This window comes from Dreissena polymorpha, chromosome 2 (genome assembly GCF_020536995.1).
Source record: "Dreissena polymorpha isolate Duluth1 chromosome 2, UMN_Dpol_1.0, whole genome shotgun sequence".
NCBI classification, from domain to species: domain Eukaryota; kingdom Metazoa; phylum Mollusca; class Bivalvia; order Myida; family Dreissenidae; genus Dreissena; species Dreissena polymorpha.
Window position 1 is genome coordinate 11282131 of NC_068356.1, and position 120021 is coordinate 11402151.

The 120021-nt window shown below is 35.4% G+C and overlaps 3 protein-coding genes across 4 annotated transcripts; 1 reads left to right on the forward strand and 2 right to left on the reverse strand.

Moving 5' to 3' along the window:
- Nucleotides 1-22329: 22329 nt before the first annotated feature.
- On the reverse strand, nucleotides 22330-26244 carry LOC127866232 (potassium voltage-gated channel protein Shaw-like). Its single transcript, XM_052406656.1, has 2 exons — nucleotides 25774-26244; nucleotides 22330-23573 (listed from the first exon to the last, which is right to left on the reverse strand). Exons 1-2 carry the CDS (start codon nucleotides 26242-26244, stop codon nucleotides 22782-22784), a joined length of 1263 nt encoding a protein of 420 aa, XP_052262616.1. The 3' UTR covers nucleotides 22330-22781.
- LOC127865845 (G patch domain-containing protein 11-like) lies at nucleotides 24199-45884 on the forward strand. Of its 2 annotated transcripts, XM_052405882.1 has the most exons (7): nucleotides 24199-24287; nucleotides 28550-28807; nucleotides 34127-34350; nucleotides 41255-41508; nucleotides 43909-44100; nucleotides 45011-45092; nucleotides 45616-45884. In XM_052405882.1, the coding sequence occupies exons 2-7, from the start codon at nucleotides 28758-28760 to the stop codon at nucleotides 45675-45677; spliced, it is 864 nt and encodes a 287-aa protein (XP_052261842.1). In that variant the 5' UTR covers nucleotides 24199-24287; nucleotides 28550-28757; the 3' UTR covers nucleotides 45678-45884. The 2 variants fall into 2 exon arrangements, with proteins under 2 accessions (XP_052261842.1, XP_052261841.1); XM_052405881.1 differs by lacking the exons at nucleotides 24199-24287; nucleotides 28550-28807 and adding an exon at nucleotides 29639-29802.
- Nucleotides 45272-116966, reverse strand: LOC127865828 (serine/threonine-protein phosphatase 6 regulatory ankyrin repeat subunit C-like). The gene is made up of 29 exons (XM_052405854.1): nucleotides 116222-116966; nucleotides 102341-102497; nucleotides 101059-101234; nucleotides 99246-99353; nucleotides 98726-98834; nucleotides 98252-98355; nucleotides 97278-97325; nucleotides 93754-93878; nucleotides 92929-92977; nucleotides 91023-91217; nucleotides 90038-90121; nucleotides 89609-89691; nucleotides 89140-89301; nucleotides 88610-88721; nucleotides 87572-87741; nucleotides 85981-86065; nucleotides 85502-85561; nucleotides 84494-84571; nucleotides 76277-76347; nucleotides 75806-75995; nucleotides 74361-74477; nucleotides 60146-60312; nucleotides 57253-57313; nucleotides 57014-57082; nucleotides 52257-52430; nucleotides 52032-52100; nucleotides 51603-51716; nucleotides 50956-51074; nucleotides 45272-46526 (listed from the first exon to the last, which is right to left on the reverse strand). The coding sequence occupies exons 1-29, from the start codon at nucleotides 116789-116791 to the stop codon at nucleotides 46382-46384; spliced, it is 3771 nt and encodes a 1256-aa protein (XP_052261814.1). The 5' UTR covers nucleotides 116792-116966; the 3' UTR covers nucleotides 45272-46381.
- Nucleotides 116967-120021: the final 3055 nt, after the last annotated feature.

A 120021-nucleotide genomic window follows, 5' to 3' on the forward strand; every position in this document is an offset into this window, starting at 1 on the left:
CAAAGTATGAATATTTAAAACGAAATCCACTCACCCATCCCCATTTATTTCAAAATACGAATGAAAATCTTAAAACGTTTTGTGATCAAAATATCTGATAGTTCTATCGAATATGGTCAATGAGTAACGTCCACATCTCATCATGCCAATTTTCATTGCCGCAGCCGATGGCTTGAGCATAATTTTATTTTCGCAGCCGGATGTCATGACCATCTAATAAGTAGCCACGGCCGTTGTCTTGAGCCGTTTTTCCAACCCCACTCGAATTTAAAACGTGATAAAAATGTCGTGTGTTCATGTTGGATGCTGTAATTTGGAATAACCGAAGATAAATTAATAAATATTTAAATAAAATGTTGTTCATGATTATCTTTGGTCTCAATCCTGTGTAATTAGAGTCTGACAGAAAGAGTGGTGATTTTTGTTTGATTTTTGACCACATTCTAACAGATTTCTTTAAAAGAAAGCAGCTAGGAAGGTAAGGATTACGTTCACAAAGTCATTCTTACTACGGCTCTGAAAGAACACACGCAAATCTGCTCAATTCAATACGTAAAATATAAAGAATAGGGAAATACTTACACTCCGCTTTTACCCGACATGTATACACTTCCGCAGCCGATGGATGAACCGCAGACGATGCGTTAGTCGATTGCACGGTGTGAAGATATAGAGTTATATCAAACTGATCAAAGTTAGCGAATGACTTTTTTCTGCGCAGATTTTAGCTGCATCACACGCAGATGAATACGGTGGGGGGGGGGGGGGGGGGTTTGTCTGATTTAGTGGCTTATTTCGCATCCTTAGATATTATTGATCATATATCTATATATACAGAGAAAAAAATGTACAAGAAGAATGGAAATGAAAACATATAAGTTAACTGATCACACGCAAATCATATGTGCATATTTGTAATATTTGTGCGCGCTTTCTTTAAACAGACCTGATTATCCGCGCGTTCTTCGAACATACCTGTTTTAGTGGTTTGTCGGACAATGTCATTTGATTCGAGTATTATAATTAATATGTGAATCATCGCTCTAATGCTAAATAAATTGGTTAATATTGTGGAATAAGTCTTATTAAATTAATCAAAACTTGAACTTAACCTATTTTGGTCAAAACGAATACCAGAATAGGGAACAACTATATTTCTATGATCTGAAATATTCTAATGCACAGAATGCAATATGGTCGTAATAACTTAAAATGAAAACTTAGCCTTTAAGTACAAACGCTCTGGCGCTGACAATCTCCAAAATATAAAGCGGCACACACACTGTCTTGATGTCGAGAGCTGAGTGTGAGACTGTTCCTTCCATCCAACGTTTTCATTAGAAATAACATGGTTCATGGTGTACACGCAGTTAATATCGTTGCAAAACGTACTGTAGTATTCTTTTTTTTCATATCCTACACTACATAAAAATGGAAAGTCGATTGAATTACCTATTAATGTAAATATTTATAACTGTTTGTAGATTGCATGTCTTTTATTTCGAAAAGTTTTTGGTCTACTGGCGGGAATTTTTTATTCAAATTTTGTTGGACTCTTACAAAGGTCAGCCGATGTCAAAAGCTGGCTTAAAACAGTTACGCCGAAAAAGAATAATACATAAAATTATCAGAATAGTCGTTATAAGAATTTGCTCCGTCATTACAGCAAAAGCAAACACCAAGTTTGAGAACTATATGTGACATATACCTGGACAAAAATGTAAAATACACGTAGAGTTATCAATGGGTGCACCCTGAGTATCACAATGTCTATTCGTGGTCACATGGGTTGTGGTGCTGTTGCCAATGGTGACGACTTGCGTACAGTTTCGCGTGCGCGTCATGTGCCCGAATGTGGCAGGACATGTCCCATCGCATGTGCTCCACCTGCTCCAGTGACCCCACGTGTAGGAACTCACAGCACACCGAACGGTATGTGGAAAAGACAGAGTTAGATTAAAAACAACACTTTTATTTGCAACTAACCGATAAATAGGTCATTGATTGTTCCAATTTCCAATGTTCCTCTCATGTTCATTAATAACAAATTATTTAAATTTCATCAAATGTAATCCGAAATAAAATCATGTTAGAGAACAGAAAATATCACGATTTGTTTAGTGCACTGTTCTGCATATAAACCCGAAGGGATCATCAGCGGGCAAAGAACGCCGATAGTACTTCTTGAAACGCAATCTCTTGCACGACGGTTACATTACATTCACCTCTGTGTTGGGCTCAGCGGACTATTGTTATGAAAGCGTCTCATTTATGTCATGATTATTCCAAGCGTTCATCATTGAGGTTACAGAATACTAAACAATCTCTTGCACGACGGTTACATTGCATTCACTGCATTAAAGAAAACCATCTCATACCATGATATCTTATATCAGTCTTAATTCATTATAATAAAATTGATACGTTTTTTTGTTGTTAAGAAACCAACATACATACACACGTCGAAGCAATTCCTAACGTCACTCAATAAACATTATGTTCAATTATTTACATATGTAAAGTGCGTGGAATGATTTCATCTGCGTAAATGGGCAATAAAACAGTTCCAAAGAGTTGCATTAAAACTCGCAAGTATTTGCACGATTTATCGTACATTTAAAAGTCATATTTCTTAATTTAATGCATGCGATCTTAAATATCCAATCAAATATACATTGAATGCGTTTGTTCGGTTTTAGCTATTTTATAGACAAAATGGCGTGCTGAGCCTTTCGCAGAGTTGTATGTGAGAGCAAGGAACGACAACTCTGCGTGGAGATTGCTTACAACGCTGGAGACGAATTAGGTGGTGAAAAATATGGTTAACCTATATGTAAGACACTCAATAATCTATGACCCGCGTTGAGCAAAAATGGGTCGTCTGCAATATGCTGCCAGAGTAGCTCCAGACTTCATGCAGATAGGGTAGTACCTTATCAGACTGCATGGTTGTATGACGTACCAATTGGGTCAAAAGTCAACAAGACCTACTAGGTAAAATGAGAAATGTACGTCGACGTACAATATGTACGTCGACGTACATTATTTTATACTTCGACGTACAAAATTGTACTTCAACGTACAATTTTTACCGACCCTTGAGTGTTATCCAATCAGATGACCCCTTACATCTTTTGTTTTGATCCGCATGTTAAACATTCACTGCGCTATTTTCAGACTCTTTAACGATTTTTATTTCACAATTTGATTCCATATTATTTGGCCTATGCTTTCTAAACAATCGTGTTACCACAATAAAAGAGCGGAAGTCTACACTGTGTATGAGCAACTTGCTGTGGGGATCCTTATCTTATCCCTTTGAGCGTCAAGTTATGACATATAGATCAGACATCGGCCGGCTGTCTAATAAAGTGTATTATATTTATTACTTAAACCGATTTTAGAATAAATACAGTCAAGTAGATACTTATTTTTAATTCTTTTTTTTTTCAATTTTGATATTTTCATTCATTTTGTCCTCAATTTAAAAAGAGATTTGACAAATTTATTATGAATAAATCTGCAGGAAAAGCGGCTCAAGAGACGAGTCTTTTGATTGGCTGTTCAGAAAATGTGTACGTCAACGTACAAAAATGTACGTCGAAGTACAAATTGTACTTCGACGTACAAATATATACGTCGAAGTGTATTTCATATTTATACGTCGAAGTACAATTTTTGTACGTCGACGTACATATTGTACGTCGACGTACATTTCTCTTTTTACCTAGTAGGTCTTGTTGGCTTTCGAACCAAATGGTACGCCATATGGTTCGCATGCTGGCGCAACCATGCAGTCTGATAAGGTACTACCCTATCTGCATAAAGTCAGGATTGGTTTCGTGGTCTCGTTAGCGGGTAGCGGAAAGAATAAGAAAGCTTTTCTAGATCTACGCTTGCCGTTTATTGCATAAGAACCATTTTCGCATTATGCGGCTCCTATAGTTAATACATGGAAAACTACTGAAAATAAATACCAAAAGACCACGTGACGGTCAAGATGACTAGCTTCAGGAGAAGGCGTCCCGCATACATGGTCAGAGGCCGAAACTAGTATTAAAAAATGATTACGATATATAAATATAAATATATATATATATATATATTTATATTTATATATTATTATATATATATTTTTATATACAGAGAGAGAGAGAGAGAGAGAGAGAGAGAGAGAGAGAGAGAGAGAGAGAGAGAGAGAGAGAGAGAGAGAGAGAGAGAGAGAGAGGGGCGGGGGAGGGAGAGAGTCAGGGAGTAAAAGAGGGAGGGAGAGAGTGGGAAGAGCAGTGCTCACGCTGCTGCCAGACATTTATTTAATCCAACTGGCTATTATTTCTTAAAATTGTCTAGAAAAAATGGCGATTATATTATCCGCCTACGTCAAAAATAAATGTGCCTCTATAAGATTTCTGGCGAATGCGAAACTCCTGTAAATCGGGGCCATCAAGCAGGAAAAATCAATAACGAGATTACCTGTGTACACACTCGACCCTGTGTATTGTCATACACGTGTCAATAACTTCTGCGACATCTTGGCTTAGAGCGTTTTTCTGAATCATTGTCCGACAGAAGTGATATATTTCGAAAAATTTCAAGAGAGAGTGAGTGAGTGGAGGGAGAGAGTGAGTGAGTGGAGGGAGAGAGTGAGTGAGAATGAGAGAGGAAGAGTGAGAGAGTAAGTGAGAATGACAGAGGGAGAGTGAGAGAGAAAGAGGGATAGGGTAGGTGAGAGAAGGATATATATATATATATATATATATATATCTATATATATATCTATATATATATATATATATATATATATATATATATAAATATATATATATATTTATACAGAGAGAGAGACGGAGAGGACGAGTCAGTACGAGAGGGAGAGCTGGCAGGGGAACGTGAGAGAGAGAAAGCGGAGAGATGGAACGATGGAAGAGAGAGCGAGAGATGAGAAGAGAAGCTGAGAGAGAGACGAGATAGCGAGAGAGCGGAGAGATAGAGGCCGAGACAGAGAGGAGAGAGAGAGGAGTCCCTGAGAGAGAGAGAAGCGGGAGAGAGAGAGAGAGAGAGGAGGAGAAGGGTAGAAAGAGGGAGAGAGGTAGAGAGAGAGTGTGAGAGAGAGCGAGTGAGAGAGTGCGTGAGCGAGAGAGAGAGAGAGAGTGAGAAAGAGGTGAAGTGAGAGACAGAGGGAGAATGTGAGTGAAAGAGAGGGTGTAAGAGGGAGAAATAGAAAGGGAGTGAGTAAGAGAGAGAGAGAGAGAGAAAGGGAGAGAGTGAGTGAGAATGAGAGAGCGAGTGTGAATAAGAGCGGGAAAGTGAGAGATGAAGAGGGAGAGGGTGCGGGAGAGAGGGAGGGGAGAGAGAGACGATAATATATATGTGCCGGTAGTTCTGTTTACAAGTATCTGTGTGTAAGATGTTCAAGATCATCAAAATGTGGCAAATAAGTAGAAAGCGATACGGACAGCATGCACTGTCACTAAGCAGAGTCAATCTGTGTTTACAAATAGATTCAAAGCAATGTTGCAATCGTTGTATCATTAATAGCAGTGCTTAATATAAATCTAACTTAACATTAGAGGTGTTATCGGGTCATTTGACTACTAGTATATAATGCTTTATTCACACATATTTTTTATTTGAGTTACTCATTTAATTAATACTTTTCGTAGATACGTCCTATATTTGTAATTGTTACTATACAACAGTTTCATATTGTTACATCGTTGTTACGCATCTAAAAAAAATATTTTGTACACCTTTTTAGTACATCAGTAAAAAATGTTTTGTGTGATCCTCTTTGCGGAATTTTATTACAAATGCCCTTTTCAATGAATCATATCGTGTGTTTTTTCATTCTAAGTCCCTCCGGTCTACGACATTTGTATTACCACCGAGCACAATACACTACTATATTTAAAAACATGGAACCCACTACAATAAAACTACCAGAATATATCTCCTAAAATATGTCACAAAATAAAGGAAACATGCACAGACATACAAAATGTAAAACAATGCATTACCTCTTTTTGCAGTATCTCGTCTCTGCCAGTCTTAGCAAGCGGTCTCTACACAAAGCGTGTCTTCTTATCTAAGGCATGGTCTGTTTCAAGATGGTTCGTGACAGAGTTCATAAGACGTTGTCTAAAACTTTAAAGGGGTGTGTTCCACTTTACATTTTTCAAGTTTGTTGTAAAGAAATATATTACAATGATAGTGTTGTTTTCTGTCAATAGAACTTTAGCAAAACAACAACAACTCTACGTTGTGTCGCGCTTTTCGTCGATATTGTTTATTTTGCCGAGAAGAGATGAATGCATTGCCTATGACTACGAAGCATTACCAGACAGACAGACTGAAAGACAGGCAGATACACAGACAGACAGTTTATTCATACTTATACAACAGTACATCGTCTTCATACTTAACTATACACATTATTAACAATTCAGTACACCCAAACTTCATGTAAAAATGGCCTACTGTCAATGATATTATTAGTTTTCACGACGGTATAATATACATCACTTACTGTATGAGCATGGATGGCCGAGAGGTCTAAGCGATAGTCTTTAACACCAGGGGTCAGTGGTTTGAGCCCAACTGGGGTTATTTGTTTTCTTCCTTTAAATTTATTTTAGTTTTTTTACTGGTGCTTTTTAGATCCAATGTTTACATTTATAAATATAAAGCATTTAATGACAAACTTCAATACATGTCAAAATCTGTGAAAAGGCCCCTTAAAAATCTAAACGTTGAACCTTTTTAGATGAAAATTTAACATACCCGTTGTATCTGAGCTTCGAACATAACATAACATCGGCATATTTAGATGTCCCGCTAAGAAGTAAAGTCTAGATTAAGAGCGAATATTAATACAAAATAAGCTCTAATTACTGTCTTGCTGATATGGCTACAAATTGAGCGTATTTAAACAATCAATAGAATTAATAAAGGGTATAACACCATAGGGACCCGGTTCAAAAAAATAAAATCATATGAACAAATGATATACAATGTATAGACTTTGTATAAAACGGCGAAAAATAACTCTCTCGGCATGGACGTCGCCATCTTCGTTGTCATGTGATTACCCACTATGTTATATTGTTCTCTGAATGTAGTTAGGAATCAAAACTGTTTCTTCCAACTATTTACTTATGTATTTGTGTGTTCATACAGTGATTTCGATAACGTTGTATGATTTTGGAATAGCTAGATTTATAGATAAAGCTGTCTCCTAACAGGTTAATATTTTTACGAAAGGTTTCGGGTTCACTCAGTAAGGCTCGATTGATCAGTGTCGGCTTGGGTACAACTTATATTTACTCTTAAGTATACATACATGTACACCGGGTACGGTAAATATTCTTAAACGTACCCGGACGATATTAGACTGTGTCTGAGTTGTATTCCCGCCCACATTCTATACATAAATGGTGACGTCACTACGTTATTGTCAGTAAGACCGGTGTGACACAATGTTCCCGCCCATAATCCGATGTCGTAAAACGCGATACCGTCAACCGTAAAACGATATTGTTAAAATCAAACAAACGTCTCGTAAAAAAACCCTGCATCAACATGCTTTTTGAGTACGAGTTTCGATAATATAGAGGCCATTTAAAAGAAATGTTTACATAAATGTGAACAATTAATTAAAAAAATAGCCGACAACGACCGATTTAGCGTTAAAATTCCAGGGTATGTTTTAATATATACCGTACCCGGGGTACGTTTTAATATATACCGTACCCGGGGTACATGTACGTATACTTAAAAGTACCAGAGGTACATGTAAGTAGTACCCGAGCCGACAATGACCAATCGATCACCAGGCTCGGTAAGCTACTGTTTCATATACATTTCTTTTAAATGAATACGCCCTTTCGGCTCTACGGTGTCTGTGCTTCCCTCGATTGTTTCAAGATCGTAAACGTCAGGATAGAAACGTTAATGAAGGAACAATCTGTCTACACAACTCTGTTGTCTACTTAGGTCACCTTAGGTTCGAGAAATGTACACATATCTTTATAATAATAATTATAATAAAAGCTTCATTTACAGAAGCACGCTGGGTATGCGGATACTTTGATAACAGATGGCACTTCGATACCAGATAACAACAAAAACCACGTGCGAGAGGTAAGTTCATCAGTTTTTTTTTTAAGTTATATCATAAAGATTAGTTTTTAGACAAGGCGCATGGTCGAGTTTATAAATGGTGTATCCATTTCTATTGCAAAGAAAAACATTACGGAAGAATGGTAGATTTTTCCCCAAAAAATAGAAAATTCGGTCGGAAAACAGCATAAACTGGATGAACAGTAAACATTTAAACAAAATAAAACTACTTAGAAATATTGCAAAAAATTGTTTGATATTCCAGCATGAAGAGTAATCACTGTGCTTCAAATACTGAAATTTTGATAGTATTCAATGAAATATAAACGAAGATAGAGCATGTTTAATAGGTGCTATTCATGAATAATAAACTTGTTTGTTAGTGGTAAATTGAGATTAAGAGAATTGAAAATACAACGGATCATGTGGATCAACACGACTGTGTTCAATTGAACTTATAGCAGGACTCGAGATAAGGGGAGCAAGGGGTTTTAAAGCGGCCAATACACCTCATAAAATCCTTTATCATTGGTGCTCATTAGAATCGCATCATGAAGACGATACTAATGCGTAGCCACAAAATTTAAAAGAGGTTGGAAAACTCCCTTTATATTGAGCTGTACATTTCCCTTGCCTTTTATTATCATATTCCAAAGGGATAAGAACATGTTTCGGTAATTCGTTTTTAATGACGTCAGTTCATACTTTTTTATTTATTGCCTGCTTACTAAAGCAGTATTCCGCAGCGAATTCTGCATTTCTGATTCACTAAATAGAGTGTGTTATATCTGGTAAAAAGTGTCGAGTTATCTGGAATCGAAGTGCCATTGTCTTTGAGGTTACGCATGCGCAATTAATTTCCTTCTATATTACATATAAAATAGTTGAAGTTCGATATCAATTTTTACCATGATCAAGCGCATACCCACTATATCATCATACATCATTGGAAAGATCAATGCATAATCTTTTGAAAAAAATTCATGTCATTAAATTCTATACGCGCTAACTCAAAATATTTACCTTAGAATAGGCAAACCGGTTTTGACAACTGTGCAGACAACCATTTTGGGCTCAAATAGTATGACCTACTTTCAAAGCCGGGAACCATCAACACAAAAAGTAGAGCACAAAAATGGCTTTTTTTCTTATTGCTTACAAATATACCTTCAAGTTGATACCAAAACTAACCATTTGCAATGTATTTTACAAATCCTAGGCAGCATGCACTCAACAATGTGTGCTAAGTATCAAACTGACTGCATGTAACCCTAAAAACAGGAGTTCCGGTTTGGGGTTATGTGACCTTGAGATGATCACTTTAATGCATTGCATTATAACCCGCGAGGTATCACGGGTCAGTTCGCGGTTAGTGCGTTATTTACAGGTCTTATGTGCTGACCTGAGTTCGCGGCCAGTGAAATAATCGTTATATAATATAGACGCTATCCGTGAACTAGGTGAACAGGAATTTTCTTTAGACCAGAAAGATGTTAAATGAAGATTCAGCGATATTATTATGGTATGTCAATAATAGATTCTTAATGTGTTTTCAACAATACCGTGATAAATATTATTTTTAATTAATTTAACAAGAATTATTCCACTATATTGACTAATGTATTAATCATGAGCGCGATGATTCTCGATACTGTTAATAATCGAATCAAATAGCAATGCCCGACAAACCACTAAAACAGGTTTGTTCGAAGAACGCGCGTATAAATATTTAAACTATGTACGGATACTTAGCGTGTGGCCGGTTGACTCATATGTTTAAATTTCATTTCCATTATTCCTTTGGTTTTCTGTTTCGTATCTATAGGTTTATGACCAGCAATACGTAATACATGTAATGTAAAATAAGCCGCGAAAACTCCGCGTAACATCCCGTACTGCGTGTGATGCAGCTAAGAACTGCACAGAAAAAGATATTCGCTATCCTTGATCTCATTTATTGAACTCTACCTTTCACAAACTCCAACCACAATCAACGCCGTATATCTTTTTTTAAAGATATTTCTTGTTTACAATGTGGCCTTCTTAAAATAACATACACAAATAAGTCTATAACAAGTAAAACATCCAAACAGCATTTTCTTACACCTATACTTAACACACATTTTGTCTTTTAGACAGACACACATCCAATAACATTGATTAGAAAATAACATGACATATCATTGATTAGAAAATAAATGTGCTTTATATTGCCTTTTAAAAGCAGAGATAGAGCATGCCATTCTTATTCCAATTGGTATACTGTTCCAGATATTCATGAACAGAACAGAACAGAACAAATATTTTATTTCACTTAAGCATATAACAGCTCATCGTGATGATTCAGAATAATACATGCATAATACATGCATGCGTGAAAATTGTTCGAAATCAATATATAACTAATCAAAGCACAAATAACTAATAACAGATTTGTATTATACAATACAAGTTTACCAAAATGTTAACTAATTATCCGATAGGTGAAAACAAGTATGTGTGAGAGTGTTTTGTGTTAATATAAACACTGCTCTTATTTTGACATATAAACAACATGTGTACCGAAAACAGTGGTAACAGGCAACACAATATATGCATTTAGTTCATTATAAAATATACTCAAATGAGAAAATAGACGTTGAGTCAGGTAAAAATAAAATTATCTCTTTTTTTAAAGCATATTAAACAGTAAATAGCTAACTTCCTAAGCGTTCCTTTATTATTACTATTCAGAAGTGTCAAAAATTTGTGCATACTTGGTCTAACTGAGAAGTATGATGATATATATTTGGTTCTTTCCTCTAAATAAAACGGACATTTAAGTATAAAGTGATATTCATCTTCTAAATCGTTTAGATTGCATAAAGCGCACTTTCTCTCGTTTCTGCTAATGCTATAATGTCTTCCTGTTTCAATTAACAAATTATGCGATGATAGGCGTATTTTAGCAATGATATTTTTATGTTTTTTATTGTCAATCACATCTAAATACAAAGACCTTTCAAATACAGGTTTAAGTTCTTTATACAGTATTAATGAAGTTGATGAATCAACATTAACTCTCCACTCAGATACATACTGGTCTCTGAGTCTAGTCTTTAACAAAGGAATAAAGCTTTCAATAATAACTGACCCAGGAAACAACCATACATCTGTAAATCCTGTTTGGTTCAATATCTTGCGAACTTTGTAGGACCAATTAACAGTGTTATTTTGTGTTTCAATTTCTAATCTTTGCATATTGATGACAGTAGTAAGAATACAATTTACTTGTTTCTTTTGATGCAGTTTTAAAAAATATTTTATAATTCTTAGGTATCTACCAATGTATAAAGGGAATCGGCCAACTTCAGCATACAGTGACATCGAATTTGTTGACAGTTTTACATTTAACAGTCTTTTACAGAACTTTCTGTGAATACGTTCAATATTAGTTGCCGTAATAAATCCCCATACTTCGCAATTATAATTAAGGATTGACAAGACATATGCATCAAACAACTTGAACATAACATTAATTGGCACGTCCATATCTTTTGTAATGCAAAACAGGGAATTCATCGCCCTTGTAGCTTTGCCATATATTGTATTCGTGGCAGGTATAAATGAGCCCCCACTTGACATAACGATACCAAGGTAGTTAAAATTGCTAACTATTTCAATTTCCTTTTCTTTGTAGGTCCATTTGCATTTTTTGCTAAGCGCGCCCCCTTTTCGGAAAACCATTATTTTTGTTTTGTCAATATTAACAGTAAGATTCCATTTATCGCAATATGATTCTAAATTATTCAATTATTCCTGGAGTCCTTCTATAGTTTCTGAAAAAATGACAGCGTCATCCGCAAATAGAAGGAGGTAAATAGACAATTGATCTAACGTTATGCCGGCGTTTAGTCCGTTTTGTAAATTAAATTCTATATCATTAATAAATAATGAAAACATGATCGGCGATGTTATTTCTCCTTGTAATAAGCCGACTTTGCTACTGAAAAGGTCCGAAAGTGAGCCCATGTGTTTAACTTGAAGTTTGACCTCGCTATACATAGAGCGGATTAGTGATATAAGCTTGCCGTCGATTCCCGATAAAATCATTTTATGCCATAGCTGTCCGCGATTTATAAGGTCATATGCCTTCCGGTAATCGACGTAACAGCAGAAAAGTTTCTTTTTACTATGCAGTTGCTTTTCTATTAAATGATTAAGAATGAAAATCGCATCAGCAGTACTGCAGTTGGGTTTGAATCCGAACTGAGCATCTGTAAGAATGTCATATGTTTCTGCCCACGATTTTAAGCGTTCGTTTATCACACCTGTAAACAGTTTCGCAAAACAGCTTATCAATTCATGCTATGGTATGAAAAGGCTCTAGGAGAAGTGCCCCCCCGGAGAACTGCCCCCCCCCCCAAAAAAAAATTTTCACTGGGCGGAGAACTGCCCCTCACTGTTTTTATAGGGCGGAGAACTGCCCCCCTTCTGATTAATAAGGGGCGAAGAACTGCCCCCTGTCAGAATTGATGACCCGGAGAAGTGCCCCCTAATTAAAGAAATTTCGCGGCGATATATAAAGCGAGTATTAAAATGACAATAACGCCAGTTACTTTCTTGCTATTATGTCTGGAAATTGAGTGAAATTTCAAAAGTAATATAAAGTTGTACAAGTAATAAAAGTTATAAAACTGCAAAAAAATACCTGCCTCGGCATGGACGTCGCCATCTTGATTATCACGTAATTTTCGTCTATGTGAACAAAGAAAAACAAATCACTTTTTGCTAATAAAAAGTTTTCGCGGCTGAATTATTTGATATTTTCCCCGTAATTAAAACAAACAATAAGCACGCAATTTAATCCATCATTAAGCAAGCTGAAAACAATAATTTATTTGTTTGTTTTCGCCAATTACGGATTTGGACGGTTCAATATAATAAACCCGTATGCGGCTTTATTCAAAGCTAACAAGTTCTTAACAATTAAGGTCGGTCCGGTCTACCAATGAAAAGATTAAAAGATCGCGGTGCTTATCGTTAACAGTAACAAGTTCTCTGCCTGCCTAATTAGCTGCTAATTAAAGCAACTGTTACCGATTTTGTTTGTTTGGCATGTCGACATGATCTGCTCAAAATGCAAACTGTTGCCGTAATGTGTGTATTTATGTATGCTATTTTGTATGTCACATGAATTAACTAAACAACATAAATAAATTGATTATAAATTCGACTTCACTTCACTTTTTTCTTCAAGTCAGCTAAATTATTGCCTTTGCTTTGCCTATTAATTTACTTTTTTATACGTAAATTTACGTTTTTTTTCCATGGGTCAATACTATCTTTTTAATGTAAATTAATTCCGATGTAACTTTTCCTCCATAAGTACTGACTTGCACGTCTATATTTAGTTGCGACACATGGCCAGTTATTAACACGCACGCGTTTCCTGTGTGGATCTCGACTATGTTTCGCGCTCTTATTAAAACACGACTTTTACATGGCATTCATGTATAGTGAGTGGTGCAGATGCGTACCCAGGGCCTTAAACAGTATTATCACATGCCTCTAGACAATTTGTGTTATTCAGTTCGATAAATGGTAATATACTTGTACTGAAATTAAATTGTTACCGGATAAAATGTGTACGGCGATAACGTAAAATTACCCGTAAGTATTGTTTTCACTACGTAACTAATAACTCATATGACACCGGGGGGGGGGCAGTTCTCCGCCCCTACAGATTTGATGGGGGGGCAGATATCCGCCTACTAAATTCTGACAGGGGGGCAGTTCTCCGCCCCTACCAATTTGATGGGGGGCACCTCTCCGCCACCTTTAAAATAAGGGGGCAGTTCTCCGGGGGGCAGTTCTCCGGGGGGGGGGGGGCTCTTCTCCGGATACCGTATGAAAAAGCTCGTTTCTTATTTATATAACCTGCATTTGCTTTGGTATTAACAATATCGTTATGGGTGGCAGATCTTAAGTTATAATTGTGATTTTTAGAAAAAGTTATAATATCATTTAAATATTCTGGAGTCTGATTGTTGACACATTTATATATTAAGATTACCGTGTGGTATTTACATCTATTATTAAACGAGAGCCAATTAAGCTGTAAAAACAAATCTTTGGATGGCGTTCTATTTGGCTTTTGTATAATGACTTTCGATGCGCGTTTTTGTAAAACATTCACTTTTGTTAACTAGGTTTTATTAGCGTTACCCCAGATCGTACAACAATACTCGAAATTGGTTAGAATATATAAATTATGAAATAATTTCTTCATATCAAAAGTGAGATAATTTGATATCTTTTTAAGCAGAGATATTTTACTGCTTATTTTAGAGCATGTTTTATCAATGTGTACTTTCCATTGCAGATGTTTGTCGATATAAAGTCCTTAAATATTATGGCTAGTGACATTCTTAATAGCATTATTGTCTATTTTTAGATTAAGGTTGATATTCTTAATTTTTGTTTTGAGCCAATAAGCATGATTTGATTTATTAGGGTTTATCATCATGTTATTTAGGGTGCACCATTTGTGTATGGAATAAATATCATTTTGTAAGTTAGTCTGAATTTCTGAATGATCGTTTTCCCTTATAATACACAGTATTGACGCCCGTGTACAGTACCTAATATAACTAAAATCACGATTATCGGTGACCTGAATTCGGTAAGCTTCGTCCAACTCAAAGAGAATTGGATACCGTCGGTGGCAGTTTCTGGATCGTGCTTTTGCGTTGGCTAGGCGGCGCTCGGTTCGCCAGTACCGGTATATAAATGCTCGCAAAGTGGAAAGTTCGTCTCTTAGGCTGTCCGGCTAGCGCATGGTTGGTATACTCGCTTCTCTCATAATCGACCCGAGTTCAATACCGTTCCCGGCAGCATGTGCGTTTGGTGGGTGGTCATCATTCCGGACTTGTGTGGTTTCCTATGGGTACTCCGGCTCGTCCCCCCCCCACCACCACAACAAAAGGGCACACACAAATTGAAAAACTTTCAGTAACAACGAACTAGCTTGAAATTGCAGCTATAATTCAAAATTCGTCCCTACTTTCATGAGTCTAGTAAGTTAATTACGGTAGGTAGCACCGTGCCTATACCACGTGACTTTTTAAGATCTGTGTTGGGAGAATTAAGCGTGACCCAGTTAACATGTTTAAGGATCTCTTTTTCGGCGAAGCTGTATAAGCCAGCTTTTCACCTTAGCCTGACCTTTGTAAACGACCAATCAATTTGAATATAAAATTTTCGCAGTAGAAAACGTTTAATCTACAAACAGATTTTACATTAACTTTTATATGTTATTCCATCCACTTTCCACTTTTGGGAAGTGTAGGGTAAGGGATACTACAGTTCGTTTAGCAACGTTGTTAATTGCGCATTCAGCATGAAACAATTGTAGCTCTAATAATAAGGTTTGAGAGCTAGAGCAGTTTTACACTCAATCCTCGATATCAATAAACATTGCTGTTTATGCTTTACTTGTTACCCGAGCAGTTCACACGGTGTCAACAACGCTAACATAAACATAGGTATAGAGCACTAATGCGCTTTTAGGCATAGCTGTTTCAGTTTTCATCTTAGTGACTTTTAAATAACGCCAACAGACACGCATGAATATTTTCGAATATTTAATAAGCTGATTCGAGATACAACCTCTGAATTTTTGCTACATCACTTCGTATGTGCTCAATTCAAAGGATGTAGCACTGTTCAGTGTAAGGAATTTCGGACTACTCTCTGTATGCTCAAACGACACAAATTGTGGCCCTGTTACAATTACGCGTTACAATCCATCTCGCAGAATTTCACTTTCGCCTCCAAGATGAGAAAACAATCATTAGCGAAATAGTATAGTGTCACGATAAGAGAAAATCGTTTAATTATCATACCACAATGTTTGCCGTACTTGGTCAGCACGTCTGGAAATCATTCCTTAATGTGTGGATAGGCTGCCATTATTAACAAGTTTGCTATTTTCAATTCAATTTTGTATCAAAAAGCATTGTTCTTAAATGTGGCATTTTCAATTCGCAATGAGATTTGTAATGACCCTCGTCATGCGAAAATGGGTCTTATTCCATATGCGCCCATCATATAAATAGCTAACTCAGCTATCCCTCCTTCTGGTAAGGAGAAACATAACATATTAAGTGATTTTAAAGCGAACAGCATCGCCTATGGCCTGACTGCGCAAAAGCACATGTTGGGTTTAACAAACGCTTGCCGAAACGCATAAGACCCATTTTCGCATGACGGCGCTATTGACGTGTGATTTAAATGTGTCGAAAGAAAACTGCGTTTAAATCAAATATAAACATATGATATATTTCGATAGTGAAGAAAGATACTCATAACAAGGCATATGAGGACACATATGAAGTGCTCTCCCGTAGTATATTTTTTATTTACTCACACTAATGTGTGGTTTGACAATGCTAACACACATTTCATGCGGTGAATATGCAACTTACAAGTGAAAAACACAACACAATAGTTTAACTTTTGTTTAATTGTATTTAACTATTTAGAAAAGTAAATTGTTAACTTTATTTCAAAGTCAGCGTATACGCCAACTACATTTTTAAAAGACATTTATTGTTATAAATATATTTAATATAATATATTAAGTTGTTTTCGGTTTTAGCGATTAAAAAGCATTTTCGAGGTTGCCTAAATTATGCCTGTAGTAAATGATGAACTCATATCCAACTGTCTATGTATTGAGAACTGTGAATATAAACAAGCTTAACCTTCTACTAACCTTCTACTATTGCATTCGTATTATTATTATAAATTGTTTGTTATATTCGGGTTTAGCAATTATGAAACTTTTTTTTGTCTATCGTATCGCTGAAGTTATTGTTGAACTTATGTTCAACGTTTTATAAATTGAGAATATAAATAAGCGTCAACTTTTTCCCGAATCTCTCTATTTACGACCTGTACTACGTCATTGAGTTGTATGCGAGAGCGTAACCTATTGCGTTGTTATAACCCGTAAACTTTCCTTTGTTTATCGACAGGCGCATCTATTTATAGCCTCATATCATGAATGCCAAAACACCCGCGAAAAAGAACCACGTGACCAAATAGGACGCAAAACGCAAATACCATGCGACTACGACTTTTATTATGTAAGAACGCTCCGCAATTCCTTTGAAGCCGGAGCCTTGTGATTGCTATTACGTAAATAATTGACCTCTAACTCAATTATTTAAAAAAATGTTTCATTATCGCTGAAACTGTTAAAAACATTTAAATAAAACAATAATATTCTCTAACAAATGTAGTCTTGCTGTTTTGAAATAGGTTTGGAATTTTGTTTTCTAAATAACTTAATTCAAAACAAAAGTTTAATTATACTGTTTTTTACTTGTTAGTCGCATATTTACCGCATTATAATGTGTGTTATAATAGGCAAACCATACATTAGTAAAATTCAATCTGCCTTCGCACATAGAAGGAATGGGTCAATTAGGTGCTGCGTTTCCTTTGCTTACTTAAGTAAAAAACAGTATAATTAAACTTTTGTTTTGAATTAAGTTTGTTAGAGAATATTATTGTTTTATTTAAATGTTTTTTAACAGTTTCAGCGATAATGAAACATTTTTTTATGTTGTCTATCGTGTCCCTGTAATAATTGTTGAACTCGTGGTCAACGTATTATTAATTGAGACCTGTGAATATAAACAAGCGTAACCTTATACTATTGCGTTATTCTCACACGGACTCCCCTTTGTTTATCGCCAGCCTCAGATTTATGAATGAGCAGAGCGAAAATACTACGTCACGCACACGCAGCAGAAAGTGGACTATTTTAATCATTCATAAACAATCTCCTCCGCGACACGTACAATACGATCATTGTTTATTGATTCTTTTCTATAAAACACCGTTCGAAAATATTGAATGTAACACGATATTAATATAATGTTTCCATTTGTGAATACATATAATTGGAGAACTCAAACCTCTTGCATAAATTATACAACTCTTTCTTGCGCGGATACGCAAGCGGGTATTGGGTTAATCATACCTAGGCCGTATCGACCTTAATTTCACACTAAGCACTTTCGACGGTCGCTAAAGCGACCATCTAAAAAAGATATTCGGCGATATTATTATGGTATGTCAATCATAGATTTTAATGTTTTTTCAATAATTGCATGATACGGATCAATTTTGATTAAATTAATTAGAAATATTTATATATTTAGATCAATTTATTAAGCATGAGCACGATAATTCACGATACTAATAATAATAGAATCAAATACGATTCGAGTGTCGCCGGCCACGGAGTGTATATTGTAATCTAGAGTCCGTGCGCCGGCTGACCTATATGCACTCATTAATTTTAATGGTTCTTGTGTTTTTAGCATAGTTGCGATAACGCAACTATGCTTATGTTAGAGCTACATTTCGAAAACCGACATGGAACGGTTGACCATTATGAAGCCTTACCTGATCAAAAATCAGACGAAATGTCTATTTAATATAGTATATGGTAATTCTAACATTTTTTTATTTAGAAACGTTTTTCTAACGTTTTCTTCCAAGAATATTGCTGACACCGCTTTTAGTGATTTTTTCTAAGACCGTTTTACGTGAAAACACCTTCTAAGAAACTAATACAAATTTCGTTCGTAAAACAATTCTGTTCTGGTTGATAGCGATCTCACACCCACTTTCTATTTCCTTTGTTTACTGTTATGGGAGAGGTCAAATTCATTAGGCCCTGGTTTAAGGATGTAGAATTTCATTGGTTAATTATAAATAGAAATTAACATATTCTCAACAGGAAGTGGGGCATAAAGCACTTTCATTCTTTGTAAATGTGTAAAAAAAAATAGCGGAGTACGATGCATGTTTTCTGATTTATGACATGGATTCTGACCTGCCTTTCTATGGATTTAATGAAGTAGAGTTTGAAAGTAATAGAGATGTGTTAATTGAAATTAAAATGATTTACTTTGAGCCAGAAATTAACGTTGCGAGTAGGGCTAACGGTTTAAATGTGGCATCGAATTAATGGATTCGCGCAAATTCTGGACGAGTGTTGTGTATGTAAAATATTAAATGGAATGCCGTTAATGTATCAAGTCGGAAAAGAAAACGGATGGTTGCATAATGGTATGCGTGAAATAATGTATTTCTACGTATTTATTTTCATAGTTATGTCATTTTGTAACCATTCAAATTCGTCACGATTTGGAATTCCCGTTTATAAAAAAAGAACATTTTGGAAGCATGAACCAACAAGGGAGGCGACTCGTGATGTCAGAAATTGTTAAGGTTACAATAAACTAAATAATCGAGTCATGAATAATCGAGTCATGAAGGGAATAATCGAGTCATTAAGGAGGTCTGTACTCTCTAAACCAGGGACCTATAGTACTGTATAGGTCCCTGTCTAAACAAATCATCATATTTTCCTCGAAGGCATGTTTTACACTTTAGACTGTTGTTCTGGTTTTATCGTTTGGAGATATTGATAGGGTAAGCATAGGTGTTCACTATTAAATACCTGAAATAGGATAAAGTTAGAGATTAAAGTAAAAAATGGTACTGCAAAAGGTTACAACCCACTAGAAAACGGCCGAAAAAAGAAGGTGCAAAAACAGTCGATTTTGATTTGAGTCGAATTCTTTTTTGGTTTGAACATGACATATATTTTTTATTGCTTAAATCGATTCAGCTAAGAACGCCCGTCAAGAAAAGGTATGATTATGGGGGTCTCTATGTGCAAAACGTTGTATTTATTTTCGCTCAAATTTGTCGCTTTTACATTGAAACATATAAGGAAACTATTTAGTATATTTTGACCTAAACATTTACTTCAGCAGCAACGTCCCTGTATTTTGCATCTATGCTTTCAACGCCATCGGCGCTCTCGTTCTATTATGTAGATATAAATATCTGAGTAATTATATCTAATAAAGCAAACTAATTAAAAAAATCATGCGCAACACCCCGTAATTGAATCGCTTCTGATGAAGCTAAGAATTGCGCAGAAAAAAGGCGTTCGCTATTTTTGATCTCATAGATATAACTTTTTATCGTTCTTAAACATTGACCAGAATCAACGCCGTATATCTTTTATATAGATATTTCTTGTTAAATAGTTCACCATTTTTAATGGGAAAAATTGGAGAGCCCGCTCTTTAGTAAGAGTTTTCTATAGGTAGAACCAGATGTTTTCTGACGGAAAAAATAGACACAACTGATTTAAAGTAGATATTTACCATATTGCCCTTTATGCACGTCAACCTGGCATACATAATTATCGAAGAGCACAGACTTTGGTTTTCAATTTATTCTGTAACCATAGCACTCACACTTTGTCTAACGAATTACACCGAAAAAACGTGCATATAATGACTGATGAACAAACAGACCGACACAACTGATATAAAGAGCATTTCCAAAATGACACAGACTCTAGATTTCAACTATTCCTGTAACGCGATGGCACATCGTTATATTCTAATTTACCTAACTTCCCATGGGACAAATTACGACTGAAAACAATACAATATGAGATAATGTATCCAAGCCACACTGAAACTATGAATGTTGTTCAGATATATGCCGGTACAGTGTAAGCAAGTCTTCCATTTTGTACAGTTTCATATCGGAAACAATTGACCAGTAGGACCTTGATAATCAAGGATTTAGAGTCAAAATTGTCAATGTATATCTCAGTTCGCAAACAAAACACAATACATTTGAGTTCATGCAAATAATTGACAACAATCATCAAGAAATATATTTTTTAAGATAAACGACGTCAGTGTTAATTGATTTTTGATGGTTAAAACGATTGTCAATAAAATCAATCATATAACAGGGTTCTGACTGATGTCGTTTTTTCTGAACAATTCGTAGCCGCTTTATATCTAAATAACTAAATGACGACACAAGTAGTTTAAAATCGTATCAGAAACACGAAAATGTTAACTCCCAACAAACTATTTGCGAAAACAAGCTTGGAAATGAAGATGTCTTGTGCAATCTCATTGTCCACCACAAAACTTGAGCGCCCCAGATATTAATACATTGGTTCAGCCACTCGAGATGTATCCGCGTACGACGGTGTAGGCCGATCAACATCAGTAAATGGTCTTAATGAATGCTTATTTATATTCTTTACTTTAATTTTCAAATGAAAATTGTACATTTTAATCGTCATAAGAAGACCAAAATACATTTTTTTTCCGGACTGCGTATACCGACGTGTACACTCGTACAAATTGCAGAACCAAAAATGTTTCGTATGAACCAATCAACTAAATGTTAGTGGGTATTTTCCAAAGGCGTGCATCCTTTACCGTTAATGCGGAAAAAAAGAAACTAAACATTAAATTCATACTGCATGGTAACACTGTTTGAAATAAAAACTGAACGTTGAAAGTGCTTAACATTTTAAGGGCTGTTGATAAAAATTAATTAAGATGAAAACTTGAGTTAGGCAGCTACACAGAGTGAAGAATAGCGATAGCATAGAAAGTAATAGTTTGAACCGGTAAACGATATTCCGGCTATTGGTTTTATGTTTGACCTTACGAAAGACCTAGATCGCGCAGTATGGTCATGGCTAACTTGCCAGCTACAAAGTCATGTAAGGTTTCGTTATCAGGTTGCAGGATCACGTGAGTGACTTTGCCGGAACGGTTCCGGACCGGTGATAGGAGCTTTTTTTAAAATAACTTCAACTAGCGCATACAGGACAGATTTTTATGCTGCTTATGGAAATGTGAAATACATCAGAATTGCTTTATTTAATAAGCGTGTGTTCTTGTTAAAAAGTTCTATATGTACTGCATTCATTTATACGGTTATGCTTCATGCAACGTGAAATTTTGTCACCAATTTCAGACATATTTAAGGATTAAATCTTATACCTAAAGCTATCTTTTATGCACTAAAGAGTTTTGCAAATAAATGTTAATAACTTGATATATTTGCAATAATAAACTTCTTAACGGTGTTTTTACATTATTTCCAGCCCTTGTGTAAACCCCTGAAAACCCCGTTTGATTCTGCACCCTGGTTATGTCATTAGTGTACGTTATAACTTCTTATCAGAGTATACGGTTATAAGGGCATATATGGAGTCAGTTCAAACATGTAATTAGGTCCATTTTAGCACGACGCTATCCATATATGTCTCTCCCATTATTTATTGTAGAAGCATAAGCTACACAGAAAACGTTAATATTTTGATATTTATTACCAGATACATTTAAGTCTCCTGTATAGACGTCCAAACGCCACTGACACCGGTACAATAACACTACATCAAATTTGTTCGCTTAAATGTTTTGTTACGTGCCGACAATTGTCATACTGTACGTATCAGATTCACGTAAATATGTTATTGCCAATAATGTAGATTACACACAAACTGGGTATGTATTTGATTGGCGGTCAAACACCGATGATAAACAAAGTTAATTAAGTCACCAACACGTGATGGTGATATATATTGTCAGTCAATCATCATTGCAATAGATGAAAAATGGAATTTTGAAGTGTGAATCTAAGGTTTATATGAAACATTCTAAATTGATGTTGTATATTTACATATGCAATGTAAAAAATATATTTGTTCGCCTTCCCATCAGAAATAGAATGCACGGGTGTTCGCCTATGCGTCGTGTTTCTTAGAAGGCGAGTGCCAAATGTTTGCTGGCGTACTTGTGGTTGTAGTAGAAGGTATAGAACGCGGAGGCAATCACTCCGATAGGTAGCGCCAAAACCAGGACTCCGCACAGTGCGCATGCGCCGGCTACCACGTGGCCGAGGACGGAGGTAGGGACGTATCTACCGTAGCCCACAGTCGTCAAGGTGATGAGTGCCCAGTACATGGCCACGAACACGTTGTTAATCTCGCTCTCCTGCAGAAGCTCGGTGATAAACAAAGTGTACCCGAACCCGAATACAAGCACCCCGAGCATGAAAACGAGTATCTTCAGTTCCTGCTTGGACGACCGGAAGGTCAGGCCGAGGATTTTGAACGCGGGTACCTGCTTCGTAATGTAGAACAGCCTGCCCAACATCAGAATGGTCATGTACTTGAAAACGACGTAAACATTTAGAGCGTGCGAGTTTGCCAGCTTGTCGAGGTTCAACTCAAGCATAATATCAATCCAGTAGGAAACGTAGCTAACGAACACGATGATCCTTACCGGACTCAGCATGAACGAGCGTCGGTTTGGGCAAACAACGAACTCAACGATGAACTCGATACTTAGGATGACGTGGCAGCAGAAATCCGCGTACAGGATTGACGGATGTGGCTTGGTGAGACCGAACGGCATGTTGTACCACTTGGTGTAGCGCTTGAGCGTCTCCTTCTCCACCTCGGAGGGCTCCACCTGGAACGAGGGCAGCGACGCCAGCGCCTGCATCAGCGTCGACGCAAGGATGATCGCCGAGATGAACATACTCCACACCTGCAAAAAAGCTCAATATAGAGTAAAGCCAATTACAAAAAAATACGTATCTTAAAAAGACATTCGACGTATATTCTGACTATGAAATAAAGTTAGAACATTTACGTTGTTAAGTTATTAAATTTAAAAAGGCTTCAGCATTGTAGTGTACATAACAGTCGCATGTCCACCGCATAAACTGTTTATTATGAAGTGCACGTTTATTAAACCACAAAATGGTGTTCGTAAATGCATATTTTACAACATGAGATCACATCATATGTGTCCTCCTATGGCTTATTGTGAATATATTTCTTCGTCATCGAAACACATGGTTTATATTTGATTAAGAAGCAGTTTCTTTCCACACATTCAAATGACACTGTTACATCCGCGTCCTGCGAACATTGGTCTTATGGCATATGCGACCAGTTCTGGTCAGTGACAACACTTTCCGCTATACAAAGCACGCATGGTTGCGTGGAATGTTGTGAATATCCTCCTCAGTATGCATATCCTGACAGAACTGAGCTGATGCACAGGCTAGGCTGGAGCTAGACTGGCAGCATATTGCATGAGACCTATTTTTGCATGACGCGTGTCTTAAAAAAATCTCTGCGTCTTGTAAATGGAACATCAAAGCACGATACTTTCTGATAGAAAATTGAAGTCACACTGTCTTAATTTTAAACAAAACAAAATGGAGTATTTCTTGTGTGTAAAGACCACCAAACTGTAAGGAAAATTTGTTCTTTGAAAACATAATCTCATGTGTAGACAACATTTTATCATTTGATAATTTTATGTTAATTGGAGATCTAAATTTTAATCTTTTACAAGTGTCCAAAGCTAAACCTTACAAGATTTTATTGAACTTTTTAATTTTTAAAATTTGATTACATCTGCTACATGTTTTATGAAAAACTGTTCTCCATCTTACTAGATGTTACTAGATGTTATTATCACTTATAACAAAAAGCTTTGCATGTCGGTAGTTGTTATTTGATATCTTGAAAGCAACACTGTGTTATCAACATACGGCGTTTATTGATAGTACATTCCGTCTTTCCCGTGACGATTTATTGACCCAGCTCTGACCCTGAAAGTCTTAAGGATTGAATTTACCGGTTATACGTAATTGTAAGTGGGCCAAACTGAGTTTCTATGTTTCGTATGAACATACAACGAATAGGCGGTAATGTTGCCAATGATCCGGGGTATTATGCTCAAATCATCCAATGAAATATTGCGAATGTAATCATTCGGGTCTGCTGGCGTTGTGGAAAGGTCATTTAAGGTGAAAGATGGGTTCTACGCCGCAAACAGTGAGACTCAAACTGTTAAAGCGAAAGGTATATAATAAGAGTCTACCTAAAATCGGAAACGTAATACAAGCACACTACCTTCGTCAAATACACAGTCCCAAACGGACGCTTGACTGGCTGAGAATTTAGTTTTGCCCTGCGTTCGTATTATTTAAAAAAAAGTACTGGGGATCAATGGTTGGAACTTGGTATAAATAAACGTGATCGTTATGCATATTTCTTACCTTAGATCGAACCGCTATGACTAAAATATAACCATATATTATAATTGATCCACATAAAAGTACATATAATATCACAGTGTTTGAATAAAGCGCTTAGCGAACATTTAACCATGATGGCGGCTGACCTTCAACATTATACATGCAGAAAGGTATACCATAATAAACGAAGGCGTAAATATTTGATAACCCATTGAATTAGTATTTGACTACCGGTATAAAAGCTGAAGATTAATGTAAATAGTTAATTACAAATTTAAATTGTGTGTTAACATATATACTATGAAAACAACAGTCTTCCCTCATATGCTTAATTGCGCGTGCATGTAGCGCGTCGTGAGTCATACGTGAGTCTCTCTAGCGTCATGGACGTCCGGGAATATGTTTATTATTAAGTAATCTTTGGTGGAAAAACGATTTATTGTATCATTTGTGGTCTGCATTTCAAGAACATGAGGGGATGATGCGGGAGGCATCTAAGAACAGGAGGCGGAACAGGAGTATTTTTCCGTTTAAAGGAAGTTTCTTCTAAACGAAGATCCAGTCTATGCGGATAGAATCGCCCCAATTATCATGGGCGGACGGCACAGGCTAATCTGCGACGACACTTGACGCGCAAGCATTAAGCCCGGTTTTCCCGGAAAGTGTATCAATAACAGATACCAGCATAATTACCATTGCGTGCTTGGACGAGTTAGGAATCTCCAGGAACTGCCAGAGGCGCGTCTTTAAGTCATCGCTGCCTTCTTTTACTAACATTTTCTCGTTCGTTCTCTTGAAACTAATTAGTAGCTGCTTCATAGTTTCCACGTCGCTGTCGCACTTGTAGAGCGTCTCCCAGCAACAGGGCGCCACCCAGCGGGCGGACAGATTCCAGAACTCAAGCTCCTCCTTGTACGTGATGCCGCAATGGTCCTTGGGCAGGTGAAGTAGACCTTTCCGGTACCCGTCCAGGATGAACGCAAACAGGAGCGGGTTCCGGTCGAAAAAGAACTCGTTCGAGTCGTTTCGGTAGCATTCCGTCGCGAGTTTCTCTATACTCGCGAGTTTTGAGTCCGGGAACGTGTTCAGTGCCTTCCGGTAACATTGGAATCGTATTCCGCCCACATTAATCCGAACAATACTGTCCTCCGGTATTGGTTCCATGTTTAAAGAAAAGCGTCAAAGGCTGCGAGATTTGCAGAGTTTTATTTGGTTATAACATTACCCGATTTTAGCAGGCCTTTTATAGTTCCATGCAAATAGTATTCGGACAATTCTAGAGAAAACCGTCTCATTCTGGCACGAAGGTCGTTATTTGGTTAATATAACCATTCGCGCAAAAACAAAACATCTGAGGTTTTAGAATGCACTAACGACCAATTATATTCTCATTAAATTCCCATTTAAGTTGACGACGACGTTCATACGATGTTGGTTTTTGGAATCAAGTACGTGATCCTCTAGTAAAAGTAATGCATTCATGCTGATTCTATGAGCCAAGCTAATGGCAGCAATCATTTGAGACATAGTGTATAATTTATTATTATTTTTGTTATTGCATTACCTATTGTTTCAGGTGTTTTGTTGGCGTGTAGAAAATAGATTGATATTATATTGATTCTGCTATTTTGTAATAATTACTCAGCAATGACACATTGCGTATCATACTTCATATGATTAAGAATGTATATCCTAGTCTCGAGTCTTATTCTAAATGAATCAGGAATTAGTCATGCCAGGCGCAATGGCCGTTTGTAAAAGTTCAAGCGTAAATCTAGGCTAGGCCTGTCTTATTTGTAATACCTTTACGTATTTAGTTACACATTAAAATCAAGTGCATTAGTTCTTGTTAGTTAGATGCTGGAAAATATTTAAACATGTTTGTATTACATGCAAATGCGAAAATGTTCTCAGTACACATGTATTGTGATGTTGAGCACTGTATAGTGTTTTTCCCTAGTGTATTTCCGCCCTATTAATAGCAATACTTTTCCGATAGGAAGATTGTCTCCATTGACAGCAGCAAGTAAAAAAAAATGTTGGCATACGGAAAGTCGACGGAAGTTGTAGGTGTTTTAGACTAAATTAACTTGCCTTACATTTGCGTTCAAAGGCTGGAAATACTGATAAGTTTTAAATAGTATCCTAAAAGGCGTCAGTTCTGAAGCTTGGCACGTGGTCTGGTGATATAGGGCTATGTTTAGTATTGTATTTCGGCAATTTGTTTATTTTCCCATCGTGATTTTCCATTCGAAGACAGTAGTGATCTTCGTGGTTTCCAATGGGAACGTATTCATGCTGAAGCCGTCCCGATTGTTTCATTTTACGCGTGACATCACTGCGTTTCAGAGAATGTGACAAACCGTTCGTATCTCGCGACAGGAACTGAAGATGGACGTATTTGTTGCAATATGCATAGTTCTGATTCGACATCTTCATGTAATTTTGTAAAGTTGTCGGTGCAGCCAAAGATCTATGAATACAAAGAATGTTTCTTGGTAGATCTGTGGTGCAGCGATCGATTTCACAGCATTTGTACGTGATTGTGCTGGGCACTCATCACTCTGACGACGTGTGGCTATGGTGACTGCATATCGGACACCACAAAAGGTCACTCGATAGCGGGGTGCTGCGCGGTGTGCGGAATGCTGATCGTAGCGTAACCCATCATCATTATATCCTCTGCGTTCTACAATTTCTTCAATTTCAACTGCTGCTCTACAAACGTTTTACGTATTTAAAGTCATGTAAACATACTATAATGTTTATCGTGTTCTTAATTCTAAAAACTGCCCTTTGTTATTGTACACAGATCAATTATTAATACCTCATTGTTTGTTTCGTTAGCAAAGAATGCAACATCTGTAGCTTAAGATGGGCCTTTTCACGTTTTGGTACATTGACAAAATAAAAAAAAGATGTTTCAGATTCGCAAATGTTCGTTTTAGTTATGATATTTGTGAGGAAACAGTATTACTGAACATTTACCAAGCTCTAAAGTAGCCATTATATGCATCTTTTGACGATTTAAAAACCTGAAAATTATAAAGCGTTGCAACGCGAAACGATTGAATAATTTGGAGAGTTCTGTTGTTGTCGTTATATTTTGTGAAACACCGAGGATTGCTTATGTAAAGTATAAAATACGGAAGGTCGAACGGTCTAAGTGGTTTTCTTTTACTCCAGGACTCCAGGGATCAGTGGTTCAAGCCCTGCTAAGGGTTACTTTTTTTTCTTTTTTTAAATGTTATGCTTGATTTTTTACCCGAGCTTTTTAGATTCAATGTTTACATTTGTCAATATAAAGCATTTAATGACAAACTTCAAAACATGCCAAAATCTGTGAAAAGGCCCCTTTAATTGCCGAAATATGTTGTATGTATACATGTACATAGTTTCTCTTTCATAGTTTTTGTTGTGCCACGACTGTTAAATAAACAATATGAAGGAGGATGCTTTTTACTTTCAGACGGTTTAAAGACACTGCACACGTCCTGATATCGAAAAAGCTTTTAGAATGACTTTTGTCACGCATGAACAGACCGCCGAGAGATTACCGACTTGACCATCCTGCCCATCTCGACTCATTCTGTATGGCAGCTAATAGTTACCTCCCTTGGTAAAAAATAAGCCATTAGTAATTTGGTAAACAAAAGCGACAAAACCGTCTTTGAAAAATGTTAAATGATGATGAAGATTATATGTCAGATGCGTTTTTGAAGCAAATGTAAGTGGTGGATTTTTAAAGGTCTCAGTTGTTATTAAATCATTTTTCTCTGATGAAAACAAATATTGTAGGAATTAATTTCTTTATTCATTTTTATTCAAATTGCTCCCTTTGAATAGAGGCAAAACTTGGCCACTTCCACGTATTTATTCAGATTTAGATTCTCTGTTGATGGTTTGTTTTTCTTGAAAAAAAAAAGTGTTATTACAAAAGAATTGTACTTGTTCAGACATTCTCAAACGTGTCGGGCCTGACCGACGTTTTTTTAGAGTTATGGAGGTTTCGGCATAGGGACCGTTAAGTAAATATATTCTATTATACTACATATATATAGTATACAAGGGATACAACTGTGAAAATTCCTGCACACAACCATGGTGTAAACAATAGCAAAACATTTGCTTCCAAACGCAATAAATACACCAATTAAACTGTATTACAACAGCCAAGACATTTATCTTTCAGAAAATAATACACTTGGCAATACAGTACAAGCTTTTCATTGAACTAAGAGAGAAAGTTTCATTCAAAATGCTCAAAAATCCTTACTTGGACACAGGTGTGCACAGCTGAAAACTGAAAATTCAGAAGTAATTTTTGTATTCCTTTGTTATAAAGCTCTTTTGCTGGTACATATTCCTTGGATATGTTTTTTTTCATAGTAAAATAGAACATAATTACTATTTAGTGAGCATATTTTGCTAGAAATTCATATCAATCTGCTTCAATTTCACAATGACAATGTTTTACTTTCATTTTGGATAGTTCACATGTATTTTTAACATGCGATTTGATTGGTTGAAATTCCACTGCAGTAATAAATCCAGCCATTCACGTTCCACGTAACATTACCTGACAAATTGCATACAAATCCTTGAAGATAGTAGAAATGTAAACAAATTTAATATTTACGGTGTTTTACATATATGCAGTTACATGCAATTATGGAAGGTGTCTACTTTGATTAATAAAGTGTCTATGGATAATAAAACAAGGTAAAATTTGCTCAACTTCTCTGTAATTATTAAATTATGAAACAAAATGTGTGAAAGTGGGTGTGCACACCTGTGTCGCATTTCGAAAATTTTACCGTTGTTCATGAAACTTTCGTTTCAAACACAACTATGAACACTTTTACTGCTATAAACATAGTTATTATCTGATAGATAAATGTCTGAGCTGTTGTTATACAGTTTTTTTGGTGTAATTATTGCTTTTGGAAGCGATTTTTTGCTATTGTTCAGACCATGATGTTGTGCAGGAAATTTAACAGTTGTATCTCTTGTATATATGTATATAGTATAATAGAGTATTTTTTACCTAACGATCCCTGTGGGTTTCGGTATATAAATGACAAGTTCGGTAAATTGGATTTATATAGTAAATGCCGCGGAGGTTTCGGTAAATTGGTATAAATAGGAATTATCGCACCTTTAGTCGATAAGCATGTACACTAATTGAGTTGTTTGGCACTACTTAAATTATCTGATTAAAATGTACGGAGTTGATGTTTTCAATTTAGAGATGTTTGCAAAGTGTTAATATTAAATACCCAGGCTTGCAACCTATTAATATTCTAATCAAGGCAGGTAATTTATATATTAAAAGTTTATCTTTAGGTCATGATTTTTTGTTTTTAATATATGTTTTTATACAATTAGTTGGAAAAACGTTAATTAAAGTGTATCAGATAAAATAATAATAATGTTATCCAATATATTTGTGTTTTATATGAATACAATTTTCGCTTCTTTTTCCTAAAAGCAGGTCAGCACATAAGGTAGTCGTGAAGACTTGTAAATAAACTCGGACATTCACGCACACTTTTTAATACAAAAGTTTACATTGATATGCCTTAATAATTGGTTAAATATTGAGAGTGGGGTATGTTATCAAGTTGATTTTCTAAAAATAATCTAAATATGTATGTTCAGATCGTGAACATACTTGAACACTGGTGGCCGATTTTTTACGTACACAACCAGTAACTTTCAAACTGTGAAAAAACAAACATTTTCCTTCTTTAAGCATGTTTACAGGGCTTGACACTAACTTTTTTACCTGCTGACCCAAAGGACCACCAGCTTTCAGAAATTACTGGTCCTCCAAGATTTCAAGTGGTCCGACAATTTCTATGTTATTTTACCTAAATTTCAACTCACTTTCTGTTCTATCCACAATGTATTGTGCATTTATAAAAAGAAAACTATACTATCAACTAAACTATCTCTTATCCTTTTAATATTTTCGCTCTACTTCAAGCTTCTCTTCATTATATATAGTTTAAGGTTTTTTAGACGGAGGTTCTTTTAGTTTTTTTTAGGCGGAGGTTCAACCACCCCCGGAATAAAATTCTTTATCGCAAAAACTTGTAATCTTGAAAATCCGCATGTTTAGTCTCCCGCGATATCAAAACATTATTTGGGGCCATCCAGTGTAAATTCGCATGGTAAACAATGTATATTCTGATGGTACTAAGATCGATAACATGCTGATTATTTCTGCATTTTTCAAAATAATAATAATAACCATTTTGTTCATTTCTCGATCCGAACACTTTGAATTTTATGTTAATTTGTGTATCGATCACGGCGAAGTCTGGAGACATTTGCGGGAGACATTTACAGATCGCAAATCAATGTTTTGATCCGTCAACAGGTTTTTATCATCCGGGCATCTAGAAAAATTAGAATTTCCAATATGTTGCAACTTTCATCCCGGTTTCAAGTCGGTCCATAAAATAATGATGAAATTATCGATTTATTATGAACATATAAAGTTGTTTTATTGATGAAAACGGCTTTCCACTTGTATTTCACAATAAGCTGGCCAGGATTTTTTACTGCTCCAACTGCTCAACCAAATTTCTAATTGCACTTGTCCTCCATATTTTTTACCGACCGCGGGTCAACAGACCACCGTTAGTGTCGAGCCCTGGTTTACAAAAAATTAACTGGTGGTGACATCAAAGGATTTTTAATTGTGGTATAAATAAAATAAGAGATACACGGCAGACTACATCGAGCATGGGATGACTACGAAGAGTAGAAGCTGACAACCACTGATCTACTGAAGACCATCAGCCATATCAACGCCCTGGGACCATCCACGGCGGTCCACCACATGCTCGATAACGAGTATTGAACTATGTGAATGACTGATATTGTCAGGGACTCTAGATGTAGTTTTAAAAACTGAACTTCTAATATAAATGTTACAAATCTGGATAAAGTACGACCATGTTTACCGTAAATATAGATTCTAAAACGGTATGATATTTGCAAAAGTTAAAGTTATAACTCGCCGGGTTGCCCAAATTAGAAGCAAAACTTCATATATATTTATATATCTGAAAACAACGAAATGTAGGCTTTTTAATATATATAATTTGTCAAAATCTGCCGAGAAATAAAAGTAAAATTAGAAAAAAGACGTTAGTGGGTACATCAAAATGTATAACCTCAGGGCTTCGATGTACGCTAATTGATAGCTACTGGTTATGTAACAAAGTATTGACAAGGTTAAACGCGCGTGGATAAAACATAAAATGTGTATTTTTCGTGTTTAACTCGCTATACATCCATTAATAACAACAGAAATATACTAAAAAATTATATTTGTTTGAAAGAGGAATTAATAAGCAACAAGATACGTATAAACCAATAAAATCGGATGATTAGTTTCTGCATAAATTTGAATTGACTACAGTAAGGGTCAAATACTCGTTTCAACTCCTGTCAATATACGCTCCATGGATATTGTTGAAATGTCACATTAAATGACATTTAATTAAACTGACATGTGGAAACTCTAAAAGATGCTAATGTGTCTTATTTATATTGTACTGTGTCATTAATGTATCTCATTTATATGTGACTACGCCCTTATTTTTTTTTAAATGAAATGAAAGAGTTAAATATGTCCTATATATATTGTATCCAAGTTTTAAAAGTGTCTTATTTATAAATTATAATTTATGTTTAATAAAACGGATTACAAAGTTAATCAGTATGTATTTTTTATTCAACGGATTTGTTCAGGCAAAAATGAAATCAGTTATTTTGGCCGTAAATCCCATTGTTCCAATACAGTAGCCAGGTGCCTGTGTTTTGAGCTGTTAAGATAGGGATCACCACAGCAGGTTGCTAATACACAGTGTATTCATTCGGGTCTGCTGGCGTTATGTTAGATGTCATTTTTATCAGTTTTTAATTATGTGTAATTTAGTTCGCATCTCTTCGCTTAACTCAACGTTCAATGGCACGCACACTTAACAAAATTATAAAACATTATTATGGTTTTTGTTTGTTTTTGTTTTTTAATAACTCATGTCTACAATATTTTACAAGAACCTTTTTTAATAGCATTAAACTTAATTGAAGATCTTACATTGATTGTGTCGTAAATCATCATTTATTATTACTATTATGTTATCTAAATAAAAGCACAAATTATAAAAAAAAATAGTATAGAGTTATTTAAATCGTAAATTTACTTTCAATAGAGTTACATTTTAAATTCAATCTACATTTTTTTTGGTTTGGTACCAACAATTTCCTAATAGAATTCGTTTTAAAAAGTTCAGAGGTAGCTCATTCATGCCCCTTAATTTTTTACTGTAGGCATAGCATTAATTACTCTACTCAAAATTAATCCACAGTTTGCAAATATATGCGCCTGATGTAATTGTAAGCCAATAATAGGTGTAATTAACACCTCATTGTAGGTATACCATCTCTATAAAAAAACAATTTACCGAAACCTCTACGGCAATTACTATATAAATCCAATTTACCGAACTTGTCATTTACCGAAACCTCCAGCACCCCGCTTTTTATACAGGTCAGATTGAAAATGCTATGTTGCTGGTCCGAATGTCCGGTAAATAATAAAAGAGCAAAAATTTATTTATTTCAAATAATTTAAATCTGAAAATTAAAGAGACCTTAAAAGAAATATGAGTAGTAAACATTACGTTATATTTTTGTTAACATTCATAAAATGTTCCTGCTCATGCGCAGCAAAAACTTCAGAGTAAATATGTTGATAGTTTTTACAGTTACACTCTGCAACTCAGATCTTTGTAATTGGGACATAAACAGTTAGTTACCCTATCAAATTTACGCATGGGTATTTTAACAAAAAGCTCAGCTTTCCATTAATCTAGTAGCCGCTAAAGTTTAAAGCTGATTGATGTCTGGGAAAATATCTATTTTCAAAATTATTTCAGACTTAATGAGCTCATTTTGTTTCAGAGTTAAAGCTTAGAAATGCAATCAAATGAACGTTGATTAACAAATCTTGTTCTTGCTTTTGCAGCCCTGATACAAGACCAGGTCTTGTTCCTAAACATATAGCTAAAAGACATGATAAGGAAAAGAAGGAAAGAGTAGCCAATGAAAAAAATCGTCAAAAGCCCAAGGCAGTTCTTGAGAAAGAAAAACGTGACGAAGGACTAGGGGCAGCCATTTCCAGTGAAAACAAGGGATTTTCTCTTCTCCAAAAAATGGGATACAAACCTGGCATGGCGCTCGGAAAGTCAGGTAGATTTTGCTGAGAGCACTCTGACTGAGTAGATTAGTTTAAACTTTATTTCAAGCAAATTTGCATGTAAACATGTACACATGTAAACATAATTCGATATTAGCATATACCAAAATTAAATGTGCTTTGGAGTGGAAAACAAGGTCGATGTGCCACTTATATGAATTCCTCTCCGTAAGTAGACTGAGTAGATTATCTAGAGCAAAGAAGTAGGATGCTGCGCCCTGCAAGCCCCCCCCCCCCCCTCAACTCCCCCCCCCCCCCCCCCACTCTCCCTCCCCTACTTTCCTTCTGAATGTCTTTTGAAATTTAATATACTTTGGCTAATACTTAAAGGACTAAGCTTAAAAAGTTCAATTACAAGTGTAAGACTTAGAAATTCCATTGATTTATCCAATTATAAACAAGAAATATCTTTAAAAAAGATATACGGCGTTGATTGTGGTTTGAGTTTGTGAAAGGTAAAGAGTTCCAAGGATAGCGAATGTCTTTTTCTGTGCAGTTCTTAGCTGGATCACACGCAATACGGGATGTTACGCGGAGTTTTCGCGGCTTATTTTACATAATTACATATTGCTGGTCATAAACCTATAGATACAAAACAGAAAACCAAATGAAAAATGGAAGTGAAATTTAAACATATGAGTCAACCGGCCACACGCGAAGTATCAGTACATATTTTAAATATTTATACGCGCATTCTTCGAACAAACCTGTTTTAGTGGTTTGACGGGCATTGCTTTTTTATTAGATTATTAACAGTATCGAGAATCATCGCGCTCATGCTTAATACATTAGGCAATATGGTGGAATAATTCTTGTTAAATTAATTAAAAATAATATTTATCATGGTATTGTTGAAAACACATAAAGACTCTATTATTGACATACCATAATTATATCGCTGAATATCTTCATTTAACATCTTTTGTGGTCTAAAGAAAATCTCAGTTCACCTAGTTCACGGATAGGGTCTATATTATATAACAAACTGGCTACGAACTCAGGTCAGCACATAAGCGTCTTCGGACGCAGCGATGACCTGTAAATAAACCCTGATAACTCGCGGGTTGAACATTAAAGTGAGGCCACGCTTCCACTGCTTTTTATACTTTTACATGTTAACATGTTGATAGGAATGAAAGTCAGTACTAAAATGAGAAAATAGCCTTTAATTAAAAACGCTGTTGCCTCTGAAAATAAAAGGTGGACGCACAAACTGTATTGATGTCGAGATTGAGTGTAAAATTGTTCTATCTATTAAGCCTTTTCATTAGATATAAAATTGTTTTATGCTGAACACGCAGTAAAACAGTGTTACAAAGACGCGGACATGTTTCCAATGTTCTGATGGTATGCTCATATCAGCCTATGGGATAACTGAAGTGTATTCATTCTGAACTAGCCGCGGGAAATTTTATTTGAATTTTATTGGACAGTTACAAAGGTCAGGTAAGGTGAAAAGCTGGCGCATACAGCTAACGCCGAAAAAAAGTCCCAAGAGTAAAACTCTGTGACTTTTCTTCACAAAACTGTACATTTTGTGATCCTTTATCTTTCTCTCATGATGACAATTGAATATTAATATCAATTTGTATTAAAACGGAAAAAAGATCATTAGCACCATAGTTTATATTAAGCATTAAACTCGGTAACTTGGGGCGGGGCAATTTTCCTAAGGCTATTATGAAACCTTTTTTTCACTCTGGATATTCACATTTCATGTCAATCATAATATATTGTGCTCAAAGCTTTTGTTCTAATGATATCTTGGCGGAGTTCAAAAATGGTTCCAGTCTGTTGAAAAAATGGCAATTCAGTGGCAGGGAAGCTTGCTTTATATGGTTATATTGGGACCTAGTTAACTCTTGAAGTCACATGTTTGGCTCAATCTTAATAAAACTCAGAATGTTTGTTCTATAATATCACAATTTAGTTCAAAAATGGGTCCAGTCTTTTGAAACATATGGCCCTCATGGGATGTCTTATTTAAACTTGTAATTTTGCTTAAGTTCAACCTTTTAACACAGGTTTATGTAGCTTAATCTTCTTTAAGAGGTGATGGTGGTGGATTCAGAAACATAAACTACAACCCAAATTCCTAATTAAATTGAAATACTCCAATTAAAACTTTCCATTACATATGATTTTTCTATTTATTTATTTTAAAAAAACTCACTAAAAGAAGCAAACAGTAAAACAAATAGAACTGTTTTATTTTAATCTTATTTTACCATTCACTCAATATACACTATATGTCAGGGGCTGTTCTTGAAATCTCTTATTTTGATCTATAAATAACCAACAACTTACCTTTTGAACTTTGTATAGAGAACCTCTTTTGCATGAGAGAAAACCAGCTGCAGGCTAACATGGTTGTTCCAGAACAGTTTTCTCCCAAAAATTTAAACTGTGGTTTTAATATGTACTTATACATTATGTGATGATATAGTTTTAATTATCACAACTTTGTTTTAATGATATTCCTAGAAATTAAATATGTATGTTTCTTCAAGTACTTTTATATTTCTGAAATCTTCTCCAAATAGTTCAGTTCTTTGAGTTTCAGATGAACACCTTAGGATCCATGGCCCTCTTGTATGATGATTTACAAATGTATATGTCATAATTCACTATGATTATTTATGAAGCCATGATACACAAACTTTGTGTTATTTTACAGACACTGCGATTGTATCTAAATGTGAATGTTTCTTTTATTGGAGTGTTTGAATGTACTGTGTATCATGGCTTAACCTATTTAGGTTAAGCCATGATTTACACATATTGATCTTCTCACTATCCCCTATACATGGAGTCTGGAGGCAAATGATGATATGTGTGGTCTTCTGTAGAGCCTCTACCTGGTTCTGGTCATAATTTTCCTTCAGTTGTTAGTGGTCGCTTTATTCCTAGAAGATAATTTCAGCAATTCGGTCAGTTTCTCCACAGCAGCGTTGGATCCAAAATAAGGTGAAATCTCTTGTTGTTGTGTCTACTGTGCCCTGTATGCAGTCAGAAGATAATCACCTCTTGTAATGGGGGCAGGCGATGGTAGCTGTCTTGTGGCTGTTTACTTCTGAACGGGCTGTTGATGATGGTGATTATTACTTATTGATTGAATTGTTCTTCTGTAGGCATTCTCCCACTCCCAGCTGTGCCATTCTGTCTACCTCATGATTTCTATGTATTCTGCAGTGAGAGGGGATCCACAATCCTGAAGCACTTGATGTTTAGTGGTGAGGTAGCATGTTAGGTGATGTGGCTTACAGGACTAACAAAGCATCTGTTAGGAATACTATCTTGGAGTCTTGGTCTATTTTGCTGCTGATTTGCAGCATGGATAAAGGCCTCAACCTCAGCTTTGAATTTTGAGCTCATACATTCCAGATCTATCGTGACTGCATCTGTTGCCCACCCATCTGCATAGCTTTCTTTAAGCATAGCCATCGTCATGACTTTCTTTGTCATACATTGAGTTTGTCTGTTGTGATGAGCTGGTGAAATGTGGTAACTGGCTTCCTCAGCATTTCTTGTCTTTCTATTTCAATCTTCCTACTCAGATTCAGTGCAATCTGCTGGTTATCAGGTGATCCTCTGTGAATACGGCCTTCGTGATGTGACAGATTTTCACATTTTCTGTATTGGAGGAAATCCGGTTGTCTGTTCCATCTGTCTTATTGGTGTTAATCTCTCTGCAACAGCAATGATGAAAAAAGACTGGTTTTGGACTTTGTTTAGAGTCTGATGGCATTCCAGGAGGGTTCTTACTATGCTTTGGTGCAATATATAGTGGATCTTTTCTGTGTGTCTGCCAGCTTCTTCATGATATTCTGAATTTTGCCTCTGCACTCTATACCTGTTGTTCCATTTGGATTCTCTTGTGGAATGTGACCCCAAAGTACTTCTCATGGTATTCATACCATAGTTGATTGCTGTTCAGGTTTATGTTCTCCACTTTGGTGGATGGTGTAAAGAGGTCTTGATGGTTTCGCACCAGTTGGCCATATAGCTGAGATTTTATCCAAATTTATCCAAAGTAAGCAGCATTCTTTTTGTTGCGGTTGTTGCATAGTCTAACTCTTCTGTGCACCATAGCCCTGCGTCAACTCCATTAGTTCGCCATGGCATAACGGATTAGGTGTCCGCCTAGTTATCGGGAGGTCATGGGTTCGACCCCCACTCTGGGAGCGTTCTCTAGATCTTCCCCAAAACACCAAGTACTGGTTATAGGCCCAGAAAACGGACTCGAGAGCCTGAGGCTTTCAATGCAATTGAGCTAAAATAAATAGGTTTAAACTAAACTAACTCCATGCAGGGATTACATATACTGGTACTTTCTTAGGTACTGAATGTACTCCTTTAGGTAGTTCTTGTATGATGTTGTTTATGAAGAGTATGAACGAAACCTTAACTGTGGGAGCCCTTGGTGCAGCAGTACTTTTTGCCCACAAAGACTGACACACAGGCTTTAGGTTGTGCTAATGCTACTTGGTCGACCGGCACATAATTCCTTTGTTACCTCTGCAGAGAAGCTAAAAGAGAATCTCGTCATTCTACAACTTGTTGAAGGTCACAAGTGCCAGCTTCTGACTCTAGAATGCGTATTTAATAACCTTGGCAAGCAAATCTTCGAAAATCCTTGTTACCACTGTAGAGGCCACATTAACAACTCAATATTGAATAAATATGTTCAAAATGATTAAGTTGACAATATCTTCTCCATGCTTTAATCTTGGTTACGTTGATTCCAAAACAAGTTATCCAGGTCAAATATAAGGAAAAAAATGCTACCACTCTATAGGCCACATTTATGACTAAATCTTGATAAAACTTAGTCATGATGTTTATCTTGACATTTTCTAGGCTAAGTTTGAATGTGGGTCATGTGCATCCCAAAACTAGGTTACTAGGTCAAATGTAAGAAATACTAGCACAACTCTTAAGGCCACATTAATGACTTAATCTTGATGTTTGAATCTGGATCATGTGCGTTCAAAAACTAGGTCATATCTTAGAAAAAAACTTGTTACCTCTTTAGAAAAATATTTAAGACTCTATCTTGATGAAAATTTGTCAGAAATTTTATCTTGACAGTTACTGTGTCATTTTTTTATGCCCACCTTCAAAGGAGAGGGGGTATGTTGCTTTGCTCATGTCGGTCGGTCGGTCGGTCCGTCCACCAGGTGGTTGTCATACGATAACTCAAGAACGCTTGGGCCTAGGATCATGAAACTTCATAGGTACATTGATCATGACTCGCAGATGACCTCTATTGATTTTGAGGTCACTAGGTCAAAGGTCAAGGTCACGGTGACTCGAAATAGTAAAATGGTTTTTGAATGATAACTCAAGAATGCGTACGCGGCCAACAGGGCACACTCTGAACAATATTACTGAAGCAACTGGTCTGTAATCCTAAATCTATAATTATCAGTCCAATGAAACATCATCCTTTTAGTAAAATACAGTGGATAAGAAAAAATATTATCAGAATATGAGATTTTTTGTATATTTTGTATATTCAATATTGTGTTAATGTTTAATTTTATTGATTAATATAAATATAAGCAGGACAGGGGAGTAAGACAACTCTTATATACAGGGGAAACAAATGCAATAAGTTTAAATTTATTGTTACAGCATTTGCCTCCCTTGTAATATATTTAACATTTACCAATGTAAGGCTAACTGCATTTTTGTATGCATACTCACTACTACTACGACTGCTGCTGCTGCTGGCTGCTGCAGCTGCTGCTACTGCTAGCTGCGTCTACTGCTATACTACTAATTCTACTACTACTACTACTACTACTACTACTACTACTACTACTACTACTCTACTACTACTCTCTACTACTACTTACTACTACTACTACTACTACTACTCTACTACTACTACTACTGCCTACTACTACTAACTACTACTTCTACTAACACTACACTAACTACTACTACTACTTACTCTACTACCTCTACTACTACTAACTACTACTACTTTGACTACTACTCTACTACTACTGCTACTACTAATAATAATAATATACTTACTACTACACCACCACCACCACCCACCCACCCCACCCCACCCCACCCCACCCACCCACCCACCCACCAACCAACACCACCACCACCACCGTTCACAGTGAAAAAAAACGTATTTACACAATGGCTGCTACTACAACTTATAGCCCATATAGGGGGGCATGCATGTTATACAAATAGCCCTTGTTGTATATACCATATTTGTAATTATTGTTTTTCACTTCTGTTCAGGTTGATTCTTAGATGGGTCATCACTCCTTTCTTTTTCCATGACTTTCACTTCTGAACACCAGGTACAATCTGATTTTTAAGTACTCACCCTCTACCTTTTTTGTTTCCTATATTCAGCAGATGTTGATATGTGTACATGCAGACAATTATCTTCCTCTTCTTGTTTCACACTTTTTCTGCATTCCACTGCATGATGTTAATACTCGGTTTCTCTATTTTTCTGTTTGTTGCTGGGGTTTTTTGCCCATAGCTCCTCTGTCCTGTCCTGTCTTGGTTGTATTGCGTGGCACCATGGTTTGGTTAGAGTTTGCTGTGCAGCCTGGTACCTCTGTTTTCAGGACATTGGCATTTCTGTCACTGTTGCCTTACCCTTACTTCATAGTCAAATTATCTTCCTTTTAAACACATAATGATGAATACTTAAATATTTCTTTTGAACCAAACAAAAAGTTTAATATGTATGTAGCTATGTTTTCTCGGTTATAAAGAACAATTCACATAATTGCATCATTTTTAAATAAACAAAAAATAATTAGTTGGGTGTCAATGAAATGTTAAGGCATTGGAATATTAGTTTATCCTGTTTGAGGACCATGTTTTCAAGCCAAATTCTATGGGTCCATACAGGTGTAGGTCGCTTAGAGCCTGTTCCAGTCGAGGTGAAGACTGGACGAGGAGGTCTTGGACAGGAAGAGGAGCAGAAAAGGAAGAAAGTGGAAAGAACTCTAATGTACCAAAACTTGAGGGCAAAACAACAGAAGATGGAGGGAGAAATAAAGCAGACATTCATGAGAAGGCTGAACGAGAAAATATCAAATAAAAATGTGGAGAGAGACTTCAATAAATGTCAGAAAGTTTGCGAACAGCTGGATTCACAAATGGTATAAATCTCATGAGTATTATAGTTCTAATCACTTGATTTACTTGTAGTTACTCATTGCTAAATGCATTTATCTCAAATTCTACGTAAAATAAAAATAAAAAATTCATCAAATCATCTCATAAAGACATAACTTTTCCATGAATGTATTTAAAAGAACAAAACATAATTTTATTTCACATTAACATTTTTTAGTGTTAAACGAAATTATACTTTTATATGTATGCAACAACTATTTCAGCTGATAAAAGTAACAGAACATGGTAAAAGATCACTCTTTCCCATTATGTCATAATACATTCAGTCTATAGTTTCAAAATAACACAATTAACATTACTATGAGTATGAAGATGGCGAATATTTAGTGCCTGTGATATGAACTTGCCTAATTTGAACTTTAATTTTTTTATTTTTAGTAGTTAATAACTGTGCGAGTTTGAACATGATACATGTAGGTCTTACTATTATTATACATGTAAGTGTAATCTAGTTTTCTCTAATTTGGACAATTTTGAAACTATTCAACAAGAAGTGGAATTCATCCTCAACTTAACTACTCGGTACTGTTTCAGTATTGACAAAGACCCACATTTCTTTCCATTCTATCATATCTACCAGTCCGATTTCTCAGGTTATGTGCACAGATGTGTAATTTTGTAATTGCTGTTCTTGACAAAATCATCTCTAAATAGGATTCAGATGACCAGGGTTTTACATTCATGTCAAATTTTAGGGGTCCCTAGAACTCCTGTTATTAATTTTCAGGGGTCCTGTCAATAAAAATGAGGGTCCCAATATAACTTAGTGATATGTTAGTAGTATAGCACACTTGTATGGTCCTTTTTTCATGGCAAGTATTGTTTGCTTGTTTTTCACAGTATATCAAATCATTTCTGAATGAAAGCTATTGATATTTATTAAGCAATTCCGGCAAAAACTTTCGAGCCTTTTTAGTGGCAGGGGGCATTGTTTCAGTCCCACAGGAACCTTGCTCTTGTGTGGCTGATTCTGCATCTTTTGAACTACTTTGAAAGAATTTGCCTAAGTCACCTTGTTTCGACATTTTTGCAGATGAGAAAGGGAATTTTAAAATGCAATCCATTTGAGTTACAAGCAGCGAATGTATGCTAAATATGCTGGCTGTGTTAAAGTATAGTAATCGATTATTTACGTAAACAATAGCCGCGATTTAACACACACCTATAAAATTAAAGATTGTATAATGTATTAATTTTTACAGTTTAATCTTGCTTGCCAGATAATAAGCTATCATAACCTCGGTAAGCTTTTCTTTCTTAGCGACATAAATAGCTCGCATTTACGAAATGTAATCTCAATTCCGGGACTTTGCACCTAGCAACAGCTAATACAATTGGTCGATAAATCAAACAAGCGAGACAATCGTGCACCCTTCTAGAAAATTATGTACTGCAGTTGTCTTTCAGATTTTCTTGTTGATATTACGAGAACCAATACATCAAAATAATTGTGCGTCCCATGGGACGCAAACCAATTAAAATGACGGGTCCTGACTGGCATTTTATGCGTATTTGACGCAGAATATTGCGTCCTGTAAAACCCTGGATGACAATGTTGTTGTTTAAGGCTTTATATACAATAAGTACCCTATTATCATTAATATTTAGTGCCCACTCTTGTAAGTATTCATTGAAAACTCTTTGTTTAACGAAGACAAAAAATGAGCCTCATTAATTTCAAAGTTATTAGACCGCACATAATGAAATCCGTATTTACATAGCACGTCCCTGACCTTTCTGAACCAAATACATGTATTATCGCTTAAGTAAGCCAAACCATATTCCATTATTAATAGTAATTTAATATTTTTTATTTTAAGTTAGTATAGTATAAATGCATATATAAAATATAGTGAAATATTGGCTTAAAATAACTTAAAGTGAAAATTTTATGGAAGATAATTCGTACATATCTGTTTAGATATAACGGATATCTACAAAGAACACCGTAACGCCTACATTTTAAGTTGATTTTCTTACACCAATAACATCTTTGCAGAATTTTAATTGCAATTTGTCCAATTCTCTACACTTTGTCAAGTTTGAAGACCCCATACTTCCCACCAGTATGTAATAATTGAATTTCGCCTATTACAACCATATTGTCTGCAAACAGTTGTAGAATTAGACATATGTGTTAAATATGTATTCCCACATTATATCTAGTTAGTGAAAACATTTTAGGATCATCTATGAAAAGGGAAAAAAGCCAATGCTATGATGATTTAGAAGAACTTTCGTTATTAAATTCTTTCATTTCATAAAACATGCTTAAAATATTGTGTTAAAACAATTCTAACAGTTTGCAGTTAAAACTGATCTATATAAACATCACTAAATGTTAATTTGGTAACTGTTTGTAGGGACTGCTTGAACCACATGAGGTGTTTTTTTGGCCTGAAGCACTTTTGCCAAAGGGTCAAGATTCACCGGAGGACGAGGCTCAGTCCATAGACCCACTTGAACCAGGCTACAGTGGATATGTGCAAGACGTCCATGAGGAGGAGGAAGAGGAGGAGGAAGAGGATGTTATGAATACACCAGCACATTTTACGGTATACAGACTATACAGACAAGTGCCACCTTAAGAATATTTGAGGATAATTAACATTTCATTTGTGACTCAAAATGTACAGATTTTCTGTGCTGTGTAAGAACCATTCATGATTGAATTATTATACCCCCACAAAAGAAGTTTAGGGGGGTATATAGGAGTGAGCATGTCTGTCTGTCGGTCTGTCTGTCGGTCAATCGGTATTAAGCGTCCGCTCTCTAATTCAAGTTGTTTTCATCTGATCTTCACCAAACTTGGTCAGATGTTGTATCTAGATGATGTCTAAGTCAAGTTTGAATATAAGTCATGCCGGGTAAAAAACTAGGTCATGGGGTCACTTAGTGCGTTTTAAACATTGAGCATGGTGTCCGCTCTCTAATTCAAGTAGATTTCATCTGAGCTTTACTTTTGGTCAGAAGTTGTATTTAGATGATGTCTAGACCAAGTTCGAAGATTGGCCATGCCATGTCAAAAACTAGGTCACTGGGTCACTTAGTACGTTTTACACATTCAGCATGGTGTGCGCTCTCTAATTCAAGTAATTTTAATCCAATCTTCACCACACTTGGTCATAAGTTGTATCCAGATTATGTGTAGGTCAAGTTCGAACATGGGCAATGCTGGGTCAAAAACTAGGTCACAGGGTCACTTAGTGCGTTTTAAACATTGAGCATGGTGTCCACTGTTTTTTGTGAAGACAACATGCAAAATATTCTGTGTCAATGCGGCATGTGGGAGTATTCGTCACGTCTGTGACAAAGCTCTAGTTTTGCGTTGCACATATCTTTATTATCTGTAATCTGTGTTTTGGACGTTAAATGTAAAAATGATGTACTCTTCTTTGTTATTATTTTTAGACAATTACATATATGCAGAAATAATATGTTACTTTTATGTCACATGTCTTCCAGTTGGAAGAGAAGTTAGACATACTGACGTTGTACTTGAGGACAAAACACAAATACTGCATATGGTGTGGTACCAAATATAATGGCAAGTATCCAACCAGAAGATTTATAATACTGCTGATCTTCGTAATTTTGGAAGTAGACAAGTGCATACATTTTTTCTAAGTTTTCCACAGAGTATGGGTGATTTTATCTTCTGAACTATAATGGCATGATATTTGGTATTAATGAAGCATATTGGTGTAAATAATTAACAAGCTGTAATGACATCCTTGTTCTTTATTAAACGTTAAGGTAATAATATGTTACGAACAGAAAGAATAATATCATTAAGTATAATATGATTTGGAATGTCAACTTATCATGCACCAAAAATAGATTTTATAATATAAGTGTTTTGAACATATTACAATATTCATACAGAATAATTGCACCTCTCGTGCAAGTCAATTAGGCATATCTTACCTTGATTAATGCTCAAGTTTGAGATGCTTATCAAAAATATACAAGTTTTACTAAGCCTAAGGACTTTGCTCCAGAAAATTAGTTAAAAGGTTTTTAATGTGTATGAGTTCTATGAAGAAGTCATGATGTGTTTAATTTTTCAGATAAAGAGGATATGATGCAACATTGTCCAGGAAATTCATCGGAACTGCATGACGACTTATGACACTGCTTATTTAATTAATAGAGAAAACTGGTACAGACTTTGTGGAAGAAGTAGGAAAGAAGCAATGTTCATAATTCACATTCTGAGAACAGTTGAGTGTCATGATTAAATCTTGCAAGATTGACATTGTGAAGTCATTCAACTTTCCTAATGTGTTAAAAGTGTTAAAGAGGTGTTCATGAAAATAAATAAATTGCTGGTTGTTAATTTAGCAATAACTTCAAAAGCACTGAGTGTTGTTATATGTACAATATATATTAAACTTAAATGTTTATTTTTCTCCAAATATTACTTAAAAGCTGTTCAACTAATTTGGTTTACTGCAATGCACAATGCACAAATTATTTGTTTGTTAAACTTATGCTAAATCTTGCATTAAAGCACGTGCATTAACTTCATACACATTTTTCTTGGCATTTCTGGACTTTCTTTCATAGAAAGGCTCCTACTTAATTTCCAACACTAGCCAGAAATATTTCTATAAATATATCTGGTCACAGGGTAACAATGTTGTACTGTAAGCAACTGGTTTGAAATGGCAGAGAATAAATGTTCTTTTAATACAATCTTTCAATCATAAAAGATTTGGGGAGGAGGTTATCACGTTTATTAAATGAAACTTTAAAGTAAAATAAGTTTTTCTAAAGAATGTTGCAACTGTATGATTTAATAAAAACATGTAAGAAAACATTCCATCTAAAGTTTTATAGTTCAGCGCGTCCTACGTCTGTACGTTCACTGGCGAAGGACAGATTGTCTGCATCTCTGTTGATCTCAATGTGGAAGTGCTCACACAGGGTGCGCAGCAGGTCTTGCTGATGTTTGAAGTGGGTTGTAATCTCATTCAACCTGTAATAAAACAGAAATTTCACTAGAAAGTCATTCAATCCATAAAGTTATTATTGCTAGTATAGATCAATCCCATATTTGTAATGTCTAATTTGCAAAATTGTGTCATTTGATTTTGCCATGTAAAATTTCTAATAAGAGAACATTTGGCATAAGCTTAGCACGGACTTTTCTTACTGTGATATTATGCTGTTGTATACTAAGTGTTCATTTAGCAAGACCATTAATGGCCTACTGGCTTTTGTTTCATGGCATTCGTTTGGTAAATCAGTTTTAGTATAGCTAGCCTATTGGTCCAGTAATTAAGTTAACCTTTTAAGGTAATTTTCATTAAAGTTGCTTAAAAATGTAAATAACGTGTATCAATTTATCAAGAAAATATTTTGATAGATACTTTTCCCAAAAAGTATATTTATCCGTAACTATGCCTCCCATATGGGAGTCTATTGGTTCCACCAGTCTATCAGTTCCACCAGTCTGTCCGTCTGTCTCGAAACTTGTCTTGACTGAAGCTCCATCAAGCATTGAAGGTTTTTGAGAATAATTTCGTACAAATGTTAATAAACATTAGACGGTGAGCATGTGTAGCTGCGCTTAATTGTCAGAATAGGCATGTCCTCTCTTAGACTCGACCATGTCCTCTCTTAGACTCGACCATGTCCTCTCTTAGACTCGACCATGTCCTCTCTTAGACTCGACCATGTCCTCTCTTAGACTCGACCATGTTCTCTCTTAGACTCGACCATGCACGGAAGTTTTTCAGAAAGCACAAATGTTAACCTTAATAAGTAAATATGCCATAAGACTACCTCCCAAAGATTGATATGTTCACTTATGAGAGGTGTGTCAAAAACAAACTATGTGGCTGAAGTTAAGGTCAAGAGCAAACTTTTAGGTCAAATTTAAAGATACACAACTTCATTGTCAATATAGGACTTGTCAGACCATTGAAGGTTTTTATCCAGCCTGCTAATGGAAAGCTCGATAAAGCATTCACAATGGTCGAGTGTAAAAGCATGCTTAATTGTTTGTGCAATTTTAGAACAACTAACTCCAAATTTACCACTATTATAAGATGACATGTAAAGTGCAATACCCATCTTCCTAACTCAAGGGTGAAGATGACAAGTAGAGGTCAAAGATTGAATTTTGCCACCAAATAGGTTGTCTGGACTGTATAAAGACAGTGTGACAACTTTAAACCCATCTACCTGCCTCAAAGTTCAAGGTCAGACTAGGGGGTTAAAAGCCAATAAAACAGCTTGAATGGATTGTGTCAGTCATCATGCAATTTGAAAATAAGTTTCTACAAATGACCGCCATGAGGAGATGGCAGGTCATGTGTAAAAGTCATCTCCCTATGTCAAAGGCAAATGCAACTCTTGGAGGTAAAACGTCAAATTTGTTCATTAAACAACTTGTCCTGACTTTATGTCTGTAAAACATCATGATATTAAAAAAAAACGTATCACATATATATGTATGAGCAGATGAAGTGTTGCATGTAACATCTGTCTCAACCTCAAAGGTCACAGTCAAAAACTTTCATCATTCGATTTTAATTTACCACAAATTCTTGGCATGTGGAGACGCTGGGCCAAACATGAATATATTGAAGCTTGTTAAACAATTACAAAAAACTTGTTAAACAATTACAAGATAAATAACAATGATCTTGACATCTTGCCAACAGGAATCTAGTTATTATAACTGTGCGAACATTTTCAAGTGTAGGAATGTGTGTCATGCAAACAAACCATGAAGCTTCATTTGTTGTAAACATTAGGCTTGTCTAAATATTATTTAACCATGCATTTTAAGATTTCAAAATAACGTGGCAAAAAAGGCTAAACAAGAGCACCGCCTTGCGGGTGCAGACCACTCATCTATTTTTCTTTTTAAAGGTGTAGGGACCTATCTCAATTTCAATAACAAAGGAGGGAGGGGTGGAGTGGAGAGGGGTGTATAGTGTAGGGGTGTGGTCATTTATTACATTATCTTCCCAAAATGAAAAAAAGGCAAAAAAAAATATTAATTTTTTGTGGGGGGGATTCTTGGGTGGGATGGTTGGACGGTATTTCAAAAATAAAATAATAAAAATAAATATTTGTGTTTTAAACCATGTTTGAAAAAAAACAACCGCTTTGAAGAAAAAAAATGTGATGACCTTGAACTTCCACCACTCAAAATGTGCAGCTTTATGAGAACGCCGCTTTGAAAAAAATTTAATTGACCTGTGACCTTGAAGGATGACCTTGACCTTGAAGGATGACCTTGACCTTGAACTTCCACCACTCAAAATGTGCTGCTTCATGATAACGCCACTTTGAAATTATTTAAAAAAAATACCTTTGACCCTGAAGAATGACCTTGACCTTGAAGAATGACCTTGACCTTGAACTTCCACCACTCAAAATGTGCAGCTTCATGAGAACGCCGCTTTGAAATTAAAAAAAAATGACCTTTGACCTTGAAGGATGACCTTGACCATGAACTTCCACCACTCAAAATGTGCAGCTTCATGAGAACGCCGCTTTGAAAAAATTATTATTATTTTTTTTACCTTGAAGGATGACCTTGACCTTGAACTTCCACCACTCCAAATGTGCAGCTTCATAATAACGCCGCTTTGAATTTTTTAAATACTTTTTTGGACCTTTGACCTTGAAGGATGACCTTGACCTTGAACTTCCACCACTCAAAATGTGCAGCTTCATGATAACGCTGCTTTGAATTATTTTTTTTACCTTTGACCTTGAAGGTTGACTTGACCTTGAAGAATGACCTTGACCTTGAACTTCCACCACTCAAAATGTGCAGCTTCATGAGAACGCTGCTTTGAAATTATTATTTTTTAACCTTTGACCTTGAAGGATGACCTTGACCTTGAAGGATGACTTTGACCTTGAACTTCCACCACTCAAAATGTGCAGCTTCATGAGAACGCCGCTTTGAAATTTTTAAGACCTTGAAGGATGATATTGACCTTGAACTTCCACCACTTAAAATGTGGAGCTTCATAAGATACACATGCATGCCAAATATAAAGTTGCTATCTTCAATATTAAAAAAGTTATGGCCAATGTAAAAGTTTTCGGACGGACAGACGCCATATATTTGACCTTGAAGGATAACCTTGACCTTCACCTTTCACCACTCAAAATGTTCAGCTCCATGAGATACACATGCATGCCAAATATCAAGTTGCTATCTTCAAAAGTGAAAAAGTAATGGCCAATGTTAAAGTTTTTTCGGACGGATGAACAGACTGACTGACATACTGACGGACAGTTCAACTGCTATATGCCATCCTACGGGGGCATTAAAATTATTTTTTGGGGGTGGAGGGTGGGTATAGTGTGAGGGTGTGGTGGTCATTTATAAGATGATCTTTAATTAAAAAAAAAAATATGGAGGGGCGGGGGGGATGGTTTGGGTGGAGTCTATTGTGGTATGTCAGGTAAGAGTTGTTTTGTCAAAGTATCAATCAAATCGAATCATAAATAAAGAAGTTATGGCAATTTTAGCAAAATTTAATAATTTCACCTTGAGAGTCAAGGTCATTCAAAGGTCAAGGTAAAATTCAACTTGCCAGGTACAGTACCCTCATGATAGCATGAAAGTATTTGAAGTTTAAAAGCAATAGCCTTGATACTTTAGAAGTAAAGTGGATCTAAACACAAAATGTAACCATATATTCAAAGTTACTAAGTCAAAAAAGGGTCATAATTCCGTAAAAATGACAACCAGAGTTATGCAACTTGACCTTTACTGTCCCCTTATGATAGTTTGCGAGTGTTCCAAGTATGAAAGCAATATCTATGATACTTTAGGGGTAAAGTGGACCAAAACACAAAACTTAACAAAATTTTCAAGTATAAAGGGCCCATAATTTCATTAAAATGCCAGTCAGAGTTACATAACTTTGCCTGCACAGTCCCCTTACGATAGTTAGTAAGTGTTGCAAGTATGAAAGCAATAGCTTTAATACTTTAGGAAAAAAGTGGACCTAAACACAAAACTTTACCAAATTTTCAATTTTTTAAGTATAAAAAGGGAACATAATTTTGTCAAAATGCCAGTCAGAGTTACATTACTTTGCCTGCACAGTCCCCTTATGATAGTTAGTAAGTGTTGCAAGTATGAAAGCAATCGCTTTGATACTTAAGGAATAAAATGGACCTAAACACAAAACTACCAATTTTTTCAATTTTCAAAACGTGGCGTCTGATCTTGATCAAAACTGTTTGCTATTCTGATAGTGGTCTTTGAAAAAGTGTGAAGAAAATGATGATTTAAGAAATTCAGCAGACAACAAATATCCCAGCATGCAAAGGGTTAACATTGGATTAAACACTGATAAAAATAACAAGAACACAATTGTGTTAACATGAATGTTAACATTTCATTTCATATGAACAAATATCACCTTGTTCTAGTTTTGTGAAGATTTTTCTGGATATCTTGAAGAGTTTCCATAGTGAAGTCTTTCTCTGACTGAGCTATGAACTCCACTGACGTCTTGATTCCGAACATATAGTACTTGAACTGAAACGATACCGGCATCATTAAACAGGGAAGAAAGGCAATAGCAATATCTTCTGAAAAGTTATTGTGAAAAGAGTACTAAATGAGTCATGTTCTGAGAAAACTGGGCATAATGCATGTGCGTAAAGTGTCGTCCCAGATTAGCCTGTGCAGTCCTCACAGGCCAATCAGGGACGACACTTTCTGCTTTTATGACACTTTCCATTTAAATGAAGTCTCTTCTTAGCAAAAAATCCAATTTAGGCAGAAGTGTTGTCCGTGATTAGCCTGTGCGGACTGCACAGGCTAATCTGGGACGACACTTTACGCACATGCATTATGCCCAGTTTTCTCAGAAAGCGACTTAAATAATCAAGTTGCAGGCTTTTCTTGGAGTTTGTGGTTCAAGAAAGATATATGTAACAGCAGTAGTGTTTTGTTTATACATTACGTGAAGTGTTTACGTTTTAGCAGTAACACAAGACTACAATGACTGAAAGGATATTTTTTCAATATGCCCATAAATATCTTAGTCATTTAGACACCTACTCTTGCCCATTTTGTGTTTTTCTCCTCATTTGGCTTGATAGTAAAGTAGCGCTGGTAGACTTTGTGCTGCAGGAACTTTGGGAACCGGTTCTCACTGGCATTTACCTGGTCCGACTGAAAGTAACCAATAACATGATATCAATGTTGTTTTGGGAACCAGTTCTCACTCACATATACGACTGAAAATAACCCAATAACGTGATATAGATGTGTGTGTATTGGTTAATAAGATAGCCAAACAACTCAGACATTGAATTCATTAACAGTAAATTATTTTATTGTGATCTGGTTACTTAGAGGATGATTTGAACATAACTTCTGAGATAATATGTCAAATGGTTCAAATCAAAGAAGATAAGCAAATCTGTTCTTATGCGAACATTTAAGATTCTACTTTCTAGGTTAAGTAGGATTACTTCACTTAAATACCTGGAGAGCGATCCTTCTGATGTATGCCTGTTTCTGGATCTTGTCAATGTCCCCCACAGCCACACCAATCTATAAGTAGAATTAGGACATGTGATTCCAGCAACCCAATATATTACACTATTTTTGAACTTTTATTAAATGAAATGGATTGTCATTAACAAATTTATTTTATTTAATATGTAAGAAATATAATGAGTGGTTTTGGCATCGTGATCATAAACATACCAGCAGGTTGATTAGCGCTATGGGCATCATGATCATGAAGACTGCTATAATTATGTAGGAGTCCACGGTGAATGGGTAGTTGTTGCTCTCCACAAACATGTCTATATAGTTCACCTCTCCCAGGGTCATTGCAAGAATCGTCAGGGGGAAGAAATCATTGTCACGGAAACCAGGCTGCATGCAGAGAGCAAAATTTATATTGAAAATACATGATTTTGTGTAATATGATTGAACAATGAAAGGTAAATGCAACCACAAAATAATGTCTTCTTCACATGCATCTATCATAACCTTACTGATATTCATACTGGTTTTTAGCTCACCTGAGCACAATGTGCTTATGGTAAGCTTTTGTGAGCGCTTTTTGTCAGTGGTGCGGCATCAACATTTGCCTTGTTAACACTATAGAGGCCACATTTATTGTCCAATCTTCATGAAATTTTGTCAGAATATTTGTCTCAAGGATACGGTTGCTTGAAAAACATGGCCACCAGGGGGCGGGGCATTTTTCCTAATATGGCTATAGTAAAACCTAATTAACACTCTAGAGGCCATATTTATTGTCCGGTCTTCATGAAACTTAGTCAGAAGATTTCACCTAATGAAATCTTGGACGAGTTCGAAAATGAATCTGGTTGGTTGAAAAATTTGGCCCCAAGGGGCGGGACAATTTTTCCTTTTGTCCGATCATCATGAAATGTGGTTAAAAGATTTGTTCCAATGATATCTTGGACAATTTGAAAAGGGTTCCAGTTGGTTGAAAAACATGGCCGCCAGAGGGTGGGGCATTTTTCCTTATATGGCTTTATATGGCTATAGTAAAACCTTGTTAACACTTGAAGCCACATTTATTGTCCGATCATCATGAAACTTGGTCAGAAGATTTGTCCCAATAATATCTTAGACGAGTTTGAAAATGGTTCCTGTTGGTTGAAAAACATGGCCACCAGGGGGCGTGGCATTTTCTCCTTATATGGCTACATGTATATATGGCTAAAGTAAAACCTTGTTAACACTCTTGAAGCCACATTTATCGTCCGATCTCCATGAAACTCTATCACAAGATTTGTCCGAATGATATCTTGGACGCATTCGAAAATGATTCTGGTTGGTTGAAAAACATGGACCCAGGGGGCGGGGCATTTTTCCTTACATGGCTATAGTAAAACCTTGTTAACACTCTAGAGGCCACATTTATTTTCTGATTATCATGAAACTTGGTCAAAAGATTTGTCCCAATGATATCTGGACCAAGTTCACAAATGGTTCCAATTGGTTGAAAAACATGGCTACCAGGGGGCGGGGGCATTTTTCCTTATATGACTATAGTAAAACCTTGTTAATACTCTTGAAGCCACATTTATTGTCGGATCTTCATGAAACTTGGTTGCAAGATTTGTCCCAATGATATCTTGGACAAGTTCGTAAATGGTTCCAGCTGGTTAGAGAACATGGCCGCCATTGGGCGGGGCATTTTTCCTTATCTTATGGCTATAGTAAAACCATGTTAACCCTTTACCACTTAGATACGTATTGTGAAGTGATTGTAGTCTCTTAGAAAGACCTTTCTTACTAGATTCAAGTTTTAAAGGCTTCATTCCAACCCTTAGATACTGATGAGCAGCAAACAGCATAAAATCTGAACAGACTGCAAGTTACTTGCAGGCTGTTTTGGTTTTATGCTGTTTGCACATAGACTTTTTCACTTTGCTTCTGAGTGGGAAAGGGTTAACACCCTAGAGACCAAAATTGACCAGTCGCCAACTCCGCCCACATTTTGTCGATCAGCCAATCAGATATCGATTTTTCACACACCCCTCAGCAACGCTTATCTGGCCGCCATTTTGTCCGACAAACAAAGCGTGTTGTGCATATGGAATGGACGTAATTTTTAAGAGTTTACACAGATTTTATATCAAATGCATGATCATTACTGTTCAATCATTATTCAAAATTGTAGGTGCTATACTTTATAAAAGGTTATTATTTTATCTTTATTTCTTGAACATATGAACGAGTAATGAGAAAACAAAAACAATAAATAGTTTAACCACACCAGGTGTGTGTTCTATAAAACGTGTTATACTGTTTGATGCACAATATTATTAAGCAGTTTGGGCAACATAATAATTGCCACACGTGCTTATTAATCTCAGCGTAATTGACGATGATTAATAAATAACAGTATGTTGCGTGGATCTCAGAATGAAGGAACATTAAGGCATTGTTAGGTATTGTACACAAGAAAAGAAAACTATTTAATTACTTAAATGATTTCCAATTATATATTTATTTTCTATGGATCATAAACAAGGGAAATCATTATAAATTGTTAACTTAAATATTGTTTTAACTAAAGTAAAAACAACAAAAAGGTGATTTCAACGCGGCTTAGCCAGCTAAAAGCGACTTCAAGTGTAAAAATGTACGGCTTATAATACAACAACAACATTTCTAATACAACATATATTGATACGGGGAGAAATGTGAAAATTGCAATTAACAAGGGCCATCTTGTTATAAATAAGCAAATGAATACCGGTAATATGCTAAATGTATTCAATTCGAATGTTCGTGAACAGCACCGTAATACCAAGATTTCATTTTTTGATAGTGAAATGTAACAGGTTCGCATTAAACATAAATGAAATAAAATGCATATTAGATTTCTGTTAATCAAACCACGAAATTAGGCCTGTATTAAATTATGGTTACAATCAAAATTTAATTTATATCTAAATAAAAAAAATCGGTGTCTTTTTAAAAATAACACAATAAAACAAAGATCTAAACATTTTTAATAAACAAAAAACCCATCATGATATGGATATGTCATTTGCATTTAATAAAAATATTTTCAAAATTATATATGAATAGCCACCGGGTTCACTGTCAGACGGTTGAATACAAGTTCAAAATCAATATGAAATAAATGCTCATTTTTACAACGGATTTTTCATCAACTCCCTTTATAATATGTATAAGAAACGTTTCTGATAGTCAGTCTGCCGTTAACTCATTTATTTTGATTACGCCATTTCTCTCTAAAGTTTTTATGATTGTATTAAAGTTTTACAAAGCAGTTTAGTTTAGTGTGCGGCTTTAATAATTTATATTATAGAAAAGAGCATAATATATCATTACAAATATAGAATTTCCCTCACGTAATCCGCTATAATTGCGATATGCTTGTCGGAGTTTTCTAATCACTAGACCACGTGACTATGTGGGCGGAGCGATCAATAATTTGGCGACTGGTCAATTATGGTTCTATCTTCATGAAACTTGGTCAGAACATACGTCCCAATGACATCTTGATTGAGTTCCAAAATGATTCTGGTTTGTTGAAAAACATGGTCACCAGGGAGTGGGGCATTTTGCCCAATATGGCAACATATGGCTATCGTACTACCTTTTTTATACTCTTGAAGCCACATCTTTGTCATAAGATTTGTCTCAATAATATCTTGGACGAGTTCGAAAATGGATTGGTTGGTAGAAAAACATGGCCGCTAGGGGGCATGGCATTTTTATGCCCCCGGATCGAAAGATCAGGGGTATATTGTTTTTGGCCTGTCTGTCTGTCTGTCTGTCTGTCTGTCTGTCTGTCTGTCTGTCTGTCTGTCTGTCTGTCTGTCTGTCTGTCTGTCTGTCTGTCTGTCTGTCTGTCTGTCTGTCATTCAGTGTGTGTGTCCCAAAACTTTAACCTTGCTTAAAGTTTTGCAATAACTTTTGCATTATTGAAGATAGCAACTTGATATTTGGCATGCATGTGTATCTCATGGAGCTGCACATTTTGAGTGATGAAAGGTTAAAGTCATCCTTCAAGGTCAAAGGTCAAATATATGGCTTCAAAGTGGCGCAATAGGGGGCATTGTGTTTCTGACAAACACATCTCCTGTTCCTTATATGTCTATAGTAAAAAATTGTGAACACTCTAAGTCACATATTTATTGTCCAATCTTCATGAAACTTGGTCAGAACAGTTGTTCTAATGATATTTTGAACAATTTCGAAAATGGTTCCGTTTTTTTTTAAACATGGCCTCAATGGGGCAGGCAGTTTTCCTTTTATGGCTATATATTACTTTAGTAAAACCTTGTTAACACTCTTAAGGCTGCATTTATTGTCTTAATGAAACTTGGTCTGATGATTTGTCCCAATCATATCTTGGACGAGTTTGAAAATAGGTCTGGTTGGTTGAAAAACACAGCCACTAGGGGGCGAGGCATTTTTCCTTATACAGCTATAGTAAAAACTTGTTAACACTCTAAAAGTCACATTTATTGTCCAATCTTCATAACACTTGGTTGGAACATTTGTTTTAATGCTATCATGGATCAGTTCAAAAATAGTTCCTGTCTGTAGAAAAACATAGCTGCCAGGGGTTGGGGAATTTATCCTCATATGGCTATAGTTAAACCTTGTTAGCACTCTAAATGTTACATTTATAGTTCACTCTGCAAGAAACTTGGCCAGAACATTTGTTCTCATGATATCTTGGAGCTGCACTGAGCAAGTCAGATCCTTTGTATCTCAGGTGAGCGACTTAAGGGCATTCAGGCCCTCTTGTTTTAGATACTAAACACAGTTTATTTAGAAATGACGCAATATTTGTATTGTTTTATTGTATGCTTATATGAGCTTTTCTTTCAGGCAAACAAATAAAACTTAAAAATAATATTTATTCTTATACTTGCCTCAATAGACTTTATGAAACAACACTATAATTATATAACATTTCTGAAGTGACTCACACGTTGAGCTAAAACTGCATTAAAGGCCTGAGCAAATGCCATCAAAAACAGTACCAGCACCAGCATCACCTGCAGCAAGATAATACAATTAAGTGTTTGTAAGAGCATTTCAGTATAGAACAAACCAAGAAATACATTAAATACACTTGAAACCATTTCGCATTATTTTCAAGTTCTTAATATAATTGAACTTGCAGATCACACTAAATTAATCAAGACATGTATGGGTATCTGCTCACCTTGCCAATACTAAACATGACCTGAGAAAACATGACAAAGTAAATCCCCACAACGTCTAACCTGAAAAAGCAACATAAATGAAGTTAAAGTACCAAACTTATCAATTAAGCTGTAACACATAGAGAATAATAGGTAAGTGTTGATAATAGATCAGGTTATCATGCGAGGCTTAGAAAACAAAAAGCACGAGCCTTGGCGAGTGCTTTTTCGTTTTCGTGCCGAGCATGATAAACCTGATCTATAATCAACACTAACCTATTATTCTATTTATCCCACTTTTTATTTTGTAAACCTTTTTGTTTAAACAAAATTAGTTTGACTTGATAATTTCGCTGGATTTATGACGTCATTTCGTCGAAATATTGACATCATTTCCTGCCGTTGATTATAGATGATATTTAATCAACAGGGCTTTAATCAACCGAATTCGCTGTAATAGTGGGATAAAATACTGTAACACAATACTGTAACACAACTGATATTAACCTCAACCTGAATTGCAAGTAATACGTAATTTGATTTATATTATCAACAGAACAAAAATATCATCCCAAGTTGTTAACCAGTTTACAAAAACAGTATGTATTATGGGGAAAAAACATGCGGTTTAATTCCAAAAGGATGTTGTCCACTTTTTCTTTTTTAAAGTAGTTTAAAGCGGATCATAATGAAACTTTGAGGCAATGTTTGTGGGCATATGATCTTGACCAAGTTTGATAGTCAGCCAGATTGCCTGAAGCGTTTCTGAACAATAACCACTGAACATTATAAATGGCCAAAGTAACATTGACAGCTCTCAACTCTAGCTGTTTTAATCAGAAAATCATGAAACTTGGTGATAGTTTTTGTATGCATATATTAGTTGCCTAGTTAGATAATTAATCAGAATGATTTTGGTACTTCTGAATTAATGTCAAGAAGTGAGAAAAATTTGTTAAATTAATGTCACTGCACTCGTACACAAATACATTCAATTAGATAATCATAATTATTGGTGATAATGATTGTGGGCATACTATCTCTACAAATATATAACCAGCCAGATAGGCTGAAGCTTTTCTCAAGCCCATGTATTATAAACAAGAAATATCTTTAAAAAAGATATACGGCGTTGATTGTGGTTGGAGTTTATGGAAGGTAAAGATTTAAATGAATGAGATCAAGGATAGCTAATATCTTTTTCTGTGCAGTTTTTAGCTGCATCAAACGCAGTACGGGATGTTACGCGGAGTTTTCGCGGCTTATTTTACATTATTACATATTGCTGGTCATAAACCTATAGATACAAAAAAGAAAACCAAAGTCAACCGGCCACACGCGAAGTCTCCGTACATATTTTAAATATGTATACGCGCGTTCTTCGAACAAACCTGTTTGAGTGGTTTATCGGGAATTGCTACGTGTATTTGATTCGATTATTAACAGTATCGAGAATCATCGCGCTCATACTTAATACATTAGTCAATATGCTGCAATAATACATTAGTAAATATGATGGAATAATTCTTGTTAATTAATTAAAAATAATATTTATCATGGTATTGTTGAAAACACATTAAGAATCTATTATTGACATGCCATAAAATAATATCGCTGGATATCTTCATTTCACATCTTTCTGGTGGTAAAGAAAATTCTGGTTCACCTAGTTCACGCTATAGCGTCTTTATTATATAACTATTATATAACTGACCGCGAACTCCGAACAGCACAGAAGGTCTGACCTGTATATAAACTCTGACATTCAAACACACTAACCGCGAACTGACCCCTTATACCTCGCGGGTTGAAATGCAACACATTAAAGTGAGGCATCGCTTCCACTGCTCTTTATACTTTTACATATAACATGTTGACAGGAATATGGAAGTCAGTACTAAATATGAGAACATGGCCTTTAAGTACACAACGTTCTCGCGCTGAAAATCCTCTGAAAATAAAAGATGTACGCACAAACTGTATTGATGTCGAGATTGAGTGTAAAACTGTTTTATCTATAAAGCCTTTTTATTAGAGATAAAACTGTTTCATGCTGAACACGCAGTAAAACAGTGTTACAAAGACGCGGACATGTTTCCAGTGTTATTGTGGTATTATCAAATCAGCCAATGCAGTCAATGAAGTGTATTTATCTGTACTTGGCCGCGGGAAGTTTTATTTGAATTCTATTGGACGCTAACAAAGGTCAGGCTAAGGTGAAAAGCTGGCGTATTCAGCTGACGCCGAAAAAGGCCAAACAAACTGTGTCCACTCTTTAGTTTAAATAGTTTTGATGTATCAAACCAGGTCAAAATGTTTGTTAACACACATCTTGATCAAGTGTAATAGCCAGTCAGATTGCCTTAAGTACTTCTAAATAAAGACCCTCAACACATCCACATTTGCCAAATAATGTTGCTTGCTATCTAAGTCAAGATCATTGTAATCCATGTATTTTGTGACAAGTTGGCACCCATGTTCATGAATTTATGCCATGTGTATGCTTAAACAAAAAACATAATGCGTCAAAAAACAGGGTATTTGAGTAGACATGTTGCCCATGTGCAATGCAGCTTTTGATTTTCCTTTGCAGGATACCAATATCTCTATACACTTATGAATATTTAAACATACCACAGGAATTTTGCATTATTTTGATGATTTGTTACCATACAGTTTATTTAAAAGATGCATGCACATGCCCATATTCCATGAACAAGATTTAAGTGAGAATTAGAGTAGAACGTTTATCCCTAAATTTTATATGATCTGATGCAATAATCATGGTATCATTCACTGGCATTATCAAGTCTGCGGCAACATTCATGACATAAAATTGTGTAATCACTCACATGAATCATCAATCATTTTGTCAGATTCATGAAAGAAAAACAAGTATGTGAGTAGAGAGACCTCTGTAGGTAGGATATGAGCAGGGTCCAGGCGCAAAAGGAGGATATCCATGCTGCACGCCAATTGATCACGCAAGGGTAGAGGTTCGGGGGGTTGATGAAGAACAATGTCGACACCATCATGATCCAGTTGAGATATGTGTAGGGGTTGATGATGTACCGCCACTTCTGCAATATAGTTAAAATGTAAACTTGTATGTCTTTTTAAAAGTTTTCATTCATTTGCAAAACGAGGCTGAATTATTTTTAATATGCAGCATCTTTAAAAATTATGTGAATAAATATAAAAGACTGGTTTTAATAGCCTCTTTACAGTATGTCTAACAATTACTAACACCATGTTAAATGTGTTTATATAATAAATGATTTACTATTAGTTTCACAATAGTAATAATGATGGTAATAACAACATGCTGGTAATAATCAGTGTTCATCTTTCTTCTTCAATATAATTTTTGATCAATGACTTTTATCTACATGTAGTTTCATAGCCCACAGGCATGCAAAACATGTTTTAAGTCGTCCAAGTGCATTACACATGCAAATACCTACATATAGAAAATTGATATTTATCTGTCAAACAATATAGTATTTTAGCAGAAATATGTTCATGAAATGAGCACTGGAACGGGAAGTGAAAGTTGTAATATTCTAATATTTATTCTTATGCACAAGAACATAAAATGACAGACAAAAAAGTCTTGTATCATACCTTAACTTTTCCCTTGAATCTCTTCATTTTTTAGTGAGTTATAATCTGCATAATAAAATAACCAGAAGAAAAACAAGAGGGCCAAGATGGCCCTAGTTCGCTCACCTGAGAGGAGTCGGTTCATTAAATCTAAACTAAATGTCAAATTTGACTTAGATATTGTCCAGACACACATCCTGGTCAAGTTTCATCATTATTTCATCTGCAAGTCATGATCAATGTACCTATGAACTTTCATGATCCTAATCGAAAGCATTCTTGAGTTATCATCCGGAAACCATTTTTCTAAGTTGAGTCACCGTGACCTTGACAGCCATAGTGTGAATACGTTTTTTATGCACTGTGACCTTGACCTTTGACCTAGTGACCTGATAATCAATAGGGGTCATCTGCGAGTCATGATCAATATACCTATGAAGTTTCATGAACCTAGGCATAAGCGTTCTTGAGTTATCATCCAGAAACCCTTTCTACTATTTCAGGTAACTGTGACCTTGACCTTTGACCTAGTGACCTGAAAATCAATAGGGGTCATCTGCGAGACATGATCCTTGTACCTATGAAGTTTCATGATCCTAGGCATAAGCGTTCTTGAGTTATCATCCAGAAACCATTTTACTATTTCAGGTCACCATGACCTTGACCTTTGACCTAGTGACCTGAAAATCAATAGGTGTCATCTTCGAGTCATGATCAATGTACCTATGAAGTTTCATGATTCTAGGCATAAGCGTTCTTTAGTTATCATCTGGAAACCATTTCACTATTTCGGGTCACCGTGACCTTGACCTTTGACCTAGTGACCTGAAAATCAATAGGGGTCATCTAAGAGTCATGATCAATGTACCTATGAAGATTCATGATCCTAGGCCTAAGCGTTCTTGAGTTATCATCCGGAAACCATTTTACTATTTCGGGTCATCATGACCTTGACCTGTGACCTAGTGACCTGAAAATCTATAGGGGTCATCTGCGAGACATGATCGTTGTACCTATGAAGTTTCATGATCCTAGTTATCATCAGGAAACCATTTTAATGCTTTGGGTCACCGTGACCTTGACCTTTGACCTAGTGACCTGAAAATCAATAGGGGTCATCTGCAAGTCATGATCAATGTATCTATGAAGTCTCATGATCCTAACCATAAGTGTTCTTGAGTTATCATCCGGAAACCATTTTACTATTTCAGGTCATCGTGACCTTTGACCTAGTGACCTGAAAATCCAAAGGGGTCATCTGAGAGCCATGATCAATGTACCTATGAAGTTTCATGACCCTTGGCATAAGCACTCTTGAGTTATCATCTGGAAACCATCTGGTGGACGGACCGACATGAGCAAAACAATATACCCCCTCTTCTTTGAAAGGGGGGGGGGGGGCATAAAGAGAAAACTGCCCCCCTCCCAGCAGCCATGTTATTCAACTGACCGGAACCATTTTTGAACTCAACTCTCCTATCAAGAAAACAAATGTTCTGAGCAAATTTCATAAAAATTTGGCCAAAAATGTGACTTCTACTGTGTTCACATGTTTTCATTATATACAAATAGAGAAAAATGCCCCCCTCCACTGGCGGACATGTTTTTTCACCGATCCTGACCATTTTCAAACTCGTCCGAGATATCAATAAAACCAATGTTTTGACCAACTTTCATGATGATTGGGCAAAAATTGTGATTTCTAGAGTGTTTACAAGGTTTCTCTATAGCAAAATAGAGAAAAATGCCACTAAATACATAAAGAGAAAAATGCCCCGCTCACTTGCTGGCCATGTTTTTTCACCGATCTCAACCATTTTCGAACTCATCTGAGACATCAATTGAACCAATGTTTTGACCAACTTTCATGACGATTGGGCAAAAATTGTGACTTCTAGAGTGTTTACAAAGTTTCTCTAAAGCCAAATAAGGTAAACTGCCCCGCCCACTGGTGGCCATGTTTTTCAACGGATAGGAACCACTTTTAAACTCAACCAAGATATCATTAAGACAAACATTTTGACAAAGTTACATGAAGATTGGACATGAAACGTGACTTCTACAGTGTTTACAATGTTTTTCTTTTTTTTGACCTAGTGACATAGTTTTTGACCCGGCACAACCCAGTTTCGAACTCGGCCGAGATTTCATTGGGACAAAGCTTCTGACCAAGTTTCATGAAGATGGGACAAGAAATGTGGCCTCTAGAGTGTTTAGGAGCAAATGTTAACGGACGGACGGACATATGACGGACAAACCGGTCACAAAAGCTCACCTGAGCTATCAGGTGAGCTAAAAAAGCACTATAGTTCCAAAAACATTGAGTAAAGATATATCAGTTCTTGCACTTTTCAATTTTCTGCAATGTTTTCTGAAGATCCTCAGAGAGTCCTCTTATTATTTTATTCCGATATAATAAAATAGTGAACAAGAAAAAATACAAAGGGCAATAAATACGTTGTAAATATTGAAGGAAAAGTTGTGGTATTTTACTCTGCACTCCCTTTCAAAGACCTTTGTATCTGAAGTTTCATTTGAATCCATTCATTTTATTTCCAGTTATGCTTCAAACAAGAACATGTCTGTATTATGTTATGCTCTACACAAGCACAATAAAATAATTAAAGTATTTAAATGCCACAAATACTATAGAAAGACTTAGGGTTCTTGTATCCTGAACTTCCTCTCCATGTTCTTTATTAATATTTGAAGTTTTGTTTGTTTCCCTTTAATATTTATGAATGTATGTCCCACAGTTGAAAAATAAACTGATGCTAATAACTGTGTTCATACTTGAAGGGAGAGTTATAGTCATCAACATTTTCCGTTAAAGCCCTCTATACTTATATGAGTCGCGTTCTGAAAAAAAACGGGGCTTAAAGTTAATTCAAGTGCGTAAAGTGTCGTCCCAGATTAGCCTGTGCTGTCCCTGTGCAGGGAAGACACTTTCCGCTTTTATGACATTTTTCATTTAAATGAAGTCTCTTCTTAGCAAAGATTCTAATTTAGGAGGAAAGTGTCGTCCCTGATTAGCCTGTGGGTACTGCACAGGCTAATCTGGGACGACACTTTAGGCACATGCATTAAGCCCAGTTTTCTCAGAATGTGGCTAATATTTACATGTTGGTTTATTTGAATCCCTTCAATACCTTCAAAGTTACTATCCACACAAGAAAAGAATACCACAAACTTGTGAAGGCATACAGATGATGGATGATGAAAGAAAGATAACATTTGTATTAACTAAGTCTAAGGTGAGCTACAATTACTGATTTTACATAAACACAAAGCAAAAAACTTATAAATAAATGCACACACTCACATGCCATAATGCATAATGCATCCAATTTTCAACACATTGCATTTTTCTTATTTACATTTGTAGAGTTCCTCTATGTATACAAATCTACTTAACTTGTACGTCTTTAATTTTCTTCAAAATAAGTGTTGATTATGTCAGGGTTTTACATAATGCTGCAGTCTTTTTTTAAATAAAAAACAAACAAACAAATGTCTGCAGTCTTTACGTCCTACTATAAATACTTTGAAGTCAGTTTAATATCTTTGCCATTTAGATATTATAAAGTTTTAAGTATACAAATGAAGAGATATTTTATAAATATAGTGTTTTTATTTTACAATATTAGCAAGAGCTTGTCACACAAAGCAGTTAGAAATACACCTCCTCCACACATACACTCTCACACAAAGCAGTTAGAAATACACCTCCTCCACACATACACACTCACACAAAGCAGTTAGAAATACACCTCCTCCACACATACACACTCACACAAAGCAGTTAGAAATACACCTCCTCCACACATACACACTCACACAAAGCAGTTAGAAATACACCTCCTCCACACATACACACTCACACAAAGCAGTTAGAAATACACCTCCTCCACACATACACACACAAAGCAGTTAGAAATACACCTCCTCCACACATACACACTCACACAAAGCAGTTAGAAATACACCTCCTCCACACATACACTCTCACACACATTTATGCCAAATGTTGTGCTTTACAAAAGTTGTAATAAAATTGTATTTTGAAAATCAGACATAATTTTTTGGAAATTGCACATCTATAAGGGAAATGGATACAAGTTTGAATTATAAATTTATTGAAATGTATGGGAGCACTTTGTTGAACAAGTTTGTATGTAAATTATGGAGAGACATCCATGGTGATACCCCCCAATACCTTATTTTGGTGGTGGGTAATTAAATTAATAAACAGTTACGGAGATCAACAAAATTCAGTTTAAACCAAGAATATGATTAAATAAATATTCTGATAAACTGGTATAAAGCTTTGTGGAATATACAGAGCTGATACACTGAATGTCAAACAAAAATCATGCAAAGAATATTTTGTTTTGTAACAAAAGTAACTTTGTAATCTTGTTTGTGTGCAATTGAAAATCTTTGACATAGTATACATCAAATGTCTATTAGAACATAATACTGATGTGCAACTTGTCTGAATGACATCATGGTACAGCAAGCTAAATTAAAGCAAGAAGAGAAATGTTATACCTTATGATGAGCAGAAAGCTTTGAAAAGAATGAAAGAAGGTTTTCAAATTTAAGAATACAAATAAGGTTACAAAGTTAAAGCAACCATATATATTTTAAATAATGTTGCAAAATTCGTAGTTATGACATTGATGACTGAATTGCAGCAAGATACAAATATGTTATCAAAAAAGTGACACACAAGATATTTCAAGAAATAAATATGTCAAACAATTTTAAATTTGAGATAATTCAAGGGATTTAAATTGACATTTGACGTTTTTTTAACAAATAATTATTTAGATTTACCGAATTAGTGAAACATACATTGAATTCATCAGCAGTTTGAGAATGCCAAGAAAATAACAAGGTGGTTTGTAATTTGCTTCATAATTAACTCAAAATATACAGACATCTTGGTTGACATGAAATATAACAAGAGTACCGCCTTGTGGGTGCAGACCGCTCATCTATTTTTCTTTTTAAAGGTGTAGGGACCTATCTCAATTTCAATCACAAAGGAGGGAGGGGTGGTGTAGGGACCTATCTCAATTTCAATCACAAAGGAGGCAGGGGTGGAGTGGAGAGGGGTGTATAGTATGGGGGTGTGGTCATTTATTACATTATTTTCCAAAAATGCAAAAAAAATGCAAAAAAATAATTATTTTTTTTTTTGGGGGGGGGGGATTCTTGGGTGGGGTGGTTGGACGGTATTACAAAAATAAAATATTAAAAATAAATATTTGTGTTTTTTAACCATGTTTGAAAAAAACAAGAGATGCGTTTGTCAGAAACACAATGCCCCCTATTGCGCCGCTTTGAAATTTTTTATTTTATTTTTTTTTACCTTTGACCTTGAAGGATGACCTTGACCTTGAACTTCCACCACTCAAAATGTGCAGCTTTATGAGAAGGCCGCTTTGAAATATTTTTTTTTTGACCTTTGACCTTGAAGGATGACCTTGACATTGAAGGATGACCTTGACATTGAACTTCCACCACTAAAAATGTGCAGCTTCATGATAACGCCGCTTTGAAATTATTACTGTTTTGACCTTTGACCTTGAAGGATGACCTTGACCTTGAAGAATGACCTTGACTTTGAACTTCCACCACTCTAAATGTGCAGCTTCATGAGAACCCCGCTTTGTGTTATTTTTTTTTACCTTTGACCTTGAAGGATGACCTTGACCTTGAAGGATGACCTTGACCTTGAACTTCCACCACTCGAAATGTGCAGCTTCATGAGAAAGCCGCTTTGAAATTGTTGTTTTTTGCCTTGAAGGATGACCTTGACCTTGAGCTTCCACAACTCAAAATGTGCAGCTTTATGATAACGCCCCTTTGATTTTATTTTTATTTTGTTTGACCTTTGACCTTGAAGGATGACCTTGACCTTGAAGGATGACCTTGACCTTGAACCTACACCACTCAAAATGTGCAGCTTCATGATAACGCCTATTTGATTTATTTTTTTACCTTTGACCTTGAAGGATGACCTTGACCTTGAAGAATGACCTTGACTTTGAACTTCCACCACTCAAAATGTGCAGCTTCATGATAATGCCGCTTTGAAATTTGTGATTTGTTTTTTTACCTTTGACCTTGACCATGAAGGATGACCTTGAACTTCCACCACTCAAAATGTGCAGCTTCATGACAACGTCGCTTTGAATTTTTATATTTTTTTTACCTTGAAGGATGACCTTGAAGGATGACCTTGACCTTGAACTTCCACCACTCAAAATGTTCAGCTTCATGAGATACACATGCATGCCAAATATCAAGTTGCTATCTTCAGTATTGAAAATGTTATGGCCGATGTTAAAGCTTTTGGACGGACAGACACCATAAATTTGACATTTGACCTTGAAGGATGACCTTGACCTTTCACCACTCAAAATGTGCAGCTCCATGAGATACACATGCATGCCAAATATCAAGTTGCTATCTTCAATATTATAAAAGTTATGGCCAATGTTAAAGTTTTTTTCGGACTGACAAGACAGACTTACTGACATACTGACGGACAGTTCAACTGCTATATGCCACCCTACTGTGGGGGGGGGGTTATAGTGTGAGGGTGTGGTGGGGGGGGGGCGTGGGGGATGGTTTGGACGGAGTCAATTGTGGTATGTCAGGTAAGAGTTGTTTTGTCAAAGTATCAATCAAATCTAATCATAAATAAAGAAGTTATGGCTATTTTAGCAAAATTTAATAATTTGACCTTGAGAGTCAAGGTCATTCAAAGGTCAAGGTAAAATTCAACTTGCCAGGTACAGTACCCTCATGATAGCATGAAAGTATTTAAAGTTTAAAAGCAATAGCCTTGATACTTTAGAAGTAAAGTGGATCTAAACACAAAATGTAACCATATATTCAAAGTTACTAAGTCAAAAAAGGGCCATAATTCCGTAAAAATGACAACCAGAGTTATGCAACTTGTCCTTTACTGTCCCCTTGATAGTTTGCTAGTGTTCCAAGTATGAAAACAATATCTATGATACTTTAGGGGTGAAGTGAACCTAAACACAAAACTTTACCAAATTTTCAAGTATAAAGGGCCCATAATTCCGTCAAAATGCCAGTCAGAGTTACATATCTTTGCCTGCACAGTCCCCTTATGATAGTTAGTAAGTGTTGCAAGTATGAAAGCAATGGCTTTGATACTTTAGGAAAAAAGTGGACCTAAACACAAAACTTTACCAAATTTTCAATTTTCTAGGTATAAAAAGGGCACACAATTCTGTCCAAATGCCAGTCAGAGTTACATAACTTTGCCTGCACAGTCCCCTTATGATAGTTAGTAAGTGTTGCAAGTATGAAAGCAATAGCTTTGATACTTAAGGAATAAAATGGACCTAAACACAAAACTTAACCAAAATTTTCAATTTTCTAAGTATAAAAAGGGCACATAATTCTGTCAAAATGCAAGCCAGAATTATTTAACTTTGCCTGCCCAGTCCCCTCATGATAGTGAGTAAGTGTACCAAGTTTGAATGCAATAGCATTGATACTTTATGAGAAAAGTGTACGTAAACGCAAAACTTAACCGGGCGCTGACGCCGATGCCAAGGTGATGACAATAGCTGATTTTTTTTTCTCAAAAAATAGATGAGCTAATAAAATGTAACCCATGTCATATATATAGAGTATATTACATGGATTTAGGATAAAGATCAGATAAACATGTGAGAAGAAACTTAAATAAATAAATAAAGTTTCTTTAATAGTAGAGGTGATGTTGGATGGAAGTTTAGAATTTGGTGCTCTTAAGAAATAATATTGATATGCCACTTTTCTGAATGCAGTCATGATACAGTAAGCTAAGTAAGAAGTAAAATGTCATACCTTATAAGCAGAGATCTTAAACAAAAATAATACGGTTTAAAAAAATTCAGAAGTGACAATAAAATATGGTTACAAAGTTAAAGCAATCATATATTTTTATTTCAAAAATAATGCTGCAACATCTGTTGGATTTTAGAAATTACTGACTGGATTGCATACAGATGCCAACATGCAACCTGTAAAAGTGTTGCACACGATATTTCCAAAAATTAAAATGGCTAACATTTTTAAAGATTGGAAACAATTAAAGGACTTGATATTTATTTGTTTAGTTTATAAACAAATAACCATTTGGATTGACAAATTAATGGGACATACATTAAATTCATCAACAGTTTGGGGATACTAAGTCAATAACAGAGCGGATTGTTATTTACTGATTCTTAAATTGACAAACTTTAAATTTAACAATAATATTATTGAATGTGAACCAGGTATTCTAAATTAAAATCATTTATTAATTCAAATTTCATGCTTTAAAGGGGCCTTTTCACAGATTTTGGCATTTTTTTCACTTATTCATTAAATGCTTTATATTGATAAATGTAAACATTGGATCGTAAAAGCTCCAGTAAAAAATCAAGAATAAAATTAAAAAAAGGAAAAGAACATTGCCCGGAGCAGGTTTCGAACCAGTGACCCCTGGAGTCCTGCCAGAGTCCTGAAGTAAAAACGCTTTAGCCTACTGAGCTATTCCGCCGAGTACACATACTTGACGTATTTTATACATTATATAAGCAATCGTCGTAGTTTCACAAAATTTAACGACAAAAACAGAACTCTCCAAATTATTCAATCGTTTCGCGTTGCAACGCTTTATAATTTTTAGGTTTTAAAATCGTCAAAAGATGCATATAATGGCTATATTAGACCATGGTAAATGTTCAGTATTACTGTTTCCTCACAAATATCATAACTAAAACGAAAATTTGCGAATCTGAAACAACTTTTTTCAATTTTTTCAATTTACCAAAGCGTGAAAAGATCCCTTTAAGTTATTCATTAATGTGTTATTTTGTTTGTTGATATACATTATAAACTGCAATTCACTACCAAATACCCTCTCATTCATACAGTAAATATTATGTTGGTTGAGAATAAATATCAAGTAAACATGCACAACTGGGAAAGATGTCTGAATCTTATGTGATGTTCCCACTGTCAAAAAGATAATCCATGAATGCCCTTATTGGCCACATGTTACTGATCATGGTCATTCTCTAAGATTGGAGGCTCAGATACGATGTGATCCATGTTCTTTAGTTATGATATTCTGCATTGCACCTAGTTAAAATATGATTTGACAATCACAGGTGCTACAATCTGACACGCAGTTCAGTTATAATTACATACAGTTGGTTTTAAGTGTTTTAATTGGGCATCACTCCAATACGATTATCATAGCTTTAGATCCTAGAATTTGTGATAAAAGGTGATATTGGAAAATCTTTATACCATTCTAGACACCAGATTAATGACGTAATCTTGATAACACTTGTTCAGAATTACTATTTAGGCAAAAACTTTGAAAAGTCTGAATATAACTAGGTCAACAGGTCAAAACTTAATGAACCTTATTACCACTCAATCTATAAGCCACATCAATGACTCAGATTTGATATTACTTTGGAAGTATGTTAAAGGGGCCGTCTAACAGATTTTGGCATGTATTAAACCTTGTAATTAACTGCTTTAAATGCTTTATATTGATAAATTTAAACATTTGAACTAAAAATCTCCAGTAAAAAATAAGAATACAATTTAAAAAAAGAAAAAATGTTAACCTCCACAGGGCTCAAACCACTGACCCCTAGAGTCATGGAAGTTTGGAGAAAAATGTCTCCCGACTTTACCACTTGACCATCCACGCTCACGTCAGATGCGGAGGTATTTTTTAGCAATATAAGCAATCCTCGTAGTTTCCCAAAATATTGATTCGCATCGAACGACGCTTTAATCTGTTGGACAGTCCCTTTAATCTTGACAATATATGTATAGCCTAAGTTTAAATCTGGGTCAATTTTATGAAGTACCAATGCCTTCTTTGCCGATACGATACAATGGTGGTTGCAATTTCTTTAACGATTAAGTGAATGGTATTCACAAGTAGAGCCACAACTGAATCCAAAAAATAAATACAGCCTAATTGATTATAGACATCATTCAAGCTTGACATTATAACTTATTGTAACAGACTTTGACACGTTTTCTTACATAAGTACCGTCACCGTGATGCAAAGTACCATGAGATGAGATGATTTGTAACGACATATAATAGGAATTAACACAAGAGCTGTCAGAAGACAGCGCGCTCGACTTTTCGAGTGCTTGACAGCACAATGGGGAATTTGTTCATATTCAATAAGGTCAAGGTAATGTAGTCATATTCTAACTGGAACAGGACCATAATTGAAACATATTGATCGCTTATGTTTCAAAGAAGTGGTACATTATAGAAGATTCTGAGTTCAGGAATATGTTCCACAATCTAATGAACATTTGTAAAGACATAAAACAAACTAATAAGATTATATTTAAAGTTTGATAGCAATAGCTAAGGTAAGATAGTTGGACGGTCTTTCAAAAAAAAAAAAAAAAAGTAAATATGTTTCATAGAACAAATTATTTTTGTGTTTGGGGTGGTGGAGAGGGGAAATAATGTGAGAAGGGTGTGTGGTCATTTATATGATGATATTTCAAAAGTAAGAAGAAAAAAAAAGGAAAAAAGTAATTTTTTTTTTCGGGGGATGGGGGGAATCTGGGTTGGGGCCTGGGGGATGGTTTGGGTGGAGTCCATTGTGGTATGTCAGGTAAGCGTTGTAAGTGTTGTAAAAGCTGTGTTAGTGAAACACAATGCCCCCTACTGCGCCGCTTTGAAGCCATATATTTGACCTTTGACCTTATAGGATGACCTTGACCTTTCACCACTCAAAATGTGCAGCTCCATGAGATATGCATGATTGCCAATTATTGAGTTGCTATCTTCAATATTGCAAAATTTGACCTTGACCTTTGACCTTGACCTTTGACCACTCAAAATGTGCAGCTCCATGTGATACACATGCATGCAAAATACCGAGTTGCTATCTTCAATATTGCAAAATTTGACCTTGACCTTTGACCTTGAAGGATGACCATGACCTTTCACCACTCAAAATGTGCAGCTCCATGAGATACTTATGCATGCCAAATATTGAGTTGCTATCTTCAATATGCAAAATTTGACATTTGACCTTGAAGGATGACCTTGACCATTCACCATTCTAAATGTGCAGCTCCATGAGATACGCATGCATGCCAAATATCGAGTTGCTATCTTCAATATTTCAAAATTTTACCTTTGACCTTGACCTTTGACCTTGAAAGATGACCTTGACCTTTCACCACTCAACATGTGCAGCTCCATGAGATACACATGCATGCCAAATATCAAGTTGCTATCTTCAATATTGCAAAAGTTATGACCAATGTTAAAGTTTTCGGAAGGACAGACAGATGCCATATATTTGACCTTTGACCTTGAAAGATGACCTTGACCTTTTACCACTCTAAATGTGCAGCTCCATGAGATACACATGCATGCCAAATATCAAGTTGCTATCTTCAATATTGCAAAATTTTACCCTTGACCTTTGACCTTGAAGGATGACCTTGACCTAAATCTTTCACCACTCAAAATGTACAGCCCCTTGAGATACACATGCATGCCAAATATCAAGTTGCTATCTTTAATATTGCAAAAGTTATGACCAATGTTAAAGTTTTCGGACGGACAGACAGACTCCATATATTTGACCTTTGACCTTGAAGGACGACCTTGACCTTGACCTTCCACCACTCAAAATGTGCAGCTCCATGAGATACACATCCATGCAAAATATCAAGTTGCTATCTTCAATATTGCAAGTTATGGCCAATGTTAAAGTTTTCGGACGGACTGACTGTTCAACTGCTATGGGGGCATAAAAAAGGGGAATTTTTTTTTAAACAAGAGCACCGCATAACGGGTGCCACGCTCGGCTGCGAAAGCTTGTCAGAATTTTTTTTTTTTTAGAGGTCACAGTGACCTTGACCTTTGACCTAGTGTCCCAAAAATGGGTGTGGCATGTAGAACGCATCAAGGTGCATCTACATATGAAGTTTCAAAGTTGTAAGTGGATGCACTTTGATTTTAGAGCAAATGTTAAGGTTTATGGTAAAGTTTAATATTAGAGGTCACAGTGACCTTGACCTTTGACCTAGTGACCCAAAAATGGGTGTGGCCTGTAGAACTCATCAAGGTGCATCTACATATGAAGTTTTAAAGTTGTAGGTGGAAGCACTTTGATTTTAGAGCCTATGTTAAAGTTTAATATTAGAGGTCACAGTGACCTTGACCTTTGACCTAGTGAACCAAAAATGGGTGTGGCGTGTAGAACTTATCAAGGTGCATCTACATATGAAGTTTCAAAGTTGTAGGTGGAAGCACTTTGATTTTAGAGCCAATGTTAAGGTTTTAGCACGACGCCTACCGCGGATGGTGGACGTCGGACGACGAGCTGGCTATGACAATACCTCGGATTTTCTCCGAAAACGCCAAGCTAAAAATTGGGGGGGGGGGGGGGGAGGGTGGGGGATTCTAGGGTGGAGCCTGGGGAATGGTTTGGGTGGAGTCCATTGTGGTATATCAGGTAAGTGTTGTTTTGTCAAAGTATGAATCAAATCTGATCCTAAATAAAGAAGTTATGGCAATTAAAGCAAAATTTATTTATTTCACCTTGAGATTTAAGGTCATTCAAAGGTCAAGGTCAAATTCAATTTGCCAGGTACAGTACCCTCATGATAGTAAGAAAGTATGTGAAGTTCAAAAGCAAAAGCCTTGATACTTAAGAAGTAAAGTGCATCTAAACACAAAATTTAAAAAATATTCAAAGTTAATAAGTCAGAAAATGGACATAATTCCATCAAAATGCCAACCAGAGTTATGCAACTTGTCCTGTACAGTCCCCTTATGATAGTTAGCTAGTGTTTCAAGTCTGAAAGCAATAGCTATGATACTTTAGGAGTAAAATGGACCAAAACACAAAACTTAACAAAATTTTCACTTTTTTTACTATAAAAGGGGCCATAATTCTGTCAAAATGCCAGTCAGAGTTACATAACTTTGCCTGCACAGTCCTCTTACGCTAGTTAGTAAGTGTTGCAAGTATGAAAGCAATAGCTTTGATACTTTAGGAATAAAGTGGACCTAAACAGAAAACTTAAACAAATTTTCAATTTTCTAAGTATAAAAAGGGGCATAACTCTAAAATTAATGCTGACAGAGTTATGCAACTTGACATACACAATTATATTGTTGCCATACAAAAGTATTACAAGTTTGAATTAATTAGCTTTGATAGTGTTAAAGTTATTTGACTTTATAAAAAACTTAACCAACCGCAACGGCGAAGGGCAGGGTGAGTAGTATAGCTCTCATTTTCTTCGAAAAGTCGAATTTAATAATGATTCCAATTAGCAATTTAGTGCAGTTGATAGTGTTAATTTCACCATTCAAATCTTATTGATAATTAACACCATCAACAAGATGGAGTACAAGATCTGATTATATCCAATAATCTACTAGGATGTTAAGTATTGGTGCTAGGTATGTGAGGTGTGTTACCTGTCCCCAGAGCAGGAAGAGTTCCTTGAGGAGCAGCATCAGTATGAACACCTGCAAGATCAACTGCATGGCGGCCAGGCCTGGGCGACGTATGTCCAGGGTAGACACATGGCCCTCCTGCAGAAACAGAAGGATTAAACCATTGGTAGTAATAAATGAAAAATGAGGGCACAAGCATTTTAAATATGTATTATTATGCATGAATAAAGTGCAAAAAAAAAGCTAAGAATTGCATAAAAATAATCCAGGAACTTTGCAGCTCCATCCCCTATCAGAATCCAGTTCACTTTAAAGTGCTGCAGTGACGTGGAGGTGGCATACCTGACTTATGCCTTCAGTACATGGTCTCAATAAGCAAAATAAGAAAGTAAATGTAAACCTATTAGCTTTAGCTTGAATGTATCAAAAGCCTCAAGCTAATTGAGATACCCTCAAGTTTGTTCCTGTAAAGAACCGATGCTTTTTTGTTAGTAAAGAAAATCTTGTGAATACTCCCAGAGCGGGGTTCAAACCCGCAACCTCTTTATTGTTAGGCGGACACTACATTTATCCCATCATCATACGTGCATTGTCGAAATAAACCACTGTGGAATAAATTTTCCTCTATTTCAGCAGTGCTGAAATATAGCTGTCACGCGTGGCGAAGAATGTTCATATTACTCGGAATCAACTATAAAGTAATCATTTTTAGTAAAATCGAATCAGATTCAACAAAACAAACAATTTGATACCAAGATGTAATATATTTTTAACACATAATGCAACTCAAAAAGCAAATAAACATTATTTACAAATATTAAGTGCGCGTACTCGTGACGTCATTATTAACACGTCATACGGCACAATGCATGTTGTTTCACGCTAAAGATGCAGTGTCTTTTTTTCATTATTTCTTAAAAATTGGGGACGTAGAGGTATGATAAACAGAAAAACAGGTTAGTTACTGATCTTTTTGTAATGTATGAGGCTCGACACGATTTAAATAATGAAACAATGTTTGCTTAAAATGTCTTTGGGATTTTCCGTCTAGTTCGATTTTCCTATTCTATTTTTAAAGAAATAATTTACGACTAAGAAAATTGATGGGATAAATCGAATACTAGGTCGGTGCCGAATAAAGCAAAGTTTATCTTGCTCGGCACGAAAATCTGAACCACTCGCCAAGGCTCGTGGTTCAGATTTTCTAAGCCTCGCAAAATAAACTTTGCTTTATTCGGCACCGACCTAGTATTCTCTATGTATCAACTAGGCCAACACGACCTCTCAAAACAGTTGAGCAGTTTCATGAAAACCACTGACAATAAAGGGTAAAGAGGATATTGAGCAGACACAAAACGTTACTGAAGGACATAGAGCAATCCTATAAAGAATAAGTTTCAGAACTAAATCAACACAAGAATATTTTGACACTTTTAAGTTCTGCATGGGGATATCACTTTTGCTACCTCTTTTTTCATATTGACAATTGTCTCATTTGTTGCCTCCTCTTCAGTAAGAAACACTGGGCACTGACGAATGTTGTCCAACACATTAGTGGCAATAGACGGCATCAAGGTCATGTAAATGTTCAAAGTGGCCACATAGATCACATATATGAAGAGGTTAATGTATAGGATGTAGCTGCCAAACTTACGCCTGAAATTGAGATACGAATAACCATCACACAAAATTCTATTGTAGCGAGAAAACAATTTTTAAGAATATCACTAAGTCAGTTTTATGAGCAATAACTACTTAAAGGTAATGGATTATAGTTTTGTAGGTTGAACATTGTACATTTACATATAAAGCATAGTTCAAAAATGTTAATTTCTGACATTTGTAACTATTACAATAAATTTCTAGTAGATGCTAGACCAAATATTATGGATTAGCACAAAACCTAACATGAACAATTGTTCTTGGAGATTAATTACCATTTCATGATAAGCAGGCTCTGTGTCAGGGGGTGGGAAAGCAGTTCCTCACGATTGAACTGGATCATAGTCTGAAACATAAACAAAAGTATGTGAACTTGGATGTACGAACTAGAATGTGTGAACTACTATGTGTGAACTAGGTTGTGTGGACTAAGATGTGTCACGGACTCTCATACACTCCGTGGATGTGTGAACTAGGATGTTTGAACTAGGAAATGTGGACAAGGATGTGTGAACTAAGATGTGTGAACTAGGATGTGAGAACTACAATACGTGAACTACAATGTGTGGACTAAGATGAATGAACTAGGATATGTGAACTAGGATGTGTGACTTAAGATGTGCGAACTAGGATGTGTGAACTATAATAAGTGAACAAGGATGTGTGAATTAGAGTGTGTGAACTAGGATGTGTGAACTAGGATGCATGAACTAGGATGTATTAAATATGATGAGGGTACTGGAATGTGTTAACTAGGATGTGTGAACTAGGGTGTGTGTATGAAGTTTGATGTGTGAACTAGTATGTACAAACTAGGATGTGTGAAATAGGGTGTGTGAAATAGGATTTTTGAAATAGGATGTATTAACTAGGATGTGTGAACTAGGATGTGTGAACTCCATGCATATATGAAAAATGTGTGTGAATAAGGTGTGTGAGCTCCATGCATGAAAAAAAGTCAATAAGAGGTTAATTCTGTAATTATCAAGTAATGTAAATTTATATGTTTATTAATAAACTACGAGTGTGAATCAAGGAATACAAACAAGAGCACCGCCTTGCGGGTGCAGACCGCTCATCTATTTTTCTCTTTAAAGGTGTAGGGACCTATCTCAATTTCAATCACAAAGGATGGAGGGGTGGAGTGGAGAGGGGTGTATAGTGTGGGGGGTGTGGTCATTTATTACATTATCTTCCAAATTGCAAAAAAAATGCAAAAACAAAATATTTTTTTGGGGGGTAGGGGGCGGGATTCTTGGGTGGGATGGTTGGACGGTATTTCAAAAATAAAATAATACAAATAAATATTTGTGTTTTGTAACCATGTTTGAAAAAAACAAGAGATGTGTTTGTCAGAAACACAATGCCCCCTATTGCGCCGCATTGAAATTATTTATATTTTTTTTTACCTTTGACCTTGAAGGATGACCTTTACCTTGAACTACCACCACTCAAAATGTACAGCTTTATAAGAAGGCCGCTTTGAAATTATTATTTTTTGACCTTTGACCTTGAAGGATGACCTTGACCTTGAAGGATGACCTTGAACTTCCACCACTCAAAATGTGCAGCTTCATGATAACGCCGCTTTGAAATTATTATTTGTTTGACCTTTGACCTTGAAGGATGACCTTGACCTTGAAGAATGACCTTGACCTTGAACTTCCACCACTCAAAATGTGGAGCTTCATGAGAACGCCACTTGAATTATTAAAAAAAGAAATTTACCCTTGACCTTGAAGGATGACCATGACATTGAAGGATGACCTTGACCATTAACCTACACCACTCATAATGTGCAGCTTCATGAGAATGCTGCTTTTAAATTTTTTAGTTGTTTTTTTTTACCTTGAAGGATGACCTTGACCTTGAACTTCCACCACTAAAAATGTGCAGCTTCATGATAACACTGCTTTGATATTATTTTTTATTTTGTTTGACCTTTGACCTTGAAGGATGATCTTGACCTTGAAGGATGACCTTGACCTTGAACCTACACCACTCAAAATGTGCAGCTTCATGATAACGCCGCTTTAATTATTTTTTTTACCTTTGACCTTGAAGGATGACCTTGACCTTGAAAAATGACCTTGACATTGAACTTCCACCATTCAAAATGTGCAGCTTCATGATAATGCCACTTTGAAAAGTTTTATTTGTTTTTTTACCTTTGACCTTGAAGGATGACCTTGACCTTGAAGAATGACCTTGAACTTCCACCACTCAAAATGTGCAGCTTCATGAGAACGCCGCTTTGATTTAAAAAAAAAAAAAATTACCTTGAAGGATGACCTTAAAGGATGACCTTGACCTTCCACCACTCAAAATGTGCAGCTTCATGAGATACACATGCATGCCAAATATCAAGTTGCTATCTTCAATATTAAAAAAGTTATGGCCAATGTTAAAGTTTTCGGACAGACAGACGCCATATATTTGACATTTGACCTTGAAGGATGACCTTGACCTTGACCTTTCACCACTCAAAATGTTCAGCTCCATGAGATACACATGCATGTCAAATATCAAGTGGCTATCTTCAATATTGAAAAAGTTATGGCCAATGTTAAATATTTCCGACGGACAGACACCATAAATTTGACATTTGAACTTGAAGGATGACCTTGACCTTGACCTTTCATCACTCAAAATGTGCAGCTCCATGAGATACACATGCATGCCAAATATCAAGTTGCTATCTTAAAAAGTGAAAAAGTTATGGCCAATGTTAAAGTTTTTTTTGGAATGACAGACAGACTGACTGACTGACTAACTGACGGACAGTTCAACTGCTATATGCCACCCTACCGGGGGCATAAATATTTTTTTTTTGGGGTGGGGGTGAGGGGGGAGGTATAGTGTGAGGGTGTGGTGGTCATTTATTAGATAATCTTTAATAAAAAAAAATAATGGGGGAGATTGAGGGGGAATTTGGGGGGAGGATTCTGGGGGGGGCGTGGGGGATGGTTTGGACGGAGTCAATTGTGGTATGTCAGGAAAGAGTTGTTTTGTCAAAGTATAAATCAAATCTAATCATAAATAAAGAAGTTATGGCAATTTTAGCAAAATTTAATTATTTGACCTTGAGAGTCAAGGTCATTCAAAGGTCAAGGTAAAATTAAACTTGCCAGGTACAGTACCCTCATGATAGCATGAAAGTATTTAAAGTTTAAAAGCAATAGCTTTGATACTTTAGAAGTAAAGTGAATCTAAAACACAAAATGTAACCATATATTCAAAGTTACTAAGTCAAAAAAGGGCCATAATTCAGTAAAAATGACAACCAGAATTATGCAACTTGTCCTTTACTGTCCCCTTATGATAGTTTGCGAGTGTTCCAAGTATGAAAGCAATATCTTTGATACTTTAGGGGTAAAGTGGACCAAAACACAAAGCTTAACCAAATTTTCAAGTATAAAGGGCCCATAATTCCATCAAAATGCCAGTCAGAGTTACATAACTTTGCCTGCACAGTCCCCTTACGATAGTTAGTAAGTGTTGCAAGTATGAAAGCGATGGCTTTGATACTTTAGGAAAAAAGTGGACCTTAACACAAAACTTCACAAAATTTTCAATATTCTAAGTATAAAAAGGGCACATAATTCTGTCAAAATGCCAGTCAGAGTTACATAACTTTGCCTGCACAGTCCCCTTACGATAGTTAGTAATTGTTGCAAGTATGAAAGCAATGGCTTTGACACTTTAGGAAAAAAGTGGACCTAAACACAAAACTTAACCAAATTTTCAATTTTCTAAGTATAAAAAGGGCACATCATTCCGTCAAAATGCCAGTCAGAGTTACATAACTTTGCCTGCACAGTCCCCTTATGATAGTTAGTAAGTGTTGCAAGTATGAAAGCAATAGCTTTGATACTTAAGGAATAAAATGGACCTAAACACAAAACTAAGCCAAAATTTTCAATTTTCTAAGTATAAAAAGGGCACATAATTCGGTCAAAATGCAAGCCAGAATTATCTTACTTTGCCTGCCCAGTCCCCTCATTATAGTAAGTAAGTGTGCAAAGTTTGAATGCACAGGCTGTCAAGTGACCTTTTTTCAAAAAGTAGGAAAAAATAGGAACTACTTTTGCAAGAAAAGTAGGAAAAAAGTAGGAAAAAGTAGGAACTTTTCCCTCAAAAGTAGGAATACATAATACTTATTTTTTAGACACAGGTCCAGGAAACATAGCTTGAAACAGAGCAGGAGTGCCATCACATGTTCTGTAACAGTATGGATACCCACTTGAAGCTACCTTAAGGGCCCAGAAGATTTCAGCCTTTTGTACCTGTTCCTTGTGTGATGGATGTACTTGCATACAGATAGATTTATCCCCACAACCCTGAGAGCTGCTTGGCTTTTGGGCACTTCCAAACAAACGCTTTTGTGAATTATCATGCATGTATTTCATGTTTTCCTTGTGTTTTTATCCATCTGCATGACTTATAAGTTGATTAGCACCAGAATTACTACAAGATGGACTTCATTCAGACAGTACAATATCTTGCAAACTCATTGCCGGTATCTCTTTTGCACCATGATCCCAGTGTTTTTCCACTGTTGTCCAACTTCTCCATCCATGAAGGGTTAAACTTTGTTTTCCCACTAGGAATTTTAGCACTTATAGTGTATCTATGATAATTAAGTTTCAAGCAAAGCTACCCTGATAAAGAAGTATACATGTAATTAGATGCTGTTCATTTTGGTGTATCATCAAATAATTGGTTAGAGGTCTTCTGTGTATTGATAAAAAATGGTAATTATATTGTGCATGTTATATCCTTAAGCAGAAGACCAAATTTATTTAGTGATACACCAACTTGTTGTACAAGATTAATACTAGTATATAAAGCAGTGTAAATGCTCTGCTACAGCTACATTGTGAAACCTTTAAATTGACAATAGGGTGACTTAAGTTACATTCAAAATGACTGGTCATTGCAGAGCAGATTATGCAACTGGAGATAGGACCTTATCACCTGACATCTTTTATGACAGCATTGATTGGGCAATGAAACATTGTTTATTCTAGTTTCAAATAATGGCTTTTACATTATTGATGACTTTGCGGGAGTGTAATAATGCCGTTTAATAATTTTAATACTTCGCTTTAACACCTTGAAGTTACCTCACTAGCTATGGCATTATTAGACAAGAATTGTGTTTGTCCGAAACACAATGCCCACTATTGCGCAGCTTTGAAATAAAATTTCAATATATCATTTGGCAGGTTTAGAAATTATCTCCCTTTTAAAGCTTATTACTTCCCTTGGATTGTATTTTTTAACTTTTGACCTTGAAGGATGACCTTCACCTTTCACCACTCAAAATGTGCAGCTTCATTTGATACACATGCATGCCAAATATCAAGTTGCTATCTTCAATATTGCAAAAGTTATGGCCCATATAAAAGTTTTCGGACGGACACACACACACAGACAGACAGACAAACGGACTGACAGTACAACTGCAATATGCCACCCTACCGGGAACATAAAAATGTATCAGGGCATTTAGGCTCTGTGCATTTATCTTTAATTACTAAACATGATGTACATTTGATATCAATAGAACATCATATCCGTTGTCATGTAATACAGAATTTATTACATTATATTTGTAAATGATGAAAACTCGGCAAAGCATCAGTTTTATCTTTTTTCCAATAACTTGTGTAATAAATTCCATATTACATAACCACTCATACAATACATGTATCTCTATATCTCTACATTCCAAATAGCAATATCATGTAAACATGCATAAGGTTTGGTCAAATTGTTGTCAATGGAAACAAAATAAAACTGGAATAAACAATGGGTTCCCTCAGCTCTTGCATCACTGGGAACTGTGTAAGGTAGTGAAGTCTGCAGTGTACAAATGCTAAGGAAGTAAACAAGGCACTATTGTAACTTCAAAAAAAAACTTGTCAATAATTTTAAAAGTTACATAAGAAATAAATATTTATGCTCCTGAAGAGGTGCTAGCAGACAGTCAGCATGGGTTGTCAGGTCTCATCTAGATGAATGCACATTAACAGGGATACAGTCATGCCATAGATTCATTCATCCTGCAAGTTTACCAGAGCTCTAGATAAGGATTTGTGAAATTAGTACCGGTACTGCCAGTGACAGAAAGAAAAGGAGTAACGCTGAAAATCAATTAGTACCTGTACTACCATATCCAAAAATACAGGTAGTACTGTACTACCTGTGTTCTTGGATATTGAAGGGTGTATAACTGACTTTTCAGAAACATTTGCAACAATTATAATAAACATATTTAGCTTCTTTAATTATGATGCAAATACAAAACACATTAATACTCATAACTAAATACTATTTCTTCATTTTTATTGACAAAAACACAGGCCAACATGTAAACTAAGTAATAGAACACTAATATCACTGTCAGAAAAGCTTAAGCAAACACTTCAACTGTCTGTAATACTAATACAGTCAATCTGATATTAACATGTTTTAGCCTTTTTCTTTGGTGTATATGCTTCACGAAGTCTTTTCTTTCTCCTTTTCTTGTCACTTAACCATTTTTTCACTGCTGGCACTGGATCAAACTGCTGCAGCTGTGGTCCAAGCATACTGATTTTAAGAAGAACATCAAGTTTATCTGTACTTAAAGTACACTACTTTTTGTTTATGAAAAGTCTGTATAATACAAACCTTCATAGGCCCACACTGTGCTCAATTTACAAGGCTTAGCAGCACTGCGGCAAATTTTACAATTTAGCCGTAAAACGCCTTCAATTTTTTCTGTTACGAGCCAATCATATTTTGTTTTCCAATCCTCAACAGTTTTGGTTCGGATACGGTTCCCATCATGCTTTCTTCCTTTTTTTGCCACCAATGCAATTAAATTGTCCAATATCGGGGCGACAATGTCATTTTCTGCGCTAACACATTGGATTTCATGATGGTTAGACGACCTTATGTAGCCTAATAAAGTGTATTTTTGAACAGAAAGTGGCTTAGCTGGCCCCCCTTTGCGCATAGGGTCTCGGGTCGTTTCGCCCTTAATCCCGTTCGCCCTCGGTCACCCCGGGTCGTTTCGCCCAGGGTCGTTTCACCCTTACAAGTGGGTTGTTTCGCCCTTATTTAATTATTATGTAATATTAGGCTTTTGTAAATGATTCTTTCGCTCCGAATAGTATTTGTTTAACATATATGGAAAATTAAGATTTTTAATACAAATTTTATTATAAATAGCAATTTTAATTTAGTACTTGTTTATCATATATGGGAAATTAAGATTATTCAATTATTACAAATTTGATGTTTGCTCAATTATCCGTTTGATTTTAATTGCAATTAATTAACGGAAACGTTATGATTCATTGTGTTACAAACGTAAAGTATTACGATTAATTAGTTTGGCAGAGGTATGATGCATTGATTTGCCAATTAAAATAATTTCGGGACCAATTTAACAATTATCAAACACACTTAGATCGGAAGACGTGTGATCAGATGATTGACTAATTACTAGCACAGAAACATCAAAAGGAGACATTATAAAGGCGTGATAGTCATATTGTTTTTGACGGGTTTACGGGTATCGAAAATGACGCGACGGAATAGACATACATATTAAAGCCCAGTCTCAAACTTTTTGGTAATTTTAATTAACGAAAAGCGCCGTTAGGTTTCAGACCAACCAATCTCGCCGCGCTGACGCGAACGTATCGATACGGCCAGATGTTTTTCGTAAATGCGTAAAAGGGATATTGAAGTCGTAATTGTACGGCCAGTTTATAAAAATAAATGCGTAAACCTTCATTAAAAAGCCGTATTTACGGCTGTACGGCCCTTATCTAGAGCTCTGGTTTACTAAATAAACTTAAAAAAAATAATTCTCCATTGAAAATGAAAAAGTAGGAATAGTAGGAAGATTTGGTAAAAAAATAGGAAAAAGTAGGATCCTGATGAAAAAGTAGGAAATAGTAGGAAAAAGTAGGAAAAAGTATGACCGCTTGACAGCCTGAATGCAATAGCATTGATACTTTATGAGAAAAGTGTACCTAAACGCAAAACTTAACTGGACGTCGACGCCGACGCCAAGGTGATGACAATAGCTCATAATTAAAAAAAAATAAAAGATGAGCTTAAAAATACATGTTGCGCACAATACATGTACTCTGTTCAAACTAAAGTTATCAAGCTGAAAGTATATTTTCTATTTTTAGTAATGGCGACCTTGACCTCATAGCACCAAATGCAACCCCTTTCTTTATGAGCCTGTAACCTCCCTTCAAACTAAATTTCACCACAATATCTTAATCCTTAATAAAGATATTGTGCACAGACTATATTTTTATGTTTAGCAACAATTACCTTGGCTTTGATAAAACTGGCCACAAATGCTACCCCATGGAAGGGCGGCATGTCAGCTAAAGATAGAAATTGTTTCAAGCCAGATTATTGGCCTTGGTCAGAACAATTTTGCAATTAAAAATGGCACAACACAAATGTGGTCTTACATCCAGTGCAAAGAATCTCTTGTCTTTGCAGCACGCATCATCTGGCCCTGGATCAATATACTGGTAGTTGTACATCAACTGCAACACAAACATACAATCTGGACGGTAACATCTAGAGACTGCACATTTAGAAAGCATACTCTGAGATAGGAGAGGAAACCTCCATGAGTCTTGTATAATCAAACATGTGATATTATAAGAAATGTTTGTTCCTACATCCTTTGTAATCAGAATACTTACTGACAATTAAAAACAATACAAAATAATCATTTGACATGAACTGACAAATACATATGAAAACAAATGCAAGCATAATAATACTAGTAAGCAAATTCAGGTTATGCATACAAGTGCTTGTTTTATTTGTTTGAGTCTTAGAGTTGATAAATTCATTTGAATTGTTGTTGTTGTTTGTGGGGAGGGGGAGGGGATTAGCATCAGTTGATAGGTTAATGGGTACTATTTCGAAAATTGAATACACCCAAGAAAAACCTTTTCAAAAATTATTCAGCTGCTGAAGCCAAGTCAACATTGTTTATCTTTTTAATTTGCTTGTTGTTTCTGCATTGTAGTTCTGATAAAAAAAAATACATGTGATATCCTCAACAATAATACATATAGAATATTATGTGAGTTTTGGATAAAGATCAAGTTTATGATGCGAGGCTTAGAACCAATGTAGCGCAAGGCTTGCCAAGCGCTAACACTGTTCGAGCCGAGCATGATAAACTTGATCTTTCTCCAAAACTCACATAATATTCTATTTATCCTATTATTTGCTCCATTTTTCCATTTATAATTATCAAATATCACATTTTTTGGCGATATTGTTTCCCGTAATTGACAAAAACTGATTCTCATTTTTTTTGGAAAAACCCAAATCTGATCTAAAAATAGCGATAGTATAAAGGTAAAGTTTATACGATCGTTGTTATACTATCGATTTTCATCTGGTAATAGGATAAATGTGATATCCTCAACATTAATAAATAATTATGTGCAACCAACACTGTAGTTTATGTCGTCCTTGCGGTGATCAGACTCAGAAACACAGTTGTCCATGACAACCTGCAAAACACAAACAACAGATTATAGATCAACATTATTTTATTTAAGTTAAAAATAGCGCAGACAAATTTTCCAATCACTAAAAAAATTGTAGGCATACAAATCTCATTATATTTTATGGAAATGACAAACAAATGTGTCGCGTTCTGAGAAAACTGGGCATAATGCCTGTGCGTAAAGTGTTGTCCCAGATTAGCCTGTGCAGTCCGCACAGGCTAATCAGGGAAGACACTTTCCGCCTAAACAAGATTTTTGGTAAGAAGTGACTTCCTTTAAACGAAAAATACCATTAAAGCGGAAAGTGTCGTCCCTGATTAGCCTGTGCGGACTGCACAGGCTAAACTGGGACGGCACTTTACGCACATGCATTATGCCCCGTTTTCTCAGAACGCGACACAAATGTATATTTTGGATTTTACCAAGGCTGCCTCTGGAGCTTTCTTGATTAGGTTCCTCATGGGTGTAAATCCTTCTGAATCTCTCAGGGACATGATTTCTGGCCACCTGAAAACAGTTCCAACCTATTTATGTTCGTTTGATTGTATCTTAAGCCTTCAACTCTTCTTTGACACTGTTGTGTCTGTCTCCTTAAGGAGAACCAGCGTGCACTTGGTTTCTTTGTAAAGATCTCTAGAAGGACATGAGCATGGCTCAAACCTGGTTTCAACCAAAGTTGACTGAGACTTCCTACAATGCATATCTGCAAGTCATATAATATTTTAGAAACAATAACAATCCGAAGCCACTATTCTTCCACTTTGATAGTATGCACTTTTTCTTTCAGTTAAAAGCAAAAACATTTTTGAAATGAAATACATGTAGTACTTAAATAAGTCTATTTCAATATAACCATAAACATAAAACTTTTATTTTATTGTTTGCCCACAAAAACTTGTATATGTTTTTTTTAAAGCTTTGCCAATTAAAACATATTGTAATTATATTTGCAATCCAAACAAAGGTCTGCATATGTGCAACCTAAACATACAATTTTAACTCTTCCAGTGCTGGAACCAAATTTTGAAGGCCTTTGCAAACAGTTTGGATCCAGATGAGACGCCACGGACGACAAATTTCCGAGCATGCAAAGAATTAATGCAAAGCCTTCATCCAAGCAAAAACTGTAAATTTGTTTTGTATAAGTAAGTTTTTTTATGAGGACCAGATTGATTTGCATGCATGCTTACATATCCCTTTGCATGCTGGGAAATTTGTCGTCTGCTAAAATGTTGTCTTCTGAATTTCTAAAATTATCATTTTCTTCGATTTTTTTAAAAGAATACTATCAGAATAGCAAACAGTTTGGATCCAGATGAGACGCCACGTTCTGTGGCGTCTCATCTGGATCCAAACTGTTTGCAAAGGCCTTCAAAATTCGGTTCCAGCACTGAAAGAGATATACAGGCACAACAAATGCCAATATTCTGCTAAATAGCTGGTCACAGTTATGAATATCTTTCAGTGACACAGTGACCTTGAACAAATGATGCAGACAAATAGGTGAGTAGAGTAAATTGGCAATCTTACAAACGCATATCAGATCTAGAATATCAAAAAGAGACTGAGACTCTACAACCTCTGCTAAGGATTCACCAATTTTGGTCATTGACAAATATATTAAATGGATCCAACAACTGTACACAAATACATTGTATATTATAAAACACTACATATAATTAAAAGAATCTTAATATTCAATAGGGTTAAAAGCTGAACCATTTACTTCATGACCAAAACTTTGTCACTATCCAGTCATAAAAAATAATAATGAACCATATACAGATTTTTTTTAATACAGTTTTTGAATCTTGAGTAATGTCTAACAATCAGAAAAACAGCCTTAATTGCGTGCATCATTGCTACATTTAAAGTGGTCATGCTTCAAACCAATCACAAAATTTCTGAAATCATTACCTTCAGCATAGCATATATATATGTTTTTAATTAATCATAAGAAAAATAGTACAGGGCACTAACAAGCTTGGTTTTATTTTTTCAACCAACACTGACTTTGTATGCTGCATCATTACAATGGCAACTTCCGTTTGCTGATAGTCGAGCGCCATATCAAGTGGCGACTTGTTGTAGCTGTTGAGCAGGACTGGACTTGCATTCCTGTCCAAGAGCAGACGAACAGCTTCAACATGGCCGCCAGAAGCACACATGTGCAGAGAAGTGTTCTAGAAACAGGACAAAGCAATCTCAATAAACAACAGTGGTAACTAGAAACAGGACATAGCAATCTCAATTAAGAACAGTTGTAACTAGAAACAGGACATAGCAATCTCAATTAAGAACAGTGGTAACTAGAAACAGGACAAAGCAATCTCAATTAAGAACAGTGGTAACTAGAAACAGGACATAGCAATCTCAATTAAGAACAGTGGTAACTAGAAACAGGACAAAGCAATCTAAATTAAGAACAGTGGTAACTAGAAACAGGACATAGCAATCTCAATTAAGAACAGTGTTAACTAGAAACAGGACATAGCAATCTCAATTAAGAACAGTGGTAACTAGAAACAGGACATAGCAATCTCAATTGACCACTCGCCAGCTGTCAATCAAACTCACATAATAATCAATCAGGTTTGGTTTATTGCGGCCACATGGTCCGACAAGCAAAGACTGTCCGAATAATGGATAAAGCGTTTTATGAAAACACAACTAAGTGGGCGGAGCGATCGCGTATTTGGCGACTGGTCAATTAAGAACAGTGGTACCACACTTAAGTTAATTTACCAACAACTACCTGCTTGCAATGAAAAATTATTCTATTCAAGTTGGTTAAACAATGTACTTTGTTGTTTTCAGCAAACAGGTGACATTCATTAATATGTCCAATTATTTGTTATCTTTTATATAGCCTGTATTAACAAGAAATATTTTTGATAAGAATCAGGGTCAGTGGGTCAATGCTTTTCTGATTCAAAAATTAAAATGTAAAATTAATGCTGATCCGACAATCAATTTAATTTACTTTAAAGATAATTTGTATAGGTTGTCTAAGCATCTAACCTTATCCAAGGACATAAACACAAAACTGACCTTCAACTTGTCACAGACATTGACCTCCGCAAGGTCATCAATCAACAGCTGCATGACCTTGCTATGACCTTTGGAGGCCGCAAGGATCATCGCAGTACAGTAATTTTCATCTCTGAAAAAATCCCACATTCATAAACTAGAACATGAATCAGTGTTGACACAAATTGCCTATATTGAGTGTATTCATTTTTTTCAAACTCAAATTGAGGTCATCACTAAGTCTTTCAAGCTTTTTAATCAGTGTTTATTATGATTTCAGTTGGAGTCACACAAACAGTCAAAAGTTTCTTTCAAAGGTGAAATGACTAAGTTATTGCTACTTGATAATGTTTTGGCACCTTCCAATTTTCTTATGTTTACCAAGTGATGATAACCCATGCATAAATAATATGTGTTGCATTTATTGTAAATATTTTTATTTTATTTTAATGAGGGTTTTAAAGTCCTCTGATTAATCAATATGACTTCAAAATACTGTTTTCTAATGAACAGACAAGGGAGAAAACTTTCTGGGAACCGTATGGGTCTACCTGATAGAGTTGTCAGCCCCAAGTGCGAGCAGTGACCTGGCAGCCTTCAGATGGCCACTGAGGCACGCGATCATGAGCGGCGTCCTTCCGTCACTGTCTCCATCATTGATCTCAGAGCGGCTAGCCTCCACTAACATTTCCACGCTCGTGTAGTTGCCATATCTGTGGACATTGGTGCTGTTTTCATGCTGACATTTGTTTCAAATACAAACCATCACACATTACATTACATGTAAATCCTGACAGATATTTAACCATCAAAGATTTATTACTGTTTTTATCTGAATTTTATTTTTTTTGGTAAAATATCTGTTTAATATATCATTACAAAAGAGATAATCTGACATTAATGTTCAGGAAATGTGAATATTTGAGTTAACAAACATACCATGTGAATTACTTCTATAATATATTTGTAATTGGTTACTATGAGTGAGCTAGGATTGAAGTTATTGAGTGTTGTACTCACTCAGCGGCAACATGTAGAGGTGTTTTGCCATCCTGGTCCCTGGCTTCAAGGTTGATACCAAAGTCCATCAGCAATCTCAGGATCTGTTGGGACACAATTTGAAAACTAAAAGACTGAACTTTCTGTGCTTTGATTTAAAAGCTTTTCTTATTGTATTCAGTTTTGTGGAAAATAGCATGTACATTACAAAGTTCATAGTATATATTATTTCTTTATAGCTAAGATTTATTTAAGTTGTGTTTTCTTTTAATGTTCAATCATTATCAGGGCTTGCACTAAGGTGGACATTTTTTCCTCACATGCAAGTTTTATATATAAGAATGTGTAGTGACATTGATTCTCTTTAGTTTTTCCTATATGGGACTTAAATAGTGAATGCAAGCCATGGGTATAGAGTGTAACATCAAAAAAGAATTCTGCCGGACAGACCATAGTGTTTCCTGTCCTGGCAGCGTAGTGTCCAACCGTCTGATCTGTGTGATCCATCTGGGGCAGAAGTGTCTGTCCGCCATACTGTAACACATGCCATAAAACTCTTGATGAAATTGGTAGCAAATTTGATTTAGTATATAGATCTACTCAAGTACCATTTGAATGATCTCTTAAAACAACACAGCCTTACAAAAAAAGTTTGACTTTTTAGGCGTTTGATTAGGTTTCAAATAGTACACTTTTATTTCATTGTAAAATTGTTACAATTATTTTGTAGATACTGTAAGTGTATATAAATCATTGGCATGGCCAGTTTTAAAGCTTAGGGTATCATTTGAACAAAATGTGTGGCAGACCACAATACAACATTACATACAAAGTATAAACATCTGGGCCTTGATGTTTTAAATAATTGTGCTTTATAAGTATATATTTTTTGTGACACCCTGAGCATGGTGACTATTTACACCAGGGGCAAATTATATATCAAATCGTTATACAGGACTATTATAATTACTATGTTACATGAAAATACATAACCTATGAATCGTGGTGTTTTAGATAAGCTACTTTGGGAATAGTTTATATAAATAAGCATGAAGTCATAGAATATCTAAGTTGAAAAGGAGGCATAACATTTGTAATGTTTAATTTAGGATAAAAAAATGCATATGCACAACTTCATATCATAAGGAGCAATAACTGCAAGTTGAGCGACAAGTTTGTGTCTACAAAAAGATGGAAAGCCTGACTGACGGAGTGACGTCCATGTTTATTCCAAAAAATCTATATCCACTGCACAACTGCAGTTATAAACACAAATATATTCACAATTTCCCAAGTTCGTTTAATTGTCAGCTATACCTAACTAATAAATCCGCTTGTTATCTTTCATAGTTCATGTTTTTGGACAAAAAACAACAACTTCATGAAACAGGTGAGAAGAGATTACCTAAATAAAATATAATGATTAACAACCAACCTTCATCAAGACTTGCATTATGTTATAATGTCCCTGGTCCACTGCCCAGTGTAGGGCGGTCCTCATGCAGCTATCAGTTGCCGCAACCTTAGCCCGGTTGCTTAGGAGGAACTCAACAACATGCAGGTGCCCTTTCCAAGAAGCAACCAGCAAGGGTGTCAGCTGCTCACTTGTACGGGCATTCATGTTGGCACCCTGGGACAAGAAGTGTTAGAGCATGTCAAAGAATATAAAACAGCAATTGGTGGGACTGTTTGATTATTCTTATTCAATGATTTATTTTTAGTATTTTTAGTTACCCACTTAAAGAACGTACCTTTAAATAAATTTAGAAACCTCAATATTGATACAAACTCTTTTTTCAGTAAATACAAATGTATTCTTATTTGTCTGTATAGATCTATTTTATCCAACATTCTGTTTGAATTAGAAAGGAACAACCAAAAAGCATGCCCCCAACTATCAGTGTGATTATCAAGCCACTGTAAATATGATCAAGTGCTTTGTTGTAGTTGTATTAATATACAGGAATTTTTTTAATCATGTTTTTTTCATTATACAGTCCACTCTCGTTATCTCGAAGTCGGCGGGAACTAGAAAAAATATCGAGATAACGAGAGTTCGAGATATCAGATTAGGCGTTTTCAAAGAAAAAATGAGAAGAAAATTTACCTTGTTTTTAACATCTAAATACCTGCTAAGTGGTCTAACTAAAGCCGTCACCATGTGGCATAATACTCTCTACCTGATATATACGCGTTTTTATTAGGCACGATTCATTTTTAAATGCTTACAATGACGTTTTAAGTATTACAGAATTGCATGAACACATGCGGTTATACTTTTTCTAAACTGTCGAGTAAACATCCAGTAATGTTGCTATTTAAAGTTATGATGCAATTGACATCCAATCAACACAAGGGTTTTCCATCTGAACATGCGTTAATCACGTTCCGGAATACTGAACTGTACATGTACCGGGTTGAATACCGGGTCCTTCTCTGGATTGCTCGACCGACAACTCTTAATATTCTTTCAAGTTAGCCATAATAATGACTGTTGGAGTTAAATGATAGAACAACATTCTGCAAATGTGCGATGGTTTATATACGCAAAAATATAACTTAATACATTTTGGATTGTTGTTTGTAAAAACAATGAGTCTTTCGGCCTTTCCGCAGGCTGTGTATTAATTGCAGTTAAATGATGTTACAGTGACAGTTAAAGTGACAGGCCTTACTCAAGTGTTAATGGCTAACGACATTACACAAGTGTGATCATTGATGCAATTAACGAATCAATTTCCTACCGCAAAGTATCGGGAGCAGCCGGGCGAAGCGGGACGGTGAAGTATCAAAGAAAAAAAACTCACCTTTTGCCAACACTGGAACAGTTATTCGCACTTCGAGATAAACCACAGTAAATACATGTAAAATTGGGACACGGGACAAAATTTTATATCGAGATATCGAATTATTCGACATAACGAAAATCGAGATATGCGATGTTTATTTATATAAATAAAGAAGGAAAAAGTTGGGACATTGAGCTTACTTCGACATATCGAGAATATCGAGATATCCGATGTCGAGATAACGAGAGTTGACTGTAAGTTTAATTTTAATGTTCTTGAAAGTGATTGAGACATGAAATAGTGTTACCAAGGATAATGCTATCAGTAGTGTGATAATAACTTTTGATCTATACACCTATATGATTGAAAAATAACTGCAAGATGAAAAATAGCTATTTAGTATGGATGAAAATTTGGACGCACCACGTAAACACATCTTTTTGTATAAATGGACTACTCCCAATTAACATGTTTGCTTGTAAATCATGTTGTTTATATATTCTACCAACAAAGAACCTCTTAATGCAACAATTTTATCAATCTTTCCCTTACTTTTTGTTGCAAGACTTCCAGAACTTCCATCTTGCCATACATGGCACATCTACAAGAAATAATTGGAAAATGTTTCTTTGTAATACTCAATAAACATAAGGTGTACACATTTAGATGAAATAATGATAAAGTGGATTAAAGCATCAATGGAAGCAATAAAGTTGACAAAGAACGCATTTCATATCTAGGAGAAAGAACACAAAGCTTATTTAGAAGAAAATATTGTAAAATGTCCTCTAAGCATATCTACAAGAAGGCATGTTTTTATTCTCATGAGAGGAAAAATTGGAGGTAATCTTCTTAACAGCAGCATGAAATGCCTAGACAGTGATGCATATCAAAATGAAATAATTGTTAAATTTAAACACAAATCATATTAAGAATAAATATGGTTAATGCTTTGCAAGTCACATTATATCAATGTAAACACAATCTAAAAACGAGAACTATCATACTCACACTCACATATCTCTTTGACACCCAGGGAGAGCTTTGGACTCTAAGTCTGACATTAAAAGGTGGCTGTTCAGGTAGTTCTAGTGTTTGAAACTCCATGTAGAATAACATTTGTTCAATTTTTTTTCAGAATCACTCAAAGCACTGAAAGGTTTGGACAAGGACAAGACCCTTTTCATGTACAACCTTCTGTACTTTGAAACTTGAAAATAATCAGGACCGTCCAATGGAGCGACGATATCAAGTGACTCAGCCATATTCCCGACTACTGGTAATGTGAGTATAAAAATGTGACCAGTTCCAAATTAGAATCCCCAACAACTTCTCCTCTATCTCACAAAACGAGAATAACAAAATTGTGTAACGTACTTGTGTACTGGGGTCATGTGATCTCCGTCGCGTGCCTCCAGGTCAGCACCATGTTCCAGCAGCTGTGTTACTACGGCGATGTTGCCAGTGATCACCGCCATGTGCAAAGGAGTGTGGTTGGTGTTCTACAAACACACTGGCAGTGAAAAGTGCTGTTCTACAAACACACTGGCAGTGAAAAGTGCTGTTCTACAAACACACTGGCAGTGAAAAGTGTACAAACACACTGGCAGTGAAAAGTGTACAAACACACTGGCAGTGAAAAGTGTACAAACACACTGCCAGTGAAAAGTGTACAAACACACTGGCAGTGAAAAGTGTACAAACACACTGGCAGTGAAAAGTGTACAAACACACTGGCAGTAGTGAAAAGTGATGTTTGTTTTATGTACAATGGCAGTTTGAAAAATTGTTAATGATCACACATGCTTGAAAGTATAAAGTAAAGCTCATAATAGCAGGTTACAATGCCATAGATTTATTACAATAACATGAGCTTACTTATTAAGTATTTATGTTAATATATTAATTGAGATCTACCAAAAAAAACCATATGTTATCATGTCTTTCTACTATGTATGAATAAATTTGTAACTAAATAATAATACACTTCTATGAATTAACAACAGCCAAATAGTCAATCTATCCTTCAAGTGCCTTGTTATTTTGCTCGGCTAGTTTGCTAGGGTAGCCTTATGTATATCATAAAAGCATTATTCAATCACCATATGCATATCATATAATCTAAACTAACAGAGCATTCAAACAAGCTGTGACTGAACTACCAATCTGACAGTTACCACATTTTTGTATGGAGAATATCATGCACAGTATGCAATTTTATTATATTTTTAATGTCACCTTGCACATGCAAATGTGTCATATAATTCTGTATTTACATGCCTTGCCTGTTGAGGCATTAAATAATATAAAAATTATAATGGCAAATGTCATGATCAAATTTACCATTTGCACAATAGATGCTGAACATATGTCATGTCCTACATTGAAAATAGGGATGTTGCAGCTGTAAACAATTTCAATGACATAACGTTGTAAGCAGTAAATGAATATAAACAAGAGCACCGCCTTGCGGGTGCAGACCGCTCATCTATTTATCTATTTTCTTTTTAAAGGTGAAGGGACTCTTATTTTCAATCACAAAGGGGGGAGGGGTGGTGTGAAGAGGGGTGCATAGTGTGGGGGTGTGGACATTTATTACAAATCGGGGGTGGGGGGGTGGGGGGTGGGGGGGGGATTCTTGGGTGCGATGGTTGGACGGTATTTCAAACATAAAATAATAACAATAAATATTTGTGTTTTTTAACCGTTTCAAAAAAAAAATGGGGGGGGGGGGTGAGGTGGGGGGGGGGTATAGTGTGAGGGTGTGGTGGTAATTTGCGAGATGATCTTAAAAAAAAAAAAAATAAATAAATTAAGGGGGGGGATTCGGGTGGGGGAAGGGGGGGGGGGGGTGGGGGGGGATTCTTGGGTGCGATGGTTGGACGGTATTTCAAACATAAAATAATAAAAATAAATAGTTATGTTTTTTAACCGTTTAAAAAAAAACAAGGGAAAAAATTGTCACAAAACCAGGTTTTCATTGTGAAAAAAAATCTGATCAAGGGAGACAACTCAAACTGAACTTTTTAAATGAACAAACAAAATTAACACCCTTTGTAAGTTTGTTTTAAAATAAATCTATTTTTAGTCGTGGCGACCTTGACATTGGAGATATTGACGTGATTCTTTTGTGCAACACACCGTCCCATGATGGTGAACAAATGTGCCAAATGATTTTAAAATATCATAATGAATGACATAGTTATAGCCCAGACAAGCTCATTTATGGCTATTTTTTACCTTTGAACTCAAAGTGTGACCTTGACCTTGGAGATATCGACGTAATTATTTCGCGCAACACACCGTCCAATGATGGTGAACAAATGTGCCAAATGATTTTAAAATCTGACAATGAACGACATAGGTATAGTTTGAGGGTGTGGTGGTCATTTGTGAGATGATCTTAAAAATTAAAAAAAAAAATAGGGGCGGAGGGGATTCGGGGGGGGGGGGGGGGGGGGGGGCACGGGCGATGGTTTGGGTGGAGTCTATTGTGGTATGTCAGGTAAGAGTAGTTTTGTCAAAGTATCAATAAAATCTAATCATAAATAAAGAAGTTATGGCAATTTTAGCAAAATTTAATAATTTGACCTTGAGAGTCAAAGTCATTCAAAGGTCAAGGTAAAATTCAACTTGCCAGGTACAGTAACCTCATGATAGCATGAAAGTATTTGAAGTTTGAAAGCAATAGCCTTGATACTTAAGAAGTAAAGTGGATCGTAACACAAAATTTAACATATATTTAAAGTTACTAAGTAAAAAAAGGGCCATAATTCCATAAAAATGACATCCAGAGTTATGCAACTTGTCCTTTTACTGTACCCTTATGATAGTTTGTGAGTGTTCCAAGTATGAAAGCAATATCTATGATACTTTAGGGGTAAAGTGGACCAAAACACAAAACTTAACCAAACTTTCAATTTTCTAAGTATAAAGGGCCCATAATTCCGTCCAAATGCCAGTCAGAGTTACATAACTTTGCCTGCACAGTCCCCTTACGATAGTTAATAAGTGTTGCAAGTGGACCTAAACACAAAACTTAACCAAATTTTCAATTTTCTAAGTATAAAAAGGGCACATAATTCTGTCAAAATGCCAGTCAGAGTTACATTACTTTGCCTGCACAGTCCCCTTATGATAGTTAGTAAGTGTTGCAAGTATGAAAGCAATAGCTTTGATACTTAAGGAATAAAATGGACCTAAACACAAAACTTAACTAAAATTTTCACTTTTCTAAGTATAAAAAGGGCACATAATTCTGTCAAAATGCACGCCAGAGTTATCTAACTTTGCCTGCCCAGTCCCCTCATGATAGTAAGTAAGTGTACCAAGTTTGAATGCAATAGCATTGATACTTTCTGAAAAAAATGGACCTAAACGCAAAACTTAACCAAAATTTTCAATTTTCTAAGTATAAAAAGGGCCCATAATTCAGTCAAAATGCAAGCCAGAGTTATATAACTTTGCCTGCCCAGTCCCCTCATGATAGTAAGTAAGTGTACCAAGTTTGAATGCAATAGCATTGATACTTTCTGAGAAAAGTGGACCTAAACGCAAAACTTAACCGGACGCCGACGCCGACGCAGACGCCGACGCCGACGCCAAGGTGATGACAATAGCTCATAATTTTTTTTTTTTAAATAGATGAGCTAATGAAAACAATTACTAGTATCATAATAAGACTTTATGTCATTTCAAAGTAAATTTAGACATTTTTTGTGGCCAAATATATGTTTTTCATATGCTACTGATTAAAAAAGGGCAATATAATTATGTTGAACTGGTTAATTTGTTGTTGTGTGTTTAAAGACTTAACTCCACAAAGATTTGATTGTCCAGTTTTGAGAACTGCATATTAGCTTATCTTCGAACAAATCTTCAACAAATCCATCATAGCTTACGTTTTGAAGGTTGATTTCAATCCCATGGTCCAACAAAAGGTCAATAACCTGAATAAGACATACTAACATGATTTCTACAGAGACGTCTGAAATGAAGAATGCAGCCTATAACGTAAAAATATCTCTATAATGCAAATTGAGCTCCAAGATGGGAGAAAATTAAATCTTTTAAATGTTTTAAAAACTGTTCAATACTTGTCTATAATATTTCATTTATTTCTTCTCTTTAAAAACAACACAGGAATGCTCTTGATAATTTATATAAGCAGATATAAGAAAAATAAAATCAGATGTACCACCATTTAGCTAATAAATATAGGATCTGGCACGAGTTGTCATTTCATACCATATTTTATTAAACGAGTTCAAGAATTTTGTTAGTACGCGAGCCTTTGGCGAGCTTACTAACGAATTTCCTGGACGAGGTTAATAAAATATGGTATGATATGACAACGAGTGTCAGATCTTTTTTATCACATGCTTTTAAATGAGCAAATTAAATAAATATTTACGCAAACATAATGATTAATCCCGAATGTTGTTTACATTTCGTGACATCATTTTACGTTGCAACATCATTTCAGCAAAAAAACAAAATGCGATTGGTCAATAAACAAAAACTAAGCCAATGAAAACGCTTAAAAATGTTGTATTACACATGTGTAATAAAAAAAAAAATGTAATGGTTGTATTACATGGGAAACAGGGTATAGTATGTGATAAAAGACAGACATGTACATGTACATAAATGCAATTAAATAAATTACTAAGATGATTCATGGCGGATAAAAGGTAAACATGATAGAAGTTAAGCATTATCTAGTTTTTTAATTTGATAAATTATGCATGATTGCTTGTTTTCAGCTCTCCTGGTCATAATTTATGTTTAATATATTTTAAAATTTATTTCTTGTTTCACTGTGACCTGTGTGTGTATTACTTGTGACTGGTTTTGTGACCAGTTTGTGGGTTACCTGTGACTTGTTGTTCTGCACAGCTAGATGCAAAGCACTTGTCCCCTCATTGTCCACATGATTCAAGACCATTGCCTTACCCGAGATGCCTTTCCACTTGAAGGCTGAAATACAAACATTAAAATATTAGGTGGGGAATAAATAAACAAACACCAGTAAAATGTTAAAAATTTAAGAGTGCAATTGGAAATAATGAGCACTTCAGATCAAATGAAACATGATTTAACTTAATTTAAAAAGATTGTACTTACTTAATTAGAACATAGCCCAAATTTTGATTGGTCTGTCAAATGTATGTTACTCTTATGTAATGCTAACTTCAGCTTCAAAAAGCGGAGTTTTATACAATTCTATTAAATGTTCCATTCAATTTGTGCAATCAAATCAATGAATCACAATTTAGTTTTATCCTTAGGACTTGTAGCAAGAGAATGATCCCGGTTCTATGTTTGATTCTTGGAAGTGCTGACTCACTTTTTAGCAGGATCAGGTCAATGATATCAGTGAGGCCCTCGGCAGCAGCAAACAACAATGGTGTCCCGTTGGATATGTCACAGGCATCAGTGTCTGCTCCTTGCTCTATCTAGGTGACAAACATACTTAAGATTGAGATTATAGTTGTGGAGATGTCATCTGACTAGCGATCAAAGATACAGACATATACTGCAATTTGGATTCTCTCATAAGAAAAACTACCAAAACCTCTAGCTTGTAAAGGAATTCAAAGAGCAAGGATACTCATGTATCAAAAATACTTTAATATTTTTTGTGTGTAATTGAGAATATTATTTCATTTGACCAATTTAATTTTAAATGTCAACACATGTGAACACATAAAACAAATCTGAAATAGTTAACATCATTTTAATTTGTTTAATATCTGCTTCTGATCTTGCTTAATACACCCCTGACACATTGCATGTGATTACCAGGTTAGAATTATTAGTAGGGCACTGGTCGCCTTTAATTTATTTAATTGACAATAAACTGTTACCAGGTACTTGGCAATATGAGGCTGCTTGAGCTGACAGGCCTCATGTAGGGGGGTCAGGTGATCCTCATCACGACAGTCCATCTGGCAGCCCTCCGTGCCCAGTAACAGCTGGAGTAATAGGGCGCTTAATAATGAGCAGCCTCATGCAAAAACGGTCTTATGAAATATGCACCAGTGCATCCGCACAGTCTGGTCTGAAGCTACGCTGGCAGCATATGGCATGAGGCACGTTATAGCATGATATGGTTTTAAAAATAGGTAATCAGGTTTATTGATTTTTATTACTGTACATAGACTTGATACAACAATACTTGCATATTTATACCAGTATAAATATAACTTTCAATATGGGTGTACCCTTTTATTTTATAATAAGTATTAAAATATTGTTCTTTAGTTTTACAACAGACAGTTTTAGAAATCATAAACATGGATGCAGATTCAGTAATTTAACAGTGAAAATTCTCATTTTCTACCAAGGTGCTATTACAATTTACGAGCAGTCAGAAATTGTCATTACATTATGTTGTTTTTATATTTTATACCATGTCAAAGAATTATTTTTATTTACCCAGTAATATAAACAGACACATTTCTTTCATTATTGTTTTCTTAATGCAAATGTTGATCAAGTTAATCATTGACTACACTCAATGAAACAAATTCCTAATGTCACACACACACACACACACACACACACACACACACACACAGTTTTTATTGAGAAAGGATGTGAGTGTATATCAGCCAGTCCAATCACTTTCAAGAGACAACCCTCATAACCCTTTCCCGCGCATAACTAGAATAACAAGAGGCCCATAAGGGCCTGAATCTCTCTACTGGCTGGAATCAATAGGGCTCAAGCCTTTGATAGTATGAACAATCTGAGTAAGTTTTAAATAAACAGACCCAAAATGGGAAATTTATCGCATAAACAAGAAGAAACGTACAATTTAAACTTTAAATGGCTCTTTTTCAACAATAAGTTGGACAAATTTTCTTCACCCTCAATGGGGTTCTGGCCCTTGATAATATAAAACATCTGTTGAAGTTTTAAAAGGATAGAACTTTATATGTAAACAAACAAGAAATGTGTTTGTCGGAAACACTATGTCCCCTTCTGCGCCGCTTTGAATAATTTTTTTTGACCTTTGACCTTGAAGGATGATCTTGACCTGGACCTTTCACCACTCAAAATATGCAGCTCAATGAGATACACATGTATGCCAAATATGAAGTTGCTATCTTCAATATTGCAAAAGTTATGGCAAAATGTTAAAGATTTTCATTTTTTCTCAAATTCAAGGGGAGATAATTCTGGACTTTTTATTCTGATGTAACCCATTTTCAATAGGGTTCGAGTCCTCATTAATATAAAAACACTGTGCAAGTTGGGAAATGATTGGATGAAAACTGTGGACTTTATTGCGTAAACAAGCCTTATTTCACAATTTTCTCAAATTCAAGGGGAGATAATAATAAACAAGAAAAAGTCTTACGCACACACGCACGCACACACGCACGCACTGACGGACGACGGAAACCATGCCATGACATAAGCTCTTCAGGCCTTCGGCCAGTAGAGCTAAAAATGGCTATATGCAACCAGCATTAAGTAAGAACAGCCTGCCAGTAGCTCACATGCTGTTTAGGTTTATGCTGTTTGCTGCTCAGCAGTATTATATTGTTAGAAATGAAGCCTTCTAAACTTTAATCGATTAAGAAAGGTCTTCAATTTAATTTGATTTTCAAAAGGACTACAAACACGTCAAAATGCGTATCAAAGTGGTAAAGGTATGGATGATAATACTACCTTCATCATGTCAAGATTCCCCTTCCTAGCTGCGTGGTGCAGTGGAGTCTTCTGCTTGCAGTCCCTACACAGAATGTTGGCCCCATATTTCAGCAGGTACCCTGCCACATCCAAGGAGTTGTACTTGGCCGCAAGATGCAGTGGGTACATGTCGTAGGGGCCACTCACATTAGGGTCTGAAAGTAGGCTCCTGTAGCTAGGGAAAAGTGTCCAGTTGCTCATAATTCATCACAAAATGCTCAAGTGATCATATTGACTATAAATGCATAAGAGGAAATATGAACAAATAACAAACTTTTGATTTATAATTTAATTTATTTGTATGTGAATTATAACAGGTAATTAACAATTTCAAACAGACAAAAAAGCCCTGTTTCATAATTCTGTCTCATTTAAGACAATAAATGAAACTGTCCACTTTGATGGGCCCAAATTGTGAAATGATGCCATTATATTTAGGTAATCCCCTTATCATACCCATACTGTATAATATCATGTGACCAGTTTATTAACAAATTATTTGGTTAAACTGGGGCAATAACTGCTAGATCACTACTAAAAATAAAATACAACATTCTGAATTCATAGTCTTTACTATCGTTTCAGAAAATACAATGTACAGTTGACTTTGCAAGACACTTTTAACACCGAAATCTGGACCTTCTTAATGACTATTATTTAATAAATCAATGTGATCTTGTAGACCAGATCGTTGTATTCGAGAATAAAGATAAACTTGCAAAACTCATTTCCTAATATTTAACACATAAGGTTTCAAATTTTATAGGCTTATATAAATGTATTGAAAAATAGATATAAGAGGACCAAAGGCTAAAATATGCTCATTTTAGATACCAGATGATATTAAATTATGTAGCAGGTAGTGCTTACAAGGTTACCATATAGCCACACAATTGGACATAATAAGGAAAAATGTTTTTAGTGAGTTTCATTTTGATGGGGCAAAAAATGTGACTTCTAGAGCTTTTTCTAATTGGATCTTAAGAACAAATTTTTAACCTCACACGACCCAGTTTAGAACTAGGCTGAGTAATAATTGGCACAAGTGTTATGACCAAGTTTCATGAAGAGTTGGCAATAAATGAGACCTCTTAACCATTCAGAAGGTAAAAGTTCATGACAAAAGATGCATAACGCATGATGCACAACAAAGATTGGACAAAAAATGATAACAGAAGCTCACCATGAGAATGTGCTCAAGTGAGCTAAAAATTGAAAGATGCCTAATGCACAAGGTTTAGTATTGTATAATAAAACTCACCTGCGTTAAAATGAAACAGCACCGCTAGGGATCTCACTTTGTTGTACTTGGCTGCCACATGTATGGGGCTGTTGCCTGCTACATCTTTGGACTTAATGAGGTCAGGGTTCAACTTCAGTTGGTGCTGAAGGTGACCCACAAGGTCATCACGAATAATCTGCAATCCAGTGCTTATTAAATTAACTGACAAAACACACACACAATGTATCAGATTATTAAAAAGTATAATGACATACTGATATATGGATATATTCACACAAACATAAAGGCATGAGAGAAAATGTCAATGACACATGTCCTCAAAAGTTTAGAATAATACAATAAAATTAAACAAATTTCAATACTAACATTTAATAGAGGCAAATTATTAACTTAAGTTCCTTGTTTCCTGCAGTGTTTTACCATTTCCAGTATGAAAGGCACAGGAAAATTATGTTTTAATGGTGCTACATTGCTATGGCTACCATAATCAAACTACAATCTGTTTTCTGGATATTATTTACATAGAAGTAAATCATATTGTTTCAATAAGTGCCTATTTTTGCATTATACACTCCAATAATATAACTCTGCAACCAGACAGAGAATTCAATTATGGACTGCTTATAAAAATTGAAAACAAATCTATACCATTGGAATCAAATCTATGTCAGAACTATCAAAGATCGTATAGATAACAATAACACTTTAGTACTGTTAAACAGGTTGGGTATTATCAATTTATCATGTCTTGCATCACATAGACTACAGCAGAGATAGCTGTCCATTCAACTAAGCTTCCTTAGCTGAAGCATAATTATGTAACAACAAACTGCACATGCAATACATTTTCCCCAGTTAAAGCAATTGTTCACCAAAATGCAGTATTGTGAATACACATACAATTATAATAGAGTATTAAATAATACATCTTATTCAAGTGTCACAAAAACAAAACATAATTACATGTACTACGCTAACAGATTTTCTTTCTCAGTTACGCTACGCTAGGAACAATAACCAGTCTGCCTGTTGCACTACCTGCAGTAAAATTATGTAGACAACGAATGCTAGGAGCGTCTGCTCTACTACACTAGGAACTATAACCACCACATCTGCCTGTTTATTGTTCACCACTGGTACACTGCAGTGGGTGTATATGACTAATAGTGTTTAATAGCTTGTAAGACGACATTGGCCAGTCTAGTGTTTATCATTGAAATCTGTACATATTTCAGGGAAAACGGGGCTTACTGCATGTCAAATAAGATAAGCCTGTGCACACTGATTGGCCTGTGAAATGCGCACAAGCTAATCAAGGATGCCACATTCAGATTTTTTGGTGTTTTTCGTTTAAAGAGAGTCTCTTGTACTGGGATGACAATTAATGCATACGCATTAAGCCCTTTTTTCCCAAAATGAAGCTTAAATTAGCTTTTCTATCAATTATTTGAAAAAAACAACAACAACATCTTGACCTGTGCTTTAAGAACACTCTTAATATATTTGAATTGGTTGTGTTCATTTCAAACTTGCGATATAAAAAGCTATAACATAATTTTGAAAACTGAGTTGTGTCTAAGATTATATAACATCTTGGGTGCCTAAATATTTTAATGTATTTACAAACATATTGCAATTGAAAGGTATGTTCTGAGAGTTACAACAATTTGCAAGGCATGCACTATTTGTGACTTACCATTCCAATAAATGCCATGCTGTCCTACAGATAGCACTAAAATACTCAAAAGCATTTAGGTCCTATGAATAATAAAAAATCATCAATTTAAAATTCATGTGTTTATATCACCAATAGCAAAGTGACCTATGATACTCATCTCTAATCAGCCCATTAAGTGACAGGTTTTTGGCGGCTTGACCACTAATGACAACCAAAGGTATTGCATGAGCCACTGCTAGCCTATATATACATATGCATCAATTAAGGATCAATAAGCAATTAATCACTGTAATTAACTATTACAGATTTATACATACCAAAATGCAGCTTTAATACCCGTGTATCCAAATACCTTCAGTTTAAATTTAATTGAATAAATTGTTCATAGTAAGCAAAGCACTAAGTGTCATTAGTATTACCACAATGAATTGAACACTGTTAACAATTGAAAGAGTATGTTCCTCAGATTGGCCAATTGTCAATTTAAAAAAAAAGATTAACAAATTTGAAAATGAATTTAATTTGCATAAGCAAAATAACCCTCATGAAAACTAATACAATTGTTTCATTTATGTATTTATGGTGTTACTCTATTAGCTTTTTGACTACTTTTTTTATGTCTATTAAAATAAAACAGGTTGCTAGATACCAAATATTAAATATATATCTCACCTCCTACAAAAATGACCTATTCCAATTGGCTTAGAGCGGTCACGTGCCCATGGAGTATTTTCCATACACTCCGAGTTATTTCCATACTACCCAGTAATCGAGTAGTCGGCTGAGATATAATCGTTACACAGTTACGAAGCTCGAGTATGGTATGAAATTACTGAGATTTTATATCCCATACACCGTCAGTTACTAACGGTGTAACTAAGCTCGAGTATGGTATGAAATTACTGAGGGTGTATATCCCATACACCGTCAGTTACAAACGGTGTAACTAATAATATATAATTCCAGGAAAGTGTCCAATAGCAATTAATTCCTTTGTCTGGCATGAAGACCCGAATCAGACATGGCTTTCCATGTTTTCTAAATCTAGGGTATCTTATTTTAACAATAATCAATAATTCTCAATACATGTTTCAACATAAAGACACATTTCAAAGAGTAACATAAAGACACATTTCAAAGATTTTTCTTTGAATCTTCTTAATTTTCTTTTTTGAAGTTCTTATGCTCTTAAAATATATAGTTGAAATCTTACATTAATAATGAATTGTAGGCATATTTCATTTATTATATTTTTTTCTTTATTAAAGTAACAAGGGTAGCCCAGCATGTACCTTCATTCTTACAAACTAATATTTTTCTGCAAAAAATTATGTGGATCACATTCTGAAAATTTACAACTTTGCATACTCAGATTACACCTTTTTTATAAGTGGGCATGCACAATTGTTTTGGTTTTAAGTAATATTTACGGAATTCAGACTTGATTGGTCAAACAGATAATTGTAATGACAGTAACAGAATCAGGTTTAGGTTTGGCAAGAGGCAGCACGTTCTATTGTTTACCTGCTGTCACCAGACCCATGCAATGAGAGACTCACAGTTTGAATTGATGCGCCAGCTTGGTCTGCTGTCCTCAGGCCAGTTGGACTCATACTCATTAACACTGTCATCAACACTGCATGCAGCTTTCAGAAATATGTTTGCTCTTATTAATGTCATGTGATAGTTAGCATTTAAAATGTTTATATTGACAAAAAGAGAGTGCTGCCCCTGAAATATAGTTCAAAGATATGACTTTGTTGATTAATATACACTTTTTTAGAAATGGTACATATCAACAAAAAAGACAATCTTATATCAGGGCTCGACATTTAAGGTATTGTAGTTGTCCAAAATAAAATTGATATAGGTCTGGACAAGTAACAAATTAATCTGCTAGTCCGAGTGGGACAATGGAAAGTCAAGGTCTTCTTTTTTGTCTGTAAAAATATCAATAAAATCTGTATAAACTCCATTTATATGTTTAAACTTTCTTTTTGAGTATTAATAAATGATTATGTTTATAACGCATGATAAACCATTCAGTGGTATCTTAGGGTTGGGGATGAAGCCTTTATAACTCAACTTTAATAAGAAAGGTTAACTTAATTTGATTGATTATGGGACTGCAAAAGAGCAAAAGAGCAGAATGATAATAAGGGTGATTCTATAACGAAATGTTCACCAGACGAAAATGAATGCCATTGTAAAATGTGAACTATAAAATGAACATACATGTACTTCATTTTGGTAATGCCATTTGACAAAACGTTGTTATTTTCTGTCAATATTACCTCGGTAATCAATAAGTCTTCATACTGCTTGAGGACATTGAAGTCTGTATGGAATTCAAGTGGCGTGTTACAAAATTAATAAATTGTTATTAAATGAACAGTTCCCAACAATTTATACGATGGTCATAAACCACTAGTCCACAGAGGTTTGCTGTGCATGGAATGAAGAGAAAATCTTATAAAGAATGTCAACGAGAATAATCGAGATGACTTTAGTAATGTTTGTATACAGAGAAGTCAATTTAGCTAGGCTTAGAAAACCTGAACAATAAGCTTTGGCCAATGGACATGGTGCATATTCTCGTATGATGAAAATAAACTTATATGCATTCAACACTTACCCGGAATTCTCTTTAACCCATCATTTTTTCATAAAATAGGTCATTATATTGAAAACAAACAACAGAAAATGGCTTAAGTTATCCGAAAAACACTTCAAAGTATAAACATCAAATGATGTCATTAAATAAAAATTGTATTTTATGGTTAGGAATAATTAGTATTATTACCTATACTAGTATGGTATAGTATTAGTATACTAATAAGAATTATTAGTATTATTCATCCGCAGACTGGACATTTTTTAAATATGCGAATAGGATTGGAGAAAGCAAAAAGTACCGTAATTAAACCTTTGCATGCTGGGAAATTTGTCGTCTGCTAAAATGTCGCCTGCTGAATTTCTAAAATTAGCATTTTCTTCGATTTTTCTTAAAGAATACTATCAGAATAGCAAACAGTTTGGATCCTGATGAGACGCCACGTTCTGTGGCGTCTCATCAGGATCCAAACTGTTTGCAAAGGCCTTCAAAATTTGGTTCAAGCACTGAAAGAGTTAAAAGTATATTTATATACTACTGAAGATTGTTGTATTATAAAATCAAACAAAACAAACCAAACCATACACTCTGTAACAAGAATATTGATATTGAAATTCCAAAAGTTACATATTTAAAGCATAAACAATGGAATATTAACAAGAACTGTCCCATGACAGCATTTTCCACTACCCTTTATTGTTCACAGTACAATATTCATCGTCTGTAAGTAACCTGATATGATGCCAACAAAGGCATATTTGAAATTAAATAATATATGTTAAAGTTTTATAGTATATGTAAACTTTATGCTGAACATTTATTAATTAAAACCAGATATTTGACCATGCCATAAATTAGATTGTCAAATTTTTACCAATATTAGTTTTTTTAATTGAAATAACTTTGCAAGCAAGGTCTGCATTTAAGCTACCTTAACACAAAATTATGACACAAATATCTCCAAGTTCACGTTATTGAGTGGAAACCATTTTTCGATTTTCAGTTACCGGCAAATGGCTCTTGACCCAACTTAAAACAAATGTAATCTGATTATAGGTCTGCATCTATGTTACACTATGTCTAGCGCAATTTCTGCCATCCACATTGCATCACCATGATTAAGCCCAGAGTGGACAATTACTATCTCCCCACGATACACCGTTGAACACGGTGATTTCGCCGTGGCGAATTGCGGTGTCAGTCTCTGCGTTATCAGGAAATTGATCTCACGGTGGACCACCATGATTGCGGTGGACCACCACGGCCTTGGTGGTTCGCTGTGAAATACAGGTAAATGTGAATGAATATGTATATTTCGATATTGTAGACCGTATAATTTTTGCAAAGTTCTAGAATGTTTTGTTACATTTGTATGTACATTTGTATACATTGTAACTTGATTATTAACAATCGTCATTATTTTCTATTGTTTACCATGGTTCCAGAATCATTTGACATGTCGTACATCGAGCCTGATGTACTTTATATTTTGTTTCTACAGTTTCTCCCCAATAATGCTTTGTCAATATATGGGTTAATTGTGTGGAAAAAAGTGTGACCTTGAGAAAATCTATTATTAGCCTCAGTGACCTTGACCCCAGTGACCTCAAACCTCATCAAAAGGTAGAGGTCCATGCAAGGTACCTACATGTCAAATATATAAGAGATCTGTTAAATATTGAAGGCGTTATGATAAACTGTAACAAAAATGTGACGGAAAAATCTATTATTAGCCTTGGTGACCTTGACCCCAGTGACCTCTAACCTCATCAAAAGGTAGAGGTCCATGCAAGGTACCTACATGCCAAATATGTAAGAGATCGGAAAAATATTAAAGGCGCTATGAGAAACTGTAACAAAAGTGTGATGGAATGAAGTACGGAAGTACAAACTGGCAACTATATGCTCCCCATATATATATATATATATATGGAAAGCATAAAAATACATGTAGCGCACAATACTCTGTTCAAACTAAAGTTATCAAGCTGAAAGTATATTTTCTATTTTTAGTAACAGTGACCTTGACCCCCACAGCACCAAATGCAACCCCTTTCTTTATGAGCCTGTAACCTCTCTTCAAACTAAATTTCACCACAATATTTTAATCCTTAAAGAAGATATTGAGCACATACTATTTTTTTATGTTAAGCAACAATTACCTTGATAAAACTGGCCCCAATTTCCACCCCATGGAAGGGCGGCATGTCAGCTAAAGATACAAGTTGTTTCAAGCCAAGTTATTGGCCTTGGTCAGTGCCATTTGCATGACAACCACACAGACATTTGTCAAGTATGATTTGAAAATCTGTAGTAGTGACAGAGATATGCACTTGTTGCTTCAAAACTTTTACCAGAATTTCTACTTAAATGCAAACCTGAAAATTACTTAGTGAAGTAAAAAGGGGGCCTAATCCTTCTTAAAGGCTGGTCAATCTGGTAGGTCCTTGTAAAGCCTTTACACATAGTTAAGGTTTAGTATAATACGAGTTGTAGACATGGAGATATGGACTTGTTGCAGACAAACATAAGCCTAAACAAAAGCACCGCCTTGCGGGTGCAGACCGCTCATCTATTTTTCTTTTAAAGGTGATGGGACCTATCTCAATACTTCAATCACAAAGGAGGGAGGGGTGGAGAGGGGTGTTAAGTGTGGGTGTGTGGTCATTTATTACATCCTCTTATAAAAATAAGAAAAAAAATGTTTGGGTGGGATGGTTGGACAGTATTTCAAAAATATAAAATAAAAAAATAAAAATTGTGGCGGGGGGGGGGGGGGGACGGGGGGGACGGGGACGGGGGGGGGGGGGGGGGGGGGGGGGGGTAAGGGTGAGGGTGTAGTCATTTATTATATGATCTTTAAAACAAATGAAAACAAAAAATTATTTTTGGGGGGGATTCTGGGGGCATGTGGGGGCATGTGGGGGATGGTTTGGGTGGAGTCTATTGTGGTATGTCAGGTAAGAGTTGTTATGTCAAAATATCAATCAAATCTACTCATAAATAAGGAAGTAATGGCAATTTTTATCAAAATTTAATAATTTGACCTTGATAGTCAAGGTCATTCAAAGGTCAAGGTAAAATTCAACTTGCCAGGTACAGTACCCTCATGAAAGCATGAAAGTATTTGAAGTTCGAAAGCAATAGCCTTGATACTTTAGAAGTAAAGTGGATCTAAACACAAAATTTAACCATATATTCAAAGTTACTAAGTCAAAAAAGGGCCATAATTCCATCAAAATGACAACCAGAGTTATGCAACTTGTCCTGTACTGTCCCCTTATGATAGTTTGAGAGTGTTCCAAGTATGAAAGCAATATCTATGATTCTTTAGGAGTAAAGTGGACCAAAACACAAAACTTAATCAAATTTTCAATTTCTAGGCCCATAATTCTGTCAAAATGCCAGTCAGAGTTACAAAACTTTGCCTGCAAAGTCCCCTTAAGATAGTTAGTAATTGTTGCAAGTATGAAAGCAATAGCTTTGATACTTAAGGAACAAAATGGACCTTAACACAAAACTTACCCGGTAACAAAATTTTCAATTTTCTAAGTATAAAAAGGGCACATAATTCAGTCAAAATGCACGCCAGAGTTATCTAACTTTACCTGCCCAGTCCCCTCACGATAGTAAGTAAGTGTACCAAGTTTGAATGCAATAGCATTGATACTTTCTGAGAAAAGTGGACCTTAACACAAAACTTAACCGGACGCAGACGCCAAGGTGATAACAATAGCTCATAATTAAAAAAAATAAATAGATGAGCTAATAAATAAGTACAAAAAGGGGCATTATTATGCTCAAATGGAGGTCAGAATTATGGGCCTTAGTCAGAAACCTTGCATGATTTTCATGACGGCATGTGTGCAGTATGATTTGAAGACATGTGTGCAGTATGATTTGTGGACATGTGTGCAGTATGATTTGAAGACATGTATGCAGTATGATTTGAGGATATGTGTGCAGTATGATTTGAGGACATGTGTGCAGTATGATTTGAAGACATGTGTGCAGTATGATTTGAGGACATGTGTGCAGTATGATTTGAAGACATGTGTGCAGTATGATTTGAGGACATGTGTGCAGTATGATTTGAAGACATGTGCGCAGTATGATTTGAGGATATGTGTGCAGTATGATTTGAGGACATGTGTACAGTATGATTTGAGGACATGTGTGCAGTATGATTTGAGGACATGTGTGCAGTATGATTTGAGGACATGTGTGCAGTATGATTTGAGGACATGTGTGCAGTATGATTTGAAGACATGTGTGCAGTATGATTTGAGGACATGTGTGCAGTATGATTTAAGGACATGTGTACAGTATGATTTGAGAACATGTGTGCAGTATGATTTGAAGGCATGTGTGCAGTATGATTTGAGGACATGTGTGCAGTATGATTTGAAGACATGTGTGCAGTATGATTTGAGGACATGTGAGCAGTATGATTTGAAGACATGTGTGCAGTATGATTTGAGGACATGTGTGCAGTATGATTTGAGGACATGTGTGCAGTATGATTTGAGGACATGTGTGCAGTATGATTTGAGGACATGTGTGCAGTATGATTTGAAGACATGTGTGCAGTATGATTTGAGGACATGTGTGCAGTATGATTTGAAGACATGTGTGCAGTATGATTTGAGGACATGTGTGCAGTATGATTTGAGTATCTGTAGTGGTTACAGAGATATGTACTTGTTGCATGCAAACCTGAACCAAGATGTTATCATTCCCACAAACCTTGAACAGACTTCTATACTTACAAAAGGGGGCATAATCCAACATTAAAGCTAGTCATCGTCATATGTCTTGTTCAGTGACTGTTAATGATTACCCTGAACACATATGTAAAGTTTGTTTCAATATCTCTGGTAGAAACAGAGGAGAAGGAGTAGTTGAACTGTTGTTACCTGCAGTTGTTATTTCATGCTCAATTGCAGGTCAGAGTTTTGACACAAACAATTACTATGAATGCTTGTATGAAGTTTCAAATGTGGCTGGGAACGCGATTTTGACTATTCCGGCGCTGACGTCGTTTTCGAGAAATACGACTTTAAAATGTGACTACAGTTTCGCGTACTTTGTCAACCAATTTTTTAGCAATTAACAATAGATCAACTGTTGCATAAACAATTATAAAGAGATGTTGCCTAGTTTACCTTATTAAAGCCTACACAGAAACCAACATTTAGATGAGTAGTTAAGCTTGGACTATTCAGTGAATGGGTACGGGACATATTGACAGCTAATACAGTTTAGGTACAACATTTTAAATATAATTATGTACACTTCAACACCGTTATTTCGAAGTCGTCAGGACCGTTGAAAAAACTTCGGATTAACGATAATTCGAAATAAACATTTGACAAAAGACTTCTTTGATTCTGTAAAAATAAAACATTGTGGAATTCACATGATTTTGTTACACGCTTACTTAAAAGCGTTAACTAGTCAGATAGCAAATAGATTTCTACTTGTAACTAACGGAGGAATAAAACGATTCTTTTTCTTGTTTTTATTTTTGTCTAATTACAGAACATATAAAATATAAAGAATAGCACAAATTATCAGACATACATACATATAAATACATTTTCGGAAATGAAACTTTTTTTTTAACTAATACGCGATGTATCTCTGAACAACGGCGTTCGCGCAGACGACAAAGGTGTAATGCTCGGCTTTTGACGCGCCACGACAAAGGTGTGAAATTACGCACCGTATTTTGCAGTTTTGACTTCGGATTAAAGATTCATAATTAGGTGCGAATTATAGTGTTGGGACCGACTGAATCACTTCCAATTTTTCTTCGGTTTAACAAAGTTCGGATTAACAATGAAATTTTACATTAAACAAAGGAGAACCAAAATCGGGACCTGAAAAATACTTCGAAATAACGGCGACTTCGGATTATCGGTGTTTGAAATAACGGTGTTGAAGTGTAGTATATTTCTAGTGGATATAACAGTTAAATACAAACTACAAGTATCATACATATTTATTGTTAACACATTTATAAAGGGTAAATCCCACTGGAATTTTGCATCCATTTTTTATTACAATTGTCATTATTAACTATAATTACTCTAAGTTGCCTGATGCTTAGAAATATTTATACAGTTTCATGTAATTTTTTTTAGATGCATACAAATATAGTATTAAGAAACTTTCCGTAAATGTAGAAACTTAGTTAAAATAAATGCATTGCATCAACATTTGGATATTCCTCTGTATGATGGCAGTTTAAACAAGAAATATCTTTTTAAAAAGATATACGGCGTTGATTGTGGTTGGAGTTGTTAAAAGGTAAAGAGTTCAATGAATGAGATCAAAGATAGCGAATGTCGTCTTCTGTGCAGTTCTCAGCTGCATCACACGCAGTACAGGATGTTATGCGGATTTTTTGCGGCTTATTTTACATTATTACATATTGCTGGTCATAAACTATAGATACAAAACAGAAAACCAAAAGAAGAATGGAAGTGAAATTAAAACATATGAGTCAACCGGCCACACGCAAAGTATCCGTACATATTTTAAATATTTATACGCGCGTTCTTCTAACAAACCTGTTTTTGTGGTTTGTCGGGCATTGCTATTTGATTCGATTATTAACAGTATCGAGAATCATCGTGCTCATGCTTAATACATTAGTCAATATGGTGGAATAATTCTTGTTAAATTAATCAAAACTAATATTAATCATGGTATTGTTGAAAACACATTAAAAATCATTTATTGACATACCATAATTATATCACTGAATATCTTCATATAACATATTTCTGGTCTAAAGAAAATTCCAGTTCACCTAGTTCATGCAATAGCACCTATATTATATAACGATTTATTTACTGGCCGCGAACTGACCCTGATACCTTGGGGATTGGAATGCAATGTATTAAAGTGAGGTCACGCTTCCACTGTTGGAACCACAGCTTGTTTAAAACTTTATACTTTTACATGTTAAATGTTCAATTTTGAAACAATGTAAAATGGTTTGGCCAAAACGAATACTCAGGATAGGGAAAAACAATACTTTTATGAACTAAAGTATACTAGTACACAGACAGGAATATGGAAGTAATTACTAAATATGAGAACATAGCCTTTAAGTACAAAGGCTCTGGCACTGGCAATCCTCGGAAAATAAAAGGTGCATGCACAAACTGTATTGATGTCAAGAGTTGAATGTAAAACTGTTCTATCTATCAAGCCTTTTCATTAGAGATAAAATTGTTTCATGCTGAACACGCAGTAAAACAGTGTTACAAAGACGCGATCATGTTTCCAATGTTCTGGTGGAATGCTCAAATCAGCAAATGAAATAAATGAAGTGTATTCATTCGTGTCTAGCTGCGGGAAATTTTATTGAATTTTATTGGACACTTACAAAGGTCAGGTAAGGTCAAAAGTGACGTTACACAGCTACGCCAAAAAATAATAGCATGTGCCAGTAAATACCACATTGTAAAGTATAAAATACTTAAAGATTATGAAAGCAAAAAATTAAAAACATTTTGTTTTTGATGATATTATACTGAATTTAATGCCATAGTTTTACTTTGTATACCAAGAACAAAATTTAGCATTTAATGTTCTGTAGTTTGACCTTCAGTATTTAATGTTCTGTAGTTTGACCTTCAGTATTTAATGTTCTGTAGTTTGACCTTCAGTATTTAATGTTCTGTAGTTTGACCTTCAGTATTTAATGTTCTGTAGTTTGACCTTCAGTATTTAATGTTCTGTAGTTTGACCTTCAGTATTTAATGTTCTGTAGTTTGACCTTCAGTATTTAATGTTCTGTAGTTTGACCTTCAGTATAATCATAACTTTATTTGTTGCTCTTAAATTGTGATTTCTTTTAATCAGCCTACTGGTAGTCTTAATTCTTTGAAACCTGTGATATATTGTTTGTTAATCTGTGATATAATCTTTGTCTTATGTGTCATATATGTGTATGCGCTTTTGACCTTAAATGTAAATAAATAAATAAAAATTAAATAAATAAATTTGCAGTTGTTGCTGAGGTGAAACAAAACGAAAACCGTGAATACATTAAGCACAACTTATTTGCTATTTACAGCGATCATTTCAACTGAATAATCACATATTGCTTGCAGGTGAAACATTGTCCACTGTATGCATGTTCATTTAGAAGTTTATGAGGTCCTTCCATCCCTGAGGGTACATCAATTATCTACCGATCATCAGGTATACATGCCAATGTACCCAAATAAAGCAAATGTAACAGTCTAATGACTTTGCCATCATCTTCAAGGTTTAATAACAAGCATGGAAATCTCAAGAAGATACATTTAAAATAAATTGTGTAGACAACAAGAAATGTTTCACAGACACTCATGTCCCAAAGACACATGTTTGGACATCGACAAATCCACTGAATATTCTACAGGGGACAAAAAAGCCAAGGGCCAAAATTGGTTTTTAGTCAAGATTCCTTCAATAATGAACATCAATACGTTCATCTATGAAAGTTACATGTATAGCAAATCCGCCATGCTGTGAGCTAGAGGACTTGACCACACAACATTTTTTAAATATATATATTATGTATTGGAAAAACTGAAAAATGGTCATAATTCTACAAAAAAAATTGTCGCAGTCAAAATTACTTTCTATACTATTATCTACACATTAAAGTCATCAAACTGTAAAAATTTGAGCGAGATCCACCCAGAAGTTAACGAGGACTTAATAACACAAAATGTTAAGACTAAATATTCTATGGTGGCAAAACACAGGACTATTATTCTGCAAAAAATTGTCACAGCCAAAACTCCTTTCTTTGCAATCCTCAACACATTAAGTTTATTCAACTATGAAAGTTTGATATAGATCCAATCAGTAATTAAACAGCAGTTAGCACACCACATTTTGGGACTTAATATTCTAATCTGAAAATCAAAGTGCTATACCGCTAATTCTGACAAAATTGTTGCAGGTGAAAATCCCCCCTTCACAATCATCTTTAAATTAAAGTCATTAAACTTTAGTTAAAGAGTTAAAGAGTTAAAACATTAGCTTCTGGAAGAATATATGGATGGAACAAGTTCAACACTTAATGCCTTCCACACCGTATTGGCATACACATCTGTGAAAAACTTGATAAATATGAAATTCAACAAGCTTTATTTGCCATGAAAACTTTTCTTGATTTGATTTGTATTGGTGAAAATCAGCATAATTATTTATTTCACTAATTTAATCAAGTACATATTGTTTTCTTCAATTATGTAATAAGTGGTACAATCTATAGAAATTGAGATGTCCATAAAAATCTTCCACCACACAAACTTCTGTCTAGATTAAATATAAAAGATAAAACTATACAATATTGATAGATAATTCATGATATAATTTCTATCCTTACAATAAAAGACCTTAAGAAAGAATTGAACATATGAGCTGGTCCCTGAGAAAACCAGGCTTAATGCATACGAGTAAAGTATTGCTCCAGATTAGCCTGTGCAGACTGCACAAGTTTATCTGGGACAATACTCTATGTACATGGGACAATACTCTATGTACATGCATAACCCAGAGACCAGCTCAATTTCTTGACAAACAAGTTACCCACCTGCCACACGCTATTTCCAGCACCTAGATATATGCTCTTCCTCTCAGAGCGTTTTGTAAACTGTAAATCACCACAGATACCTGAGGGGTCATCTTGCCTCTCTGAGAGTGTATCACAAACTTTAACAGAGTTTGAGCCTTCCACTTTTTGATTGCACAAGTTTGGTCTAAAAGTTTTTGTTTTCACAGGCAGGAATCCATGTTCAGCAATGTCACTTGTACCATCCGCCATTATGATATCCTCACAGGGGTTGTCACCGGAGTCTGTATCTATGTTTACAGGTGTGCTTGTACCATCCGCTTTTATGACATCCTCACATGGGTTGTCACAGGAGTCCGTATCTATGTTTACAGGTGTGCTTGTACCATCCGCTATTATGACATCCTCACATGGGTTGTCACCGGAGTCTGTATCTATGTTTACAGGTGTGCTTGTACCATCCGCCATTATGACATCCTCACAGGGGTTGTCACCGGAGTCTATATCTATGTTTACAGGTGTGCTTGTACAATCTGTCATGATGTGGCTATTAACGTTGCCCAGAGTTATGCTGGACACTATTGTCTCCATCAGCAGACATTATTGAAAAAACACTGTCAGAGCTTTAAACAAATGCTTGCCAGTAGTTGTAAGTTCACAACTATCTGAAGGGAAAAGGCTATGAGCACTTAAGCATTTAATAATTTAAAACTTGCATCCATTAAGTGGAAAATGAATTCCCATTTAGATTTCTATTAATTGTCAATTAAGTCAGACACTATTTGCACTCTCAATACAATGACAGTATTGCCATTAGCTTTTATACCTGAAGCTGTTATCTCGATTAAATGTGTCTGTGATAGCATCTATCTCAAAATCAACATGTGATTATGTGTTTGTTGGCCAATAAATGTAAAACAGAAAAATTATACATGTGATGGGACTACATTCAATAATGAAGATCCAGATAAAACAAAGGATTGTCCTAATAACATTGCAAAATCTTGAAAGATCATGTCATTATGTGAAATACAACTGCACACAGTTAAAATGGTTGAACATCATAAACACAGGTTTCATTCAAGTTGACTTTTGATTCTTTACAAGAGATTTTAGTGTAACATTAATTGTCTTTACTACTTGTCCAAGAAATATCATAGACAAATAGCTCTTTTATTGAGCAAAACATCCTAACAAAATATTAACTGAACTTGTTCTTACAATTTAGGTATAGTGAATAAACACATCCTCGGTTTTCTTCTAAAATGATGTAACTTCAGCTTGTAAAAAGCAAAGTAACTTCATGTTGGAAGGAAACAAACAGTATGCTCTCTGAAATATGTGCACATTAGGAAATGCTATATGAAATGTCATCGTGAGACTAGCACAAGTTAATATTAATTTTATGGAAATTAGCTTAAAGATAGTGTTACAATAACAATATGTGCATTTATGTAATTTAATTGAATAATTAACCCAGACTTACCTTCTTAGATGGGAAGGTAAAGGTTGACTGCAAACCCCTTCAGAGCTCAACACGAGAGATGACGTAGCAACCACAGCCGAGAACATCAGGCTTTAGAGTTGGCAAAGTATTCATTAAAGAATACTTATTTTTTTGTGTTTATCAAATTTGTTGAAAAGATGTAATGGGTGGGATTGGGTAGGGCGTGTTGAGCTCTTAAGGGGTTTGCAGTAGATGAAATTACAATCAACCCATCTACCTTCATCGACGAAGGTAAGTCTCGGTTAATTAATCAATTTCATCTCCTGCATAACCCCTTTATGAGCCCCACACAAGATTTTTAGAGAATGTCTGCAAATTTGTACAGGAATAAAGAAATAAAAAAGAATTCATGATAAAATATTTACATGTTGTTTATTTTCCACATAGAATAGCTGACTGAAACTCCAGAGAATGTTGATTTACATTGTCAACCTCTTTTGAATAACATTAAGCAAATGTTTTTGCATTTGACCAGCCGGCCATGTGCAAGATATTTTGCAATGAGACACCTAAATGCTTAAACTTTCAATGTTGAAGCTGCCCTCATACTGTGAGGTTTAAATGTGTCCTCGAGACCAGCAGCTTTATACACAGATTTTACCCATCTACTTATTGTTGCTGGTGATGCTGCTTTATATGGTTTGACAGTTGACAGTAAGTAATTACTACAATGTAGGTGTTTTGTACGGTCCATGTATTTTAGTAACGTGTCCACAATACAAAGATTTCTTTCTCCCCATAATGATTTTAACACAATAGGTTTGATGTGCTTCCCTGGCTTTGATTGCTAGAACAGTTCAAGGCTGAATTGTTACTAAAGAATTGTCATCATTAAAAGAAATCTCAAGAAGTGTAGTAGAATGAATTGTCTGGCACCTCTGTCCTGTGATCAATAAGAACAGCATACAAAGTTTTTGAGATAGTTTTAACAATGTGTCCGTATTCATTTTGTGCAAGTAATTTAGTACTACATTAACATCCCATGTAGTGCTGTATCTTGGTAGTGATGGTCTGGCATTGAAGCATTCTCTCATGAAACCTGATATAATTTCATTCTCATGAATATTCATGTTGCTGCATACTTTCAGGAACATGCTGAGGGCATTTCTAGCTGTATTTAAACCACTATATTTTAAATCAACTGAAAATAATTTTGATAAAAAGTCCAGAATATTATTCAAATTGGGTTAAAGGGGATTTGTTGATTGTCCACAGTAATTAAACCATTTTTTAAGATGTATGTTGTCTTGTTTCTTTGTTGTACATCGCCATGATTGCAAGATGAGAGTTTTAGCTTGCTTTGATATTCCCTGTTTTTTAAGTGCTTGCCTGATAATGGAAAAACTCCTAGTCTCATTTTTGGCAGAGGGTATTTGATATCTGGTTTGTGTTTCAAAGAGAGTATTTTTGTGGCACAGGAAGATGGCATGGTCCGCTAATCAGTGGAAGGAGACTGGGCCACCATGGCTGTGTTGGCCAAACTAGAACATTTAATGTGATTTCATTTTGCCCTGGCAATTTAAACCAAAAAGGAAAATTGCAGATGAACATAATTGTGTTTCAAACCTGACAATTACACAGACGTAATATGGAATGAAATGTTAAAAAACCCTATAAACCACCATTAAGGTCATTTAATGTCTTGTTACTGTGCCAAAAACCATAACAGAAGAATGGACTGCCAAGAGTTAACTCGGAAGATATAAAGCATCAGGGACAGCAAATTAAAAAATAATTAGCTTCACTCCATGGTCTCAGCAAATTTGCCGTACATTTTATGTTGAATAACCAAGTTTCAAGGTCAGAATGAGAAATGGATGTCACACCACCATCATGTTAACATGGCAAGTTTTTCAAACAACATTTAAAATTTGTTTAATGTTTGATTTGTGTGGATAGCATGCGCTATTTAAAATAAAAAGCTAACGATCAAATTTACTTTGCAATGATGTTGGCATTAATTTGTTGTACTATTTTACAGACAATCCACATATTGTCTATTTTTATTTAAACCAAATGTTATGCTTTTTAGAAATGAATCTCCATTTATACTATGATATTTAATTGGATAGCTTAAACACATGTCTCATGGGAGTTAAAAACAAGAGCACCGCCTAGCGGTTGCAGACCGCTCATCTATTTTTCTTTTTAAAGGTGAAGGGACCTATCTCAATACAACGATGGGGGAGGGGTGGGGGTGGAGAGGGGGGTATAGTGTGAGGGTGTGGTCATTTATTAGATGATCTTTCAAAAATAAGAACAACAAGAGGGCCTGAAAGGCCCAAAGTCGCTCACCTGAGATAACAAGATATTA

Coding starts and splice junctions, on each gene's coding strand:
- LOC127866232 (XM_052406656.1), bottom strand. CDS start 26,244: ATGGAACCAATACCGGAGGACAGTATTGTTCGGATTAATGTGGGCGGA. Junction 23,574..25,773: donor ACTCGTCCAAGCACGCAATG/GTAATTATGCTG, acceptor GCTTTTTTGCAG/GTGTGGAGTATGTTCATCTC.
- LOC127865845 (XM_052405881.1), top strand. CDS start 29,744: ATGCAATTATGGAAGGTGTCTACTTTGATTAATAAAGTGTCTATGGAT. Junction 44,101..45,010: donor ATACACCAGCACATTTTACG/GTATACAGACTA, acceptor CATGTCTTCCAG/TTGGAAGAGAAGTTAGACAT. Junction 45,093..45,615: donor GTGTGGTACCAAATATAATG/GCAAGTATCCAA, acceptor TTAATTTTTCAG/ATAAAGAGGATATGATGCAA.
- LOC127865828 (XM_052405854.1), bottom strand. CDS start 116,791: ATGGAGACAATAGTGTCCAGCATAACTCTGGGCAACGTTAATAGCCAC. Junction 89,692..90,037: donor CCAGGACAGGAAACACTATG/GTCTGTCCGGCA, acceptor GTGTCCCAACAG/ATCCTGAGATTGCTGATGGA. Junction 86,066..87,571: donor GTAATGATGCAGCATACAAA/GTCAGTGTTGGT, acceptor AACTGTTTTCAG/GTGGCCAGAAATCATGTCCC.